The sequence below is a fragment of the Lontra canadensis genome, unplaced genomic scaffold (genome assembly GCF_010015895.1).
Source record: "Lontra canadensis isolate GAN:19392208 unplaced genomic scaffold, GSC_riverotter_1.0 scaffold19, whole genome shotgun sequence".
NCBI lineage: Eukaryota > Metazoa > Chordata > Mammalia > Carnivora > Mustelidae > Lontra > Lontra canadensis.
The window spans coordinates 15361028-15505206 of record NW_022631013.1 but is presented as its reverse complement, the minus strand read 5'-3'; the positions used below and the strand labels follow the sequence as shown (position 1 = coordinate 15505206).

The 144179-nt window shown below is 43.0% G+C and overlaps 3 protein-coding genes and 1 long non-coding RNA gene across 5 annotated transcripts; 1 reads left to right on the top strand and 3 right to left on the bottom strand.

The window, feature by feature from the left end:
• Window positions 1-21545: 21545 nt before the first annotated feature.
• Window positions 21546-23857, bottom strand: LOC116869530. Its single transcript, XR_004383055.1, has 2 exons — window positions 23741-23857; window positions 21546-21875 (listed from the first exon to the last, which is right to left on the bottom strand). It is a non-coding gene; the product is annotated as an uncharacterized LOC116869530 (long non-coding RNA).
• A 5938-nt stretch (window positions 23858-29795) lies between these two features.
• On the bottom strand, window positions 29796-35427 carry SEC61B (SEC61 translocon subunit beta). Its single transcript, XM_032860701.1, has 4 exons — window positions 35293-35427; window positions 34964-35061; window positions 32241-32342; window positions 29796-30081 (listed from the first exon to the last, which is right to left on the bottom strand). The coding sequence occupies exons 1-4, from the start codon at window positions 35293-35295 to the stop codon at window positions 29994-29996; spliced, it is 291 nt and encodes a 96-aa protein (XP_032716592.1). The 5' UTR covers window positions 35296-35427; the 3' UTR covers window positions 29796-29993.
• A 151-nt stretch (window positions 35428-35578) lies between these two features.
• Window positions 35579-40847, top strand: ALG2 (ALG2 alpha-1,3/1,6-mannosyltransferase). Its single transcript, XM_032860700.1, has 2 exons — window positions 35579-36111; window positions 38463-40847. Exons 1-2 carry the CDS (start codon window positions 35764-35766, stop codon window positions 39363-39365), a joined length of 1251 nt encoding a protein of 416 aa, XP_032716591.1. The 5' UTR covers window positions 35579-35763; the 3' UTR covers window positions 39366-40847.
• A 47243-nt stretch (window positions 40848-88090) lies between these two features.
• On the bottom strand, window positions 88091-141024 carry TGFBR1 (transforming growth factor beta receptor 1). 2 transcript variants are annotated; one of them, XM_032860698.1, is made up of 9 exons: window positions 140846-141024; window positions 111673-111918; window positions 109150-109392; window positions 103925-104155; window positions 99612-99779; window positions 97776-97932; window positions 95712-95836; window positions 94557-94687; window positions 88091-89199 (listed from the first exon to the last, which is right to left on the bottom strand). In XM_032860698.1, the coding sequence occupies exons 1-9, from the start codon at window positions 140928-140930 to the stop codon at window positions 89074-89076; spliced, it is 1512 nt and encodes a 503-aa protein (XP_032716589.1). In that variant the 5' UTR covers window positions 140931-141024; the 3' UTR covers window positions 88091-89073. The 2 variants fall into 2 exon arrangements, with proteins under 2 accessions (XP_032716589.1, XP_032716590.1); XM_032860699.1 differs by having other exon boundaries at window positions 109150-109380.
• Between the last annotated feature and the right edge of the window lie 3155 nt (window positions 141025-144179).

Here is a 144179-nt window from a genome sequence, read left to right as displayed (position 1 = left end):
CATCAGATGGGAAGTTGAGGGCTACCAACTTCGAAAGCGTGGGGAGATGAAGAATTATTCGCCAGTCTGAGAGGTGAGGGAAGAACCAGGAGAGTGTCACTTCAGAAATCATGGGAGGAGACGTTCAGGAAAGGTGAGGTTGTCAGTATGTCAAGTGCTCTGAGGAGTCAGGTAAGGACTGAAAATGTCTACTGGATGCAATGCAGTGGAGATGCTTGGTGACTTTATTAAGGATGGTTTTGGTAAATCAATGGGGCCAGAAGTTAGAGTGGAGGGGTTGAGGGCCAGGTGGGAAGTGAGGAAATGGGGCAACGAGTGTAGACAACTCCACGAAGGCATTTAGCTGTAAAAGGAGAGGAAAGAGATGGGCAGGACAGGTGTGGAATGTGACACATTAGATGCTTTCTTAAGTAGGAAAAGGTTTATCCTGGCTACGCATCAAGGTGATGATCCAGTTGAGACAGAATCATTGAATAAACAGGTGAGAAAAGGAGGCTACCGATAGTTCCTTTGAACTCAGGAAGAGATGGGCTCAAAAGAGCAGAAAGAAGGGTTGTTTCATCAGTGTTTCAAAATTCCTAGTACTGGGGCGCCTGGGTGGCTCAGTGGGTTAAAGCCTCTGCCTTCGGCTCAGGTCATGATCTCAGGGTTCTGGGATCGAGGCCGGCATCAGGCTCTCTGCTCAGCAGGGAGCCTGCTTCCTCCTCTCTCTCTCTCTCTCTCTCTCTCTCTGCCTGCCTGTCTGCCTACTTGTGATCTCTGTCTGTCAAATAAATAAATAAAATCTTTAAAAAAAATTCTTAGTACTGTATTTCTACTAAAGCTGTACAAGTAAATAACTGGGGTTTTTTGTTTGAAATACCAGGTCAACTTATAAAATTATAAGTTTACAAAATTCTTTACATATATATTGTATTTTTTTGTTCTCTTCACATCTCAAAATTATCCAATTACTATGAAACATGTTTAAAAATGTAACCAGTATCTACAAACATTATGATATCTGAAGAAAAGTATCATTTATTCAGGAAAAGAGAATTTAAGTAGTTTAGAGAAAGAAAATCCAGGAAAACTGTGTTTTGGCATACTCTTCTAGACTATTCTTTATCTTCTGAGTAACTGAAGGAAATCCAAATGGAAAATAAAACCAACATTTGTATGATGATGTGCCATCTTTTTCCTCAAAGCAGAACCACTGAGCTAACAGGGAAGCAGACTGCTATGGTCCTGGGTCATCACCTGGTTCCTTACAAAGTCCCTGGCCAGTGTTTTTTTATCCCTCATTCACTGGCAGTTTAAATTCATGTAAATTCAGAGCCATTCTCATTCCAACTCAAAAAGGGGAAAGGTCTCTCCATGAGGATCATCACTCAGAGGAGTTATTCCCCTTCCAAGGTCAAGCCCCACAAAGCCACTGAGGAGCTCACTTTTACCTATTACCATGGGCTGCAACTCACTCCTCTACAGACCGTTCACTTACAGATTCCTTCTCTAGTCACACTTGCTGAGACCTTCAGGCAACTCACAGAGAAGGCCACAGGGACAAGTGCATAATGAAAATGAATATAACCCTTCACCACTAAGTCTTAGATTCATATAATCTAAGAGAATTCTAAGGAACCATGGGTTAGTGGGATCAAGCAGGAAAGCCTCTCACCAATGGGGGTGCCCCTTATCAGCTTCTTTAACAACAGCACTATGGCCTCTATTTGAACCCCTCAAGTGACAGGGGGATTCTATGCCATGAAACTGACACCAGAGAAAACAGGACACTCTCTTTGAGTTTTTAAAATGCTCTCCTTAGGAAGATAGGCTTGACCCCAATGAACAAAAAAAGCAGATTCCCTCTTCACACAAAGGGCCATTTGAATGGATCTCACAGACTCATGTTAGCTGGTCTCTCTCTTTCCTTCTAATCGACAGGGTCTCCTGCCTAAGCCCACTTACAATCCAATATCGTGGTTGGAAAAGTCCTCTTGGTACAGAGCCCCAGGTCTTCTGGGAGATTTTACTGGTTTGTCCTCCTTCCCTCATGGAGACATGGTGGCCGTTCCATTCTTTCACTAGGAAGAAACCTTCAGAATTTGATAGAAGGGTCATGTCCTACTTTAAACCCACTTAACAAGGCAAAGTTAAGTCCACCCAGCAGAATGGTGAGAGGAAGAAGGCTCAAGCAAGAGCCCTCCTCGGACAGTGGCTTGTGAAAAGCAGGGCATGATGGGAACTGGGGCTGCTGCTCAGCTTTGCCGGCAATGCTGGCTCAGCCTCCATCTGCAGCACCCCCACCCACTCAAGTGGAGGCACACAAGATTGCAGAGTTCATAGTCTCCTTTACAGAAAGGAGAGCTAATGTCACTTAAAGTCCTGCAACCTGCTTTTGAAAGTAATGATTATGGATACTATTGGTTTTTTTTATTATCATGCACATCTTTCCATATCTATACGTATAGATCGACCTCATTCATTTTGTAAGCTGAGTAGTATTCCGTTAAGTGGACGTACATTATTTATTTACATTATCTGCTCTTCTTAGACATCTGAGATACTTCCAAGTCCTTCCAAAACTATAGTGACAATTTTCATGCATACACTTGTGGGCACTTCCGTTAGCATTTCTGCCATCTGTGAATCCCTTTCCCTTCACCTTTTTTTCTACAATAAGCAATTAGCACCTTTTTGCACACATCTCTGTGCACACGTATAGTAGTTCTGAGGATATATCTCTGGAAACTAAACTTGCTACACCAGAAAGGAGGAATGTTTTTAAAATTAACCTCCAAATTGCCCTCCTAAAGGCCTTACTTATTTGTATAATCTCAGCAGTGGGAACATAAGAATGAGTGCTTCCCTCGTATCAACTACAACTTTGGCAGTTTCTAAGTTTTAATTTTTGACAATTGGTTAGGTGGGAAAGGGACCTTTTTTTTTTTTTTTTTTAAGAATTGCATTTGCCTGGTTGTTGGTGAGATTGAGCATCGTTTACATCTTTGTTGGTCATTTTTATTTCTACCTTGGTGGTGTGCCTGTTCACAGCCTTTGCTGTTTCTCTTCTGAGTTGTCTTTTTTCATACTGAGAGGAGCGCTCGGTACAATGAATACTTCATTAATATTCAATCTGTTTTATACACTACAGACTTCTTTTCACAGGTCTGTCACTTAACTTTCAACTTTTCTTGTCTTTGCCCATTTTTCTGTTGACATCGTCATATTTTCCGCTGATTTATAAGGACTTTCTCTACCTGAAGGGTATCTATCTTCGTCACCAGTCTCGCAAATATGTTTGTGTTCGCCATTTTGTTTTGGGCTTTGTTGAGTCAGAAAAGATTTTTTGTTTATTTAGACACAGACGTATGCCTGTGGATATCTTAGGACTTTACAAAGTTTTTCCCCAGCCCGTCCTGAGGTATTCCCCAATATCTTCTTTAGCTTTCCCTAGCCATGACTCTTCAACGCATCTGGAATTTATTTGTTGTGGAGGTATGCCGGAGGAATCTCATTTTTTGTTTCCAAAATAGTTGGTTACATTTCTCAGTATCTTTCATCAAATTAGTCATCCTTTCCTCTCTGGTTCGTAATCCCAACTTACTCATATACTCTTTATTTGGACTTAAAAGAGATTGAAATGATTAATATCAACAGTCTTGACTTCATTTACAAGGGAGAGAAGAATCATTATTTGCTTTGGCTAGGAAAGGAGAGTGTGGTGTGGGATAAAATCGGGGCAGGCAGTTAGGAGAGTCATGGAATTTGCTGTGAAAAAGGAAAGTCTGAGGAGGGAATGTCAAGAGAAAAGTACTGAGTCACAGCAGGAACGCTGTTATCGCAGAAAGGATGGCCGCAGGGAAGGAGTCCTGGAGAGAGTCTTACAAAGCAGATGATGCAAGCAGGACTGAGGAAGGGGCCGTGGGCTCCCCGCCGCTGAAGGGGAAAGCGTCCCAGTCGGTCCCCTGGCCATAGAGCCAAAATGGCGGTCACAAAGCCTGGAGTAGAGTGCATGGGGAGTCACGGTTTGCTAATTAATATGAAGAACTGATGTTGAGGCCATATTAAATAGCTTTAAAGTAATACATGTTCATTATTAAAAAGAGAGAAAACATTATTAAAATGAGAGAAAAGAGAGAAAAATAGAATAATGCCAGCTCCCTCTTATGGAGCATCTACTATGTCCCAGCACTTTATCAGCTGCTTTACATATATTTTATTTTACAAAGAAGAAAATGAAAACTCCCGCAATCCCACCACCTGGGATTAACTACTATTAACATTCTGCTGTGTTTCCTTCCCATCTTGCCCTTCTGACAGGTTCCGTGACACCTGCTAACATTTATTGAGCCCTTTCTCCCATGCCCAAACTAATAAAATATTTTGGACTTTAAAAAAAATACTTTTGTAAGCCTTGTAACAATCCTAAAAGACAGGGGCCCTTATTGTTTTAATTTTACAGATAAGGGTCTTGGGACCAAAGAGCTTAAGTAAAGTGCCCATTCTGTGTACTCAGTTTTGTAGATGACTTTGTATCATTTAAGCTAGTATCAGGAGGGTTTTCTCACATCAGTGACTCTCCCGAAGAAGAGATCATTTACAGCTGCCCGATATCCCATCTCACGGGCATGCCGTTTACTTAACTATTTCAGTATTTCTGTTCAATCGCTAACAAGTTTTTAATAGAATAAACACTGCTGTTATGAACTGAACATCCTTGCACTGAAAACTCTGTGCATATCTAAATACGCAAATTCTTTTAAAAAATGACAGTGGAATTACTGAGTCAAGCTTTTTTCAGGCTTCTTCTCCATACTGTCAAATTGCCCTCCAGATAGGTTGTATCATTTTACACCCCACCAGAAACGAACAAAAGCACCCGTTCTATGCCCTTGCCAACACTATTATTGATTTTAAATCTTAACCAATTCATTTTTAAAAAATAAAAATAAATCCTAACTATTTAAATGGGCAAACAATTATGTCACATTTTAGTTCATTTTTACCATGAGGGAGAAACAAAAGAGACCGTGGTTCTTCCAAAATTCTTAATTAACCCTCTCTCTAACACCAAGCACTCTTCTGGAGGCTAAGGATGGGACAGTGAACAAAACCGAGCAAACCCCTGCCTTCCTGGGACTCTTAACCTAACATCAAAGTACTGACCCAGTAAATTCCAGTTGTAAGTTCTCTGTATTTAGTGTTTATCAGCCCCTTTTAAAATAAAGCACTAAGGACTCATTTAATCCTCACAACAACACTTTTGGGTAGTGACTATTATTACCCCCATTTTACAGATGAGGAAACTGAGTCATCAAAGATCAAGTAAGCTGTGCCAGGTCAGACGGGAAGGTACCAAAGGCAAGAATCAGACCCAGACAGGCTGGCTCCTGGACGTCTAACCACCGCACCACACTACCTTGCCTCTGTCCGAGGTGTGCTAAGGGACCACTGAGTCCCTGAAGGGATGGAAAGAAGATATAGGAAAATAGGAAAACCAAAATAAAATGTGTATGAGGGACTCCTGGGTGGTTCAGATGGTTAAACTTCTGCCCTCAGTTCAGGTCATGATTTCAGGGTCCCGGGATCCAGTGCGGTGTCAGGATCCTTGCTCAGCAAGGAAGCCTGCTTCTCCCTCAGCCTGCCGCTGTCCGTGCTTCTGCTCTCTCTCTCTCTCTCTCTGACAAATTAATAAAATCTTTTAAAATTTCAAAAGAAGAAGAAGAAGCAAAGAAAATGTGTTTGAACAAATAGCAAGAGGATCAGACATATGAGTTCCTTTGGTCCAGAAATAGTATCACGGAGTCCTGAACTGTATCTTTCCTCTCCTTGTGTCAGAGGAGGGGGTAAGGACAACTTGCAGCAAAAAGCAGCAGAGCATACATACATATACTGGATAATAAACCTGGAACAGTCCAAAGACAGAGGAAAGGAATGGTTTAAATTCCCCTGCTATGAGGCAGCAGAGGGAAGAAGGGAGGGTCCTTGGACATCCTAGCCCTCAAGGAATGGCAACTACAGAGGGTTCAATCCTAGTAGCTTTCAGAACTCAGCAGACGGGGCGGGGAAGGGGGAGGAGAGGAGGGCGGGGAATGGAAACTTGTACTTTTCCTGGGCGTCTGGCCAAGCAATCTCCCAGTTTGGCCTGAGGTTACTTACTGCCTTCTCCTGCGGGACCTGCACTTCTGCGGGAGCCCGCGGGCACGTTCCCCTGGGCTGCAGCGCCACCTAGCAGATATGCCCGTGAAATGGCACCAGAACCGCCTGGGCCATCCTGGAGTCCATCAAACACCACCTAGCCTCCGTGCTCAGTGCAGAGGTCACTGGGAGAAAACAAGTCATTGTCCTTGAGAAGTTCACCGTCCATCTGGGGAGACCATCCCAGGTTCTAGAGCAGAGACTTATGCAAGCGCCTAGGGAACAGGGAGGACCAGGGAGGAGCGGGGCTGACCTTCAGTGCGGTTCCCATTCCGGAAAGGCCACGCAGAGGAAGCCATATTCAAACCACTTCTTAACAAACAGAAGATGTGTTACTATTAGTCTAGCAGTAGAAGATGAAAGGCAAGGAGACCGGAGGAAGGAGACCGGAGGTTGGAAGGCCTGGGAGTGTGACAGGTTAGTGCATTCAGGGAAGGCTGGAAAGTTCAAATCGCAAGCCAATAGCAACCTTAACAGAGCATCAAGTTTCACTTCCTTATTTGCAGACGCCATTCCTGACATTCAGGCAAGGAGGGGACTTCATGCAGATTCACACCACCCTGGAACCCGTATCTCCTGACACTCTGTCCCAGGCTCTTCCTCTGAACCACGGACGAACGAGGCCAGCAGCCAGCTCTCTAAAAAAGGTCACTATTGCCTGCCAGGACCCAGTAGTTAAGCCTGTGCCCATGGAACTCACACCTTGAACTCGAGAAGACGTGCTTGGGTTCAGAGCCCACGTCCATCAGTAGCTATGGGGCTTGCATCAGGGTGCTTAGTCTTGCTGAGTCTCCCTTTCCGTATCGGTCGGGTGGGAATCATAGCAGTCCTCACCCTATGGAGAGAGTTAATCTCAGGGGCACAATGCCCAGCATATGCTCTATGCTCAGCCATCAGGTAGTAAAGATCACAATTGTAATATTGTCACTCTTTATTGAAATATTACTAGTATTTTTCTTACTTGAAAGTATCCATTAGTATTAATTGATTGTTTATGATGTATTATTTCTACCGTTTTCGTCCTGAATGCTTCCTGGAGGAACTGGAGCTATTCTATCTGGGGAAGAACAAACACAGAAGCCACAGTCCTATTTTAAAACTTGAAGGGCTGAGCTGGAACAGAAGGAGTGGAGGTGGTCTGAGGGGCCCCAGGGGGCTGGGCCAATGATGGTTGAGAGCTGCGGGATGGAAGATTTTACGTCCAAGTAAAGAAAACCTTCCTTACCCTCTGGGTGGCCTTGGGATGAAGGTATGCACTTGCTCGTGGAAATATTCCTTCGAGACCAGATGACCATGTGTCGGGTCCTCACCCCACCTTGCACAGGACAGGAGATCATCTAGTCCATTTCACTTTCTGATCCCTTAAACATCTAATCTAGCTCTGCTTTCTAGGGGAATATGATTTGGTAGGTCATCTGGGAAGACAGATGTCTATGTTTATAAATTTCAAAGTCATGAGCAATGCTCAAAGAAGTCGGAATCCAAAATGCATAACCCTGTTTTTCAGAGTAATTCATTCGATTTTCTCTGGAAATGTGAGGAAGAAGCTGATATGTCCATGTCAGATTGGAGACACGGGGACGGGACAGAGGAGCAGAGGGCAGCTCAGCCTTATTCACCGGGGGCTGCTTGGAAAATGTGTCTTCATTCTGAGAAGATGGGAAGGGCTTTCACCATCCTGATAGTCACACAGGGTGTAGAGGTATCATCTTAAAATCATTAAATATCAGAACACATTGAACGCTCCCTGTTCAAACATTTATGTAGAGTCTGCTGTGTGCAAAGCACTTGGAATATTAAAGTAAATCTAGGGATGCTTGGGTGGCTCAGTCAGTTAAATGTCTGCTTTCAGCTCAGGTCATGATCCTGGGGTCCTGAGATGGAGTCTGTATCAGGCTTCCTACTCAACAATGAGCCTGCTTCTCCCTCTTCCTGCGGCTCCTCCTGCTTATGCTCTCTCTTTCTGTCTCTCTTTCTGTCTCTGACAAAGAAAGAAAGAAAGAGAGAAAATCTTTTAAAGTAAATCTAAAACCAGAGTCTATATGAAGCTAGGAGGTATATACTCTAGGAAAGTAATAAGACCCAGGCACAAAATAACTGTGATCCAAAGCCGAAAATCCTAATGTTACAATCAACATGTGACGTTGCATGACTCTCTGTAAGAGGCATTCAAGGAAGGTTTTGTGGAGGAACTGATAATTGGGCTAGGCCTTTAATAACACATAGGATTTGGATCCCAAATGATAGATGGGAAGAACTTCTCAGGGGAGACAGGCAGTGTGGGCACAATCCCACTCCCAGGTATATACCCAAGAACATTGAAAGTATGCCTCCACATAAAAACCTGTACACCACTGTTCACAGCAGCATTACTCATAATAGCCAAAAAGTGGAAACAACCCAAATGTCCATCAACTAATGAATGGGTAAATAAAATGTAGTATATCTACCTATGCAATATTATTTAGCGTTGGCAATAAAAAGGAATGGTGAGCCAATAAATGTTACAACATGGATGAACCTTAGAAACATGTGCTCAGTGAAAGAAGTCAGACAGACACACACACAAAAGCCACACATGATATGATTCCATGTATATGAAAGGCCCGAAACCAGCAAATCTATAGAGACAGAAAGACTGACGGTTGCCCGAGGCTGGAGGGGATAAATGATGGCATGTTTTGAAAGTTACACTTCAGATTTTCTGGCTCTTCCCACTGTTAGAGAATTCCTCCTCTCGCAGCTCCCTCCAGGACTTTCCAGCCAAACTTGCCCTCCAGGTGAGCCTGGGAGGCAATTCTGAGTGTCCCCAGACATCCCAACTGAATGTTCCCCATCGTCGCAGATGTCCAAGACCGACTCATCGTGCCTTCACCGAGAGCAGCACCTCCCCAGACTTCCCTGCCTCTTATTTGTACCAAATATGGCAGGAAAATACTCTGGTAAGTTAACAAGTACATCTTCACTCTCATTTTTCTTTTTTTAAAGCCCTCTCTTCACCCATTAAAGCAAAATCAGGAGGCTAAGACATTCAGGACTTAACTGCCTCCAAGCAAAGCTGGCATAGCTGACATGTAAAGAGAAAGCAAAGAATCAGATTCTTGGCTTTTGGAGTGGGCTTTGGAAAGTCATAGCAAAAACAGTCTTGAAAGCCAAGAATGTGGTTTGGAAGAGCCAAGCATTTTAAGATTGAATAAGGCTCTGAGTTCTAGAGGCATGGTTTGCCACATGGGAAGCAGAGTCAAAGGAATGGGGACCTTAATTCCGGCTATCCATGGCTTTTCCTTCCCTCTTTAAACATATCCTCATCGCATGGGTTCAGCCATTCCCACATCTTCATGCCTTCCCTCCTGTCCGGCTCCAGGCTGAACCCCTCCCTGCCTCCAGGCCTGGGCTCCACCTCATTCTCCCCTTCGCCCATCCTACACAGCCGACCACAGCGATCTTTCTGAAATCCTACCTCAGCCCCGCGCGGTGTTTCCTCGTCACTCACTGGAAACTCGCTAGATGCTAGACATCGTGCTAGACTGGGGTCAGCCAACTCTGGCCCCTGAGCTGAATCAGGTCTGCCACCTGTTTTTGTGAATAAAGTTTTATTGGAACACAGCCCCGCTCTCATTTATGTATCGTTTATAGAAGTTGTCCTGCTATGAGGGCAGAGCCAAGTAGTTGTGACAGAGGCAATACGGCCCAAAAAGTCTCAAAAATTGGATACCAGGCCCGTTACAGAAAACAACTTTACTGACCCATGTGCTCCGTGCTGAGCTTACCCCAGGGAGCAAAACAGACAGTCACCTGCTGCCTGTAGACCGAGGTCTTCCAGTTCCCACACTTTCTTCCATTTCCCTATAATCCAAATCCTCTGAGAATACACTGGTTCCTAGACTTCTGGAATTCATCCATCAGTGAAAATAATTTTCTTAATGACAGAGGACTGACGTAGGTGGTCAGGTGGGTATGTTTTTAAAAACCAACTACCGGAGGGCGCCTGGGTGACTCAGTGGGTTAAGCCTCTGCCTTCAGCTCGGGTCATGATCTCAGGGTCCTGGGATTGAGCCCCACATCAGGCCCTCTGCTCAGCAGGGAGCCTGTTTCCCTCTCTCTCTCTGCCTGCCTCTCTGCCTACCTGTGATCTCTCTCTCTGTCAAATAAATAAATAAATAAAATCTTTTAAAAACATAAAATAAAATAAAAAATAAAAACCAACTACCATCTAATATTGTTAACATTTCCTGAGGAGAAAAACATTTTAACATTAAAGGGTAACAAGGATATCATTTAAAATGAAGAAAAATTCCTCAAGCCACATGAGTTTTAAAAATTCATTCTGTTGGCTCTATTTTCCCCATTTTGCCATGGCTGGTGAACATTCTTCACAAATCCTCACAGGTCTGTGATCGGGTGCTGAGGAACCTTCGATCGAGTCTAGGCGGACTGGTCTCGTTTGTATCGCTCCAAAGTGTTATGAATCTCCCCACGCAATTTTGCTTCCTCTCGGTCTCCTGCTCACTGTGTGGAGCTGAGCTCATAAGCGGCCCGCGTGTAGGGTTCCCTCCGGCCACAGGCTACAGGCCCAGCTGCTCAACCATATCCAGGCCTTTGGCAGCACGGATGAGAGATACGGCTGTGGGTGTCTGTCAGCCACAGAGCAGGGTGGCAGGACGGCCAGGAGGGCCACCTGGAGCGTGGCCCTGCCCCTAGGAACCCATTTGACACAGGCATGCTGGCAGCTCCATGGCAAAGGTCCCCGCCCGAATGCTTGAGAAATGAACACTGGCCTCCTGATAAGTCTCTCACATGACCTGGGATGCCATGAGGGCCCCAGGCGGCTGCCACAAGCGCCCAGTCAGCAGGTGGTGGCAGGCAACACGGGGACCTCGCCTTACTGACCAGCAGCCCCAGGATACCAGGTCCTCACTGCTCATAGGAAGCTTCTGGAATCCCCTTAAACAATCTTGAAGTTCAGGGAAAAATAAATTATCACTCCTCCAGGAAGATAATCCCAGCAGGGCCTGATGCCAAAGGGCACTTTTCTGCCTGACTTTCATTCCGGGACAAACATTGTCGTCCCCCAGCATCTCCCCACTGGTGTGTGTGTGTTTGTGTGTGTGTGTGTGCGCGCGTGCGCGCGCACACGAGGAAGACCCCTCGTGAAAATCCTCCACCATGGGGGCAGTATGAACACGAAACATCCTATCTTTTTTGCAAACAGGGTGGGGACAGCAGTTTTCAATATGCCCTCCACATTAGAGGTTAGAGCTTTACTGTCCTGAGCAGGTCTCCAGCCAAAATGCACCATTTCTCAGACATTCCCGTTTAATCCATTGGTGAGACAAAGGGGGGGGGGGAACAAAGTTAAATTTCCAAAAGGAAATTAGAAACCTTGAGACAAAATTGGAAAGAAACACCTCACACACTACAAAGAAAGAAACTGAGGCCAGAAGGGGCGGAGAATTGCTCAAGATGCCACCGGTAGAGCCGGAACTAGAAATAAGACTTTCTTGGTCAGTCCAAGTCTCTTCAACTGTGCAGTGAAATGTCCAGGTTATCATTCCCCATAATCCAGAATGAAGGAGTTTTCCTTCTAGAAAATGAGAGAAGTACCAGCTTGGATATAGGACATGGTGAGGAAAGGCGAGCCAGCGGGGGAGAGGGAGAATGCCCACAGCAGCAGACAGTGACACAGCATTCTCTTACCCTTCATAGTCACGTTTCCATTAAAGGCTGAAGGAGGAGCGTCCCCAAATTTTAAGTGAAGACACCACAAAATTTGCTCTCTTAACACCTTCGTATCCACCCCGCAGGGGAAGCCGGGTCCTGAAGAAGCACAGGAACCAAGTGAAGGTCACACACAGTCAGGTGGAGGGTGGGATCAGGGGCTCGGCCTCGGAGGGGCTGTCCGGCTCTCTCCTTGGCAGGGTTTCGGATCAGCAGCAATCCCTGTCCTGAGGCTACCAGCCAGTCTTGAACTTGGGACTTCATCTCAGCTTTCCCTACAGAGAGTCAGCTGTTCTTTTAGGCCAGTCTGTGCCAGGCTGATATTGCATTCCTCTCCTTGGCCCTAGGGCCGGGAACACGCTTTCCTGCAGCCTGATGCCATCCCCCATGGTGTGATTTCTGTATGGTGGCCCAGGGAACAGCTGGCTCGGGGGCTGGCAGGCTGAGCTCTGAGTCAGACCTGGCTAACTTCATGAGGGTCACCTGCCCGCCAGGAGAGCTTGAGTTTTACTGCCCTCCGGCCATGTGTCATAGCAGGACATACGGAACTCTCCCCGTGACTTGAGGACATGAGTTGGTCTGTCCAGGGCGAGGGGAGGGCAAGAGCCCTGAAGGGAATCCAGGCAGCACCCCTTCCCTGGGGGGTGTCTCCGGTGCATTTGGCGGGGAGGCACCAATCTCAGGGCCCACCCTCATGCAAGGGGAACTGACAGTCTTGGCCTCAGAACCCCCAGTTCCAGACCCATCTCCAGCACGCCTTCTTATGGGGCCTGTCTAGGGAACCAGCAGATTTCTTGGCAAAGGATGGAGTGGACGGGGTGCCCTTCCCTGGAGAAAGAGTCAAGAGCATCAGGAAGTGACACCCTGCCCATGGCCCGGATCCCCAGCTTCTATAGGCCCAAGGACCTCAAAGATCTCCTAGTTCAAGGCCTTCATGGTCCAGGAGAGAAAGCGGAGGCTCAGAGAAGGGAAGAAGCTTCCCTTGGTCACACAGGCATTGAGAGCCAGGACTGAAATCCTGTCCTCTGTCCTGTCCAGTTCTCAGCCCACAAATGCTTTCAGAGCATGGAAGTAACAGACATCACCCAGCTCCCCAAAGAGTAATGGAGAAACATCTCTAGGAGCTGCCAGCTGCCTTCACAGGACACGTACCAGGTGCAACTGCAGACCTTGTGCTGTCTGGCATCAGGCATTGCACAGAGCACTCATAGACATTGCCTTTTTAAGCATATTCAGCAGTTCTATAAGGTAAGAGCAAATATTATCATCGTGTACAAGAAAATAAACCTGAAAGTCCTCATCAGACCCTCTCTAGTTATCCCTTGTCCCTGTTTTCCCCTCACGGTCAAGGCAAGTCAATGGGCCAGTAAAGCTAGCCATCTCTAGAAGACACTTGAAACAGGGAAGGGAGCCAAAAACAGAATTCCCAGTCACCAAAATCCCAAGGATCACACTATGACTCTGTCAAACACCATCCAAAACCCCTCTCCAACCACCAAAGAGGGGCAGTCTAGAAATGTCCAGCACTGCCAAGGCAGTTCATCCTGCAACCAGCACGGGGCCAGGAGGGCTCTTCTGAGCCAGAGCCCACGCTGGGAAGCAGCTTGGCCCACAGTAACCCTGACCCCTCTACTTCGGTTTCAGCACACATACCAGGGCTCTGATTTCTTCTCCCCCTTCTCTTCCTCCTACTCCCCACCCAACAGCTAGACGCCCATCCACTCGAGAAAACCACAACTAGAGCCCTCCAAAGTCTTTCTCCCTGCCAGCCCAGTGATGCCCCTGTGAGGGGTGTGCCTTTCCAGCCACTAAATCCCAGCAGATGGATTACCCAGAGCATACCTGAGGGAAGTGGCCTGGAGAAAAAGGAACTGAACTTCAGGTTCCTCAAGAAGCCGTGGAGGAGCTTGAAGGCATGGGTGCCATTCAGCCTCAGGAAGGAGAATCTCGGGGGGACACAGTCCCTGTCACCACATCTCTGGAAGCGTGTCAGGAGCAATCAGAACAGGTTCATCCTGCAGGACTCCAGAGGACAGAGGGAGAGGGTAGGTGTAAGGAGCAGATTTTCTTTCAAGGTAAGAAAAAGCTCCTGACTATCCCAAGATGGCCTGGGATACTATAGATCAAATGACAAGCACATTATACTTTGAGTCAAAGAAGCCCAGATTGGAGCCCCAGCTCCTACCTGTGCCACAGTGAGCAAGGTACTCAGTATTCATCACTTCTAAAGTGGATCTAGTGAGGTGTATCTCATAGACTTGCTTGGAACTTCTCGTAACACATCTGAAGGCAAGCCAGAATTTTCCCAAGAAATGAAAGGCTCAGCCCCCATGTGAGCCAAGCTTACCCTCATCCGTGCACAGAGGCTGTGATCCCAGCCAAGGCAGCCAGGAGGAGTGGAGCCTACCAGGGCAGTGGGTACAGGGAGAGGAGCCCTGGTCAGGAGCCAGACTAACCTGAGTTCAAGTCCCAGATCTGCCCCATGCCATCTCGACTACTAGCAAGACATTCAATCTGTCCAAGCCTCTGATTCCCAGTTTTCTGACATAAAATGGTGTTTAAACTCTTCCCTACCTCCCCTGTAGGGTGATGGTACAGATCAACTGAGAGAGAAGAGCAAGTACCTTGGAGGCTTAAAGTTAACTTATACAAGAAGCAATGATGTTGTTGAGAACCTCTAACATGAAGTATTTTTATCCCAGGAAGAACACAGGTGACACAACAGTTATATTTAATAACAAATGTCCACTCAGCAAACATTTACTGGGCACCAGCAGTGCCAGACGCTGGAGATGCAAACATAAATACAACAAAACTCTTTGTCCTCCAAGACAGACATAGAAATGATTCATTAAAGCAGAATGTGATACACAGAGTTGTGTATTAGTTACAGGGAACACACAGGTAATAGTTACTCTGGACTGCGGTGGCGGGGGGAGGCAGAGGCAAGAGTGCTGGGGGAGGTTAAATGCTGGAGCATTTAAATAGAATCTTTAAGAATGAGGAGGAACATTTATGTACCTAATAGTAGATCACCAAAATATATAAAGCAAAAATGGACAGACTTGAAGGAAGAAGTAGATAATTCTACAAAAAGGCAGTAGTTGGAGACTTCAAGTCTCCACTCTCAATAATGGGTAGGACAACCAGACAGAAGATGAGTAAGGAACTAGAGGGCTTGAACAAAAGGCGTAACACAGAGCTCTACTCAACAACAACACACCCATTCTCCTCAAGCACACATAGGACCTTCCTCTGGGCAGGCCACAAATTAAGTCACAATAGCCAAAAGGTAGAATCAACCCAAGTGTCCATCAATGGATGAACGGATAAACAAAATCTCATATATATGTATACACACACACACACACACACACACACACACCCCATTGGATACTCTTCAGCCTTAAAAAGGAGGGAACTTCTGACACATACTACAGCATGGATGAAACTTGAAGACATTATGCTAAGTGAAATGTCAGTCTCAAAAGGATAATTACTGTATGTTTCCACCCTTATAAGGAGCCTACGGTGTGCAAATTCATGGAGATAGAAATAGAATGGTGGCTGCCAGGGACTGTGGCAGGAGAGGGGCTGGGAGCCATTGTCTGATGAGGACAGAGTTTCGGTTTTGTAAGATGACGCGTTCTGGAGATAGATGACAGTGATGGCTGCACAGCAATGTGAATGTGCTTAATGCCACTGACTAGTACACTCAAAAAACGGCTAAAATGGTAAATTTTAGGTTATGTACATTTTATCAAAATTTATAAAAATAAGTCATTTTTAAAAATAAAAGAATGAGGAGGGAATGTTCCAAGCAGTCCAGACTGGGGAGAGAAGTCTAGACATTAGAAACAGTTTGCACAAAAGCACAGAGGTCTGAAAGTCATCTCTATGTGTAAGGCTCACAGAGACAAGGGCAGCCACGTGGGCGGGAGAAGGTCTCAGAATGCCGCTCTCTGGGCTCTAGGGAGGACATGCTCACCAGCCGCAGCTCAGAACAATCAGACAGAGAGGTGCGCGAGGAGGGCAGATGGGACCTGGAACATGTGTGAAGAGTAACCTCTAGCCAGACAGTCAAAGGGAAACTGCTTTCTAAACAGCCCCAGCTGCCCAGCCCTGTGGTCACCGTCTGTGGTCTCCATCCCAGGGCTGTGGTGACAGTGACTCAAGCCATTTGCCTCAGGAGGCCCCTGGCTGAAGGCAGGAGGGATTCCCCTAAAAATGAAACCAGGAGTAGACGTGTTGGTGGGGGAGGATGGGTGCTCCCGAAGCTCTTCTCTGCCGTGTCACTCTCCCTGCACCGTGCAGTCTGGGTGACGCCTGAACCGTGATGTCAGGCCGGTCTCCCTGCAGGCCCACTCTGTGGTGTCTGTCAGCTCACAAGGAGACGAGTTCAGCAGCTCCCATGTGAATATGGGCGTGAGGAGTGGGAGGGGGCCTCTGTGAAGTTTTTGAATCAAGTAAATGTGGGAAAACCCAACTCTGCAACTTTTACCTGGTGAAATCACGCAGCCCCATGTCTCTGTATGGGTCTCAGTTTGCCCGTCCATGAAATGAAGGAGTCAGACCCGTAACTCCATCGTTAGGCCCCCAGCATGAGGAAGGACGGGGCGTTACCGGACATATTTCAGTAGGCACACACATGGGTCAAAGCATGGGGGAAAAAATAGATTAGCCCTTGTGGGAGATACACATCGCCACCACTCAACTTTATGGCCTGGCCCGAAGTCACATGTCGACCAAGTCCCTGAGCAGGCAACCTCTCCCCGGTGACAACTCTGAGAGCCGTCAAAGTAAGCTCTTATCTTCAGTGGAGAGTCAGCCATCTTGACCACGTAGGCGTTTCAGACACAAAGCTCCTCTCAAACGCTCAACATCCTACACAAACACGTGCGGGTCTTTTCTTGTCCATGGCTGTTCCTCTGTTTGCCAAACTTATATTCTGTACCCACCTCTGCCCCAGATGTGGAACACGTGAACAAGTGGAATTTCCTTGAACATGGTTCTCGTGTGGTGGTGCATCCGGCCCCAGCTGTGGCTTCTTCATCTGGGTGACCTCAGCCTCTGCCTCCGCCTCACCTCTGGGACTGCCCTGGCATCTCCCTCAGCCCTCCGTTTCACAAATGAACTCGCTCTTCAATACAGACTACTGTTTTCACTACTTCTAAAAACTTGTGCCACCCACCTCGGAAAGTAGAGCTCTAAGAAGCACAGATAAGAAGCAGAGAGCTTAGCTCTGGAGAATAAGTGTCTGCACAGAGAGGCTGTTTTTTGAGTTCTTTGAGGTAACAAAAAAAGAGGGAGCCCTTGCACTTTGAAACTGTCCTGGCCCCTCAGAAATCTCCCTAAAAAGACAACAACAACAAAAAAAGTCAGTGGCAAGGAGAAGTATAACCTTCCCCCAGAGAGGGACAGCTAATACTTGGGAATAATAATCAAGCTAGGAATTGACAAACTTTTCTGATACAGAGTCAGAGAGTAACTGTTTTAAGCTTTGCAGACCCCACAGTTTCAGTCCCAAGCATTCACCTCCACTCCTATAGCAAGAAAGCAGCCATAGACAATATGTCAATGAATGAGCATGGCTCGGTTCCAATAAAACTTTATTTACAAAAACGGCCAGTGGCTACATTAGGCTCAACCAAAGTTGGTCAACCCCTGACCTAAACAACCACATTTGCTGGTCCTAACTTGAGAGGAAATGGAAAACTCTATTCGTTTTGTAGCAAAGTAAGAACTTGACTGGATGGTTTTTAAATTTTCCCACAAAGAAACTACAGTTTGCAGACGATTTCCCAGGGGATCCCCTAAACTTTCATGGCAACAGTTCAACATACAAAGGATGAAATGACAAAATCCATGAGTTCAGATTATGGCGGGGCACAGAAGCCTTGGAAGCACAGACATCAAAGAGCGAGCAGGACCCAGTGTGCCCACCAGCTGAAAAGCAGAATGTACACCTGCTACCAGAAGATGAAGATTACTTCCCAGGCTCTGCCCGGTCTTCCTGCCTCCTGATCAACTCATTTTCCTCTTGGTCACTCTGGGCCGTCATGTTAGTTTCACTTCCTCCCCACTCCAAAGACTATCACCGCTGCACCCCCACTTTAAACAGAAAACTGCTGATGGACCTCATCTTCAGAGAAGAAGGCAATTGTGGCATTCATATTGACCCAGACGAAGAGATGCAACCTGGCTTTGTGACTTTCCTGCTCATGACCTTGAGAATCTCACACTCTTCATTCTCCAGTTATTTCCTTGGTACAACAGGGATTCAAATTATTTCCCTAATTCATTGGGAGGCGATTAGGATCTAGTCATTCACCATGAGAGAACATGCTCGTAAAGGACCATACCAGTAGACACACCGGTCATCACAGAATAAACAGAACACCTTTAGAGATGGCCGGGGAGGGGTAATCTGGTCTGTCTGCTAGGGCAGGCTGAGGTCTAAATCATTTTTTTAACTTGAATAATGCAGTGAACCTGCTTTTTTATTTATTTATTCAAGAGTGAGAGCTCGCATGAGAGAGAGCATGACTGGGGAGGCCACGGGTAGAGGGAGAAGTAGAAGCAGGCTCCCCACTGAGCAGGGAGCCCAATGTGAGGCTCGATCACAGGACCCCAAGATCATGACCTGAGCTGAAGGCAGAGGCTTAACCCACTGAGCCACCCAGGTGGTTAGACCACAAGCACTGACTTCAGTGACTCTTACTATAATGTGTTTGATACATGAAGAAACATAAAACTAGGTTTTGATTTCTAATCCTTTTTTATTTTTTTTTTAATTTGTCAGAGAGAGAGAGAGAGAGAGAAAGCACAGGCAGGCAGAGTGGCAGGCAGAGGCAAATGGAGAAGCAGGCTCCCCGCCGAGCAAGGAGCCCAATGTGGGACTCGATCCCAGGATGCCGGGATCATGACCTGAGCCAAAAGCAGCCGCCCAACCAACTGAGCCACACAGGCATCCCTCTTATCGTTCTTATGTAATGTATAGTGAGAGCATCTTTTAAAGAAGCCCATGTCTAATGGCATCGAGGTGCGGTGAGCCGCGTGGAGTGAAGGCCTAAGGAAGAGAGTGGAAGGGGGGGGACCCACCTTTTGAAAAAGATCCTCCAACTTTGTCCTGCCTTTTCTTTCTCGCATGGAGAGTATAACTAGCTGTATTCAGATCAACACGACAATGGTGGGCTACTTGGTGCCCTTCCCCCCAAATCCATATCTCAAAGTCCTAACCCCCAGGACCATGAGAGAGAATGGGGCTGTATTTGGAAACGGGGCCTTTAAAGAGGGGATTAAGATAAAATGAGGCCATTAGTGTGGGCTCTAACCCAGTGTCACTGGGGACTTTATAGAAGAGCAGCACAGAGAGGGGGAGAGTGAGGAGTTGGAGGGATGACCTCGTGAGGACAGAAGGCAGCCAATCTGCAAGCCAATGAGAGAAGCTGCCAGAGAAACCAAACCTGCCAACACCTTGATCTTGGACTTCCAGCCTCCAGAGCTGTGGAAAGACACTCCTGCTATTTAAGCCCTCAGTCCGGGGTATTCCATTATAGTAGCCTGAGCCGACATATACGATGACATAAAGTTCATGATTTCTCTCAAAAGCCTTGCTTCTTGAGAAGAATACTGTGAGGCAGAAGCTGTTGTTGTAAATAGGCACAATTTGCATATGTGACTATGACTAACCTCCCATGGACACAGGGTGGGGGTTGGGGGTTGCTGGCAGCAGGGGTGGGGGACATTTTGCTTATTTCTATCCAGTGATGACTGTCTAATGGCTACCAGGCCTTGGTGCCCGTGCAGGGCCAAACAGATGGCATTTAAGAAGTTTCTGGCTGGTGTGGGCCAGGCCCACAGCCTGTAATCATATGACCCAATACTCCACAGCTATTCAAACGGGCCAAGCATGGCCACCAGGCACAACAGGGCTGATCTCACAAACAGAATGAGAGAAAACGCAAGTCACAGAAGAGGACGTGTGGAATTCATACAGAATTCACAAACGGGTGACTCAACTCTGCCATCCTGGGACAGATACTTACTTAGGTCATAAAACCAAAAAGAAAAGCAAGAAAATGACTTTCACAAAAGTGAGATGAGTGATGATCTGGACTAGGGAAGGGAGGTGGAGTTGTCAGGGGGCAGGGGACACAGAGCACGTGCAAGGCCCCATTTCTTGGCCTGCGTGGGGCTCTCACGCAGCACTCTCAAAACCGCTCTCAAAAAGTGGTTTGCTTTATAACTGGTCATTAAAATGTACAGATTTTTAAAACTTTTTGTTTTTATGTAAATGACATTACCAAAAAAAACAAAAAATAAAAACCAGAAGGAAAGCTGAAGCAAATAGGACTAAACATTAATTGTTCTCAATCCAGCCCTGGCAGGTCTATGTTACATCATTAATTATACTTCTCTATAATTTGGGTTTGGGTGGGGTTTTTTCCCTCATATTATCATGCTGAGTGAAAGAAGCCAGGCAAAAAAGAGCACATACATTATATACATTTGCATGATGTTTAAGAAAATGCAAAGTCATCGTTAGTGACAGAAAGCAGCCCAGGGACTGCTGGTGGGGAGGAGGTGGCAGGGCGGGGGCATGAGGGGAGGAAATGAGGAAAGTTTTGGGGGGTGATGGATATGTGATGCTGATTGTGGCAATGATTTCATGGGTAGATACTTGTGTCAAAATGTATCAAATTATACCCTTTAAATATGGACAGTTTAGTCTACGTCAATTACACACCAAGAAAGCAGTTTTCAAAATATTCTTTCTTGTGCCTTTTCATATGTTTCACATAGTCTTCAATATACATATATTGTTTTGGAATGAGGGAGACTGGAATAAAGAACTGGGGTGCCAGTTCCCAGACCACTGTATGTACCTTTGGGTCACTCACCGGCGTGGATACTGTCAATGTATTTTTGTCCTGCCTTGGACGTTAAAAAGCCCTCTCTGCTCTTCCCTCTTCCCTCTTCCATCCCCTCTTTCTCTGTCCCCACTGCCTCTCTCCTTTCCCCTTGGCTCCTTTTCTCTTTGGCTCTCACTCTTGCTATCTCAGAAAACCCCTTTCTTGGGGCACCTGGGTGGCTCAGTGGGTTGAGCCCTGGCTCTTGGTTTTGGCTCAGGTTCTGATCTCAGGATCCTAGAATCAAGCCCCACGTCAGGCTCTGACCTGAGCATGGAGTCTGCTTGGGATTTTCTCTTTCTTCCTCTCCCTCTGCCCCTCCCCCTCTCACTCTCATAAATAAATAAATAAACAAACAAACAAACAAAATCTTAAAAAAAAAAACAAAAAAACCCTTTCTTCAGCTGAGCCCGCAGCTTTAGGAGACATATCGACACTCAGACAATCCTTGGGCAGCACAACAGGAAACCAAAAGCAACCATAACCTCTTCTGTTCTAAGCACGATGGTCAGTTTCAAATCCTGGTTGGGAGGCTGGGGATAAAGAAATAAATAAATCTCTCCCCTGGCCCTTCCACTTTGAGAGACTTTAACGGAGACAGTAGATGAAAGTGCCAACCATTGCTAGTACTCCATTCCCTCCCTTCAGCAGTGTGATGGCCTCTTAGTTTTAAGGCAATGAGTCATTGGCTATGCAAAGGGAGGCCCAGAACAGAGTCAGGGGTTGTGGCAGCCATTGCTGGTTTGCCTACCCAAAGTTTATTCCTCTCTTCTTACTTACACAGGGCCCTGATTTTGTTGAAGGTAGCAATGTGCCAGGCTGAAAAGTTAGATTTCCCAGCCTCCCTTCCAGATAAGAGTGGTCATATGACTACCTTCTGGTCAATGGTATAAAGGAAGAAACTAGATAAGATTTCTGGAAATTCTTCCTAAAAATGGGGTTATATGGGCAGGTTCTTTGTTGGTCTTCCATCTTTTTCTGCCTGAAACATGGTTGTAATGACTGGTGTGGCAGCAGCCATTTTGTAGTCCTGAGGTGATCTTGATTGAAGAGCGTTGGCTAGTGCTAAGGATAGCAAAACAGAAAGACAAGAGGTAAGGACATTGATGAGATTATGGCACCAGCTCTAGGATGCCTATCTCCGAAGTCCTTTCACAAAGGAGAAAAACTTAAATCATATTTAAGACATTGTTTTACAGGTCATTGTTGAAGCAAAACATAATTCCTCAATGATAGAGAATAGATGAGCTAAGTAATTTTGTGTTTTGAAGTGAGAGACAGGTAACTTCTGGGGTGAACCTTAAAGAAGGGTGTTCTAACAAGGGAAAACAAGCAACACAATGATGCAAAACTCTCGTTTTCTTGAGTCTTCTAGAAAGTCTGCAACGCATGTGTAGATGCTTTTTGTGCCCATGAGGGGAAATCCAGAAAAGGGGGTTGTGGTTCCTCATCAATGGGCCCAAAGCAGGGGCAACACCTGGGTGATAGCAAGTTGATCCACCAGCTGGGTTAATTCAACATAAAGAAAATCTCCAGCTAGAGGATGAAGAACCTTTATCATCACTAAAGAAGCTCATCTCACTATACCTGGGGTGAGTTCTAAACCAGTACCATTTGGTTTAGATACAACAGATACCGCAGTTAGGAGGAGGGTTGGGGAGGTGGGGGAAATAACTCCATTTTATATATGAGGGAACTGAGGACCAGAGAGGTAGAGTGACAGATGGCTTGAAGGCCCGCTGTTCTAATTCAGGACTTGTCTGTTTTTTATTCCCCCACAGCTAAAGCTGGGATTCAAGAAAGGGAGGCAAGGCAACAGCCATGGAAGCACCAGTTGGACCCCAAAAATCCTGGTGGTCAATGCTGACAAACATTGCAGTCAGATGCCCTTATTGTAAACATAGTTATATGTGCGTGTATCCTCCCCCTGGTGCGGGTGTGCACATGAAAGCCAGACACATACAAGTGTAGTAAGGGATTCCTGCTATGGTAGAAAGAGCACTACGTTTGAATGTGTAAAATCTAGGCTAGAATCCCAGCCCTGTGCTCACTACCAGGATGATGGTGGGCAAATCCTTTAACGTCTCTGGGCCTCAATGTTTTCATCTGTAACAGGAAGGATTGGCCAAATTAAGTTCTAAGAGCCAATCCAAACCTTCTAGAAGCCTATATAAAATACGTCATTAAAATATGATTACATCAATTGAGCATGAAATGAGAATAAATTTAGCTTTATGTAAACACAGAAATGTGACTCCGCTGCTGTACAAATCATAAGTCTTGGGAGAACAGTATGGATCTACAATGAGTAGATTAATGGAGCCATGAATGAGTTGTTCCTTCCTATACTGTGCTATCCTTGAGTCACTCCCTTGCTGTGTTGGTGCGTGCAACAGCACATTTCTAATTCCTCACTCCTAGGTATATAGGTACATTTACATTAGAAAATCTGCCTTAAACGGTGAAAATCATTTCCTTTAAATAAAAATTAAATAGACACAATGGGGATTTAAAATACATTCTGGTACTGTCGCAATAGCACAAGAGCGTGTGACACGAAGCTGGTAATGTTGGATGTGGAAGGATTTTATTAGACAAATCGGGTAGCTTATATTAAACACCCCAGTGACTTCTCTTCATAAATGCAGCCAAGCGGCCCCAGAGTAATAGGGACGGGGCCCCTCGTGAGCTCTACACTCTTTACTCTGACATTTAATGAGCATGAATAACCAGGAATAGATGGTATCATTTATGAGTGCTCGTGAACCCAGTAAAAGGGTGATTTCAAAGATTCTTTGGGGATCTTTAAGGCCTTGTCTATAAAATGTGCCTGGATTAGCTGGGCTCCTCCTCAGCCCCAGCCTCATCTTCAGCTGACCTAGAGTCCCACGAACCAGGGAAGGGGGGAGTCAGGAGTCTGGAGCCCTCACCTAAGACTACATTATGGAATTATCTGCCTGATTATCCTCCAATCATTCAGTCCTCCAGCAGCAGTTGAATAGGGAAAGGCATCCTGTTCCTGCAGTTGGAAAGTTTAAGCTCATCAGACCTGTAAATGGAGCTCCTACTTGGCATCTACAGAATGGCCCAAAGAAGGCATGGATTCCCAAAGAACAGTGAGCTCCCCATCACAGGAGGCATCCAAGCAGAGACCGAACAGATGACTTCAGATTCAAACTGGAGATTGGAATTGGAATTTTCTTTTCAGTACTAAAAGATGGGGATTCTACAACCTCCAGGACCAAAGGTTACTCATTGTGAATACTCATTGTGACTACTTATCGTTGAAGGCTTCTTAGGAGCCAGGCACTGTGCTGAATGCCTGAGTTGAATTCTTTCATTTGCCCTCACACAATGGAAACACAGGTCTTTATCCCTTTCACACGATAGGATTTCTGAATATCTGCAGACGAGGGAACCGAGGCTCTGGGTAGCGGAGCACAGAGATCGCACAGCTCCTAGGGGCCAGGCTGGGTCGGGTCTCAGACCCTGGCCGGGCAGAAGGGGCAGCAACTGAATCATACAGGAAGCTCGCGGCAGCCCCACCTGGAATCATCCCTCCTCCCCCTAGCAACTGTTTTTCGAGGTTTGCCCCACAAAGACAGAAGACATTGAGGGCTGGCAAAAACAGAGTTTGAGGGCTGGGTATGTCTCTTCAAGGTCAAGGTCGTGTACTGAGACCATGAGGGAACAGTGGGAGCGTGGGGCACGGGGGCTTTGTGTCCTGAGAGCGACACTCCAGGGAAGGGAAATTCTAGCCCACAGTGTTTCTGTTCCCTTGAGCTACAGCCTTAGTTCCTCTGAGAGACCCCGACTGGGCAGGATGTTCGAGGCCAGAGCTAGCCCCTGCTGCTGTTCCTCACAGTCCCCACAGCCTGCCTGACAGAGAGCCCTCATTTCTCAAGGCTGGACTGCCTCTTCTGGAGCCTTCGCTCCATGCGCTCACAGCCTGAGCCTTTGAGGAGCCTGGGGCTCTCTGGCTCCTCTGAGATCCTGAGATTAGAGTCAGTAGAAAGTGGAAGAAAAATCTATGAGACTTCGCCTTCTCTGTCTCTCTCTCTCTCAAAAGGCAGCCCCCAGCAGTGTTTGTTCTCAGAGAGGCCCCTAGAAGAAGGACGGTCACTTCCCTTTCTCTGGGAGATAATTGAAGAGAAGTAGGAAAGTACCTGTGTTTGAAGGCGAAATGATGACAATTAATCTCTAAGCAGAGGGCCTCACCGTTAAATTCTTTGGAGAAACAATTCTGGGAGTTTAATGACAATCAAGAGAGTGAAATTGAATTAAGAGAAGTAGTAATTAAATCAGGAAAGAAGTTTTTGCAAAGGGGATGGTAAAGGAAATTAAAACCAGTAATGCTGAAAAATGTGGTGGGCAGAGCAGGGGGGCGGGGAGCTTGGTGGAGAAGAGGAAGGAGCAGACATAGCCCAGCGGGTTGGGAGGGCTAGTGCCTGGCACCAGGAAAAGGAATTTGGAACCTGTTCTCCTTGAGAGGCCAGGTATGTGACTCTTCCAATTCGGGGCTAACTATGCCCACCTCCTAAAAGGGACAAGATCTCCTGTAGGACAATAGAAGTCTCCAGTCAGATAGAGTAGAAAATAGCGGTAGATTTGAAGTAAGGTGACCTACAGTCCAGGTTTGCCCCAGACCCAGAATTATTTTTTAATAACTTTCCTGGGATTATTGTTTCTTTGCACACGAGAGCCCAGGAGTCTGAGCTGTGTGGACCAGAAGAGAGCAAGGGGAGGACAGAAGGGAAGAAGGGTGGAGAGGAAGAAGAGAAAGAAGTAAAGGAGAAGGGGGAGAAAGGGAAGGAAGGAGGAAAAGAGAAGGAGCAGTGAAATGGGTCGGGCTCTCAAGCCTGTAGCAGGGTCAGAGCTTGGTGAGAATACCTCACCGCTCACCTAAATTTAATTTGATTGATGACAAAGGTCACCAACAGGCAGAGCAAAGGATGCCCGGGGCATTAACGCCAATGTTTCCCAGCTCCCTGGTGTGTGTCACAGAGGTGTAACCCCCCCACACCAGATCCCACAGCTCTCCCTCAGGGAGGCTCCCTGCCAGTGACACCTCAGGGATGGACCAGGGGGTTGCCACACCAGTATCTGATGGCCCACCCAGCCAGGATCATCACACGAGTGCCCCTTTCATTCTGTCCTGCCTCCTGGAGCCGACGGCAGGTTCCAGCTCAAGGAGCCTGTTGCAGTAGGTCCCAGACCTAGAGTTACAAGCTGGGCAGTTGGACCTTCTGTTTCCTATTGTGTAAAATAGGGCAAATAGTCAATTCATTCACTTGTTGATTCAATAAGAAACCTCCATCTCCGAAATTATTGAAAACAAGTACTTGTTGGGTACCTAGGTGGCTCAGTCAGTTAAGCATCTGCCTTCAGCTTGGGTCATGATCCCAGGGTCCTGGGATTGAACACTGGGCTCCCTGGTCTGCGGGGAGTCTGCTTCTCTGTCTTCCTCTGCCCTGATCTCTCTCTCTCTCACGTGCTCTCTCTCTCAAATAAATAAAATCTTAAAAAAAAAAAAGAAAAGAAAAGAAGAAAAGAAGCACTTGTTAACCATTAGCTAATTAACAAGGCACTCGTGCATCTTTTCTCTCACTTATCCTTTTTGGTGGGAATCCTCATACCACGGGCAGTGACACAAAAGACAAACGAGAGGAGAACAGAGGAAGAAAGGGGATCAACCACGATCTCCCAACTAGTAAACTGCAGGCCCGGCGCGTGAACCCAGGTCAGTACAGCTCCACGTCTGGAAGATGGGGCAGTAAGCACACTAACTTTGGATGTCCAAGTAGCGGCCCCAGAGTCCAACAGACTTGGTCCTGGCCTGAGCCCTCCTCCTGCAGCATTTGAAGTGAGGGGTGACATAGCGCTTTGCAGGACTCAAGAGCAGGACACTGCACAGAAAAACTCCATATAGCGTACGCAATTTTCTGTTGAATAAAGCCAGCTTTGTAGACATTTTCCTCCATTTTAACTTGATGCCAACACTTGTAACATTTCAGAATGTCTTTTTCAATTCTTTCTATGACATCAGCCCCTGGAAAAAATACTGGAGTCTAGACCAAGCCAGGTGTGGAAACAAAAGCTCTGGCAGGATCCCCCTCTCCCAGGAACAGAGCTCACACCCAGTTTTACTGGAATGTGTTCAGGCTACTAGTGGACTCAGGGGCCCTCGTCTTTCCATCCCTCACTAGCCTCAGGGACTCTTGGGCCCTTTCCCCAATGATTTAAAAGGCTCCACCCACACTGCAGTTATAATTCATCTTCGCAGTTCTAATCTCTCAGCACTTCTGCTTAGCAGGTGCTGGCTCGTAGCTACTCGGAAGGGGCTAGAATGAGAGCCCACGGTGAAAGGGGTTTGAGAATTCTCTGGGCCAAGGTAGACAATGCAAGTAAAGATTTAATTTGTTAGGGGGCGCCTGGGTGGCTCAGTGGGTTAAAGCCTCTGCCTTTGGCTCAGGTCATGATCCCAGGGTCCTGGGATCGAGCCCTGCATTGGGCTCTCTGCTCAGCAGGGAGCCTGCTTCCTCCTCTCTGTCTGCCTGCCTCTCTGCCTACTTGTGATCTCTGTCTGTCAAATGAATAAATAAACAAAATCTTTTTTAAAAAAAAAGATTTGATTTGTTAGGCTTTCAGAATTGTTATGAGTGGCTTATGGTCGCCTAGGACTCAAGAAGTAACCCTCTAGAAATCTCTAAAAGAAAGGAAGACAGGGCGCCTGGGTGGCTCAGTGGTTAAAGCCTCTGCCTTTGGATCAGGTCATGATCCCAGCGTCCTGGGATCGAGTCCCGCATCGGGCTCTCTGCTCAGCAGGGAGCCTGCCTCCTCCTCTCTCTCTCTGCCTGCCTCTCTGCCTACTTGTGACCTGTGAAATAAACAAATAAAAATCTTTAAAAAAAAAAAAAAGGAAGGAAGACAAAAGGTGGTATGTACATATAATGGAACATCATTGAGCCTTCAAAAGACTGACCTCACGGGCTGAGGAAGGGACTCCGACACACACTACAACTTGGATGAATCCTGAGGACATGATGCTAAATGGGATAAGCCAGTGACGAAAGGGCAAAATCATTCTACTCATACGAGGCACTGAGAGTCAAAGTCAGAGACGGAAATTCGAAGGGTGGTTTGTTTGCCAGAGGCTAAGGGGAGAGGTGCGGGAGAGGGGAGTTGTTATTTGGCGGATTTCAAGTTTAGGTTTTGCAAGATGAGAGAGTTCTGGAGATGGCGAGTGGTGACGGCTTCACAACACGCCACGTGCTCAGTACCCTTGACCTGCGCGCTTAAGGATGGCGAATATGGCGCATTTTGTGCTATGTGTATTTTAGCCCAGTTTTTCAAACTGAGAAAGAAAAGAGAAAGGAACAGCTTGAACACTGAGATTCTCAGCTACGGGATTAGCATTGTACCATCAGAGCCAAAAGCAGCTACGTAACATAATAGATGTTGTACAATTTTATATCCAACCACCAATTTTCTTTCTGCTGAATGAAGCATCTCCCTGCTCACCACTGAAAACTAGCATTTCCCTATAAATTGCCAGCTCCCAAAGCCCCATGACTTTTGCTTGTCAGTCCACTGGAGACCACTATGAGGCACACGGGGCTAACAGGCAGCATCTTGCAGGGAAGAGAACATACCCCCAAGAGCAAACAGCTCCTCCAAGGGGCTTCGGCATCTCCCCCAGAGAAAAAGACACCCCTCTAGACAGAGGAAGAGATTTCGTTTGCAAATTAAATACCTAACTTTTAGCTGTTACTGGAACCATCAACCTGAGTATCAGGAAAAAAAAAAAAAAAATCCCATTAAATCTTTAATTTCTTCCAAGGGAAACTGACTCTTTCCCCTGAATTTCAAAACGAAGACAGCTGCTGCCTTTTCGTGCGATGAGCAGTGCCCAGGATCCAAGGGAGCCAGTTTTTCATTTTCCCCCAATAATCTCCCATTTATTTGGATTTACAAGTGCATGCTCGCCCATATACTGCCTTAGGAAATCTGTTTAAAAGACACATACTTATCATTTAAACCTGGCCGCACACCTAAAATTACTCCACAGCCAGGACTCAAGAAATACACTAACGAAGCTGCTTAACTGTTCTATGAAGTTTTCCTTAAATGGACCTGAGAAAGAGATTTTTTAAATTCTCTATTTTTCAACTAATACACCTCTTCATTTTGTGATCTGCACAACAATCAGGGCATTTCATATGGATCTCTCTTTAGAAATCCTGGCTCAGAGTCCTGGGCTCCCGGAGCATGCGCACTGAGCTACACTGGGTGTTTCCTAGGGTCGATGAGAAAATGAATGCTTATACCCAGAAAGGCTACATAAGCTAAGCGAAACCTTAAAATTTTATTTTGAGTTAGAATTATATCAACTCGGTTCAGAAGTGCTGGTATCTCACTCTGATTATGAAGGTCCCTTAATTATTGTCCCTGATTATTACAAATGAAAATTTTCCAAATGAAAACAAAATTTTATTTGATAAATCCAATTTACCAAATAAATTCTTTCAGAACAGTTTTAGCGACTAGTGAGGAATCAATGGAAATCTCTAGTCTATGCTCACAGAATTAAGAACTAAGAGACAAGAGGCAAAAATATTATCTACAGTTTCAGAGACAAAGAACAGAATGAACAAACATTTTATCCAAGATATCTGGTTTATGATCCCTATGTCTTCTTCCCTGGGTACCAGCTGCCTCTGAACACAGATCTTCCTGACGGAGTCACAGGCACATGCTTTAATAATCACAAACACACAAAATTACAATCACCAGGACATACCTGGAAGAAAGCAAACCATGGCCAATTACAGTATCTTGGATTTGAGTGACTACATGGTCATATAAGGAATTGTTAATCCAACAAAGAAAACAATCTCCCCCTAGTGTTTTCTCCATACTTACTCACAAATCTAAAGGCAGAGAGACTACCGGCTCCAGCAATCAGATATCAGCCATGAGATTTGGTATAAATCAATTAAAAAGTTTATTAGTCATAGAAAAAAATTGATTCCTTAAAGTCAATTCTTGTTAAGTTCCCTGTAAAACAATAAGCTTACAGAATATTTCTCTCTCACAAACAGAAAATCACTATGCTTTTGGTCCAAGATACGTTGGGGTTTTTTCCTTCTTCTTCAGATGACAGACAGATGGATGCAGCCGAATCTATGAACGAGTGTACTTGCCCCAAATGTGCAACATAAATACAGAAGCGATGAACAGAAGACTCATAACCAATACTGGGACAGGGCCACTGGAAGGAAGAAGAGAAGACATGCTTACTCTGAGTAATAACACATATTATAGCTGTAACACTAAAGACTGCCGAGGGAATAAAGCAGCCCTTCACTAAATCAAATGCTTCTCAAATTGAGAATTAGTACATGGGTTTCTTAAAGGGAGAACCCCTTGAACTCACACAACCTGTGAATGCTGACTCTGATGAAACGTTATGGGGCCCTCCTTTGTGACTCTTCCTGCCAATTCTGGTTTTGGAGAATTCAAGACGTCATTTCCCCTCCCAGATACAATTGGGGAGTGGACAACAGAAAAGACCCCAAAAATCTTTACAGCGAAGGCAGTGGAGTAACAGAGTCCACTAGTGGCCAAAAGACAATGCACAGAGATCAAAGTCCTTGCTACACTATTCTGTTCTTCCAAAATCTGTACAATTCTGGGAATAAACAAATTTAAAAGTACATGGGAAGTAATCTTCATGGAGTTAGCCTAATCACTCCCTTCCTTTGGTGCAACGTTAGAGCAACAGGAGACACAGAGCATGAAGCCGAGAGCGCAGCTCCCAGAGAGCTGGAATTCGGGAACCAGCTCTGTCAACCATGAGTGGTGACTGTGGCCCTGTTACTTACCTTCTCTGGCCTCATTTTCCTCATCCGTAAAATGGGAATAATCCCAGTGCTTCTCCTATAGGGTTCTGAGGTACTAAATAAGTTCCTATGAACACAATGCAGGGTTATAGTAAGGTCCCAGGAGGTGCTATTATTGGCCTGAAAAAAATTTTTTCTCAACTCCTGGGAAGAACCAGCAACAAGCTCCAAGATGTGGATCTGTGGATACAAATTCCCAACTGTGTCTTTTCACTGAAAACATCTGTCTCTTACTGATGATCAACTGTGGCTGATGACACTTCAAGGAACAGCTTCTATCCTGGGGGGACTCACACAGGCCAGCCCGGCTCTTGGAGAGCACAGAGCCGAGAGCTAGCGCAGGCCAGACGCCCCAGAACAGGTCTGACCGCCTGACTGAGAAGAGTATACAGCGAGTCCCCTGGAGACCCTGAGGGTCAAGGGGCTTCACGATTTCTCTCTAAAATACTCACAAAGATTACCTCAAAACAAAGATTAAAAGGTTTTTCATGCCACCAACTCACAAACCCCAACCCCAGGAATGCTTTCCGAAACTCATTCCCATCTTACCACAACAGAATAGTAAAAAATCACTCAATAAAACCAAATCTCAGGGAAGCCTTCGTCAACTACCCTGGCGATTCGAGCCACCTTATGAGTTAATGAAACTAATCCAATAAATCTGATTTTGTCTCCTTCTGCCAGACAGCAGCAGCAGTACGGAAAGAGCATGGGACTGAACAGGCCAAAGACGCAGCTCCGGCCCCTGCAGGCTGTCTTCCACGTACAGGCAACTGCCTCTGTGATCCAAGCGGCTCTGCGAACAGGAGTGCGTCATTATGCCAATGCCTCAGGCACCGGGTTCAAGCAGGAAACAGCTGTAAGCAGGGGTGTTCAGGAGCCTCGCGCAAACAGACCTGTGGGACCAGCTCGGCCACGTGGTACCAGAAACCACGGACGGAAAGTGAGGCGAACGAGGCCTGGAGACTCTGGATGCCCATTTCCCATCACCTCATGAGCACTCCCGGACCAAAGAACTTAAGCCAGTGGTTATGTTCACCCTCTAGGGTCACCCACCACCCACCCAAGGCAAAGGGGGGCTGAAGAACTTTTGGTAACACAGCCTAATACAGACACTCCCATTAGGCTGTAATAACATCAGCTTGTGCCTCCAGGAGAGCTCTGAAAAATCAGCCAGCTCCAATTCAAGTGGTTACTCCTATTTCTCAGTGTGGGACAAAAACAGCAAATGAGGAGCAATTTCATCTAATTAAGCAGTTTCCCCTCCAGTTCTCTCTGTCCTCGTCATTAATTCTGACACAGCTGCATGCAGGTTTTTCCCTCGCTTTCATCCAATCCATGGAGATGTTGTTCCAGGCTCTGAACTAAATGACTGATACACAGACAAACCAAACCGAGCCCACCTGGCACGAATGAAGCTGTTGGGTACAGTACATCTCACCAGAGCAAACGCCACCTGTGGAAGACACTGCACTCCCCCACACATGTGTGACACTCAGAAACACAAGGTCTGTTCCCCAACACTTACACCTTGAGGCCAGGTGAGTCTTCTGTGTAGAATCGCCACATGCCCCCAGTGCCTGCTGAGGTCGTGCGCCCTGCGCTCCTTGTTCCACAGCTAGCATTTTTTCTGGAAGAAAAGAAATATTACAAAAAGGTTTTTCTCAGAAGCCCTTACCATAGTATTGAAACATACAATCCCACTACGTTGTTAAAGAAAAAAAAACAAAAAAACACTTTCTTTGCTAGACCCCCCCCCAATTCTTGCTTTTACTTCATTGATCGTGATAACCACCAAGGACCTGCCATATGTTAATGAAGGCAAGCACCCCAGAAAGTAGTCACCATTTCCATGTATAAATGAAGGAAACAGGCTCATAAAAGGTTAGGTAAAGTGCCTGGGACCACACAACCAGCAGGCAGCCAACCTCAGCAGTGAACCCAGTTCTGACCCCAGAGCCCACCCACTTGCCCACACACATGGGCACCTCATTTGAACAATGAATTTCAGTTTCTCTTCTCAAGTATTTTTGTGAAGTCAAGTAATAAACCCCTGCTTAAAAAGCCCTGAATCCATATAATCTGATTTTAAAATGACTACAATAAAATGTTTTTAAGTTACTGTATATACTACCAAAGAGAAAAAAACAATTAAGCTTTCGTTGTCATCCAGGTCCTAAAATGGAGTGTACATTTTATAAAAAATTATTTTATACCTGTTCTATTTTTATATACTTGGTATTTTTAATATATTTCACTATTTTGAATATATTCACTATTTTGATATGCCATAGATCTTGGGTAGAAGTAGGGTATAAAAAAGTGCAGAAAACACCCCAGCCAGAACGTGTCCTCCTCACAGGAGATCCAGGTCTGTGAGATGAGCTGCGTGACATAGGCAGCCCAGGCTCACAGGAATAGCCCAACAGCACTCGTGCCGTCCACCAGAGAACACAGGGAGAAACTAGAAGTGAAAACCCTATTACACCATCTCTTCTCACTACCTTTCCAACTCTGGTCATAATCCCCACCTCCCCCTGCCATGGCCTTTACCCCAAAAGCTAGTGCAGACATATTGATTACCAGCTACATAGTGGACCAGGAACTCCTTAGTCCATGTGTATCACTGGTTCTATGAGATAACTGATGGAAAACAGTAAACATAATTGTACAAGGACTTACACAGCAATTCATACACTTAGAAGAGCCTTCACACACAAGGCTATACATCATTTAAGCTGTGAGGTAGGCACCTGAAATTTTTCTCCTTGGTCGTTAAAAGGAACTTGAGCTAGAAGGTTAACCCAATGTGGACATGAGAAGTCATCAGCTGAGCCAGGACAAGGACTCATGCACTTTCCCCTATTCCCATAGCCTTCCAACTGCAGTGCCTGTTCTCAAAGTCTCTGGAATTACACGAGCCCCAAAGAAATCAGTCTAGGCTCTTTAAGATCTCTTACACCTACTGGCACGTGGGACATGCAGAGGATTTGATAACGAGGGTAACTGGAAATACCAAATGTACTCAAAATATCTCCCATTCCTCCACTGGAAAGCCAGGGAGAAGTTAACAGAGCCCATTTAATCGTTTACGTTTCTGTTAGGGGTCTATTTTACCCTTTCTTTTTGGCCACAGTGTAACTGCCTCCCTCTTCCTATACCCTATGGTTCTTTCAAATATCCCAAGATTACAGGGTGGCTTGATTCCTTCATTTATTCATTTCTGTCAAGTCTTACAGCTGGATACGGATGATGGGCCACTTCTGTCAAAATCTAATGGAGATAAATATGGAAACATGAATGCTTTTATAACCCCATGAACAAAATGCTTTGGCAGCAAAAGAGAAAACTCACAGCTGCTGCTGCTTTCCAAGTCAGGGAAGGCCTCAAGAACCCCTGAGCTTAGTCTAGCAGAATAAACAGAAGTGGGGGGAGGGGTCATCTAGTGAGTTCAGCAGTAATAAGCTCACTGTTGCTGGATCAGCAGAGAGGAGGAGAGGCAGGTGGGCTCAAGTAACACCAAGACCATTGGTACCCACCCTTTGTTCAAGTTCAGCAACAAGAAACTGAGATAGGAACTAAAAAGATGTGTGACAGAGTCAGAGGGGAGGGCAGACTGGAGTAGAAATGACCTGGAGAAAAGACTTAGGTAGGAAATGCAAACATCCAGATGAGAGAAGTTGGGCTAAACTGGAAGAGTGGACATGAAAACAGAAAACAATTGATGAGAAGCTGTTCCTGTGCCATTGGGTCCTGCAAATGACTAAACAGGGCATAGGAGAAGCGCACAAGGACCCTGAAGTTTTGGCCTTGGGGAAATGAATGTATAGTAGTAGTGCCAGATGGAAGTAAAAGAGATAAAACTGGGGCAGAAGCTAGGATGAAAAGAGACTGAGTTTTGCATGGGACAAGTGACAGAGTGTGATGGGACCTGCACATCAAAACGTGACTGCAAAGCTTAGATCTAGACACACGAGTTTAATGACATCAGTTTTCTCAAAGTTGTCTCTGAGACAACAAACTCCAGTTTGTTGGCTTTCCTCTTACAAGGATGCCCCAAGGTGCCCCAAACTGAGTAATTACAAGAAAACATTGACGCCTTCTCAAGACACACAACACCTTTGGCCACGTCGCCTGAGGTTCGGTGTGCACTTGTGACTCTTTTCATCCCGGGGTCTCCTCCCCCGGACCAGCGAGTTCTTGGGTCCCATCTCTCCGAGCCCACAGCCAGAGGGTCGCGGGGGTCCTTACCTTTGCCGGACCGTGGATCCGGCCGCCCGGGCGGCCACTGCTTTGCTGGGAGAGCGCCCCGACGAGCCCACATTAGTGCCACTGGGGGTCGGACCAGGCTACAGAGAGAGACAAGTGGACAAGCTGGTGAGCGCCCCGCCACGCGCCCCCGACTCTCCCCCCGCCCCGCGCCCGGTCCTGACGACCAAGACCAGCACCTGCAGGGGAGGCTGGGGAAAGCAAGAGTGCTACAAGAGGAGGGCAAGGCGGAAGGCCAGTGTCAGGGCGAAGAGGAGAAGAGGGATCAAGGAGGGAAGGCTGTAGGGAAGTAAGTAGGAAAGCCGCCGTACCATGCTGGAGACTGAAAGGCGCTGGACGCTGAAACTGACGTCCAAGAAGCGGTCGGCGGACTCCTCAAAGGACCGGCGGCTGGAGGGGCTGGCTCAGGCCCCGCCCCCAGGCCCCTCGCAGGGTCCTCGCCGGCTCCAGGGACGCCTGAGTTGTCCCACCATATGCCTGTAAAAATGTTGTTACAGGCGACTTGGTCAACCGCTGTGTGGGAAGCACAGACTTTCCGCCTCCTTCCGTTGAACCGCAGCGTCCTTCATAGAGTCTTATCCCTACCAAAGGGCGGATATACCCACGGTCAGACGTGAAATTTCTTCTGGCAGACACAGGGCGCCCGCAGCTTTGCGCTGATGTGGCCCAACTGACGCAAGCGCCGCGAGGCGTGGTCGGCCCGGCAGAAGCCCGCTGGGAGCCGGGAAGGAGCATGCGCGGAAGCTCGGTAGGGCGCGGGGCGGTGGCGGGGCTTCTCGACCATGGCGGAGAGGCTGGGCGAAGACGAGGATCTTGGTCCCAACCCGTCGGTGCTGTTCCTGCACCCGGACCTGGGCGTGGGCGGCGCCGAGCGGCTGGTGCTAGACGCGGCGCTGGCCCTGCAGGCGTGCGGATGTAACGTCAAGGTCTGGACGGCGCACTACGATCCCAGCCACAGCTTCGCGGACAGTCGCGAGCTGCAGGTGCACTGCGCCGGGGACTGGCTCCCGCGCAGCCTGGGCTGGGGAGGCCGCGGGGCCGCGGTCTGTGCTTACGTGCGCATGATCTTCCTGGCGCTCTACGTGCTGTTCCTCGGCGATGAAGAGTTCGACGTGGTCGTGTGCGACCAGGTGAGGCGGCCACGAGTGCGGCTACGCCCGACCCTCGCCTCGCCTCCTTTTCCCGCTAGGGAGGGCGCACTGCATGGCCTCTCGTGAGCTTTCCCGGCCTGCGGCTCAGAGAGCTCGGAACTGATCTGGAGAGGAGAGAACTGGGCGTGACACTGGTTCTCGGACTGTAGTGTGGACACATTAAAGTTGCACGTTGGTACAGGACTCCACCCTCAGAAGCTTTCATCCTGGAGTCCTGAGGTTGGGGCCCAGAAATCTGCAATTTCGCCGGGGATCTTCGGGCGATTCTGAAGTAGATGGGTCTTGGGGCTGCTCTAAGAAACGCAAGCATTAGCAGTCAACCCTAAGTCACCTTTTACTAATGAGTAACTCGTAGGTCTTCCCCTCTTTGCATTAATTATGTTGACTCTACTTCCAGGCCACATGCATCCATCCCACTGTGTGTAGCTTTTGCAGACAACCCACCTCGTCCGCAATGTTGTGTTAAAAACGCCAAGTGAAACATGTCATCCCCCGTTAAAGTTTTAACATGGCTCCCTCTTAGTCTTGGGAGAAGTCAGTTTTTTACCTCCATAAATAATGTCCACCTGCCTCTGGGCTCTAGCCATTTCGGACTCCGCTTTTTCTTCCCCAAAAGTACTTTATTTTGAAAAGTAACATTTACTCGGAACAAAAATTCCAATAGTATAAAAGGGTGTGATATAAAAGTCCCATCCCAGTTCCACTCCCTAAAGATAGCCACTGTTAGCAGTTTCTCCTGCATCCTTCCAGAAATTGCCTGTAGCTGCACTAGCAGATATATCTGTTCTCACTTGGATCTTATTTGTAATAATGAGGACTATGACACACATGTGTTTGATGACTTGCCCTTTTTTTCACCAGAATTCCTGTTTGGGACATCCTTATATATCAATATTAGAGCTTCACTTCATGGTTCTCAATGGCTGCTGGAAAATCTGCTTTTGTTTAAAAGTATCATAATTTATACATTCTCCTGTTAAAGGACATCACTGTGGCCAGTTTTGTGCAAATAGATCAGTATTGAAATGGACATCCTTGTACCTTTTTTTCCACTTCTGTCAGCATGTCCTTGGAATAAATTCCTAGAAATAGTGTCCGAGAGTTTAAATGTCAATAGCTCTTGCCAAATTTGCCTTTCAAAGAAGTTGTGTCATTTTGCTCTTGTGCACAGTGGATGTATAAACTGTTTTAATCTTTGCCAAACTGATAGGTGGAAATGGTTTCACATTTGTATTTGTGTGTTTAACATTCTTGAGTTAGTTTGATCCTCCTTGCTTGTCCAGAAGCTGTTTGTTGTTTTTTTTTAAGAAATGTGGACATTTCTAGACATCCTGCATTTGTAGCCAGTCATTAAGCATGAGGCAGCTGAGACTAGTGAATAGAAAAAAAAAAAAACCTGAACTTGGAAGTGGCAGACCTGGGTTTTGTACCAGATCTGCTACCTTCTAAGAAGCTTCAGATAAATCTGGCAGGATTCTTCAAGCGGTCAGGGAGGTAACCTAGAGATTAAGTAACCTGTAAAGATTACCCAACAAGAACGTCTCTAATTATGCCAGCATATCGTTCATGGTTAGTAACAGTTATGGTTAACATTTACTGAGCGCATGCTGTATGCTAAATTCTGAAGCATTTTACACATGCCGGTACATTTAGCAATCACAAGACAATCCAGGGGTTTTTTGAACTACAGTTGTCACCATGTTACAGAAGAGAAAACAGGCAGAGAGGGAGGTAAGATTACTTGCTCATGGTCACACAGCCAGCAGTCTTCATTCCAGAGCCTGCACTCCACAGTTTTTTAGGAGGAGACACATGCTAGAGCTGCCCTGTCCAGTAGCGTAGCCTCTAGGCTCCTGTGGCTATTAAGCACTTGAAATGTGGCTAGTCTGAGCTGAGATGAGGTATAAGTGTAAATTACACATCTGGTTTTAAAGATTTAGGTGGAAAAATCGAACATAAAGTGTCCTGTTAACTTTTTTGATAATGATACATTTTGAAATGATAATATTTTAGATAATTTTTTTTTAATTTCATCCTTAAAAAATGTTGTCATACAGTTGCTAGATTTTTATTTCCATTGGGCCATGCAGTCCTAGAGGAAACCAGTGGACTTACAGCTTTAAATACTTAGCATACAGCCAGCAGATGGGTCCAAGCCTTCCATACACCAGGCGTTGTATTGGGTGAGAGTCCAGGAGGCCACAAAGCAGAATCAGGCATTGCCAGGGATGCGCCCACAGGCCAAGAGGCAGGGTGGGTGGGCGTGCTCTTGACTTGGTTGAAGCTGAGCTGACCAGTCCATATCTGCTGTTGATTCTTGCTTCGGCTAGGTGTCCGCCTGCATCCCGGTGCTCAAGCTGGCCAGACGGCGCAAGAAAATCCTGTTTTATTGTCACTTCCCAGATCTGCTTCTCACCAGGAGAGATTCTTTTCTGAAACGCTTGTACAGGGCGCCGATTGACTGGGTAGAGGAATACACCACGGGCATGGCGGACTGCATCTTGGTCAACAGCCGGTTTACAGCTGCCGTTTTTAAGGAAACATTCAAGTCCCTGTCTCACATAGACCCCCATGTCCTCTACCCATCTCTGAATGTCACCAGCTTTGACTCCGCTGTTCCTGAAAAGCTCGATGACCTTGTCCCCAAGGGGAAGAAATTCCTGTTCCTCTCCATCAACAGATATGAAAGGAAGAAAAATCTGACTTTGGCACTAGAAGCCCTAGGAGAACTGCGTGGAAGGTTGACATCCCAGGATTGGGACAAGGTTCATCTAATCATGGCTGGCGGTTATGATGAAAGAGTCCTGGAGAATGTGGAACACTATCAGGAATTGAAGGAAATGGTCCGACAGTCCGACCTTGGACAGTGTGTGACCTTCCTGCGGTCTTTCTCAGACACACAGAAAATCGCACTTCTCCACGGCTGTACCTGTGTGCTTTACACACCGAGCAATGAACACTTTGGCATCGTCCCTTTGGAGGCCATGTACATGCAGTGCCCAGTCATTGCTGTGAATTCGGGTGGGCCCCTGGAGTCCGTCGTCCACGGCGTCACAGGGTTTCTATGTGAACCTGACCCAGTGCGCTTCTCAGAAGCGATGGAAAAGTTCATCCATGAACCTTCCTTAAAAGCCACAATGGGGCTGGCTGGAAGAGCCAGGGTGAAGGAAAAGTTCTCCTCTGCAGCTTTTACAGAACAGCTCTACCAGTATGTCACCAAACTGCTGGTATAATCCAACTTTTTTTAAAGGCCTTTATGCTATATTCATTAGTGTCATTTTTTATAGATTGTAGACTCACTTCTGAAACCAAAAAAGAAACCTAAAATCTATTGCAGAAGAGATTAAAAGAAAAATGCACTTGAATCTTGAATCTGAACCACTTCCCCATGCACCACTCCTTTTCATCTACTTTTTAAGAAAAATGGAATATCTTTTATGCTGTAGTTATTCCACGTGTTACTAGTGTTAAGATATAAAAATGGTACAATTCCACATTCATCAAAAAATTTCAATTATAATTCTCTAGATTATTGTTGCTTTGCCTGTAAATTTTGAGTTATAGTGTGCCTTGGTACACTATAGTTTAATTGTATCATCATTAAAGTTGATTAATTTGGGTTCATAGCATAATGAGAACAGGATCACTGTAGTCCCCAAAATCAGTGCATTCACTATCCCGTGTTAGTAAATTTTTGCTAGTCATACCTTCTCCTGGACCCATAGCAAGAATGTTCTGTACTTTTTTATAAAGATGATTTATTATATTTTTGCACACTGAGATGTGACAGTAAAATATGTTTATCATAGGAAAAGAAAGCATACTAGATTTTGGCCTCTGTGATCTGGGATCGTTAAGAGTGTGGACAGCCAAGCCTGAAGTCTGAAACTAGAATAAACAAGATGTTAAAAGTAAGAGGACGTCCTCACTCATGGGTGTGCGTCTGATGTAAGTTTGGTTTCTTCATGTCATCTGAGTCATCGGCTTTGTTAGTGTTGGTGTTTGGTTAGGGAAGCTCCTACTAAGCGTAAGACATAATTGCTTTGTGTCCTTCAAGTCCTGCGCCATATGTCATGGCTGTGGAGCTTTCCTTGACCCCCACCCCCTTCCTCCTCCCTCCTGCCAGCCTAAACGTGGTTTTCCTCTGCCATGGACCCTAGCCCTTTTGTGGCCTGGACCAGTCTTACAGTTTCTTACTTACCTGTTGGCCTAAGTACAAATAAACGTAAAGCACTTTTCAACATATCTTCACAGCTAAATTCTTTTTTTTTTTTTACTTTTTTTTTTAATTCCAGCCCAACATGGGGCTTGAACTCATGACCGCAAGATCAAGAGTCTCATGTTCTACCAGCTGACCCAGTCAAGTACCCTAAAAGCTAAATTCATCTTTAGAAGAGCAATGATCACTAGCCAAAGGCTTCACATTGATCAATTCTAAGAGTATAAATGTGAGAACCTAACAGCCTGTTTGACCTTGGATGAATTACTTCATTTCTCTGCCTCAGCTTCTTCATCTGCTGTAGTATTCTACATTCTTCATAGAGCAGTTACGACAAATTACCATAATATATGTGAAATACTTAAAACAGTACTTGGCACATAGTATGGGCTATATAAATGTTAGCTATTTTGTTACTTGGGTATATTGAAAAGCTGTAGAAATTCCACGGGGGTTCATGCTGCACTACTATATTGTTCTTTGGGTTGTTTTTGGTTATTTTTTTCACGGAATAAAATTTTAGGTTGTAATTTATCACATTTGTCTGTATCATAGAAGTGTTTAATGAAATGAAATGACTGTACCAAAAAGATTTCTAAAACGAGTCAAATAAAGTGTTTTATGGAATGAAAATTTGAGTTTTCTTTTCTTTGTCATCATGAAAGCTTCCAGTCCAATCGAGTAGCTCATCCCCATGTGGAGGGTTTTGTATTTTGTGGCTTGGGTGCATGTGTTCCCCCAGGGAGCTGTAGCCTTTGCAGAAAGGCCTGGTGGTTCTGACCCCCGGGTTTAGGACAGACTCCAATCCATAAGTGGGGCCTGCCCATTCAGAGCACTAAAACTTTTGCCTATTTGACCATTTTTAGGCAGATCCTTCCAAAATGGGCACCAGGGGCTCATGGGCCTTCAGTCTAACTTCCCTTCATTGTCTCAGCTCCCAGAAGGTGACACAAGACCACAGATCTGGGGGGCATGGTGGGGTGGGGAGTGGATGCAGAACTCTGGGTGCCAGGAGCTTCCAGCCTCTGATGGATTAGCTCCTGGTTCCCAGACCTAGGATGGAGCTTTGTCCACAGGAGGTAACTTTGGTAACTTCCAAAACTAAGCTGAAGCTGGGGAGGGCAGAAGTCTGGCACGCTGAAGTAAATTGTCCAGGACCCTATCAGCAGTAATTCTAGCAATTACTGTGTGCTGGGCCTGGTACTACACAGCAGACAACTCACTCATCCTGAGTTCTAGGAGGTGTATGTATTATCACCTTTACAGAGGAGTGTGGGTAAGCAGCTTGTCTGTGTCCCTCAGCCTGGGGGTGTGGGCCGTCTCGAGGCTCTCCAGGTCCAAGTCCAACCACTCAGCCACTCAGTTTGCCATCGCTCTAACCACACTTCTGTGGCATTCTTCCGTGAAACCCTCCACAGCACCGCAGGTGGGCTATGGAGGTCCTCAGGATGAGAAAGGTGTCGCTAGTCATCTCCCCACCTCGGCTTCAAAGCAATCTTGTAAGACTGGGTGTCATCTCCCTTCTTACCGACGAGGAAGCTCAGGGAGATGCAAGACTTGCTGCAGGGCGCACAGCTGAAAGGCGAACCAGCCAGGATTCAACAGCAGTTACCCGATCCATCCAGGATGGCTCCCACCAGGACCTTTCAGCCCGCTGCCCTTCGGCAACTCTAAGTACGGCAGCCCCCGAGCTTACAGAGCTCTTTCCAGATTGCTCTCCACAGGATCACAGGCCCGTTGCAGGTAGCTCTTGCAGCTGAGTTTGTGGGGGAAAGCTGAGGCTTAGAGCTGGGAAGACCCGGAGCTCTGACTCAAGCCCAGCACACTGACGCCAGGTTGGCACTTGCCGGCTGTTGTACAACCTCTAACCTGCCCGGTTCCCACCTGCACCTGCACTGCCTTGCCTGACCTCTTCCAACATCAGAAAGATGGGGCGCCTGAATGAGCACCTCGCTTCCCTGCTCTCTGCCCACCACCCCACTGCCAGCCAACCGCTCTCCTCCCCCAGCCTCACCCACTCTCCCAGGACCTCCTTTCTTTGCATTCCCGACCACCAGCATCCAGTCCACTCCGAGCTGAGCAGAGCCCCAGAGGTCACCCAGCCTACTTTGCTCGTACACAGGTGGGAAAACAGAGGTCACAAAAGCAAAAGGGACCCACATAAGGTCATACAGGGTCATCGTAGCTCTCCTCAACTTCTTAAGGAAGCCCCTCACATCCCCTGTACTTTTATCAGAGCCCCTCATCGCCTGCCACTTGCTTTGAGCCCCTTATTTCTTCATCACTCATCGCAGCTCCCGCAGCTCCATCCCCAGCAGCCCGTGAGGGTGCCACTGTCCAGACACCAGGGCCATCCCTGCGAGCCAGGGCTGGCAACTCACTTCCCACCTGCCCTCTGACCAAAGAGCAACCCCTGGGGAGGGAGGAGAGGAAGGGGCTTTACCGTCCTGAGTCCTGAGCCCGGGAGCTGTTTGCACCAGCCCTCTGTCCTGTCCCGAGGATTGGAGGATGGGTTGGGGCTCACAATGAGGGCGAACTGTCCTCAGACCCAGCGACGCGAACGCAAGCAAATGCTGCAATGCCTCGTAGGAAGCACTATCACTAGGCCAGCCCCTGATGTCATTCAGACAAATAGAGAAGAGGGTCTTGGCAGACGCGCGTGTTGGGGTTTGGGGGGGAGGGGCATAAGTGTAGCATAGATGTGACTTGCCTTTGTGACCTGCCACTCACCCAAGAAGTTGGCAGACACAATTAGAACATACTGCTAAGGGGCGCCCGGGTGGCTCAGTCAGTTAAGTATCTGCCTTCGGCTCAGGTCATGATCCCAGGGTCCTGGAATTGAGCCCCACATCCGGCTCCCTGCTTAACAGGGAGTCTGCTTCTCCCTCTGCCACTCCCACTGCTCAGGCTCTCACACACACTCTCTCTAATAAATAAATAAAGTATATTTTTTAAATCCCCAAAAGAGAACAGACTGCTCAAATGTCGACGTCTGATTGGCTTTTGCTTTCCTGGGTTACATAGAGAATTCCAGGGTTCCACAGTTATTGAGAAGTTGTCCTCATGATGATAATCCTAAGATCTACATTTCCTTCTTCGTAAAGTGGTATGATTGGCTCTAAGAAGCGCACCCAACAGGGTGGTTGTGGAGAAGGACAGATAAAAGAGTGAGTTTGGGGGGGAGGGGAGGAACGGGGGGGGCGGGTGCCTGGGTAGCTCAGTCGGTTAAGGGTCCCACCTGATTTCAGCTCAGGTCATGATCTCAGAGTCATTTTGCCAAATATTCTGAGGTAATTCAATGGGGAAAAGATAGTCTTCAAGAAATGGTGCTGGGACAATTGGATTTCTGTATAGGGGGAAAAAGTGAGCCTCAACCTTTATTTCACATTATATACAATACACTGGAAGGGGATTATAGGCCTACACATAAAAAGTAGACCGCAGAACTTGCAGAAGAAAACAAAAGAAAATCTCATAACCTTGGGATAGGGAAAGATTTCTTAATAGGATACAAAAAGCAGAAAGCCTAAAGGGAAAAATTGATAAGTTGAATTTCATCAAAATTAAAAACTGCTGTTCTTCAAAAGACACTTTTTAAAAAAAAATGAAAAGACAAGCCACAGACTGGGAGAAAATATTCATAGTTAATATATCTGATAAAGACCTGCAGCCAGGATATGTAAAGAATTCTTACAACTCGAGAGGAAGAGGACAAAAACCCACATGTTTTAATGAGCAGCAGATCTGAAAGGCTGCTTCACAGAGAATATACATAAATATGGTATGCACAGGATAAGACGTCAGCGTCATTGATCGCCAAGGAAATGGGAATTAAAACCATGGAGAGATCCCAGTACACGCCCATGAAATGAAAGACCCTGAGGAAGACTGTTGACAGGAAGATGGAACACAGAACACCTAGAGCTCTCAGCCATTGTTGGTGGGGGCTTGAAAAAGTACAAACACTTTTGAAAGCTGTTTGCAAGTTTCTTACAAAGTTAAGCATCACCCCTAGCATCCCAACCAGCAATCCCATTTCAGGTATTTTGCTTAAACTAAGTGAACATATACCTGAACAAAGACTTCTATTCAAATAGTCACAGCAACTTTATTCATTAATAGTCAAAAGCTGAGGGGCGCCTGGGTGGCTCAGTCAGTTAGGCGTCTGCCTTCAGTTCAGGTCATGATCCCAGCCGGCATCAGGCTCCCTGCTGCGCAGGGGATCTGCTTCTCCCTCTCCCTCTGCCTCTGCCCTCTGCTCTCTCTCTTTCTCAAAATGAATGAATAAAATCCTTTTAAAAAAAAAATAGTCAAAAGCCGAAAACAATCCAAGCGCCCATCAACAGGTGAGTAAGAAATAAAATGTGGTTTTATACCATGTAATATTTCTCAGCAATAAAAAAGAATGAACTACTGATGAACACAGTAACATAGATAGATCTCAGAGCCACGTGACAGAAGTCAGACACAAAAGAATTCATACTTTAGGATTCCTAAAGTAAAAATCCTATCTACAGTGACAGAAAGCAGGTTACTGTGTGCCTGTGGCCCAGTGCGAGGCAGAGACCTACTAGGTAAGGGCCCAGAGGAACTTTAGGATAATGGACGTGTTCTATGTATTTATTACAGTTATAAGGATGTATGAATTTTTCAGAACTAATAAAATACTCACTTAAATTGTTATTTATGTTATTGTATGTTATTGTATGGAAATCATAGCCCATAAAGTTTTTTTTAAAGCACGTATGCTATAGTTTAATTTTTATAGGAAATAAAAGATATTATAAGTGGGCACCTGAGTGGCTCAGTGGGTTAAAGCCTTTGCCTTGGGCTCAGGTCATGATCTCAGGGTCTTGGGATCGAGCCCCGCATCGGGCTCTCTGCTCAGCAGGGAGCCTGCTTCCTCCTCTCTCTGCCTGCCTCTCTGCCTACTTGTGATCTCTGTCAAATAAATAAATAAAATCTTTTAAAAAAAGATATATAAGTGAAGAAATGTGGGAATATATGTGCATTTGTAATTATAAAAGTTTCTAATCAAATATACACTAAGGTGGTAACTCTGGTTGTCCCCAGGTAAGTGTGACTATCCAAATGCATTAAGTTTTTCTTCTGTTTGCTTTTATTTTCTGATATTCCATAAGCTGACTTTCCCATAAAAAAAAAAAAGAAAATTGAACATAAAAGTATAAAAGAATCTTAATGGTCAGTTATGTTTTCACAACATATTTTTAGACATTTGTATTTCCAACTGTGGCCCTCTTGGGGATGTATAGTTTGTTCTAATTCATCCCTTATTATTATGTATTAAGATTGCTTCAACTTTTTGCTACTATTAGCAGCCTAGAGGAAAACTGACTTGAATTTCTAAAAGCAAATAGGTAAACTTTTCAAAAAAGGAAATTTAGAAAGCAAAAGCATCCAAAAAACAAACATATGAAAAGGTTGCCATACTGCCTAGCAACATACTAAAAGAAAAAAAAAAAACAGTAATTCTCAAAAACAAAACAAAATAAAATCACTCACTGGTGATTTTATTTTATTTTCAAACCAGATCACCATGTTGACCAGCTTGCTTGCAGCCAAATTTTATGCCTCTGTTGAGTTGTGGAACCTGGAAACCTAACTTAACCCTTCGGTTCAATAGAGCGATTCAGTACCTTGTATCAGGATGGACGTGCCACTATTTAACATTCTTACCAATTAGCTAGAACTCTTTTCATGGCAAGTGACAGAAACCCAGTGCTAGCTTGGGCAGAAAAGGGAATTTTTAGGGAGTACAGGGAGGGGTCATGTCATTCCAGAAAAATCTGGCACCTGAAGGAGGAGAAGGGCAGGGAGGTAGCTAGGCTTGGGTTCAACAGACAGAAATTCAGATGCCACCACAACACTGTTTCTTCATAGGAGACTTCATTGTCGTTCGCTGTAGACTAGTTTCTTCCTCATGGCAGGAAACGTGGTCACCAGTGGAAGCCAAGACCTCCATTTTACTGTCTGTGTCACCGAAGAGGATCAGGTCCTCTTTTTCAGACTGTGGAGAGACACCAGTGAAGGAATGAGATAGACCCTTCTCTTAAATTAGTACAGCAAATTGGGGGCAAGGCTCTACAGTTTGCCAGACCCAGGTCGTCTCCCATAGTCTGTGCCCAGGATCCAGGATCCCACAGCACCAGGACTCAAGGAGCCGAAAGAAGGGAGCCCAGGGGGAACCAAGGAACGAGGAGGAGGTCTGTGATAAAATAAAATCTTTAAAAAAAAAAAAGAAAAGAAAAGAAAAGAAAAGAAAAGAAAAGAAAAGAAATAAGCAGAGAAACCCTGGATTTAGAGTTTTTTCCCCTTACATCTAGGAGTAACGGCCTTTAATGCTTTATGAAAGATTACTGGAGTTGCTCTCATTATACCTTTATATAGATAGATAGAGATAGATAGTTATCTTTGTTTACCTACCTTCTTTCAAAAAAAAAAATCATTCTTTCTCTTTTGCCTTCTTCATTCTTGCATTGTTCTACGCATCTGCATAGAACATCTGCATTGTTGTATGCTGTTCTCCCATTACTTTAATAGAAATAATTTCTTTCAAATATTTTAATCTTTTTTTAAAGATTTTATTTATTCATTTGGCAGACAGAGATCACAAGTAGGCAGAGAGGCAGGCAGAGAGAGAGGAAGGGAAGCAGACTCCCTGCTGAGCAGAGAGTTCGATGTGGGGCTCGAACCCAGGACCCCGGGATCACGAACTGAGCCGAAGGCAGAGGCTTTAACCCACTGAGCCACCCAGGCACCCCTTAATCTTTTGATGTCAGTTTGACAAGATAGTGGCTACGATTGCTCAGACTCATTTCAATGCAATCAGCTGATCTCACTGTTACTTACAAGTTCTTATCTGCCATCCTTACATTTCCTCCACGTGGAACACATCTTTGAATGACTTATTTCTCAGAGAAATATATGCATTTGAGCAATTAATTCCCATGACCTGCACATATAAATAGCTTGATTATATATAAAATTCTCAAATTCCATGTTTTTCTTTCAAAGCTTTGCAAATGTTGTATTATATTCTAGGCACCTTTTCCTTATTGTATGTTCTGGGGATAATAAGCTATCAAGGATGCTTCTGGGGGAAAGATTCCATGATCATGTAAGCATGGGACATGTTCCATACGTGTGGAATTATGCCAGACAAAGCAGCATAGTAAAGGCCAGGAGACATCCTGAGGTAATGAAGATGAGTTCAACTTTATTTTCAGTGTATCCAAGCTATCAGACCACAGTAACACTGAGAAAAAGCAAATGACCAATAATACAGGAATAGTTAACATTTGTTAACTAAGAGGCACTGTTCTAGGACTTAGTCTATGTCTATCACTTCACTGGATTCTCACAGCATCTCTGTGTGGTTGTTAGAATTTTTCAACCCATTGTAACAGATGAGAAAAACTGAGGTGAAATGAGCTTAAACAAATAAGCTAGAACATGGTGACATCAAACCCAACCCGTCAGCTCTACATCACAGCCTTAAGAGTCGTCGAGTAAGGGCACAATGCAGGCAACTTCTCTTCTCTACCCATCTCATTGCACCGAAAAGCAAAGGGAACTTTCGACCAACCGGTCTCTAACAGAATTTGCTGCCGCCTTACCGCGAAGGCGCTTTTGGAGGGTAACGAGATTGTCCACAGAGCAAGGGCTCCCACTCTGCTGTTGGCCACCATCCAGGACCCATCACTGAAGACTCATCGCCTCATCAATTCAGCCTCCTCGACTGACGGGCAAAACAACATCCAAATGTTCATCGCACATCTGTGCCGGGCAGATTACACATTAGCAATTCAAATCCAGCCAGCGCACGGGCCATTCCTGAAAATGCGTCTGTTTGCGTGAGATGCCTTGTTGTCCGGGACGGATAATAAGGCAACTCGGTCTAATCTTGAAGAACAATCAGCCCATCTTGCGAAGGTGACTGGCTGCGCGTGTTCTTGCCCTGGAAGCGTAGGAACAATGGCCCCTAATGCACTCGACTCAGCTGGCAATGAAGTCCCATCCTGATTAGTAGCTGTGGCTTGTGTCAATCACCACGGGAAGCACCATTGTCCTCTGGTCCCCAACACGGTTTATTTACAGGGACACAAAGGCTTTGGGGGGCTATGGCTGCTTCCCAGAGATTGCAAAATAGATTGAGCTGTCAAGCACACAAAGTAGATGAAGATTAATGAGTTGTGTGGACAATAAATTTGAAGACATGACCATGAATATGCTAATAGGCATTATCCTGATACACTGTAATTGCTACCAAAATTAAAAGGTGGCGTGACGAAGATGGGTCACAAGGTGACAGGGAGATAATCTTGGACGCTTGAGACGCTCACCCCAGATAAGACCCCCTACAGGTTTCCTTTCCCCGGTTGAACCGTCCCAGAGCATCATTGTTCGCAAGCGGTCTGAATAGGCTCCATTTAAATGGGGACCTAAGGGCTGGGGTAAGGGGTTAAGCTGTAAAAGTCACTTTAGAGAGAGGTGCAATTAGAATTAGGAAGGTACTGATCAAAGGCGAGAAGCAGTCAGCTGTCGGGCTCCCTCCTCATCTCCCAGGGACAGAATGAGGGACACCACTTCAAACTTGGGACCACCCTCCACCCCAGGCCAGAGCCATAGGATTATTACAACTCCAAGAATGCTATTTGGATCACTTTTCAGGGAGGAGTGGGTGAGGTTTCAGAGTATTCCAATACTCTGATGATTTGGGGGAAAATAAATATGATAGAGAAATCTGAAGAACGTACGTAACGTTTCAAAGCAAGTGAAATCTTGTTTCAGTGCATGGTTTTGGAAAATCCTTACCCTGTAGACCTGTGGCATGACAGATTCCCATCCAACCCTATAACATAGGCCGCAGACTTCCATGCAGTGGGATGCTGTTCTCTGTCCATATTCATCACTTTCTTCCTTTCCAGCCTCACCTCTGAGGATGGCGCTTATGTTTGAATAAAAAACATGGTGAAGCAATGTTCTGAGAGGCCATGAACACAAGGAAGAGAGAAATCCTCTTGTTTCATAGTTTCTATCCTCTGGGGGGCCTGGGACCCTGAACCTCACCCCCGGGAGGTCTATGGAGCATCACCCACTGATTGTTAAGAACTCCCCTTTGCTCCTTCAGGATAGAGACTGAGCACATATCCCCTGGTCTACCCCATGGAAAGGGCCAGCAGGAGGAAAGCGGGTTTGGGGAAGAGGCAGAGGGTAGAAAAGAGGAAGCAAGGTCAGGAGAAAGAAGGGGTCCCAGAGACTGTCTCAGGCTGACTCCGTATGGGCTGAAATCTCCCTCAAGGGAAAAAAAAAATGGATTTTGCCCAAATGTATGAAACAACCTCACGGAAAGGGGTGGAGAGGAAAGTTCTGCCTGAAGTCACTTTGGAAATTCGTGGTGTTTGTAAAACAAAAGGCACAAGGAACGACACAGAAGCCTTTCAGTCTAGTTGACAAAATGGTTTCCCATGGGGGTGAAGGTTAATTCTGAAACTCCTCCATGTGAGCACTGGGATCGGACCATTAACTAAAGGGATGGGAGGTGATGGGAGCAGGTTTCTCATTGTTGGCGTGGGGGTTCGCAGGTGAGTCTGATGAGGGTGGCAGGGATCGGAGTTGGAGATAACAGTATGAATTCCTGTTGAACTTAAGATAGACCCAGATGGTCACACAGAGAAATATGTATAGGGGCACCTGGGTGGCTCAGTCGATTGAGCATTGGATTCTTGATTTCTGCTGGGGTCATGACCTCAGGGCCATGGGATTAAGCCCAACCTTGGGCTCCTCACTCAGCGTGGAGTCTGCTTGAGATTCTCTCCCTCTCCCTCTGTCCCTCCCCTGGCTCTTTCTCTCTCTCGAATAAATAAATAAAATCTTTTTAAAAATTTTTTTAAATAAATACATATAGACATGCGAATACACACAGGGTAGTGTACATGCAGGCATTTCCTGGTTTTCTCAGCGGAGAGGCCTCAGAAATAGTTATACTATTAGAATATACTATTAGAATAGAAATACTTCGGTAGCAACAAGCACACCCATCCCCTGAACTGTGATGTCTAATACCCATCCTCCAGTCAAAGGAACCAAGGCTCCTTAGAGAAATGGCCAATCCCAGGATGGCACAGAAAATACACAAGCTGAGCCTAGAGCATCTTGTAATGCCAAAAAGGAAGACAGTGCTAAAAGGAAAAAAAAAATTGATGGGGGGCTATGTCATTGAGATATGGAAAAGACAAAATAAAATAGTACTGGATTATAATCCAAAATATAAAGTAAATATCAATGAGTCCATAGTGATCTGAATAAATGACAAGCAAACAAAGAAATAAATGGGGGTAGGAAACCAATTTTTCAGGCAGAAGATATCCCACTCTCAAGGAGGTGAGTCATAACCCTCTACACTATGGAAAGAGGGAAAAGAGTAACCTGATAGGAGAGAAATCTAACAAACACAACTTGGGCCAGCCGACCAAGGTCAACAGCAACAGTGACCAGTCCTGTTGACGGGATGTATCCTTGACATGCTCTGATGAGAAGGGAAATTTACCTCTGGGATCCTCCTCCCCTAAACCCAGAACCCCAGTCTAATCCTGAGAAAAACACTGGGAAGCCCCAACAGGAAGACATTCTACAAAAGCCCTGATGCATACTCCTCAAAACAAATCATCAAAAGCAAGGCAAGCTGGGGAGCTGTCACAGCCAAGAGGAGCCTAAGGAAACATGCCCACTATACGTAATGCATCATGGATGGGGTCCTGGGACAGAAAAGGGACATGGAGGAAAATGGGTGAAAAGAAAGAAATCTGAATCATGTTTGGACTTTAGTTAATTATAACGTATCAGCAACGGTTTATTCACTGTGACAACGATAACACATGAATACAAGACGTTAATGACAGAGATAACTGGTTGTGAAATGTGCAAGAACACTCTGTATCATCTTTGCAATTTTTCTGTGTGTCTAAAATTATTCTAAGATAAAAAGTATATTTGGGGAATAAAGGAAGTTTGCAGCATCGTTTGTGCCTAGTCGTAAGCTAATACAAAAGACTATTCATTTTATTAATGGACTGTGTCTACACGGCCTTCCAGGGGTTGTGCAGGAAGCAGCCCGAGTTCTTAGCTGCAAGTGACAGAAATCTCCTCTGAGAAATTGACGCAGACAAGGACTTTGCTGCAGGACACCGAGTAGCACACAGACCCTACAAAAGGGCCTCTGAGGCCATGCAGCTGGGGCAGGGTTGGAAACCACGTTCAGAACTGGCCCAGTGGAAACACCACCGCTGCTGCCATGGGCCCCCTCACCCCCACCCCGGAAGTTTATGCTGCACAGTTTACACTGTCAGTCCACTGATGCTATGACATTCAGACGTAGCCCCCAGATCTACCTCCTCAGCGAAACCATGTAGCTGCTCTTGCTGTCAGTACCTTGCCGGAAGGACTTCTGCAGGACCCTCTCCTCTGCTTCAGTAGTTCGAGAGTCAAATCAAGGGCACAAGTCTGATTTGGCCAAGGCACGGTCACAGTCCTGCTTGGTGCAAAGGAGATGCGACAGTGACCATTTGGCGTCCTCAGCCCCTACAGTGGGAGGCTGTGAGAAGACCGAAGGAGGAAACTGAGGGCTGGGCTGGGTTTTCCTCCAAGGTGTGATTAATTGGCATTTCCTGTCACTGGGTCTGTGGGCAAAGCCAAGGGAACCCAGCTGAGATGGGGAAACGGTCATTAATGAAGAGAAGTAAGTATCTAGGTTCTGGGTGACCCAGATGGCCAACTACACTGTGCTAACAGTGACTTAGATGGGAGCGAAATATTTTCTTTTAGTCAAATCACTGAACGGGTGTCATGGACTGCATTGTATTCCCCCCAAATCTACATGTTGAAGCCCTAAACTATATCTCTATTTGGAGACAGGGCCTTTAAGGAGGTAACTGAGGTTAACTGAGGGCATAACAGTCAGGCCCTAATCCAACAAGGACTGGGTCGTTATCAGAAGAGGAAGGGACACAACCGCACTCTCTCACCAGAAACCAACCCTGATGGTACCTTGACCATGGGCTTCCAGCCACCAGAGCTTTGAGGGAGTAGATGGTACTGGTATTTTGTTATGGCAGCCTGAGCTACGACAATGGGTCTTCAGGGGGAGTTATTTTCTTTGTTTTCTTGAAGCTCTTGTCATGGTTTCTGTGGGGGACTGTGAGGAGAATCCCCATTGGACAGAAATGGTCTCCACGGAGCAGGGTCCACTTCCTGCTCAGACGTCAGAGGTGGTCCTTCCAGAGGTCCCTGCGCAAAGCAGAAGGGGCAGGGGCGGGGGTCAGAGCTCTAGGTTTGTGCTCAGAAAACCCCAATCCAGAGTTTCCAGGTGGTGACTCTGGGCAAAGTAGGTCTGAGTCTTCACTCTAGGACAATGGCCTAAGCTCTTCCTGGTGCCGTTGGAAAGGGGAGTCTGAAGCGGCCGCTTTTCTCCCAAGACCTGGTATTGGTTGTCACATAAAGGCAAGTCCTGTGGAGCCTGTGACTTCCTTTCATACAGGACCCTGCAAGGACAGCAAATGCTGTGGGAAGAACACAGTACCACTGGCTACACTGAGCAAAAGTCATTTTCACTTAAATTAAAAAACAATGAAAAACACAGCATTAGTGCAGATTACATCAAAACAGCTTAAAAAGAGAGAGATTTGAATATAGACTGAATACTAGATGTTATAGAATTTTTATTGATTTTCTTAGTAATACCAGTATATGGTGATCTAGGACTATGTTCTTATCCTTATGACATTTATGCTGAAGGATATAAGGATAAGGAGTCACGATGTCTGCAAATTACTTTCAAATGGTTTTGCAAAATAATTTTATGATTTTTTAAAATATTTTATTTATTTATTTGACAGAAAGAGACAGTGAGAGCAGGAACACAAGCAGAGGGAGTGGGAGAGGGAGAAGCAGACTTTCTGCCGAGCAGAGAGCCTGATGTGGGGTTTGATCCCAGGATCCTGGGATCATGACCTGAGCCGAAGGCAGACGCCTAACAATCATGACACCCAGGCGCCCTGCAAAACAATTTTAAAAGAAATAGAAAGTGAGATAAAGCAAATATGGGGAAATGTTACAGGAGATAATGAGCTCATAGAAACCAGTGACTTGGATTGATCCATTTTTCTTCATCCATTCACCATCCACTCACCACTCCCTGCCCAAATCTGTCCTCCAGTCTCCCCGGCACATGGTGGGCACTCGATATGTTTGGTGAATTCATATTAAAAATAAAATTCTCTTTACCTGCTAACATTTGCATAGCTAAGCAAAGACGCGGTTTGAAGCCATTTGCAAAGAAATACCCACACCTAATGACTTCCATAAGTAAACATAATCTCCTTAAAATCACAGTCGAACATTGATTTTTCCTCCCAGACTCTAGTGTCAAGCAAGAGCCCACTTGTCCTCTGTCCCCAGATACTCCCGCTGGACCCCACATTCTCGGGAGACCTGGCTCACAGCACCCCACGCACTCCGCCCAGTGCTGCATGCCGCCACTAAGGTCCCTTCCCTGAAAGGTCTTGGGAGCAAACTATGTGGGCAAAAGCAGTTCCGTGGAAAATAGTGCACATGTGGTACATTTGGAAAACATTTATTTGAAACCAGCTGGTGAAAATTAAAATAATGGAGGGATGCCTGGGTGGTTCAATCAGTTAAACATCTGCCTTCGGCTCAGGTTGTGACCCCAGGGTCCTGGGATCGAGTCCCGCATCGGGCTCCTTGCTCAGCAGGGAGCCTGCTTCTTCCTCTGCCTGCCACTCCCCCTGTGCTCTCTCGCGCTCTCTCTGACATTTAATAAATAAATGAAATCTTAAAAAAAACTAAAGTAATGGAAACATTACCCAAGAAGCAATGAACTCTATCTAGTTTCTTGTTTGAGAATGAATCAGACATTTAAAAAACCCTGTAAACATTTTCAGATTCTTCATTGTTTCAATTCACCTTCTATTTACTTTTTTCTTATTCCAAAGGAAATTTTGTCCATGATAGAAAAATCAGAAATCAAGGGCAAGAAAAATAAAGTCATCCTTACCCTGAGATGACCATCACATTGCTGTAGGTCCTTTTGTGTAGTAGTAATAATAATAATAATAATAATAATAGATATTACCATTCAGTGGATGCTTACTACGTAGTGGGCACATTTCAGTCTGCACAACAAGAATATGAGATTTACAGATGAAGAAATTGAGGCTGAGAGACGGTAGATCCCTTGCTCAGAATTACACAGCTGGGGAGCGTAGGAACAGGGCTAAACCTACAGATCTGTTCACCTCCAGAGGACAAACTCATGACCATAACTAAACACTCTGTCCCATAAATATCTGTTTTGTTTGTTTTTTTTAATAAAAACAAGATTCTGCCAGACAATCTTCTACTGTTGGATCATTACATGTTTTTTCTTTTTTTTTTCCTTTCATTTTCCTTCTTTTCTTTTTTAAGTAAAGATTTTATTTACTTACTTACTTTAGAGAGAGAGCGAGAGCGAGGGGAGGAGCAGAGGGAGAGGGACAAGCAGACTCCTCACTGAGTGTGGAGCCCGATGCGGGACTTGATCTCAGGACCCTGAGATCGTGACCTGAGCTAAAATCAAGAGTCAGCTGCTCAACCAACTGAGAACCCAGACGCCCCTTGTGTTCATTTCCTCTTGCTGCTGTAACCAATTATTCCACATGTAGTGGCTTAAAACAACATAATTTATTCTGCACTGTTATGTCCTTATACCATAGGGCAGTCTGTGCTAGGGTCTTCCCCGGGGTGGCTGGTCCCATCTGATCTGGTCATGCATGACAGGAGGAAAACTGAAGACCTTCTGGAGCCGGAGATCCCAAGGGCCTGCCTTTGATGTAAGCACCTCTGTGCTAATCTCTAATCTAAACAAACCAAGTAGCTCTCCCAGACATTCCTCACCCCCCACCAGATGTCTGGGAATTCCTGCATCTCTAGCCAAGATGGGTTTGAAGCCAGGTGCACTACCCCTGCCCGCCTGTTGGCGGCGCTGCTTCTACCCTCCCTGTGCCCCATCAGACATGGCACCGCAGGGACCAGGAAGGCTCTGAGAAGCTTAGAGCACCAGCCTCCATGCATCCTAATTCCCCCAAACTTAGCAGGTGGTTTCCTCCACATGCATGGCCTCTCTGAGGCTCAGCCCCACGATGAACAGTGTATTAGTCAGCTGTTGCCACCCTCGTGCTGTGTAACGAACCACGTGAAAACTCAGTGGCATCCAACCATAAGCATCGATTTTTTTCACTCACCTGTCTGTGCTTTGGCTGGGGCAGCTCTGCTCCCAGCTGAGGGCGGCTGGGACTGGCTCCAGGTTCGAGATGAGCTCACATTTGCTCCACAGGACTCCATATTCTCCTTGGAACAGCAGCTGTCAGAGACACGTTCTTCCCATGGAAAATCAAAGAAGCTCTAGAGAACATGAAAACACATCGCCTCTTAAGGCCTTGGCTCTGCCGTTCACAACCCACTGGTTTAATCAAGCCCCTTGGCCAACTCCGACACCAGCAAGGCAGGGAAATCCGTTCTGCCATTCTGTGTATGGCAAGGTCACAAGACGGGGAGAGAGCGATGTTCAGGGTTTAGGAGAAATGGGAAGGAGGGAGAAACTACCTCTTCCCAGGAACCTTTATGAAGGCTTCAGAGACAAGATGACCTTCATGCTGTTTTTTAAAAAGTAGCAGTTTTTTAACCAATGGCTCACCGAGGAGGGATATTCTGGTAGAAGTCACAGGTTAAGGGACCAAGATGTGGAAAGTACGCATTGAGTCCGGAAAGCGTGGTGTGATGGGAAGGGAGCCTGGAGAGAGGGGCAGAGTCCAATCACAGAGGATTTTATGAGCCAGGCTAGGGATTCTGAGGGTTGGACTTTGTTCTAGAAGCCATGAGGAGTCTGTGATGGGTTTTAAGCAAAGAAGAGGTCTGACCAACCTTGCACAAGGGCAGACAAGGAAGGGAGCTCCATGTGGGTCTTCTCTTTCCCAAAGCAACACTCTTCCCAGGAGGGAACAGGCGACTACTTCCAGTTACTCAAAGCCCCAAATGCTGGTGTGGCTTCCTTTCCGCCCCACCCCCACCCCCCACCCCAACATTAAGCAGCACCACCAGGGTCTCATCCTAATGGTGAAAGAGGGCTGAGGAGGCTCTTTTGACGATCCTACTAATAGGAACTGTCCTGTTTCACATGACCTACTTACAAAACTTGAATGGCTGCAGACCACTGATATAAATCCCTAGTCTCTACAACATTTATTTTACTTGGTGACTAGGAATGTTTGAACAGCATACAAATTTACAGTCAGAAAATATTAGCTCCTAAACACTGAAACCCTGCACCCCAAATCACCTCTTTAAATTCAGATTGTTTTCCCATTCCATCATTTGTGATCGGAGTTTTCATCTTGGACAGATTTTTACAGGTCAGCCCTACACCAGGGATTTATTTGTGCCCATAAACAAAACCCCAATATTAATCGCAAACTATTTCTGATTCTCGGTTAACATTCTTAAACATCTTGTGTCCCAGGGGACTCTTTGCCCTGTCATATGAAGATGATGTTTCAAGATTTATATTTCCCCAAAGAAGAGAGTAGATCATAAAACCTAATGTATTCCGTGGTTCGGAATGATAATTTCGCAAAGAGGTGAGGGAATATTTCACTGCAGATCATTACAACATCCATGTAAGTTGTTAATATACTACTTACTACTTCCCTTTAAATATTCATCCAGCTCCTGTTTATGGACTAGTTCCTATGCCCCCCGTGTGGGCTGTGGGTGAGTCAGGCACCGGGGATGGAGACGAGTGAGGACAAAGCTGTGGACCGTTTCCTGACCTGGGGGAGGAGGTTCGGGGATGGACATAGAAGGGAAGAAGCTGCCAGAGACACAACGACCCGTTGTGAACAGTGTGCTGGAGACCAAGACAGGAGAGAGCTTTGGCAAGGAGAAGGGGCGGGGGTGGGGGGAATATCAGGGTCCAGGACTGACACTCTCTGGGGCCACAGGACGTCTTTCCCTAGACTCTTGGCCAGGTTGGGCAGAGGTACATGTCTGTTTGTTTAATGCAATCAGAATCAGGAAATTTTAACACAGAATGGACTCTGTGTGTATTTATTGAGACAGGGTGAGGAGGAAGAGACAATGGTTAGAGATCACCTAGTCCAACCCGCCCACTCCACAGATGAGAAAATCAAGGCCTGAAGAAAGAGAGGAGTGTCCCCAGGTTCCAGGTGCATCAGAAGCTCTTCTTCACCCCCTCCCTCCGACTTCCACAGCTGTGATCTTTCCCTCTTAGAACTGCTCAGAGGGCCGAAGGCTGAGAGACGCCCCAAGAGATCCCATCTCCTGATCACTGGACAGACAGTGAGGCGCACTGAGGTCACAATGTGAGGCGGTGTCAAAACCGGGGCCAGAGTTCTCGCCCTGCAATCTACCACCTGCCCTCGCCTCCCTCCTGGCCTTGAGCCCTCAGATGTAGGGACATGGCTCTGTACCTTGACCACGAATCAACCACCTGCTGGGACACCCCAAACATGCAGTGGTCTACTCAGTCTCCCCCTCCTTCTTCACCACAGGCAGGATCCTGGCACAGACACCAGCAGGAGCAGCTGTGATTGAAACCTCTTGTCCTCACGCATCCTATCCTTTAGAGCCCCTTCCCTTCCCTCCTTTCATGTAAGCCATCCCATTTTACAGACCAGACCACTGAGGCTGGGGAGTGTCAGAGTCCCCTGTGAACCAGTCCTCTGGACTCCCTAGATCAAGGGCCCGGCTTCCTAAGGTGCTGTCTCTAAACTAGACTGCTCCCTGGGATTGGAGTAGCCTCTTTGAAGGCATTTAAAAGCTCGGGGAGTTGGGCAGGGTGGGGGCATCCCCACCAACTTTCCTTAGCAGTCATCTTCCACAGCCTCCCAGAGGGACCAGGTAGACGCCCAGTGTCCCTGCAGGAAAATCCCATGTGTGAGTGACTGTTGCCCTCTGGTGGCCAAAGGACAAAGTGCTTCATGGCCCACTGGGAGAACAAAGACGGGGTCTCCAGGTCTCCTCCACCGTCCTCGGGAGAATTGGAGGGGAGACAGGTTTTTATCCTGGGGTCCCAGCCTTTGCTGCCATGGCACCACTGGCAGAGGAGATGGACATCAGCTCAGGAGAGAGCTGCCGAGGCCTGGCTGAGGGGCTGAGTCTGAGGACTGAGGTGAAGACGTGACTTGCCTGTTGCTTTGCAGGGCGCTCATCTGAGGGTGCTTCAGGGCTCGCCAGGTGTGGGTCCCCCCTCAAAACCCACCCCGCCTGCCCCTCAGCTGCCACTGAAACCTGCTGTTGAGGCCCAGCTCTCGCCCCCTGCAGGAAGACTGGCTTTTCACCCCCCCAACTCATGTCCCCCTGGGACCCCCACACCCCGACTCTCCCAGAGCAGGAGACAGCTGGTGACACCTCCGCTTCCACGTCTGCCACAGGTCAGGGTGAGTGGGGACTGTGGCTGGTGAAATTTCGTGAAAGCAGGGGCTGGTCTTGTTCGGCTCCCACGATGAGGCCAGGCCCGGACTGCGATGAGTGAGCATGTTTGCTGAATGAGAGAAAATCTCAGCCCAGCCCCGCCCGGCTATGGGTTTGAGGCTGAGGCCACAGAAGGAATTTCTGGGGAGGGTGGGGAGGACTGAACAAGCCACCTGCCGGGCTTATCTCCCCACATCTCCGGGAGCCCTCAGGCCCAGGCCTGTTTGGCAGGTGTCCTCCGGGCTAACCTTGGGGGCGCAAGTTGGCAGGACCTGGGATGGATTCTGGGTGGTTCGCTCTGTACCTCTGTACCTCTGTCTCCTCTAGGATAGAAGCAACTCATACCCATTGACAGTTACCAAACCTTAAGTGAGACGGGGGATGAAAACCCATTAACACCACGGTCAGTCTTACTGCCGACCGACCGCCGGCTGCAGGGCCCTGCTAGGCCTTTTCCACCTGCTTGCTCACTCGGTCCCGGCAGCCGTGCAGGAGGGTGGGCCCGATAATATCCGGGGCGCAGGAATCGGGCTGCCCGGAGTCTGAGTTCTCGCTCTGACGCTTGCCAGCTCTGGCACCTTACACGTGTTATCCAACTTCTTGCGACTCCAACGGTCCATCCAGAAAAGGGGGGTGACGTCAGCCTCCCCTCCTCCGGGCTCTTTGGAGCATCCAATGAGTGGACCTATAAAGGGGCGAGAGCAGTGGCTGGCACTTAGGAACGGTTCAGAAAAGCGAGCTCTTCTGCATCGCTATGGACAAGTACTTGCAGGGAGCCTGGCCCAGCGGGGAACAGTGTATCTCCAAGATGGAGCTAAGTAAGCTGCCTTCTCTGTAAAAATTGATCTTCCTAACACCTGCACTTGGGATAAGCTTCTTCATCCTGTGGCCAGCATGCCATTGATGGGAGGGAAAAAACATTATATGCCTTAAAGACATTTGTGGCATGACGTGTATTGAATTAATGAATGAATGAAGAGCTTCTGTTTTCCTCTACATAGACCCACACCGCCTGCGTGGATCTGTGAAGGCAATAACTTCCTACCGAGACGCTGGCGGTGATGGCCGAGGTCTGCCAGCGCGGAGCAGAGACCAGCGGCAGAGAGAGGAGCCATCCATCTCCTGAGAACCCTGAAGACCGACGTGTTAACCCAGGACCATTTAATATTTTCATTAATGACTTGAAGAATGGAACCAAGACCCAGCTAATCAGATGTCCGCATGATACAAAGCTGGAAGGGATCTTAGCTACTTTGGAGGACAAGATTAAAATACGATCCAAGCTTGACGAATGGCAGAGATGGGCCTAAATCAATAAGAGAATGGCAATAAAGACGAACGCCAGTGCCGTGCACAGAGCCGAGGATATTATCCGGGTACCAAAGGGTGAGGAGAGAAATGAGTTTTGAGGGGGCCGGGAGGAGCCACCTGGAGGTAAATTCATCAAGTCAGAGTATTTGTAAAGTGGAGGCTCAGCTCTGTCATCCAGGGGACCTCAGACATCAGTGAGTTTTAAGAATTACCAGGAGAGCTTGGAAAAATGCAGACGTCCAGGCCTTGAGCCCCCCGCCACCTCGAGACTATGGCTCAGAAAGCTGGAGGGGGGCGGACATGATTTTGGTTGCTGGCCGTCCACAGGTGGCCAGAGCCTGGCAGGGGAGCAGGCAGCCTCTGATCCCACCACTAGTTCTCAAATGTTTGCTCTAGAACACTCGTCCTGTGGGAGCTCTGCAAGAAGTGACTTCCGTGATCAAATCAGCTTAGAAATGCTCCCTTTTAGAAAGAAAAACCAAAAAGATCACAAAGTAAGTGAGCGTATTTATGACTCCAAATTTATCTGCAATTAACTAAACAGCTTGACTTGGTTTAATCCAGAGTGTCCCAGGTTTGTGACCAGAGAGCCATTTATTTCTTCACGTTCCATGGAGGGACAGCTTGTGGAACACACTTCAGAAAATGGGATTCCCATTCAAGACCCTCCCACGTCAAATTCTCTGGGATGTCTCAGTCCTTTTCACTGCCTTGTGCTGAAACGTGTCCAGGGGGCTGGAAATTGAAATCGTTTTGAATGCTGCTCTCTCAGACTTCCCTGGGTCCTCTACCATTTAAGGAGAGGGCAAAAGAAAACTTGCTAGAGGCTTCTGTTGCCTGTTAACAGTACACCGTGTATCCCAGATGAAGGAAGAGAGGGAGGGAGCTTTTCCTTCTTTGTTCATTGTCTTCCTTGAGCTTGTGTCAAAAACTGCTAGTTGCCTCCCCATAGCCTGTTCTCTTTGCGGTCTCAGTAACAGAATCCCCATAGTGTTGAAAGAAGCCCTGTGTCTAACTATAAAACCACAGTCTTCAGCCTCCTTTGCAAATGAGGTGGTCAAGCAGATGCAGGCAGAAGTCACTGGGGAGATTTCGGGGGAATTACTTTATAAGGAACTCACGCATTTGGAAGGCACCCTTTTTGCTCTTCCTCACTTCCTTCTTCTTCCTGTCTGGAATACAGATATAGTAGGAGCACTGGCAGCCATCTTGGGACATGAGGTGAACTCACAGTCGGAAGCCACTCACTAAGCAAGGATGGTATTGCAGAAAGCAGATTTTGATGGCATTGTGAGGTGACCTGGGCAACCCTGTGCTGCCTAAGAGAAAAAGATGCTCCCCACTTTGGTTTAAGCCATTGTTTTTCAGGTCTCTGGTTTACTAGCAGTTAAATGCAATTTTGAATTCACAGAGAGCAGAACCATCAAAACCTTTCTGTCCGGGACGCCTGGGTGGCTCAGTTGGTTGGACGACTGCCTTCGGCTCAGATCATGATCCCAGAGTCCTGGGATCGAGTCCCGCATCGGGCTCCCAGCTCCATGGGGAGTCTGCTTCTCCCTCTGACCTTCTCCTTGCTCATGCTCTCTCTCACTGTCTCTCTCTCAAATAAATAAATAAAATCTTAAAAAAAAAAAAAAATCTTTCTGTCCTAGTGGGGCTGTCACCTTTCCCAGAGACTCACACGGGAGACTCCTATAAGAAGGGACTCGTGTCCGGTGAATGCCTGGCGACCGGCAGGTGCTCCCATCACCGGTCACCTGCACTCCTGGCTTGTTCTCCTCCTCTTCCTGATCTCCTGGACCGGCCTCACCAACTTTGCCACAGGGCCTCCTCTTCACTGTTCCCATTGTGACTCCGGTGTACATTCCAAACCGCACAGAAAGTCTATTTTCTCCCAATAATACAGGCTACCTGCTCGCCCCTGAAGACAGGCAGGAGCCTGGTATCTCGCGTTCCATATTCCCAGTGCCTCCTGGTGACTGAGGAGATGCAGGGACCCGTGGATGGGGGCTGAAGAAACACTGAACACATCAGATCCGTAGACACCTGTACCTACTGTGGCTCTGACATCAGGAAGCACTCGAAGGCAAATCTCACAAGGTTTTACTCAAGGATAATCAGACTCTTATCCCGGACACTCGACACCACAGCAGACCCCACTCTTTCTGCACAGTTCCCAGATTGTAGCCTCTCCTTATAAATGAAACTGTTCCCCCCTAAAAGCTTTGTGAAATTCAAGAGGTCGGTATCTCCTATGTCATGTTTTTCCATCCACTCCCCGGATTGTCTATCAGGTGCCCTGTGCTTCGTCTTTAGCCTCCTTTGGCCAAATAAACCAGTCAGGGCTCCATCCTCCAACTGACTGGATGGCTCAGGGAACAAACCCTCAAATCTGATTACAGGAAAATTCATTACTTGAAGTCTTCCGGCAGGGTTCCAAGCTCATAAAAGAAGCCTCCAGAGGCCTTGGCTTAGAGGAAAAGAGGCCCCCCGTGCTGCTCATCTACACATTGGCAATAATTAACCTGAACTAATTACGGTCAAGCCCCCGGTCAGTCTTTCCAGAGCAGGGCTGCCTCTGGACATGGCGGGTTGCAGAGCGAGATCTTTTCACTCACACACAAAAGGAGCATTCAGTTGATCTTGGCATGAAAGAGCATGAGACCCAGAGAGGATCCTCCAGCAGCCAAAACCAGGGCAGACTGGCAGGGACGTGGTTGGAGCCCCCGTGAGGGGAATGCACCAGAATGTTCTCCACGGAGTCTGCTGCAGGATCCATCAGGAGTCCAGAGCAAAGATGACCGAAAATACCAGCACGTAAAGACAGGCAGCAAGCTAGGATTGGATATGCACATTTCATTTATCCTGTTAACAGATGACATGAGACACCAGGGACAAAAAGAGCACTCCAAAAGAAAAAACAGTCAGTGGTAAGGAAAGGCCACTGACCACGGGCACAGCAACCAGACCACATCATCGCTGTGGCCTTTCCAACGCTCAGCCTCACGCTAGAAATAAAAACATGGGGGCAAAGAAATTACACACGGGGAGATTGTCTTTTCTTTTAAGATGGATAAAATGGCTTCAAACGTTCATATACATATTAACAAGGGGGGGCAAAAGGTGAGAACAAAGGGTGCAACTTTTTAGAAGGCAATTTGTCAACAGATAACAAGTCTTAAAATATGCATGTCCTTTAAGATTGTTGCTTAACAACTTTAGCCTGGGGGCAGTGGCTCTCAAGCAGGGGCTGTTTTGTTACCCAGGGGACACGAGGCAGTCTGTGGATCTTGCTTGTCAAGATACAGTGGGGGGACAGCATCTAGGGGGTTGAGGCCAAGATGCCGCCAGCACTCGGCAGTGCACAGCTCGGCCCCCGCAATAAGAATTATCCGTCCGAACGGTCGATAGCATCACCATTCAGAAACCTTGCCTTAGGGGAGAAACGCAGGTAGGTACACAGGAACACGTAGCCAAGGCTTTTCCATGTAGCACTGCATACAAAGTTAAAAGATTAAAAGCAGTGCATGTCAATAGGGGACTCGCTTAATAAATCACACTTGGTGCATAGACTAGGAGACCAGAAAGCCACTAAAAATTAAATAAATCTCTTCACATGGAAATACATGCATCGTCTACTGCTAAATGAGAACATCTGGTTTCAAAATCATATGCCTGGTAGGATCCTCCTTTTTGTGCACGTATGGGTACAGAAAGCTGTCTGAATGCTTGAAGCCACCGTGTCACGCTTGACAAGGGTTTCCTCTAGGTGGATACACGGTAGGTTATTACAGTTGTTTCTTTTAGCCTGTCGGTGTTTTCTGTTTTTTCTTCCAACAGCACGGCCTAAGGGGACCTTGCAACGCAGCATTTGAGACCGAGGACTTGAGTGTGGGACGCTGGCGGTCCCAGCCGTGGGAAGACCACACACATCTGGCACCAGTGAGCCCGCATTCCCCCAGAGATGGGTTCACACTTCACCCCAATACGGTCACCTCAGGGCATGGCAATATTTCCCTTTTCTCTTCCTGGAAACTACCCAAAGCAACAATTTGTACTAAACCTGGAGACATTTAAAGTTCCGGAACCAAAATTATTTGCAAGGGCTGTCCCAACCTGGGACAGGAACAGGAAGAACATAGGAGGAAGTGGAGAGAAAGCCACCAGACAGAGCTCTGCAAACAAGAGATACCCCCACATGCAGAACTGGAGTGCCTTCTTTATAGCAGTGGGAAAGTAGGGGCTACTGGTTAGCCAAAGGTCATTTTCTGGACATGGTTGGGTTTGAAGAAATGGAGCAGGTAAGCCAAATGAGAAGTCACCCAAACGAGCACAGTGCCTTTGCAGGAAGCAGTTTTCCCTGAAAGCAGTTGAGGAGATGGAATTTGCATGGCAAAACCAAACCTCACTCCCCTCAATAAAAGAAAAACAAATAAAAACCAGCTTCTTACCTCCAATGGCTAGGGAGCCATGAAATCTAACAAACTCATGTACAGTAGACCTTTGCGTTATTTTTAAAAAAATATTTTATTTATTTATTTGACAGACAGAGATCACAAGTAGGCAGAGAGGCAGGCGGGGGTGTGGAGAGCAGACTCCCAGCTGAGCAGAGCCCAATGCAGTGCTCGATCCCAGGACCCTGAGATCATGACCTGAGCTGAAGACCAGAGGCTTAACCCACCGAGCCACCCAGGCGCCCCCCTTTGCATTATTTTTAAGACATCATTGTGCTGGGGACATAGTGCTGAAACAGTGAGACCTGGTTCCTGCCTCTTAGAGCTCCCAGGCTGGTGGGGGAGCCAAAGCCATATGGGGGGTAGGAGCCTGGGCTCTGGAGGCAGACGAACCCAGCATCTAGACGCCACTTCTCCATGAAACCTCTTGGAGACGGTCTGCTTGCCTGCCCGGCAGGGGGAAGGACAACAGCACCTACCTCGTGGGATTGTTGCAGGGTCTACCAACGGTAATGGGCATGAACGTCAGTGCGGTGGCCTGCAGGTAGCAGGGGCCAACTAGATGCTTGCTACCGTCGCCTTCATACAGCCACAGTTACCAGGAGCGGCGACGAGCTGCAGCAGCAGCAGCAGGGAGAGTATGATGAAGGGCGAACAGAAATTGTCCTAAGAGCTTCATCCCAGCGCAGGGTGGGAGGAGGTCTCTTTTAGATGGCGAGCCATAAAAGCCCCAGGAGACAGACCAGGAGTCTCTGGGCATTTATAAAAATCTGGGGGATGATTTGGATTCCACCAGTGTGGGGCACTGGTGTTCCAGCTGAGCTTAGCTGGATCTCAGGAGCCAGGAGACCCCTGCTGACATCTGCCCTATTATAAAGCAGAGGGCCCTCCGACCCCCCACCCCCAGCCCTCCTCTCCTGTCAGCAGGTGCAAGCAGCCTGAAGAAGCGAATGAAATATTTACTGGAAAGATTAGCTTGTCAGTGGAGCCTGGACAGATGGCTATTGATCCTCTGCCCGTCTGTCATCCCTAGCCCATCTGAGACTAGGTGTGCAAGTGGGTTCTCTCTGACCCAGAGCTTGGGAGCGGGGCTGAGGCCCCAGATATGGGGGCACACGGGAAAAGAGGTTTACCATGTGAGAAGGTCTCTGAGATCTAGGCGTGGTCCGAGCGGTCTCTGAGTGTCTGGAAGTCCCCTGCGCTGGGGGCATGGAAAGAGCACAGGAAATTGCAGACTGGTGTTCAAATCCCGTCTTGATTTTGTGACCTCGGGCTCTGTGAGACTCAATTATTCTCATCTGTAAAATGGGAAAAATAACACCTACCTCCTGGAGGTGTTTCAAGACCCAAATCAGGAAGTAGATACCAAAGTTCTGAGAACTACCATTGTTGAAGGGCTGTTTGATCTTAAAAACGTGAGAAGTGGACCAGCAATGAGAACTCTCGTCCTAGTCCCTGAATTCTTCTAACGTGAAACACCATTCAGGGGTCTTGAGGAGTCTGGCTTGTAGGACGTGCTGAAGAATCTGAGCTTTGACCTGAGCACAGTGCTGAGCCACTAAGGAAGAGGTGAGACTTGATAAACTATAGGTTTAGTAAGATCATTATGGCAGTAGGGGGACAAGGCCGGAATTTGTCACAGCTAAAATAACAGCAGTAGGAATACAGAGGCCCCTTGGAGATCGAAGGTATAGGCCTCGATGATTAATTGGCTGGCTGATTGGACATGAGAGATGGGGGGATGGGTGACTCCCACATGCCTGGTGACCCTTTCAGGGAGACAGGAAGCCCCAGGAAGAAGCAGACAAGGGAGGACAATTAGCTTATTTTTAACACCGTAAGACTCCCAAGGAAGGTTCTCTCCCAGGTGGTTGGACGAGCCCAATGCTCAGGGGTCAGATCTGGACACCATAGGATTCAGGAGTCCTCGTCCTCATCACCATCACTTAGTTGGTAATGGAAGCCACCAGAGTGGACAGGGCTCCCAGGAGGATGTCTGATGAGGAGAGAAGGGACCAGAAGGGACAGGCAGAAGGAGATGCTTGTAAAGGGAAGAGAGGTTTCGTGAAAGCCAAAGGAGAGTGAGTTTCAGGAAGGAGGGAGGCAGTGATCCACAGTAGAAGATTATATAGAAAGATCCTATTCTTTTAAAAAACCCTAAAACGTGTCTTCTGAATTTAGGAACAAGGAGGTTATTTCGAACTTGGGAAGGCGTTTCTGTGGGGGCAAGTGAGAGTGCGCGGAAGCTGAGACTGTGCACTGTAGGCAGATCGCTCCTCAGCGGAGGAGGGGAGAGAGGGGGGCGGGCTCCGCAGGGCACTGCGGGAGAAGGGGCTGTTCTAGATCTAGGACCTGGTCATAGGGAGTATTGCAGTGTGGGGGAAGAATCCAGCACACAGAGAGAGGGTTGAGACAGAGAAGGAAGGAAGGATGTCCCCGAGGGCAGGCAGACAGGGTTGGGGGGGCGGTGCTCAGGACACCTCTACAACTACAGGGCAGCCCTTTAGTGAAGGGGGGAGGGCAGCTGAGCCCCAGCAGGGAGGAAGGGTCGCTAAACAGATACCCTACCTGTGTCTATCCTCTTGGGTTGGGAGGTGAGGCCCTCTGATAAGGACATGGAGGGATGGGGTAGGGAATTAAGGCCAAGCAGGAACTTGTAAACAGTCGCTGTGGGACCTAAAGAGGCAGGACGACAGGAAAGGCCTGCCAGGCCGGGGGGAGGCCCCCTGGGATGGAATCCTCCGAGTGAGCTGGGACGGAGGGAGCGGAGTGAGGCTGAAGATTCAGACAGGCGGGCCCTGGGAGTTGATGGTGGAGGACGGGGCGGAGGAGGGTCAGCCAGGACCCCCACCACCAGATTGCCGGGCCGGGGGAGGCATGTCCCATCCCACCCAAATGCGCACGTGGGGAGAAGCAGCGCGAACCGGCTGCGTGGGGACGCTGCCGCTGCCGTCCACAGAAGCTTCTCCCTCTGCATGGGTCTGAACAGTGACCCAGCCTGGCCCCCAGGTGCCGAGAGGACACGGCTGGGCACCTCAGACCTCGGATGCACCTGGCGGGTGCAGCGAAAACCGCAGGGTTGGGGGGTGGTGGTGGAAGGGAGCGCCCGCTGCCTTCTCAGCCTCAGTTTCCCCACCCAGACAATAAGCAGAGCATTTGCAGGAATCCCTTAGGCCGCAGGCCACCGCAGACCCTCTGCAGCGGCAAGCTTCGTGGGAGCGTGGGAGCGCGCGGGTCACAGCCGGCGAAGGGAGGGGGGGCGCGCGGGGCGAGCCCAGTACCTCCGCGCCCGCACCGCCCCCACCGGAGCTGAAGGTGTGGCGAGTCCCGTTAATGAATGGCTTCTTTCGAGGTTATTAAGTTAGGCTGGGGGGGTGGGTGGTCTTTCTACTGCCCTTCCAATTAACCACGCTTTGCTTGCTAAATGTTAATTTGGAGGACGGAGGAAGCCAGGCCTTCAGCAATGCTGCCTCTTAGGCAGGTTAATTGCTGGTAAGTGTTGCACCTGGAGCACTGGGCCCAGTGATGAAGGGCTTGGGAGTCCCTTGGAGGGTCCTCCTAGACTTAACCCCTTGGTGACCGACACGAGGGCCGAGAAGAACCCCAGTGGGTCCTCCTGGGTTTTTGAGCAAGTGTGTTTGTTCACGGTGCACTCCTCGCGGGTGAGAAGAGCTCGGTGGACCCGTTCCACGGGTTTGTCCTGAGAGTCAGGTATCCATCGAGAGAATGTTGGCAAAAATGCTTCTTGCCACCGTAGCAACGGCTGGTACCCGCCTCTGGCCCCCTCACATAATTACCATTTCTTTTCTGCTATGAGAAAGTTTAAGACTTACTCTCATAACAACTTTCAAGTAGGCAATGCAGCAGCTGTAATCGCCACGCTGTAGTCAGAGCCTCCAAACTTGTTAATCTTATAACCGGAAGTTGTAAGACCAATATCTTCCTTTGACCAATATCTTCCCATCCTCCCTCCCCGCCCACAACTACCATTCTTGGCTTCTGTGAATTTGGCTTTTTTAAAAATTCCACATATACATGATTAACATACGAGATACATATCATGTAGCATTTGTCTTTCTCTATCTAGCTTATTATCACTTAACATAATGCCCTTAAATTTTATTCAAGTTGTTGAGAAGGGCAGGATTTCCTCATTTCTCACGGCTGAATAATACACCGTATACACGCATCACAGGTACATCTCACATCTTTATCCATTCATCTGTTGAAGAACATTCGGGTTGTAGCCCATCTTGCTTATTATGAATAATGCTGCAATGAATATGGGAGCTCAGATATCTCTTCGAGATGCTGTTTTCATTTCCTTCTTTTGATTTTTTAAAGGTTTTATTTATTTATTCTCTATTTATTTGAGAGAAAGAGAGAGAGCGCAGACGCAAGAGAGAGATCACAAGCAAGAGTAGGGAGAAGCAAGCTCCTGGCTGAGCAATGAGCCTGACAATGGGGCTCCATCCCAGGACCCTGGGATCGTGACCCCAGCCAAAGGCAGACGCTTAACCGAATGAGCCCCCCAGAGCCCCCCATTTCCTCCTGATATATACCCAGAAGTGGGATTGGTGGATCAGATGGCTGTTCTGGTTCTAATTTTTTGAGGAAATTCCATGCTGTTTTCCATAGTGGCTGTCCTGTCTGCAGATTCTTTCAGGGCATTATCTATTCGAAAAATAAAAATTTAAAAAGAATATCCATTCCACAAGAAGCCCCTATGCTCCTAAGCACCACTGTGAGCAGAGGGTGTAGTTGTCAGCTGGGTTCAGACAGGCAGAAGGAGTGAGGAAAATCAGGAAGACACAAATGTGACAGTTCTGTGGTGGCCGAGGCTGCACAGGAAGCCGGCCTCACAGATGCTCTCTCTGTTCTGAGACTGATCCCATCCAGCTCACCCGCCAACCCATAAACCTGTCCTCTTCCCCACCAACCTAGGTGGATTCTTGGCCTCTTCCTTCTTTTCAGAAAGGGTAGAAATAGAAAGTTCAGAGTAGAAGCTGTCCCATTTCCAGTGCTTTCTCTCACAAGATCAGTTCAGAGCACGGGAGCCCAGCCCAGGAGTGGCAGGGGGGGAGGGAAAGATGGACAGAGGGAGAAGACCCTTCCAGGAGGCCTTTAAGAGTCAGCTCATTCTTCAGCTGAATCATCTGTACTCGGAGCTGCCACAGGCGGCCCCCGGGCTGGGATCAGGGGCGCGTCCACTGGGCAGTTGCTGGAGCAGCAGCTCCTACTGTGCAGACTCCAGCAAGAGGCAAGATGGGGGGAAATGAATTTACAGGAACTTCTCACAAACATTATTCTGTGTGGTTACAACATTTCAATATATCTCTTTTTTTAGAGGGGAAGGAGTAATGAGTCATCTGAAGGACATGTTTGGGTAAGAAACTCTCTCAGCGTAGAGTGGGCTGGCTTTGGGTTTCACAGGCTGCTGGCGCGGGCGGTGCACATCTCATTTGCAGGTGGAGCTCACTTTGTCAGTGCCGGAGAGAAGTCAGGCTGGCGGCTGTCACCAGCAATTCTCCTTCTTCTTCAGCAGGGCACAGCCTCTTCCAAAAGTAGCAGTTTGAGGGACACCTGGGTGGCTCAGTCCGTTAAGTGTCAGACTCTTGGTTTTGGCTCAGGTCATGATCTCAGGGGCCTGGGATCGAGCCCGGCAGTGGGCTCCATGCCCAGCAGGGAGTCTGCTTGAGATTCTCTCTCTCCCCTCCTGCATGCTTTCTCTCAAATAAATAAATAATATTTTTTAAAGATTTGGTTTTGTTTGGTACAATATCATTTATGTAAATGTGGGCAGGAAGCTATGTATATGTATGTCTGTGTGTTTATACACATATATCCCCAGAAGGATCCAGAGACGTGTTCACACTGGGTGCATCCAGGGGAGCTCAGTAGCCCAGAGATTGTCTCAGTTAGGAGACAGGATAGGTGCTGTAAGACGTGACCCAGGATACAAGGCTTAAACAAGATAGCATTTCATTTCTCTGCCACATACCAGGGCTGGTAGAATGGCAATGAAGGGTCAGAGACTCCCAGGCTCCTCCCATTTAGTTGTCCTGCCATTGCTATGGTGTTGCCGAGCTCCGCATGGACAAGGACGGCTCCCCACCACATCTGCATTCTGGTCAACAGGAAAGGGGGAGTCAAGGGATTGGTAGGCACATCCCTGTCCTTTAGAGGAGCCCAGCAATGTTGATCACGCTGCTTCCTTTGGCCAGAACTCAGTCACTTGGCCACACCGAGGAAGTGTCTTCAGTGGAGCATTCAGGATCCTGGCTAAAATTTGGGGCTTTATTTCCAACAGAAGAAGGAAAGACAGAAGGGGACAAATAGTGGTCTTCATTTGCACTAGGATGAAGAAGCCATTTTCACTTTATATATCCATCTTAGACCCTTCGAACCATGTGCATTAAGAAAAATTTTAGGTTGGAACAATGTATTACATTGGAAGTCACAAATTGAGCACATGCACCCACCTCTCCGCTATGCCGTGGACTCATTAGAATAAAATATAAGGTGTTTTAAAGAGAATCAAATCATATCAGTGCCAGAAAACAAGAGAGGGTGGCAGCAGATCAGAAAGTCTGAGAAAATGCAGGAAGCCAGAAGTCGATGGAAATGGGTTAACTGAGAAAGATTGAAGGTGAACCATAGCCCCAGACTTCAGGACCAAGAACTTCCTTCTCAAGAGAGTCCCAGAGAAACTCCCAACTCAGACCCAAAAGCTCCAAAACAGAAATACAGGGCATCCTCAGAATAACTGAGCAAGGGCCTGTACTCAGTAGGGGTCCCCACCTTTCTCCCTTGCCCCAACCCCCAACCCATAAGGAGAAACTATGATTTCCAAAACTATGGGTGATCTATACAAGAAGGGATCCCAATATGGGTGTCAAAACTCACCAGAGAAGTAGGATAGAGCTTAGCATCTCTCTAGACATTCACAAGGGACATTCGTGTCAGGGGAAGAGGGTATTTCTCAGTCCAAAAGGAGAACACAGTGAAGTGCTCCAGCCCATTACTGAAAATTCTTCTTACAGCGGCAAGTATGGGGATCCCCAGCTTGCAAGCCAGAGGTAAGCCCGCTGACCTGTAGCCAGCCTGCCCCTTCAAAAAAAGAGACCACCTGGGAAATGTGCCTTGCCGGCTACATAGACAGATTAATCTAGTCTTTCATTTATTAAAGGGAATGGACAGCCACGGGTCACCAAATGTTTGAGGAAAACCTCATCAAAAATCTTCCAACAAACAAGAGCCCAGGGCCAGATGGCTTCCCAGGGGAATTCTACCAAACGTTTAAAGAAGAATTAATACCTATTCTCCTGAAACTGTTCAAGAAAATAGAAATGGAAGGAAAACTTCCAAACTAATTTTATGAGGCCAGCATTACCTCAATCCCAAAACCAGACAAAGATTCCACCAAAAAGGAGAATTACAGACCAATTTACTTGATGAACATGGATGCAAAAATTCTCACCAAAATACTAGCCAATAGGATCCGACAGTACATTACAAGATTATTCACCACGACCAAGTGGGATTTATTCCTGGGCTGCGAGGTAGGCTCAACATCCACAAATCAGTCAATGTGATATAATACATCAGTAAAAGAAAGAACAAGAACTATATGATACTCTCAGTAGATGCTGGAAAAGCATAGTACAGCATCTTTTCTTGATCAAAACTCTTCACAGTGTAGGGATAGAGGGTACATACCTCAATATCATCAATGAAAAACCCACCACGAATATCATTCTCAATGGGGAAAAACTGAGAGCTTTTCCACTAAGGTCCGGAACATGGCAGGGATGTCCATTATCACCACTGCTATTCAACATAGTACTAGAAGTCCTAGCCTCAGCAATCAGACAACAAAAAGAAATAAAAGGCATCTGAATCAGCAAAGAAGTCAAACTCTCACTCTTTGCAGATGATATGATACTTTATGTGGAAAACCCAAAAGATTCCACCCCAAAACTGCTAGAACTCGTACAGGAATTCAGTAAAGTGTTAGGATATAAAATCAATACATAGAAATCAGTTGCATTTTTATACACCAACAGCAAGACAGAAGAAAGAGAAATTAAAGAGTCAATCCCATTTAAAATTGCTCCCAAAGCCATAAGATACCTAGAAATAAACCTAACCAAAGAGTCAAAGAATCTCTACTCAGAAAACTACAAAGTACTCATGAAAGAAATTGAGGAAGACACAAAGAAATGGAAAACATTCTATGCTCATGGATTGGAAGAACAAATATTGTGACAATGTCTATGCTACCTAAAGCAATCTACACATTTAATACAATCCCTATTAAAATACCATCAATTTTTTTCAAAGAAATGGAACAAATAATCCTAATATTTATATGAAACCAGAAAAGACCCCGAATAGTCAGAGGAATGTTGAAAAAGAAAGCCAAAGTAGGTGGCATCACAATTCCAGACTTCAAGCTCTATTACAAAGCTGTCATTATCAAGACAGTATGGTACTGGCACAAAAACAGACACATAGATCAATGGAACAGAAGAGAGAGCCAAGAAACGGACCCTCAACTCTATGGTCAACTAATCTTTGACAAAGCAGGAAAGAATGTCCAATGGAAAAAAGACAGTCTCTTCGACAAATGGTGTTGGGAAAATTGGACAGCCACATGCAGAAGAATGAAACTGGGCCATTTCCTTACACCACATACAAAAATAGACTCAAAATGGGTGAAAGACCCCCATATGAGACAAGAATCCATCAAAATCCTTGAGGAGAACACAGGCAGCAACCTCTTCAACCTCAGCCGCAACAACTTCTTCCTACAAACATCACCAAAGACAAGGGAAGCAAGGGCAAAAATGAACTATTGGAACTTCATCAAGATCAAAAGCTTTTGCAGAGCAAAGGAAATAGTCAACAAAACCAAAAGACAACTGACAGAATGGGAGAAGATATTCACAAAAGACATATCAGATAAAGGGCTAGTATCCAAAATCTATAAAGAACTTATCAAACTCAACATCCAAAGAACAAATAATCCAATCAAGAAATGGGAAGAAGACATGAACAGACATTTCTGCAAAGAAGACATCCAGATGGCCAACAGACACATGAAAAAGTGCTCAACATCACTCAGGATCAGGGAAATACAAATCAAAACCACAGTGAGATACCACCTCATACCAGTCAGAATGGCTAAAATTAACAAGTCAGGAAACAACAGGTGTTGGCAGGGATGCGGAGAAAGGGGTACCCTCCTACACTGTTGGTAGGAATGCAAGTTGGTGTAGCCACTCTGGAAAACAGTATGGAGGTTCCTCAAAAGGTTGAAAATACAGCTAACCTATGATCCAGCAATCACACTACTGGGTATTTACCCTAAAGATACAAATGTAGTGATCTGAAGGGGCACATACACCCAAATGTTTATAGCAGCAATGTCCACAACAGCCAAACTATGGAAAGAACCTAGATGTCCATCAACAGATGAATGGATAAAGAAGATGTGGTACACACACACACACACACACACACACACACACACAGGAATATTATGCAGCCATCAAAAGAAATGAAATCTTGCCATTTGCAACAACATAGATGGAACTAGAGGCCATTATGCTTAGTGAAATAACTCAATCAGTGAAAGACAATTATCATATGATCTCTCATATGAGGAATTTGAGATGGCAGGGTGGGGGTTTTGGGGGGTAGGGAAGGAAAAAAGTGAAACAAGATGGGATCGGGAGGGAGACAAACCATAAGAGACTCTTAATCTCACAAAACAAACAGAGGTTGCTGGGGGGAGGGAGGTAGGGAGGGTGGTTGGGTTATGGACATTGGGGAGGGTATGTGGTATGGTGAGTGCTGTGAAATGTGTAAGCCTGATGATTCACAGACCTGTACCCCGGGGCTAATAATACATTATATGTTAATAAAAATAATTTTAAAAAATGTTTGAGGAAAACCAATAGCAGGAAAGCTAAACAAAGAAAAATAAAACAAGCCACCTTGGAAAATATAAGACACAGTAGGGAATATTCAAGAAGAAAACTCTAAGTATCTTTGGACAGATTTGAGAGAATGTTAAATCTCTAAAACAAGATCAGGCTGCCATTAAAAAGGGAGCCATGAGGAGAACAGGAAATCATTTCTGTATATACAAAAGGGTTGTCAAAGTTTAAAAATCCAGCAAACAGAAGGAATAATATAGCTAAGACTGGAAACCAGACCAGTTATCTTGAAGTCAATGAAATCTACAACACAAGAAAAAAACACAAAGTAGTGAAAAATGAAAGAAAAGTCCATAGACAGATAAAGATTCAGGAAGATCACATCCATTCATTCAGTAGGAGTTTGAGGAAGAAAGAACTGCCCCCCCTCAAAAAAAAAAAAAAGATAAAGAAAAAGAAAAGAGAAGAAAAAGAAAAAAGAAAAAGGCGGGGGGTGGGGATCAAAGACATAACAGAAAATTTTTCTTAGCTAGGGGAAAACACAAATCTTCAAATTGAAAGAGCCCACCATGTATCAAGCGGGATAAATGAAAGCGAGATTCAGACTTAGATACTTAACAAAATTTCAGAACAACGATAAAATCTCAAAGTCCTCCAGAAAGAAAAAAAATAGGTCAGCTTACCAAGGAGTGCAAATCTGACTAACATCAGATTTCACATCACAAATACTTTTAAACCATGACTTTAAAATTCCAATGAACTATGAACTTGAGCCTAAATTACAGTGTTGGCCAAGCCAGCAGTCAGCTGTGCTGGGAAATCTTATGATGGCGGCTCTTAAATTCACAAATCACTCAAGGGGTTACTGCAGGAAAGCCAAAGGAATGCAGGAATGAGATTTCAAGGAACATGAGATTAAAACAAACTACTAAAGAACAATGATAGCTGAGTAAAAATGAGGAAAGTAAAAATGAAATTAGAAGGCAGATTTGACACAGGGACTATAATCAGTAATCCAGTAACAACTCTGTATAGCGACTGTTGGTAACTAGACCTACCACGGTGATCACTTCATGTATAAGGATATCAAATCACTATGCTGTACACCCTGCAACTCACAGGATATTGTATGTCAATTATAATTCAATTTAATTAACTTTAAAAATAAAGTGGGAAATTCCATTAGAAAAAAAAAAAGACTGCTTTGAACCTTGACAATTTCGTGGTCATCGTTAAGTACGTGGGATTTTCTTTATTTCACTGTAGATCTGATTTCATTTTGTTCTGCTGTGATTAATATTTACATAACCACAGTACAGTGAATGCTATTTTTATTGGGTTTAACTATGTAGAACTTCAAGCCTGGAAGACTTGACTATGGTTTCTGGAACAGAATGTAAATGTTATAAACCATGAACATGGGGAAAATGATGGTGTTATGTGTTGCTGTGGAAGAGTGCACAGTCCAGGAGGAAGTAAATGTAAGTTGCAGAGTAATAGCAATAGTATGGACCCCACTGGTATATATACATATTGTTATAGATGTAAATTACATGCCCAGTAAAACACCTGGAAAACCTTCATTCAATTTCACTTTCTAAACTTCTGTATATTTTTGAATTTTTACAAGCAAGCTTAGCTTTTGTAATTAAAACATTTTAAATAGAAATATTGGTTTGAAGATTTGCTTAATTATTAGCCTGCCTGAGGGACTTAAGGTTTTTGGTGAGGCCCAAACAAAAAACCCTGAGTAAAAAGAACTATGTGTTGTGGAACCTGCATCTAAAGCAAGGTAGAAATGTTGGCTGGTCTAAATTTGTCAAAATAAAACAAAACAAAACAAATTCTCTGTGGACCAAAAACCAATGAAAGATCAACACTGCCATCTGCTGAGGACTTCTTGGAGAAAAGGCTGAGTTGGGATGGCTTTCTGTTTTGTTCTTTTGGGTTTTTTTTGTTTTTTGTTTTTTTTTTCTTTTCAGCGTAACAGTATTCATTGTTTTTGCACCACACCCAGTGCTCCATGCAATACGTGCCCTCCCTAATACCCACCACCTGGTTCCCCCAACCTCCCACCCCCCCCCCTTCAAAACCCTCAGGTTGTTTTTCAGAATCCATAGTCACTCATGTTTCACCTCCCCTTCCAGTTTCCCTCAACTCCCTTCTCCTCTCCATCTCCCCATGTCCTCCATGTTATTTGTTATGCTCCACAAATAAGTGAAACCATATGATAATTGACTCTCTCTGCTTGACTTATTTCGCTCAGCATAATCTGTTTTGTTTTTTAAGTTCACAGTACCTCCTGAGACCGGCACAGACCTGAAATCTGGTTTATCTTCTCCTGGGAGCATGGACTCCAAGCAGTATGAGTAGGAAATCGGGATCGTACAGAGAGATGCTCAGGAGGGCTTGGGCAAGGGTTTCAGAAATGGCAAAGAGCTGGCCCAAGGGACAAGACGATCTCCAGTTTCTGAGATCGTCAGAAACTAAGGCAAAGCCTTGGTGTGTGGGACCAATGACGAGGGGGAATAGGATACCAGAAAGGACTTTTTCTTTTCATAAGTATTTCTCTCCAGAAATATACTGTGAAACAGTGAATACATCCCTGGTCACTAAAAATGGATGGAGAGGCAGGATAACCCTCCATCCTGAGGTCACAGCAAGAATGTCTGCATTTCTGAGAAGTCAGATTACATGGCCCTGGCAAGCAGGAATTCAACAAGTCCCTCTTGGGTGCCTACTGTGTGGAGTACTGGGCAAGTCCCCTTACAGCAGGGACACCCATCCACAGACTGGCCTTTGGAACAACTCCCACAGAGCCAAGATACCAAAGAGCCCAGGAGTCAAACTAGATCTGGTGAGCCTCTGCCAAGCCCAACTTGGGTTTATCGAGCCTCGGATTTCCATATCATACTCATCCAGGCTTAGGACACATTCCTTAAAAACATAGGCCCTGGGGCATCTGGGTGGCTCAGTTGGTTAAGCGTCTGCCTTTCGCTCAAGTCATGATCCCAGGGTCCTGGAACTGAGGCCCCACCTCAGATTCCCTTATCAGTGGGGAGTCTGCTTCTCCTCCCTCTGCCTTTCTCCCCTTGCTTGTGCTCTCTCACTTGGGTGCTCTCTTTCTCTCAAATAAATAAATAAAATCTTAAAAAAAAAAACCTTAAAAAAAACCCATCTAACAAACCAAACTCTTACTCCTTTATATTTTAATTTTTTTATGTCCTGTTAGTCACCATATAGTCCTCATTAGTTTTTGATATAGTGTTCCATGATTCATTGCTTGCGTAAAACACTCAGTGCTCATTACAACACATACCCTCTTTAATAATCATCACCCAGATACTCCATCCTCCGCCCCCCCCGCCCCACTTTAAAACCCTGTTTGTTTCCTGCAGTCCATAGTCTGTCATGGTTCTTCTCTGCCTCTGATTCCCCTCCTTTATTTTTCTCTTCCTTCTCCTAATGTCCTCCATGCTTTTCCTTCTGTTCCACAAATAAGTGAAACCATATGATTATTGTCTTTCTCTGCTTGACTTACTTCCCTTAGGATCATTTCCTCCAGTCCCATCCATGTCAATGCAAATGGTGGGTATTCATCCTTTCTGATGGCTGAGTCATATTCCATTGTATATATGGACCACATCTTCTTTATCCATTCGTCTGTTGAAAGTATCAGCGTCCCAGTAACAGCAAAGCAGACTTCATTCTCTGATGAGTTTAAAAAAGAAACATAAGGAAAAAACTATTAGGATCACAAAATACTAGAACTGGAAAGACTTCCAAAATCATCCAGTTCACAATGTTTATATGCTGGGCTGAGTTCTAGAATGCTGTAAGTAAGTATTCTGAGTGTTTGTCAGTCTGGAAGGACAGTACAAGAATAATTTAAAGATGTGAATGATTTTTATAGAAATTGCTATATTGTCAATACTCAGTAAGTATTTAAGTATAAAAAGTATTCTTTCACTTTAAATAATTTAAATAAAAAATCCCCAAACTTCATCTTACTAAAAGGTGCTGGGTTCTAAGGACAGCCCACTGTCTTAGAAAAAATAAAATCAAGTGCAAGAAAAATTTAAAGAAAAGGACATGGGTGGAGCTGATGGAAGAAATGAACAGAATAGCAAGAGTGAAGCCAGGGATTAGTGGAGCCACGAGGAAGACGAAGGAAGGGAGGCTGGGGATTGAGTTGAACCTATGGAATAATTTGGGGAGGACTGCCATTGTAAGAGTACCGAGTCCTCTAATCCACAAACATAGAGTGTTTCTCCCTTTATTTAGATCCCTAAGTTCTCAGGAATTACATAAATTTCAATGAAATCAGTCTATTTCTGTGTTCTCTTTGTGCTATTGAGTGGTTGTTTGTTTGTTGTTGTTGGTTTTTTTTTAATTTAGGGGATTGTTCTTTGTTAATATAGAGAATTCAATAGATCTTTTGTGTATGTATTGTACTTGTATTCTATAACCTTGATAAATTTACTAGTTCTAGCAGTTTTTTTGTGGATTCCTTAAGATCCTATAGGATCATGTCACTTGTGAATAAAGACAGTCACCCCCCCCCCACTACTTTAAATGACTCCTTCTTTTTAGGGATACCAAGTGGGGGAGCTAGATAGAAGCTTCACTACAAGGCTGAATAGAGATAATGAGAGTAGACATTCTTCACTTGTTCCTGATTTCAGGAGAAATGTGCTCTCCCTCCATTAAGTATGTTAGACATGGTTTTTCATAGATTGAAGAGTCCTTCCTTAGGTTGAAGAAGTTGCCTTCTATTCCTACTTTGTTGAGTGTTTATCATTAATGGGTGTTGAATTCTTTTTTTGGGGGGGGTGTTGAATTCTATCCGATGCTTTTCCTGTTGTCTATTTAATTGATCATATGGGTTTTATCCTTTTATCAATATGGTGTAAAGGATTGATTTGGGGATGGTAAATCAAGCTTGCAGCACTTGGATAAATCTCATTTAGTCCTGATGTATAAACCTTTTTATTTTTTGCTGGATTCAGTTTGCTAATATTGTGTTAAGGATTTGTATCTATCTTTGTGGGATTTAAATAACTTTTTAAATATAGGTATTTAAAAGCACAAGTTTCCCTGTCAGCACTGTTTTAGCTGCATGCCATGAATTTGGATGTTTTTGTTTTCATTTAGTTAAAATTATTTTCTAATTTCCCTTGTGGTTTCCTCAATGAGTTATTTAGAAAATGTGTTAATTTCCAATACATTTGGGGATTTCTTTCTGTGGTGACTTCTAATTTAATTTCAACATGGTTGGAGAAGATACTACCTATGATTTCAATTTGTTGCTGTTGTTGTTGAGACCTGTTTTATGGCACAGTATATGGTCTTCTCTGGAGAATGTTCCATGTGGACTTGAGAAGAGTGTATCTTCTGCTGCTGGTGGCTGGTGTTCTACAAATGTAGGACAAGTTGACTAACAGTGTTCTTTTATTTGCTTTTTTGTTTGTTCTATCAATTGTTGATAGATTGTTCTATCAGTTATTGAGAATAGGATATTGAAATCTCCACATATTATTGTTGAATTAATTATTTCTTCTTTCACATCTGTCCCTTTTTCTTCATGTATTTGGGGTTCTGTTGGTAGGTGCATATACACTAATGGTTGTTATATCTCCCTGATATATTGACCCTTTTAAAAATCATTCGAAATGTCCTCTATTTCTGGTAACATTTCTTGTCTCGAAGCCCGTTTTGCCCGATACTAATATAGCTATTCCTGCTTTCTTATGGTTACCATTTGCACAGTATATGTTTTTCCATACTTTTACTTTCAAACTATTTGTCTTTGAATCTTAAGTGTGTCTCTTGTAAACACCATATAGTTGAGTCTTATTTTTTTTTATCCATTCTGACAATTTCTACCTTTTGAGTATTTAGTCCAATCACATTTAATGAAATTATTGGTATGCTTAGAGTTATGGCTAACATTTTGCTATTTGTTTTCCAAATGTCTGTATCTTTTTGCTTCTCTGTCCCTCTCTTGCTACCTACTTTTGTGTGCCATTTTAATTTCTGTTGATTTTTTAACACTGTTTTTTTTAAGTATTGTGTTAGTGCTTGCTCTAGGGACCATGACAATATGCATTTCAATTTGTCACAGTCTTCTTCATTTTAACACTAACATAATTTCAATAAAACATAAATGTTTGTTTCAATATAGCTCCATTTCCTACTCCCTCCTTTGTGCTGTTATTATAATACACATTGCATCTATGCTAGAGTGTTGCGATTATTGCTCTATACAGTAACATGCCATTTAAAAAAGAAAAGATACATTTATTGTGTAGGCAAATGTCTCCCCAAGATTCTCATCCTCTGGTTATTCAATCAAGGTACTGCCAAGAAAGGACTTTGCAAATGAAATTAAGGTTACTAAATGGGGAAATTATCCTAGATTATCCAGATGGGCCCATTGTAATCACACTGTAATCACACATAATCTATAAACAATAGAAGAGGGAGGTAGAAGAGTCCATCAGAGAGAAATGCAATGGGAGAGAGAAACGAGATGAGGCAGGAGAGAACAGGGAGATGAAGTATGAAAAGGACCCATATTACTGTTGTCGGCTTTATTACTGTTGAAGATGGAGGAAAGGAACCAATAGCCAAGAATTGCAAGTGGCTTCCAGAGGCTGAGAATAACTTCTGGGACAGTCAGCAAGGAAATGGGGACCTCAGTCTTGCAACCGCATGGAGCCGATTTTACCAACAACCTGACTGAGCTTGGAAGTGAATTTATCCTAAGCCTCCAGAAGGAATGCAGTACAGTCAAGACCTTGATTTTGACCTTCTAAAACATGGAGCAGAGAACCAACTCAGCCACATTATACTTGGACTTCTGAACTACAGAAGCATGTGATCATAAGAGGGTATTGTTCTAAGACAGGACATTGGTGGTAATTTGTTACATCGGTAATGCATGTACCATTTCCAGTAGTCCTCTTTGCATCCTGTGGGTTCGAGCGACCATCTGGTGTTATTCATTTTCATTCTGAAGGGTTTCTTTAAAAGCAGATCCACAGGCAACAAACGGAGTCTTTTTATCTCTTTACTTTGCCACCTTTTTTTTTTTTTTACCTTCATTTTTGAAAGCCAGTTGTATCCAAATCCTCCCAACCAAAAATCTCTGAGCTTCCTGAAAGTGCAAGCATCACCCATGAGCCCAACATCCCTCCGCTGGCCTTGAGTCAGAGATTCCCAAGGGGACTGTTATCCTAAGCAGGCTTAAGATTAGATATAGAAATACCGGACACTCTGGGGCCTACTGGAGAGTGGTAACTTAATCACAATCTGCAGGCCCTAAATCTGAGTCACACCCACAGTGTGGATGTTGAGCCCTTCTGAGCTGCTGGAGGGGCCTCAGGGTAGCAGGAGTCACCTTCCCTACACTCCTGTGTATCCAAGAGTTGGAAAAGGAAGGAAAGGTCTGGGCTTGGTGTATAAAATTATTGTACCCAGTGCCCTCCCTGAGCCTCCCCTACTCAGGAACCAGAGACAAATGTGCCCATGGCATATTCTGCCTGCACTGTTTGTAACTGCTGTAGCCTGTTCAGATCTAGGTAGGTCTGCTACATATTGAGAACATCTAGAATGTTCGGCTAAGTTTTTTTTTGGGGGGGGGGGTGGTTCCTGTTGTTGTTGTTTCAAAGATTTTATTTATTTATTTGACATAAAGAGATCACAAGTAGGCAGAGAGGCAGGCAGAAAGAGGGGAGGAAGCAGGCTCCCCCCTGAGCAGAGAACCCAATCCCAGGACCCTGAGATCATGAGCTGAGCTGAGCTGAAGGCAGAGGCTTTAACCCACTGAGCCACCCAGGTGCCCCCCTGTTGTTGTGTTGAGAGATTTTTGAGGCCTCACTCTCTCTCCTTGAGACTGAGGTGAGCACCAAGGCTGGCTCGGGGCCTTACCCAGCTACCACTGGGCCTCCCAAGCTGCAAGGCTTTGAACTCCCACATCCGACTCTCAGGGAACAAGCCAGAAGTGAAAGCAGCTCACAAAGGGGAAGCCCAGTGAAGGAAACACAGTGACTCCTGAGCCTCTTATCTGCTCTCTCTGGCTTCACCCCCAAAAATGCACACCCAGTTCACCTTTACCCACTCCCTAAACGCTCTTCTCAGTCCTCTGTCCCCTCCTTAGGGCACTTCGTTGGCCACCATCTCTCCTAGTTGCAAAAATCAGGTGAGATCATATATATGAAAACACGTGGAAAAACTCAAACACTAGGTAATGACAAGTGCAATCGTCTCTCCGCATCTGGAATTAAGTCTCAAAAGTGTATTTAATCCACCCCACACTGAATGCCCACATCTAGTTCAGCTTATGAATCCAATGACCACCTGACTCCTCTTTTGAGTATCAGGGGTGCCAAGCAACAGTTCTAATGTTATTTTAAGGTTGATGTCCATAACCTTTCCCACATAGTTTTTGGCATGTAGGTGGCTCAGCCGGTTGAGCGTCTGACTCTTGGTTTTGTTAGGTAGTGATCTCATGGGTCAGTGGATGAAGTCCCCAGGACAGGAACACCACTCAGGCTCAGCACGGGGGCTGCTTAAAGATTCTGTCCCTCTGCTCCTCCCCGCACCTACACACACACTAAAATAAATCTTTAAAATAGATAAAAATGCCTAGCATTACCAAAGTTTCTCAATCACACCTCCCTTTAAGCAAAGAACCAGACATCCTCTACACCATCTACTCCAACATTGAGATCCCAAGTGTTTTAGTGCTGCCTACCACAGTATGTGCACATTCTTTTAGTGGTCTATGCCAATATTCCCCTTTCCTTCCGATTTTTCTTATCCTCTCAACGGATTCTTTCCCCTTTGAAATACTTAAATTGCCAATCCTCCTTTATAATTCTACTCCTTCTAATAGAAAATAGTTATCTTAAACTTCTTACCTTTCCCGTTTCTCTTTAGCTCTCACAAAGAATCCTTCATTTCCATAATGATTTAGTATTATTTATTTCCCAATTCTTAAAAATTATGCATGGCTGAACCATATATGACTGAGCGTCAGCTTTTGTAACATCAACTTTTTCTACTCATCTTTCAGAATAGCCCCATTGTTTTGTAAATCCTCAACTGTAAAACAAACAGTGCAGAGTTGCAAGGTATGTCTGTGAGACCACATACGTAGAAACATTTTTTCTAAATTAGAAGAGGCCAGTATGAAACTGGTTCTGCTGTTTCTCTACATCTGTGTTTTAAAAATAATTTCACTTTTTTCCATGTTTCGACAAAAGCTCTACATGCTGGTGATGTGTCTTCTTTACTATGGAGAAGGAAAAAGAAAATCCCTAAATCCAGTCTTTGAACTGAAGTGACAGTCTGTAATGCAAGAGCAACAAGCCAGTCCGCAAAACCCCTCCCAGCGGTTAGTCAAGAGTTTGGGGGCCACATCTCTTCATCCACTCTCTGCTCTGTTTTCTCATGAGCCAAGTACCCACTGCCCGCATACTAACTGTTTAAATCTACTTTTAAAAAGGGGGTATAGCGCCCAAGTGGCTCAGTAGGTTAAAGCCTCTGCCTTCGGCTCAGGTCATGATCCCAGGGTCCTGGGATCGAGCCCCGCATCGGGCTCTCTGCTCAGCAGGGAGCCTGCTTCCTTCTCTCTGCCTACTTGTGAGCTCCATCTGTCAAATAAATAAATAAAATCTTAAAAAAAAAAAAAAAAGGAAAGGCTATTTTTACAAATTATGCCAATTCTCACAGATCCTTAAATTAGGAAAAGATGAGAACCCTCTAAGTTTCCTTTGAAAACAACTGCAAAACTTTTGAGAATCAAAATACTTTCACTTTAACACAACCTTAGCAAATTTGCTGAGCAAGAGACAACGTAGTTCACAGGGAGGCAGGTCCCATCCTGCACACTGACAGGTCAGCACCCCTGCGTATGTGGGAAGCAGCTACCGTGCCCATGGAGGCACCTTGGGGCTGGGGCACTTCTCAACCATGTAACCTGTACTGGGGAATAATCCAGAAGTTCTAATGTCTATCTACAGCAACTACATTTCATAACAGCATGGCTCAGTCCAATATACACACTTTATTTTAAATTATGCCACTAGTACTTGGGAAAAAAAAAGTCATTTATTTGCACTGCTTCCATTTTTCTACTGTAGTGTTAGGAATTGACATAAGCATCGCTCTTCTACTTCCTATTTACAACTTATTCAGAATATTACTACAAATACAATATACAACTTTAAAAACTTCTGGGGAACTGCAGTTTTTGTTTTTCTTTCCTCTTTACAGGTTTCTCAAAATCATTCAATTTAAATGAAAATTTATATGGATATTTTCTGTACACATCTGAAAGGGCAGAAATCCCACTGATAAAGCCAAAAGAATTTTGCACAAATACAATAAAATACAGAGAACAAAAACTATAGAAGATGTTATCTGGGGTACAAATATAAACAATACAGTACCATTTGAGTAATTTAGCAACATAACACTCATACTTTATAGAAATAAAACTGCAAACCTGGAGAATGCTCTGACAAATATTAAACATTATATATACAATGAGGTAAATGTACCTTGGTCTCTTGAGAGGTAATTTAAGTTTAAAGCAATTGACACTTTGAAGCATCTCCTTGACACATAAAGAAATACCGAACACCCCATTCCATTGGCACAATGTGAAAAAGGGATATCAAAACACGGTTCATGATATTCAATTCACAAATCTTGTCAAAATATAAAAACAAATTCAATTAAGTTCTTTTCTTTGAGCTTTAAGAAACAGGCTGAATGTTATTAACACATTCTTGAAAGTCTACAGTTACAAATAAGATTGCATAATGGTGCCGACAAGTTTAAGAGTACGGACAATCCTCAGAAAGTCTTAGAATTTCAGCACTCCTAGAGAGAGGGCCTGTGGGTAGTCCAGCATTCCAAAGAAGACACAAGGAGCTACAGATGACACGTCCAGACCCATTCTTTAGGATCTCAAAAATATCTGAACTGGCATTTCCTGCCATGCTGTAACAGAACCGTTATTTGGAATCTCCATCATTTGGAGCCAGAACACTGCCACAGTCAAGAAACAAAAAGAAACAGCTGACTTACAATCACTCTTTCAGTGCAAGGATAAAAATAAATGTTGACAGGACATGTCCAACAGGATACTGATTTTGTTCTGCATTTTAGTTGGCACTATGCCATCTTGTTTTAGAAAATATTCTATACGGGACAGCTCTCAGATGTAGAGGGGGAACTGAAGGGAGCTCACGTGTGAGCTGCAGAATGGCCAAGTGGCCACTTTGTAATAAGAACTGCAGTGTGCAATTGCTGACGTCACTAACCATGTCACTGTGCGCGGACTCAAGGCCCTTCTTGAGCTCTCTCACTACAGCAGAACTACAGGCTCCTCTCTTCTGACAGCGCCCTGTGCCCCTGCTTCGGGCACAATGAACTCCTGCCACCATAACTGCTACCTTGCTGCCTTCCACTGCTCGGCCATAGCTGAAGTCACAAAACAGCCAGCAGGGCCATCATCCACCCCATCTCCAAACTTAGAGAACCCTCCCAGCAACATCCAGTGACTCAAGGAAATGGAAGCATGTCCCACAGCTATTCAAAAGGCTGCTGAGGGGAGATGGCTGGGGTGGTGGCAAGGCAATCTGTCTCTGAGTCAGGGGCCAGCAGGAAGGCAGGCTGAGAGAAATGTAAGCTGAAGTTAGGAAGGAAGGACCGGGGATACCCGCACCCCATGGGGTCTTACCTCCCTCATCCCCATTCCTCAGGGGCACTGACAAAATGGATGTGGACAGGTAATTGGTCTTAAGGTATATTTTAAACCAAGTTTAATTTTGAAAGGTGAGCATGTGAAGATGGGCAGTATAAACAAAGGCTTGTGTGTCTAAATGACAAAATTAATACTCTAGTCAAACGTATCTGCAGTTACAGCCATAGTAATCATGATCTATTTCATTTTTAAGTAACTTTCATTTTCAATAATAATTAATCAGGGTTTATCAAGCTGTCATTACCCATAAAAGGAATTTGCTGCAGTAATTTGTAAACTGAATTTAGAACTAAACTCTTTTAAACTTTTAAACTTTAAAAAAAATTCCCTGACTCACCAAAAGTACATTTTATCCATGTAGGCAAGAAGAGTAAAATTACAACTGAATCTTTGATTTAATAAAGAATATCTTCAGTAAAAGTTGATTACCTTATATGAGAGTGAGAAATCATGTATCTCAATTTTAGATCAGACAAGAACGTTTGGTATGTTCTCAAAATTATATAAAAATAGTTTTAGCATTGGTCCCCTGGATTTCATAAAGCAGATCTGGCAGGCTTAGAAATGGGGAAAAAAAAAAGTACCTAATCACAGAGCTAGAGATTAAATAGGAAATAAAACATAATTATAAAACAAACCCCTCAAACTCATTCATTTGCTTTGACAAAATCATGGTAACTACAGAAAAAAACTCAAATTTGGAGTCAAAATATTAACCTCTAAGCACATTTTCCCCATGATGTTTTTAAACACATGAAACTGACACTAAATTCCTATGCATATGTCATTCATTCTAAAATTACTTTGGCTTTAAGACCAAATAGTCTTTCAAATTTATTCTATGTTTAAGAGATAAGACATAATCAGAATGCAGCTCAGTCAGTGTAAATGGCCACTATCTCTTATTGACCAAATACTATAAAGGTAATTCTGACCCTTTCATTCGGAAATTGATAGCACTATGAAGTCAATGTCTTGCCTCATTGCTATGATAGTTTTTCTCCCATCAGAATAAGATCACAGTGATAAAGAGAACTCTGAAAACTGTAAAAGCCCTAAGACTTTAAGCACTGGAAGTAAAAACCAGTTATTATAAGCTAGTTTCAACTTACTGTGAAGACCGTGACGAGTTGGCTTTAAACATTGAATTCGACTGAAAACACCTGTTAAATGGAGAACCTATACCCAGAACGTTCTTTAGCTACCACTCTCCCAAATGTTAAGGGTGCACTAAACTTATTACCTAACCATGTAAATAAGCAGTTGCAGTATCTGCACACAGAAGGAAAGACTGAATTAGAAGCTGCCTTCCTCAAAGTGTAGTGAGACCTCAGAACCACGCTAACTCTAACCTTAGTTACAAAGACAGAAAGTCCACTGAACACTGACTCCTACATAACAAATGTGACTCTCTTGCACACCTGTTATCTACTCAAATGATTAACTACCTTTACCTTCCTAGAAAAAAGGCCTGTTATTTAACATTAACCATACCCTAATTTTAAATGTAACTCATTTCTTAAAAAAATAACACTGTCTTTGATCAGATAAAGGAAAAAAATGGCTTACAGAATGCCACACAACTTTTCACAAGCAGCTAGACAAATTTTCCCTGTTAGAAAAATCAGTCTGTATGCTACAAGTTTTAAATTAGTAGAGTACTATAAGCATCTACAGTGCCACTTGGTTTTTTTAAGGTATACTTACAGACAACATAATTTAGATGCAAAAACTTGATGTGAGAATATTCAAAAATGACCATGATAACATTTACCAATTAATGCCACTTCATTTCTTTAGTGGTTTAAGCACATTTTGGTAGAAGAAAGGCATTTTCAAAATGGAATACCAAATGACATACTACAAAAAAAACCCTTCCAAAAAACAAAACAGAAAATGTCTGGGTTACCCAGATAAATAAACTTTTTGAATTAAAATACTACAGCTTTTAAGACACACAGACTGTAAGCAATTCTACTTATTTCCATTAGAAAGACACAGAAGCGGCACTTACTGGTATAGTACAATCCCATTTTGAAGGCATGTAATGTTCTGAATATGTGAAAGAACAGTAATAGTATACAAAATACAATTGCATAAATTATGTTCCTCACTACTATATGAGGTCATTTTTAGACTCAAGATAAGAGTTTTATAAGTGTTAGTTTTAAGATCCTGAAAATTATAGAACAGTACATTCAAAGTCTGAATCAAGGAAACTCTTTAGTGGTTCAGAATCCTCTGAGAATGTACTAACCAGGAATAAATCACTTTCTTTAAAAATAAGAAATGTTTCGTATAACTCAACAATCCAGCTCCTTTACCCTTAAAGATGATCTTCAGCACAGCAGAGTTAATCTAAAGTTAAGACCAGCAATCATCTTTAAAAAACAAAAAACAAAAAACAAAAACCCAAGTTTTGTGTTAATAAAAAATAAAGGTAGACTACACAACATTTTGTAACTGTCCTGGGAAAGAAGTGTTCATAGTGCACAGAAAGGACCCTGGGTCCAAAGAAATCCTGGGGAGTTTCCGTTGACCTTATTACACTGTTGCAAAAGGAAGCAATATCCTTCTATTCCCTCTCAGTGAGATAGAACAATTGACCTCCCAAATTAAAACCCAGGAGCAGATCCGAAGGAAAAGTAGAGTTCAGGCAAAGCTGCAGAACTACATTTTGATGCCTTCCTGTTGACTGAGTTGTGACAGTGTTTTCTTAATACGCAAAGCCGTAAGCCTTGCTGCTCCATTGGCATACCAACATTCTCTCATAATTTTAGCCATTACTCTCAAGGCCTGCAAAAAAATAGAAGAAAAATAATTAATGAGTGCCAATGAGTGCTTTCCATTCATCTGAATAAGATCCTTACTCTGTACATCTTATTTCCAAGTATTATATGTTCAATTTTTTTGTTTTGTTATATTTCCGCATTATTTGTAATAGCAAATGAATAGAAATGACTTCCAATTTCCATCAGAGGGGTACTGGTGTCAGTAGCTGGAAAGCAGATGGATGAGGGCCAACCTACTTAGCAGACCTGAAAAAGCTGAATCCTAATCCAGAACTGTCAAGGCAAAAAAGGAACCTGACTCACAGAAACTTCCCTAGAATCAAGGAATTAACTGCATTGAGTTCCTCTGATGTGAAATTCAAGCTAAAAACAGGAGGATCAATCAGCTAAAAGAGCTGGAATCCCAGGTACTTGCCCCTCCCCAAGCTTCACACAGTTGGATGACTGCCCCACTCCAACCCCAGCAAAAGATTAGAGGTTGTATCGGAGAGGTAAAACAGATTTCTGACTTGGGGAACATGGGGGCAAAGTTCCATACTGACAAATCGCTAAATGACAAGACCATAGGTTTTCTCCCCAAAACACGGGCAGCAACTTGTAGATACTTCTCCAGGCAAGAGACGGAAAGAGTCTTATTTGGGAAATGTGAGCCCAAGAGGAAAGACCTGAGGAAACCAACACATCAGTGACTCCCAATCACTGACAGAAGTAACCCAATTAGGTCACCCTAAAGGTCACAGTGCATAAGGTCCGTTCCCATGCACAAAGTTTCCATCAGCTTCCAGCATCCTGTCCTTACACATGAGGAGAACAGGAGTTTGATCGGACATCGGAGAAAGCAGTATGAATACAGAAGCTGATACAAAGAGATCAAAGTAACTTGGACAAAACAGTTGTACAGAGAAGAAAATATCAACAAATTATTATTAATATCCTCAAAGAGATAAAGAAAATACTCAGAGTCATCACTGACAGTTTTTTGCTTCTTGTTTGACTTTGGACAAATGTGACAGAAGAATTGGAAAATAAACCTGATTAAAAAAAAAAAAAGATAAAAGTTGATAAACCTCTCAGAAATTTTAGGAAAAAACCTGATGGATAAGAGGGAAAAGATAAGAAAATTAGAAGGCCTCTTCAAGGGGCTAACATTCAAAACTAGAGTGCAAGAAAGAGAATGGAGGAAAACAGAAAGGAACAAATCAAAGAAATACTTCTTTGTACTTCTAGGGACACTTCCTATTGGTTTCCATATAAAAACAACAAAAAGCCCATCACATACATATACTTATTCCACATAATTATACATTTATGGGGAGCCTACCATTTATCAGATACCATCTTGGGTACTGTGGATACAAAAAAGAACAGACAAAATATCCCTACCCTTGTAAAGCTCACATTCTAGGGAGCCGAAGCATCTCATTAATAAGTGAGAAACACGGACAGTCAGTGGTAAGTGTTAAGGAGAAACATCATTTAGGGAAGGAGATAAAATATGCCAGGGAAAGAAGGTGATATTTCAAATGGGTATTATGTCTACTAACAAGGTAACATCTGAGCAGGGACTTAAAAGATGGGGGAAGCTGAATACACCAAGAGACAGGAAGTCACTGGGGTCCAGGAAGGAAGATTCACTGTAACAGAAACAAAGGGAATCCCAGGACAAAAGGTGAGGGATATTCCAAGATGAAAAGTGCACAGCTGGCCTAGGGAGCTATAGTTCCTGACTGGAAAGGATCAGAAGGTTCTGGGAGATACTTCCTCAGTTATTCTACCGGTTTCATGTTCTTAATGTATTTCAACTATTGAGAGGTGATTTATAAACCACAGAAAAGTGAAAGACTGACTTACTGTAAAGTGAAATAGAAAACTAACCAAATAGAGAAAAAACAAAAATGACAGCAATAGCATTAATTCAGCACGCTGTGACAGTAACTGCAAATTGCATTTGTGCTCTTCATGTTTTCTGTTAACTTTTCCTCATGCTTAAAAAGAAATCTGTTTAATAATGTGCTCTACTTATTTAATGAATGCATGAATACTTTGGGTTTGAACTCCATAATATCAAGATCAAATTTGTAAAAGACAAAATCTAGCCCAATTTCATTTGTTAAACATGCAAATTCTCTGACCACACTAAGAAGTATTTTTATCTGGGCCTGGATACTTGATTTCATTGAAACTCTCTCAATGTCTTGACTATTGAGTCCTACATTAATTTAAGATGTAAAATCAACTACTTAAGTCACCAGCTTTTTATTCCTCTTAAGCTATAAAACTTCACATCTGGAGGAAAACGCTCTGCCTTGCTAGTATTATAATAGTGATGGCTAGCAACTGCATAAAGATTAAATAAAATTTATCTAATGAATTCTTTAAATTTACAAGTACAAAAGCATTCCTAAAATTTTTGTTAAGAGCTGGGGTTGAGAATCTCAGGCACTGCTGGAAAGCATTTTCCCCACATTCCAGGTGAATGGTCACACAGGAAATCAGGTGAGTAAGATGTCAAATCATCGGAACCATCCTCTCAATCACCTTACCCAACTTCCTCCTTTTAAAAGGCACATTAGGATCTGGAAAACTGAAATGATTTGCCCAAAGTCAGACTCTGAAACGGTGGCCAAGCTAGTCTAGAATACAGTTTTCCTAATTTCCATCCAGCATCCATCCTACTGTTCTGGGCTGCCCTGATAAAAGGACGTATCCATTTAAAATGCAGGTGACTTCTATTTGCAGAAGACATAATACTATACATAGGAAACCCTAAAGACGCCACCAAAAAAACTACTGGAACTGATAAATAAATTCAGTAAAGTCACAAGATACAAATCAATGTATGGAAATCTTGTTGCATTCCTATACACTAATAACGAAACAGCAAGAGTGAAATTAGGAAAACAATCCCATTCACAATTGTACCCAAAACAACAAAATATCTAGGAATAAACTTAACCACAGAGGTAAAAGACCTATACCATAAAACACTGCTGAAAGAAGTTCAAGATGATGCAAAGAAATGCAAAGACATTCTATGCTCATGGGTTAGAAGAACAAATATTGTTAAAAATGTCTGTACTGCTCAAAGCAATCTACACATACAAAGCAATCCCTACCAAAACACTAGCAGAATTTTTCATAGAACTAAAACAATCCTAAAATTTGTATGGAAATACAAAAAGAGCCGAACCAATCTTGGAAAAACAAAACAACAGAACTGGAGGTATCACAAATCCAGACTGTTCTATTACAAAGCTGTAGTAATTAAAACAGGTGATACCAGCATAAAAATAGACACAGAGATAAATGGTATAGAACAGAAAACCCAGAAATGAACCCAAGATTATACGGTCGTATCTTTAACAAAGGAAAAATGAATATACAATGGGAAAAAGTCTCTTCAACAAACGGTGTTGAGAAAACTGGTCAGTCACATGGAAAAGAGCAAAACCGGACCACTTTGTTAAACCACACACAAAAATAAACTCAAAATGGATTAAAGACCTAAATGTGAGACCTGAAAGCATAAAAATCCCAGAAGAGAACACAGGCAGTAATTTCTCTAACATCGGCTGCAGCAATATTTTTCTAGGTATGTCTCCGGAGGCAAGGAAAATAAAAGCAAAAGTAAACTACTGGGACTACATTTAAATAACAAGCTTCTGCACAGCAAAGGAAAAAATCCACAAAACTAAAAGCAACCTACTGAATAGGAGAAGATTTTTTAAAATTAATTTATTTATTTTAGAGAGAGAGAGAAGAGTTGGGGAAGGGGCAGAGGGAGAAGGAGAGAGAGTCTTAGGCAGACTCTGCACTGAGGGTAAAGCTTGATGGGGGGCTCGATCTCACCACCCTGAGATCATGACCTGAGCCAAAACCAAGAGTCGGATGCTTAACTGAACTGCACCATCCAGGCACTCAGAGATGATACTTTTAAATGACGTATCGATAGAGGGTTAGTATCCAAAATATGTAAGGAACTGATACAACTCAATACCCAAAAAAACAAAAAATCCAATTAAAAAATGGGCAGAAGACACGAACAGACCATTCTTCAAAGAAAACATCTAGATGGCCAACAGACACGTAAAAAGATGCTCAAAATCATGCGTCAGGGAAATGCAAATCCAAGCCACAATGAGGTATCACCTCACGCCTGTCAGAATGGCTAAAATCGAAAACACAGAAACAACAAGTGTTGTCAAGGATGTGAAGAAAAAGGAACACTCTTGTATTGTTGGTGGTAATGCAAACTGGTGCAGCCATTGTGGAAGACAGTATGGAGGCTCCTCAAAAAATTAAGAAGAGAAATACCCTATGATCCAGGAATCACACTACTGGGTATTTACCCCCGCCTCCACCAAATACAAAAAACATCGAGTTTTTTGTACCTATGTTTGTTGCAGCATTATTTTACAATCGCCAAACTATGGAAGCAGCTGTGTCTATAGATAGAAGAATGGATAAAGAAGATGTGGTATATATACAATGGAATATTAAAAAAGAATGAAACCTTACCATTGGCAACAACCTGCATGAAGCTAGAGGGTAAAATGCTAAGTGAAGTAAGTCAGAGAAAGACAAATATCATATGATCTCACTCATATGTGGAATTTAAGAAACAAAACAAATGAGCAAAGAAAAAAGTGAGAGTGAGAAAGAAAGACACAAACCAAGAAACAAACTCTTTTTTTTTTTTTTTGTAAAGATTTTATTTATTCATTCGTCAGAGAGAGAGAGAGTACAAGCAAGCAGAGCGGCAGGCAGAGGCAGAGAGAGAAGCAGGCTCCCCACTGAGCAAGGAGCCCGACGCGGGACTCGATCCCAGGACCCTGGGATCAAGACCCGAGCCGAAGGCAGTGGCCTAACCAACTGAGCCACCCAGGCGTCCCAAGAAACAAACTCTTAACTACTGAGAACAAACTGATGATAACCAAAGGGGAGATACATTGGGGAATGGGTTAAATAGGTGATGGGAACTAGAGAGTGCACTTATTTAAAAAAAAAAAGGCAAACTTAAATCCATCCATACTGGTAAATGCATTTAATGTAACTGGATTGCACATTCCATGTAAAAGATAGATAAAATGAAAATGCAAGTGCTTTGCTTCAAGATTTAAATACTATTCTGATACACTGATGGCCACTACAAATGCTACACAGCCCTTTTGATGTCCTTGAGACTGAACCTGAAAACCAAATTATTCCGTTTTTCACCCACTGGTTTAACTGCCATGGGGACAAAAAAAGAAAAGAAAAGAAAATTCTTGTGTCTATTTTCCTTAAAGAAAAGTACCAAATTTCCACACACCAAGCAGAAGCAGTTTGGAAAATTGTGTAGTATCCAAAATAAATACTCACTTCACAACTCTGCCATCTGTTTGGAATATTTGGCCTTAACTTCTGTTCACAAACAACTTTTCTCATTTCTTCAACTGATGGATCAGAAGGTACGAGATCATAATAAGGCAGCTGGTAATCTTCATGAATTCCTATATTGGTTAAAAAAATTTTTTGAAAAATTTACTCAGATAATGCTAGACTATTCTTTGTCTAGGAACACCCAAGAGTTCTATTTCAGGGTTTCATTAATTAATTAGTGAAGTGGAACAGGGCTTATAGCTTGCTCTGTCTCATTGACACCTGCCATCAACAGCCCATCTCTCTGAGTTGGTACTGGGTCCATACCCTGAAACTAAGTCTCACTGTGGGATCAGCAAAGACTTTTAATGATGGTTAACCACGAGCTGTAATGACCTGATTATCTTTTCCCAAAGAACCCTCATGTGCAAGAAATGAGAGTTTTTATTCTGTGAGTGCTCAGCCTTGGTATAAGGATAGACACTTTACCATGGAGATGTAAATCCTACAAGCAAATCTAAGGTGTAAGTCCTTTACCTCTACTTGGATCTGTCCTCTTTGCTACAAAACAGAGACACACTCTCCCTCTTACTGCCACATAAACCTGAGTCCCTAATCTCAACCAAGCCTGGAACCCGCAAGGATGAGAAACTATTGCTCAAGCAAATATCCAAAGTTCTCAATCTAAAATTTACTTAAAATAAACTTAGTTTAAAAAGTAGTGAAATGGCAATGTAACTATATTCTGTATATGTAACTTTCAGCTAAGAAGTTAGACAAAATAACCACATTCTTGGCGGGGGAGGGGAGGGGAGAGGGAATGAATTTGACCCAGGTACATGCTAGAAACAGCCTCCTGGGTGGCCTCTCCATTCTAAATAACTATATTCCAAGATAACAAGGGCTTGGTTTCTGATGCTTCCCAAGATTCAAATGGAAAGAATAAAAGAATATACTAGAATTGTGTCATTGCATTTCCTCTTACTGCAGGTTTATCTCCTTTATTTTCTTTGGCACTCTCAGTGATCACCTGGTGAACATAATTTTAGACTGTTGATGTGTATGATTTCATTTAGTAAACTAAAAAAAAAAAAAAGGCTCTCCTGGAACAGCCTCTGTTCATGACAAACTGCTGGGGGAAGGGGAGAAATTTACCACCAATGGAACATCGTCGAGCTATTTCCCAGAATACTAAGCCCATTGCATAGATGTCGGCACGTTTGAAGGATTCAAAGTGTTTCATATTTATGGAATCATCTAGAACTTCAGGGGCCATGTACCTAAAAAAGAAGTCAGCAATTTACTCTATGGAATGGTGGTCACATTACTCTTGAACTGTTTCATATATTTTCTTTTTCTCCTGAGAAATTTTTTTAAAAATCAGTATTAACTTTAAGACTTTTCTCCCCTTTCAGCATGGTTCTGCTACTTTTTAAAATGACTCATAACTCTTATGGAAATTTTCCCAAAGTTCATAAAGTACAAAGTGAAAAATCATTCCATTATAACCACCCAGTGTTAACACTTTGATCAACATTCACAAATATTATATAGCCAAAATCATATTAAACTCAAGAAAAATATTTAATATCCAAACTGATTTGAAAATTAATGATGTAAACTAAATGTCATGAAAAGCTGAAATAGCAATTTGATGCTATCTAGCTATCTTATGATCTTAGTTTCCAATGGAAGACACATATGTGGGGCGCCTGCGCTGCTCAGTGGGTTAAGCGTCTGCCTTTGGCTCAGGTCATGATCTCAGGGTCCTGCGATCGAGCCCCGCATCGGGGTCCCTGCTCAGTGCGAAGCCTGCTTCTCCCTCTCCCCCCCCGCTTGTGTTCCCTCTTCCCTTGCTTGTGTTCCCTCTCTCGCTATCTCTCTTTCTCCGTCAAATAAGTAAATAAAATCTTCAACAAAACAAAACAAAAAAAATAAAAAAAAGAAAGACACATATGTAACAATCATGACTATTATCAATGTCTTAACATACACCACCTACTTTGTCAAGTACTATGCAGGGACCACATAATTTAATCTAGAAGTCTTCTCACTAAAACAGGATGGAAGGCAGAATGAGGACATAATCCAGGGAACAAAATAATAGATAAAAAATGAATGCCAGTCCTCCTACTGATGCCACAGTGTAGGGTTCTGAAGTTTTAAAAATGCTACTAAGGTTACAGATCAGGATTCCTGAAGACCTGCAGCAACCACTGTCCTGGACCCCTAAGTCAAGAGTTCTAAAAGTCCTTGTTGAATCCAGAAATCATAAATACAACTGAGATAGAATGAAGCTTGGCTCTACCTAAGGCCAAGGCAGTAACGTGAAGATACACTGTGGCAACATGCTGTGACAATACACAGAGTAAGGCCTTTTGGGTCAGAAAAACCTAGGTTCAAATCTCAGCTCCTTAGGTTACCATCTGTATGAGGCTGACCCCATTACTTAATTTCCACGGGGCTGTTTTCTCATCTGTGAAATGAGGGCAATGACATCTATCTAGTCATGTTCCTTAGAAAACTCATGGATTCAACAAATGTTTACCGAGGATCTACTATGTATTAGGCACTATAATGGACTCTGGTAATACAAGTCTACTCTCAAGCAGCTTGCAATCCAGCAGAATACACAGACAGTAAATGGAGAGTTAGAATACGCTAAGTGCCTTAATGGTCCAGGTTCAGCCTGCTATGAGAGCCCTTGGCAAGGGCACCTCAGTCTAGAAAGGGTTTCCTCTGAGAAAGGGTGAGTCAAATCAGGGAAACAGCAGGGCAAAGTCTACTCTAAGATACAGTACATGCAGAAATTCTAAGAAGAAAGAAAGGTGTATCTCCAGGAACTAAAAATCAAAAAATGGTTGGGTTAGCTATCATATAGCATTTGAAGAAATCATTAACTGAGATTATATATATAAATTATATATGACATATTAAAATGATTGGCACATATTGGGAACCCTATAAGCATCAGCTACCATTACTATTATAACTAATATAATGAATGATAATATTTTCTGGAAGGGCCACCTTCATCAGCAGGCATCTTTAAAAGTCAGGTAACCTTGGCTTCAGAGCAGGCAAGACCATGAGATCTTCTACCTGTGGGCAATCTAATAAAGTAGAGGTTTGAGTTTCAGAAGATATGTACATACAAACGAGAAGGAAATGAAAAAGAAGTTGATTTCAGAAGATATTAAACACTCTTCACAAGCATACCTTTTTGTTCCCACTCTGTGATTTGGAGCAATATCTATTGTATCTGTGGCTGAATCGTGTCTCACTGCCAGTCCTAAGTCTGCAATACAGCAAGTTCCATTCTTCTTTACCAAGATATTCTTGGATTTCAAATCTCTATGAGCAATGGCTGGTTTCCCTAAAGAAACAAAAAGTAAATGTGATTGCTTAAAAGGTGATACCAATCACAGTTCTACCCTTTAGGCTCAAAGCCTCTACTCCAGCATTTCAGCCCACATTGCCCACAATGCCTGACATGACTAAACAACCTCAAGTAAATCGTTATACCAAAAGTTGCTGAAATTACATTTCTTCAAAGAAAAGAGAAAAAATAACATGCTCCAAAAGATGGTGCTCAAAAAACATAAGTCTAACAACTCAGACTGGGAGTTAAAGATGTTTGTTGATATCTTATGAATTATTTATGGAACTCTTGTCACAGACTGGTATTTCAGTCCAAGGACCAAGCATCTACACCACTTCCTTTACCCACCAACTGTAATATACACAGTATAAAATTTACAATCTTTAATACTAACAATGGAAATCCTGGAGTCCTCCTATACTGCTGGCAGGAATGTAAAATGCTGCAGCCACTTTGGACAAAAGAGTCATAGTCTAGTAGTGCCTCAAAACCATTAGTGACTGTATAATCCAGCAATTCCACTGTATAAGAGAACTAAAAACATATACCCACCAAAAAAGTATACACCAATGTTCATAGCAGCATTATTCACAAAAGCCAAAAGTGGAAACAACCCAAGTGTCCTTCAACCAATGGACAAATGCGGTATACCCAAACAATGAGATACTACTCAGCCATAAAAAGGAATGAACTACTGATACATGCTATAACATGGATGAATCCCGAAAACATGCCAAGAGAAAGAAGCCAGTCACAGAAGACTACATATGATATGATTCCATTTACAGGAACTATTCAGAATAAGCAAATCTAAAGAGACAGAAAATAGATTAGTGGTTGCTCAAGATTAAGGAGTTTGGGAGGAAATGGGGAGTGACTGCTATGGGCATAGTGTTTCTTCTTGGAGAGATGAAACATTCTAAAACGGACTATGGTGATGCACAACTCTGTGAATATACTAAAAGCCACTGAATTATGCACTTAAAATGGGTGACTTATATGACATGTGAATCATTAAAGCAACAGAACTGTTATTATCAACAGTAATGATTACAAAGATGAGGGAGGCCAAGATGTGAAACAGCATGTGTGTAGTAATGTGGGGAGTGAGGGAGCCACCAGGTGGCAAGGGGATAATCAGTAAAGAGAGATATATTGGCATTTGATACCCTACATGGCACAAAAATCATACCATAACAATTTCATAACTAAAATTTAGTATATAATTTTTCAACTATAAAATGATCTCATGCAGTCTCCTTATCTCAGGGTCAAATATAATTATTAGATGGCCAGATAACATTAGGTGGTGGCATGCTGATTTTTAAAAAGCATGTTTCATATTACATTTGATACTACACATAAAAACACACATTCTGTCAGACTTGAATTCTCAAATCGAGATCTTCAAAAATCACAAGACCAGATGCTACTTTTAAGAACTCACGTATCAGTGTTGCTACGAGAGACTCTCTAAACAAATTCCCCTATTCCTAACTTCACCTGAAATTTTCAACAGAAAGATAAAATAATTTCATCAAAATTTTAAATCATTTTAAATTTAAAATTCATTTTAAACATCTTCATTTAGGCTGACTTCTTACAAACATTTTCTAATGGACATTAGATTCATGGGAATTTCAAGTTTAAATAACATAAGTACTTTGAGTTACCTTGGGTACCAACAATCTCCATGTGGAGATGGGCAAGTCCGCTTGCTGTGGACAAAGCAAGTTTTATCATTCCTTCCACAGTAACTGTATATCTGTTCAAATAATCAAAAAGGGATCCATGCTCATGATAATCTGACACCAACCAGAGCTGAGTCCATGTACCATTGTCTGTAGAGGAGAATAACAATGTTTCAAATGGGTTGCAGAACATCCATTTATCCATTCAAAATTTACCACTCAGTCCTGAATTCTATGACTGCAACATGATGACCGTACTTAAGTCTGTATGTTATTTCCTTCATATTTTCACTTTGTCTCACATTATTACATACATAGCTTTTAGATCCTCTGAGTAAGCCCCCTATTCTTGAGATAAGGCAAGGAGAACTAATCCCACTTAAGAGATAAGGAATCATAGTTCAAAGATGGTGATTTTGAATCTACACAGAAGACAGCAGAGCTGGGACTCCTGAGTGGCTAGAAAGATGTTTGGTTCAGGTTGGGTACTCAGTGGTTCTTTCTAGAAGGAGGAAAGGAAAGGGGAGCATGAGGAAGATGAGAAGTATCTGGAGCCCACTGTGGCCACAGTAAGTAGGAATGGAATAATATAGGACAAAACTGAAAGTGAGCTTAAATGAAGAAATGCAAGCTTTAATCACAGACTGTACATTCAGTTCACAAAGAAGTCAGATAAGAGGATTATGATTCCAAGGTTGCAGCTCAGAAAAAATATAAAAATAGTGGTATCATTGACAAATGGGAAAGCTGGGACAGGTCAGGAGGAAAAAAAGCTGGGGATGAATCCAGTTTTACATAAGGTGATTTTGAACCTCAACAACCAGGAATATGTATTCCAAATATTTGTCTGTAAACTAATACATGGATTTGAAATGTGTTTTCCCATGGAAATCGTGGTAAAGATTCTGGCTAGGCTTCTAGGTTAGGCTGGTCCACAAAAGCTTATCTAGCATAGGAATAGCAAGAAAACCACATACCAGGAAGCAGCACAATTCAGTAAAAGATACACACTTGGGGGTCATCCTGCCCTGGGGTGAAATCCAGGGCCTAGTTATTATTGACTATGTGACCTCAGATAAGTGAGGCTCTGCTCCTTCTTTTACACAGCAAGAACACCTTACTTTTGCAAAACTGTTAAGAAGATTTAAAAAACAGGACAACCTTAATTAAGCATTTAGTAGAATGCATGACTCATAAGAACTTAAAATGGGTTGTCCCCTTTCCCTAATGGTTGCAAAAAACAGCAACAACAAAAACCCACCCCAACTGACATAAAATAGATTCTATATTTTAAGGCTGTTACTTCAAGGAAAGTAACTGATTAGATGAGATGAAGAAGGGTATTTTCAGAAGATTCGGGAGGCGATTTCTGGGTACTTTCGAAAGAATTTAGATACTCAGGACACTAGTTCTTTACAAACTTTATATATAAACAAAGTTTATTCTTCCTAAACTTTATAAACTGATTCTATTCAAATGTATAGCTTTTCTTTTCCCTGATATAAATGCATCACCATTTGTATCTGCATGCTTATTAATCATGACTGAATTCTGAAAGGCTGACAAAGAGGAACACAGGCAGATGAAAGAAAGAGAGATTTTCTGAGGTAATTAACAAGAGAGGCAGAAGAAGGATATGTAAGAGGCTGTGTAATATAAAGGGTTGCCTGAGGGGGAATTAACTAAATCAGGAGGATAAAGATAAAGGAGAAGGGAACTGGGGTGGATGTAGCCCATCCTACAATGTTTGTAGGACGGACAAAGTCCATTAACCCCTGACAAAGAAGAAAGAAGAGGGTAGTGAAGACCTAAGAGGGTGAGCCAGTTCCCATGGTGACCACCAGATGACAGCACCAGCTTAGCTGCTGCCTGAGCAAATGGGGAAAAAAAATTTCAGGGCACAGCAGCAAGGGCATTTTCTGCCAGGCTGTTTGCAACTTGGAACGTGCCTAAAACATGTTGGGCTTGGGTGAGGTTTAAGCCCCAAAAGGCAGATTTAAAAGCAACCACCACAGTCGAGTTTGAAACTATGCATGTGGCTAAGTCCTTAAAGGGAGCAATTACTGTTTGCAGACCTAGAGCCTTCACACAAATCAATGAAAAGAGTTTTTAGAAAACAAACATAACTATTAAGTAAGAAATGAACACAGAAAATCTACAGTCACAGATCATTGTCTGTAAGGCTATTTTAAGAGTGAGAAGGGAAACTAAATGGTGCCAAAGGCAGAAGAAAATGAAAACAAAGGACTTAATCGAACTATGACCACTGCTTTTGTTTTTACATTAAGTAATACTGAATTGGAAGTAGCCACTGATACATCACTGCCTACATCCATCACATTCATCACTGTCCCAAGTCACAAAAAAGAGATAATCAAGAGGCCCCTGGGAGGCTCAGTCAGTTAAGCATCCAACCCCTTCTTTTCTGCTCAGCTCAGGATCTCAGGATTGTGAGATCAAGCCCCAGGTGGCACTCAGCGTTCAGCGAGGAGTCTGCTTAAGATTCCTTCCCCTTTCTCCCTCCCTGCCCTCCCCATCTGCTCTTCCACCCTGCTCATGCTCTCTCTCTCTCTAAAATAAATAAATAAAATATTTTTTTAAAAAGAGAGAGAGAATCAAATATTGTATGGCTCCTAATGTGATACATATATCGATATATAATATATAATATACAATACATTTTATACAAGTATATCATATAAAGTGCATAATATATAGGCAGGTATATAATATTTTCAGGAAATCAATAAAATTACTCAGATTGTCTCTAATCCTAACTACCAGTTTTTAAATACAAGGAGCAAGTTCAGAGATACTATGGAAATTCAATCAACACAATCCAGAATATGATAAGCCCTACAGGACAAACAATCCAGTTCTTTAAGAAACTACAAGGAAAAAAAAAATGAAGAGGAACAAAGCAATTTTAAGGGATTTAAATTAAATATCAACCAAATGCCATCTGTGGATTTTGCATCCTAAAAGTGAATAACCAGTTTTTTTAAAAAAAGAATACACAACTGCAGAAATGTGAAACTGACTGTATACTGATGACATTTTAAAAATTAACAGTAGTGTGGTCAGGTTGCATTAAGATTCCTTAATCTAAAGATACAAATGAAACGTTGTTTATGGATAAAAAGATGTATTATCATATCTTTGGCTTCAAATAATTCAGAGGCAGAGTAGGTGGAATCAGATCAAATACGACTGGCAATGAGTTAATCACTTTTGAATCTGGGTGACAGGCTCTATTCGCTCCATTTTTCTATATATTGGAAATTTTCTAGAAATAAACTCTAAAAAAGAAACAAGTAATAACTGCTTACTGATAATAAATTCAAAAATATAGGAAAGCAAAAGAGAAAATCATTAAACAGTATTCTGAAGAAATAAATACTTGAAGAAAATGGGAAGGGAGAGGAGGAAAAAGAGGACCATAGGTCTGGCCAATCTCAAAGAGAAAGTGGTAGCACGCATCTGATTGCAGGCAGGGATGATGAGAGTGCTAACACAAGTCTCTGATGAAGCTACAAAAGCAGGAACTATGGGCACAACAGTAGAAGCCGGAGCCAAGACAGTAGATGAAGTACAGGGTGAAACCACTGGTCCCCCGTCAGCACTCATTCTGACTCTCCACTGACATAGCTTCTGTGCTTCTTGCAGCATCGAACTCATCCAGGGCCCCAGGCACCTGTACCACAGGCAAGAAAGTGGCTAGACGGTTGGTTACCTATGGGCATGGTGGCCCTGGAGAAACTATTTCTCTACTTAATGGAATTGATTTAAAAGTTTATTTAAAAGACTACTTAGCCCCTGCCAACTTAAAACACAGAATACACTGAGAAGTTATTTTTAATAGATAAGGTCATTAGTATCTATTAGAATGCCCTAATGGTCATGAAGAAATGTAAAGGAAACAGATCTCTGGGCTCTAACTTACCTCAATATTTTGAGCACCCAGAGTTTATAAAACTCTATCTTTTCTATGCTATGACTATACTCAAATAGCTAACTGCCTAAAATCAAATAACAAAAGCACATCACTTTTAAATTTAAAAATGGCTCTTTTATCTTATAGAACAATTGGAGATTTAGAAGCATGTCATGAGTCAAGAAAGTCTTTAAGAAGTTCCTGTTTGTAAAGGTTTCTTATATATTCTATTTGACTTAATGGGTTTAATCTGTATGACAAACATTTATTTCTCATCAAATCTGACAGTGTTTAGGAGCTGCATTTGTAGAAAGGCTCAAGCAGATTTCATTATACTCAAAGAGAAGCAGATGTTACTGACCTTTATTGTCTGCTGCTATAAATCCCAGGATGTTTTCATGACGTAACATTACGGTCTGATAAATCTCTGCCTCACGGAACCATGAGCGCTCTTCTCTAGAGGAGAATATTTTAACAGCAACTTCTTCTCCTCTCCACTTTCCCCGCCAAACTTCTCCAAATCGACCTTTGCCAATACTTTCTTGTAACACAATAGTTCTTGCAATTGTTCTCTGAACAAGCAATGGTAAACCTGAAAATGAAAATAGGCATTAAGGAGTGACAGAATAACTCCAAAAGCTCTATCTTTAAGGAACTTACAATCTCACTGAGGAGTGACAAACTACATTTGCAAAAAATAGTAATTCATAATAAAATGAAAATAAGATAATAAATATAATAGAAGAATCTAGAATCTGCCTAGAGAGTCCAGGTAGGCTTTATAAAGTAAGTTGAATTTGACTGTCCTTTACAGAAGGGATAGGACCCCAGGAGAAGAGGAGAGAAGGTTTTCAGGTAGAAGGAATATTAAAGCAAAGGTAGAAGAGGGAAATGAATGGATGAAATGAATGGATGTTTATGGAACCAGCTCAGTTAAACAGAAGGTGATGTGTATGGGAAAGCAGTGGAAGAGAGGAAAGCTGTCAGAGTATGAAGGGTACGGAATGCTGAGCTCAAGATGACCACTGAGAGGGGTGCCTGGGTGGATCAGTGGTTAAGCATCTGCCTTTGGCTCAGGTCATGATTCCAGGATCCTGGGATCGAGCCCCACATTGGGTTCTCTGTTCAGAAGGGAGCCTGCTTCCCCTCTCCCTCTGCCTGCTGCTCCCCCTGCTTGTGTACGCACTCTCTCTCTGTGAAATAAATAAAATCTTTAAAAAAAAAATGACCAATGAGAGCTATGGATAAAACAGGAACTACTAAAAACTTCTGAAAAGGGTTCATGAATGAGGAGAAGCAATTTAAAAATCTTATTTTAGAAGAATGAATCTGGTTAACGGTTTTATTGATGGGAGGAGAAAAGTATGTGAACACAAACATAAAATCAGTATGTACAATCCATACTGATTTTAAAAAATCAGTAAAAATTACCACACAAACCATTTCAAGACAAGTAATTTATGTGCTAGGAACTGGCTGCATAGGCAACATTAGTATCTTAAAGAATGATGCCAAGTAACTGAACGTGGTGATGGGACGCTGGCATTATTTCACCATCTGAACATGCCCTATTCTAAAATATGTATTTTTAAAATATTGCCACACTTACTTGTTTACAGAAAAGGATTTTCACTACCTACAACATTTCAGTATCACTATATATGGGACTATTTCAATTTACTCAATACCATACCCCTCATAGACTAAGTTAAGTGTTCTATTATACTGACCCTGACAATAAAAATACCAGTATAAACCATGTTCTACAAACTACTATTTCTTTCAGACAATCTATACACATAAATTTGTGTAATTTATAATCTATATTCAGAGTTCCTTGCTAGACCAAATTAGCCCAATGGTAGTACATGAAATTATGTGCTGTCTTTGGTTTCCTGATGTGAAATATTTCTTAATTGAAATGTTAAGTCTTTAAAGTGATCAGAAGTTTTTTCTCTTTTCATCTCTAAGTTTCTCAAATGGGTCCTTTTCCTCTCCTTGCTCTCTATCCTCCCCACCTCTGGCAAAGCAGTTAGCAGTCTGATCATAAATAATTGTTTTTATGTTTATAAGGAGGCTGCTAGCTAAAAATAGATCTGTGAAAAATCCTTATTTAAATCAAGGAGCTCTTTTATATTATGAAGATTCTTAATTATGTGGTTTAGTATAGATACTAATCTATAAAATTTTCTTACAGCCTTTGAACGGGGAAGACTTAAAGTATACTTAAGAGTTAACTTCAGGAGGCTACTCTGGAAGTTAGAAAGGCAAGGAGTACAGAAGAAAGGGGAATTACACATGGGAAGTCTGAAAATGTCTAACACATTCATGTCCCATGTAAATGATATGGCCAAGAAAGGCTACCAGGACAACGAAAGTTTTTGTCTCCCCATTATCACTGGATTCTAGATCCCAAACTAAAATTCAAAGCCAAATCAAGATTCATCATATTATCTATATTTAGTTACCATAACTGACATGAATACATGAGCATTTTTAAAAAGTAGTAATTTTCTTCTAAAGAGAAAAATAAATAGGCCTAATTCAAATCTCTATGTTCTCTGCTTTCCTCTTCTCTATCCTTACAACTGCTTGAGAGAAAAACTTCCATAGGGAAACAGGGTCTGTGCAGCTTTGCATGCAGTGAACAGCAGAGGTAAGACCCGAACAACCTGCATGCACTGCTGTGAGAGCCCACAGGCATGAACAAGCATAATGAGCAGTGACCCTAAGAGACTCACTCTCTTTCAGACACTGGCACATGTGCACACACACTTGTAACAGCCGCTTAAATAAGGGTACACATACAACCTGTGATTCAAACTTACACAACAGGGATTAGGTTAGCTTCAGACGTAGAGCAGCCCACAGTTCCCAAGTTAAAGATACAGTCTTTGAGAAATAGAGATAGACCTTTCCTCCATTAAAGTCACGGCACTGAATAATAAACATATGAATATAACATGAAATGTTTAGTTTTACCTCTTCTCAATGAGCAAAAGAACTAAAGAAGGTATACATAAAGCCATTGTACTGATTCACAGTCATGAGTCCCCATGCATGAGACAGCGTTAAGGCTTTATAATGAATAGAAGGGAAACAGGTGGCATTTTCTGCTATCACTCAACACAAGATAGCTTCTGTCTCAATAAATCTGGAGGCCATTCAGCACATAATGAACTATGACGGGGAAAGGAGGCCTTCAACTAAGTTTTTTTGGTACAATGCAGCAAATTAATACCATATGTCAGATTTTTCTTCCAAGTATCTTTCCAAGAAGTGTAACACCTGTCATTTGGACAGAACTACAATTTATCAAAACATCTTATCTCATTTGAACCTCACAACAATCCAATGACGTGTACAGGGCAGGGTTCTTTACTTTCATTTTAAAGATAAAATAACTTGGGCATGAGACATCAGCTAACTGCCCGAAGCCATAGAGCTAGCAAACAATGTAGACAAGTTTTTGCAGAGTAAGGCATAAAAGGAAAGAGAGAAACTCTCAGACAACAGAGCTGTGGTTCCTGATGTATCTAAAAATACAGGTAAAATGGAAAAAGAGTGATTTCATTCTTGACTTCATGTCTGCATCCTGAAAAGTAAATAAATGTATTCTTATTCAGAAATCAGCTGCCATCCAGAAAGCAATTTCTTCTAATCCTTTAGGTAGGCTGATTGCCCCGGAGGCCTGATACAGCACTACCGTGCCAAGTGGCATAAGCACCTGTGATTTCTCTGGGTATAAGTCTGGCAACGAGGGATTAATTCCAAATGAGCTTTAGACAGCCTGATTTTCTGGGACTTTGGTCTTTGTTTATCATAGTTTTTTGATCTAGGATGACTTCTAGAATGAGCCAGATCTCCTTTGGTAATGCTTTACATTAACTCAGAATCAACTGGAAACTCCAGGGAAACCCTAAAACAAGCTCTCTCCTCTCCTCTACCACTCTGGCCCAAAGACTGTCACATCTTCAGTGCCAAGGCTGTTCCATCTCAATCCAAATTCTTGCTGCCTCCCTGCTCATTATGGTCTCAGGGATCCTTAAAGGCTGTCTTGAGGGACCTAGGTTCCAGTGGCAAGCCTGTGTTTGTCCAGTGCCATGGACAGAAGTCACTTACTGAACATACATGGCCAACAGACGACTTCAGACCAAGAAGTCAGTTTCTTCATACTTTTATGACTCAAAAGATATGCATATAAATCAATATATATTCATTTCCTTAAAATAAACAGACATTTGTCATTGCATGAACTTTTGTAGTACTGTATGTGATTTCATGCTTTACTCATATTCTCCCCCCCAGTCACAACTTCTGCTTTAATGTTCGTTTAGTCACTTAATTATAAAATTATAATATATAATTATAAAATTAGTGAGATTTTCTTTCTTTTTTAAATTTTACTTATTTATTTGACAGTCAGAGATCACAAGTAGGCAGAGAGGCAGGCAGAGAGAGAGGGGGAAGCAGGCTCCCCACTGAGCAGAGAGCCCGATGCGGGGCTCAATCCCAGGACCCTTGGCATCATGACCTGAGCCGAAGGCAGAGGCTTTAACCCACTGAGCCACCCAGGTGCCCCTAGTGAGATTTTCATTATGTATATTTTCAAATATACATATTTTCAAATCTTCATTTTATCTATGAAACAGGGCTTTCTTTGAAGTTGATTTATATTTTTCAAAAGACAGTATATCTCAGTATCTGTTCCATATTTGTGATGAGGAAACAGAAGCCCAAAAGAAGAAACACAGTTTAACAAAGGTCAGAGCCAACCAAAGACAAACTTGCACTGGAATCTAGATCTCTTGATTCCTAGCCCAGTGTCAAATTACAATATTGTGGAGGACAGGGGTCTGCCTCTCTTAGCATCCTTTCAAAGCACATGCAAGTGAAAAAAATAAATCCCTTTCAGTTTAAACATGAAGCACCACTGTACCAAAATCTACTTCAAGGGATGATTCTGGCAATTAGCCAGTCTATTTCTGAAACCACAAGAATCAGCAAATGGAACTGAGAAAAGCAAACATCACAGAGGCCATGGATCCATAAAACTATATGAGATAACAAGGTGGTTAGACGTTTTTTAAAGTGAGAAAATCATTAGTTTAATAAAAAATTAGGTCTGAGCTAAAGACAGCAATTTCATATGTTAAAAAAGCAAATAACCTTCACAATTCCAAACACATTTTCTGTCATGCTTGCTTTCAAGTATAAAAATAAAGCTGCTAAACAATCCTGAATAGAATGGGTAGCTGCAGATCATTTGAGTATTTGTCAACTTCAGCCTCATCCATAAGAAAATAATTATCCTTATTCTTTCTATCTCATGGAGCCATAAGGTGAGAAAGCTTTGCAATTTATACAAACAGGAAGCTGACTTACTTATTTCAACAGTAAAAGTACATTCTAATTTTCTATGCTAAAATAGTCATAGTCAGACTTCTATTGGGCTTAAGGTTGAACTTAGTAGTCACACTAAGTTTTAAACACACTAAGCCAAATTGGCTTAACCAACTAATAAAATAAATAATAAAGCTAACTTTTAGAAGATTCCTTAGGAAAAAGGAAAAATAATTCCCTTACCTGATCCAGAACCTGATGTCGTCATATCATAAATTAAATCTTTTAATGTAGTGCCCTCCGAAATAAAAGGGCGATCTAAGGAAGGATCCTCTTCATTTGGCACTCGATGGTGAATCACAGTACGGTTATGGCAGATATAAACCATCAACATGAGTGAGATGCAGACGAAGCAGACTGGTCCAGCAATGACAGCTGCCAGTTCAACGGGACCAAGGCCAGATGATGGCTTTCCTGAAAAAGGGCCTCAAATGAAATAAACATCAACAATAGCAAAAACACTGAAGGTGGCAACCGCAATTTCTTAATCCTCCATATTTCCTATACTTGGCCACTACTGCCGTTAGTCAGAGATCCATTCCAGAAGCTCACAGGGCTCAGATCCAGAACAAGTGAATCATCCAGTCTTCACCCATTGGGCCCCCCTTCATGATCACCAGCTCAGTCAACATCCACTTACTCTTCCTCTGCTCTTCAGCTTCAACTAAGGAAGTAACTTTCCCATTCTTGGGATGTTTATTTGATTTCTTATGATCCAATCCTAATTCTAGTGATTTCTTTTAAGAAGAAGGGTCCTTATACACTGAATACTTAATTCTCTAAAGATGGCTATTGCTTTTATATATGGAAAATCTTGGCTGATCTAAAGAATTCTGGTTAACAATTAATATATATGATGTTTCACTGCCTTTCGGTATTTAAAAAAAGAAGAAAATCTGAACTTTTTCTGTCTCTAAGAGATAAGCAGTGTTACCTTATGCTGAATGCATAAACAATATTTTTCTTTGTTCTTAAAATTGACATTTTTTTATTATATGTATTTGGTTAAGTATTTTTTTTTTCACTAATTTCATTAATTTTGCTAGCATATTCTTTTCTGTCTGCTTCTATGTCATTTTCTGGAATTTTTGCAGTAAGTATATTGGGTCACCTAGATTTATCCTCTATCTTAATTTGTTCACTATCTTTTCTCCCTGAATTGTAACACAATTTTTCAAGCTTGTCTTGCCTTAAGCTTTTCTCACACTAGGCTATAAAATATTGGTCTCCAGTCTGCTACTCACTTTCAGTATTACATTTTTTAAAATAATCAATTGAGCTTTTCATCTAAAAAAGTGATCTTTAACCAAAAACGAACGTTGGACTATCTGAAAGTTCTTCCCTATCATGACATCTACCCAGTTCAGTTCACTTCTTTTGAACCACTGAATCTTTTTATTTGGTAATTTTTTTGCTGTTTGCTTAACAGAGACCTGGGAATGAGGGATTTATGTATGTTTAGCATTAGAAATGAAGTTAGTTCTTCACAGGCTTTATGAGCCCTCATTTAGATATTTCGAGCCCAAACAATAGAAATGGGAAATTCTAGAATTACAATTTTCTTTTTCATATTAGAATTGCAGATACCCTGAACAGAACTCAGAAAAATTATAGTCCGATAGAAACTTGCCATGGGGAAGCTTCCCTGTAATGCTGAACATCTGGTTTTACTCTGCTGTTAGCACTCGAATGAAGTGCAGGACTGCCTCCCCCTGTAACCTGTGGAACTGGCCCTTTTCTGCTGGGCCACAGCAGTGCTTCCTACTTCAGTCAGCATGATGCCTGAACCAGCTGAGTGGAGAGTGAGCACTGTGGTCTGCCTCCCAGAGCAATGAAACCAGGTGATTCTTCCTAAAGGAGAATGGAGCCTTTGCTCCTATAACCTCCTCACCTCAAACCTCTCAGAGTTTAAGGTTTGGTGGGATTTGTAAGAGGTCCTTCCACTTACTTCTTTTCATATAGGTAGTCAATCTTCACTAGTCTGAAGTTATCTGCAGTATAAATTAAAGAAGTTTCTCACAAGCATAGGAATGAGGGTGGTATTCTTCCATCAATTTAGCTAGCATGAATACAAGTTTCCTGCATTTTTATATTCCTCTGATTATGACAGTAGAAATTTGGGATTTGAGGAAGGATAGGCTCAGACTAAGATCTTAAGCCAGAACCCGAAAATTAAACTAATCCTAAGAGTGTATAAAGCCTTCAAATTCCTGGCTCTGCTTGGACACTGTAAAATGTAAAACTACAGTGAAGGACAAAAAACTTAGAAATCATATGATTTATATACAAAGATCATAAAGCAAGGTTAAAATTACAAAATGAAGGTATCTGGGCTGTTTAGTGCTGCCCATTATCAATTACTTTAAAAGGCTGGATGATTATACAAGGAAAAGAAACCCACTCTAAGGATAAAGTAGGGAGTGCCTGAGGACATACTGCTATGGCAGTTTTGTCAGAATTTCGCGTTTAAGAGGCTAGCCTTTTAGGCCTAAGCGACCTCAGAGAAAGTCTATTACTGGAACCACATTGTCAAACAACACAACACCCACAAGTCGGGATCTTGGCTATTCCTGTAACTCTACAACCACTGACAAGTTCCTTCTTGCCTCTGAACTGGATTCTAAGATCCCTTCCAGTTCTAAAACCATGGTCGGAATCAGCTTTTCTTGCAGTGTTAAGAAAAAAAAATCTTATACAACAACTTACCAACTGTTGGGAGTTCTATTTTATTGCAATGGTCCTGGTTGCAGCAATAGGTTGTAGAAACAGACCCAGTTTTTGAAGACGGTGCACATACAAATGGTCTGTCTCGAGGAATTAGGTCAATTTCAGCTATACACATGCTATTGTGTATAACTTTGTCGGTGGTCTCTGTGACAGAGACAAAGCAGAGCCCATCTGTCACACAAGTGAAATTGTCTTTTGTACAAAGGTGGCAAAAACACTGTAATGCTGGAAAAAGAGAATAAGATTCTCTTAGAAAAAATTCTCCAGGTTAACAATTTGAAATTATCCCATATTCCCTAAAATAATACATTCCTGATCCTATTATAATCATACAATTTCTCTGCACTGTTCAAAAAACAAAACTCTTATTATTCTCAGAAGCTCCAAATTCTGTGAAAACCACACATACGTATGAGCCAAATATGGTAAAATCTGGACCCAGGTTTTCTTCTAAAACCTTTTTGCTTCCAAGTACAAATTCTTACAAGTAATTTCATTAAGTTAAGGCAAGCATTTGCCCTCCTATTTGAAACACAGTACATTTAAATTTTTAACGGTCATACTTACTCTTATCAGTTGAAAGCTATGTATTCACATACTCCCCCCACTGGGAAGCAATGTGTGAAAGTACTTCTACCTACTCACAGTAGGTTAGAAATGTCATTTGGGTGGACTGATGGCAATGGAGCAAAATGGAAATAGATTTGTACTAAGCCAGACACTCTTTCCTTTTGTGCAAACGCTAGGAAGCACCTACATCTTCTAGCTAGGATTAGTGTACTTGCTCAGTAAGCCAAGAAGACTGCACCAGTAATACATAAATGCTCCAATCACACACCCACCCATACACTGGAGAAACACAATGCTCCATGACCACTTGTATCTTTTGATCTTCGTGGCTCAAGAGGTGACTCCTTTCGGGAAGTCTTCCCCTACTTACCAACACCTTCCAATATACACAGACACACGGACACCCTCTCCACCATGTTCTCCAATGAGGCAAAATGCTGTCCAAAGCACACACTGCTTACCAGAATTGCTAGTTTTTTCTCTCCACTATGAAAGTGCAAGATCCATAGTAATCATTTCTGTAAATCGATATTTAACATGAGGCCTGGTAAAAACCAGCATTCAAAAAAATTTTTTTGTTAAATCAATGATAGAATGGGTACTTACAATCTCATGAAACTGCAAAACACAGGTAGTCCTTAAGTGCAAAGAAACTTGCCAATTACTTTTTGGAGAGGAAAAAGTTACAGTTCAGGTAATGTAGTATACAGAATGGCTACTTAGGATGAGACCAAGGAGGTCCACAAAGACTGTGTATTTAGAAAAAGAACAGCTCGGCAGGCAGGCCAGAAGAAAGCTAGCTCTCTGCACAGCTAACTTGCTGTGCAGGAAGGGTTAACTCAGCAGGGTTGAGTTGCTCAAATCCTGCACATTCTCAAGAAAGACCTGTTTTCAGGCCTAGCCCTTGGCCAGTCCCTAGGAAATGAGCTCTGAGCCCTTGAAATACTCTCCATGATAAGAATGGAGTCACAAGCCTGTGTGACTGAGCTCCAATAAAACCACTGGGCACGAAGGCTCTGCTGAGCTTCCCAGGCTGGCAACACCGTGCATGTGCGGTCACACTGTTGCTGAGCTATGGCATGTACCTGTGCTACTGCACAGGCTGAGGACACTTGGAAGCCGGCATCTGGTTTCTCCTGGGATTTGCCTTTTCCTTTTGATAATTTAATATGTATCTTTCCCACTGTAATAAACCATAACCAGGAGTACAGCTTTTCTGAGTCCCATGAGTCCTTCTGGAGTCCTTCATGGAGTCCTTCTGGCAAATCACTCAGCCTGAGGGTGGTGTTGGGGACCTTACCTCACTTGCTAAACCCAAATTCAGGAATGTCAGGATCCCTTGAGGAAGGGATTCTTGGTTGCTGGATTAATTAATATACTTGTTTATTACCTTTACAGACCAGCAAAGTTTTACCTTAATCATTATTAAAAAAAAAATTTGTTCTTTCTTCTTAGACGTTCAACTGTTTGAATTAACTCCTCCCAAACACAGTAAGAACTCAAAATGAGTATTTAAAAAGACACAATCATAGTTTAACATTTACAAATTATTTAATTTTTTCAATTTTGTTATTTAAATTCTATTTAGTTAACATACAGTAAATTGGTAGCTTCAGAGGTGATTTAGTGATTCATCAGTTGCATATAACATCCAGTGCTCATTACATCAAGAGTCCTCCTTCATGCCAATCACTCAGTTACCCCAACCCCCCCCCCCCCCCCCCCTCCAGCAACCCTCAGTTTTTTTCCTAGAGTTAAGAGTCTCTTATGGTTTGCCAGCCTCTGTTTTCATCTTATTTTATTTTTCCTTCCCTTCCCCTATGTTCATCTGTTTTGTTTCTTAAATTCCACAAGTGAAATCATATTAACATATAAAGATTATTAAAAGAGATGGTGGTTATTCATGGTGAGGTTTAGGGGTGATTATTATAGGTTCAATTCCCTAAAGAGGAATTCTGAATCAGAAACCCATGGACTGGTTTTAGGGATACATGAATGCCATGAAACTGTCAAATGTTGTATGTATTTGCATTTTGAAGGTTCATAGCTTTCAAGAGAATCACAAAGGGGTCTATCACCCACCAAAGATTAAAACCACCACCATAGGAGATTATCATCATTCTCTCCTGAATCCCCTTTACTTGTGGTTAGTCAACCAATATTTTCTTTTTTTTTTTTAAGATTTTATTTATTTATTTATTTGGCAGAGAGAGATCACAAGTAGATGGAAAGGCAGGCAGAGAGAGAGAGAGGGAAGCAGGCTCCCCGCTGAGCAGAGAGCCCGATCCGGGACTCGATCCCAGGACCCTGAGATCATGACCTGAGCCGAAGGCAGCGGCTTAACCCACTGAGCCACCCAGGTGCCCCAATATTTTCTAATCATTATTCTTATCAGTTACTGTGCCAAAAGCTTAGTGTACAAAGATTGGTATACATGGTCACAACCCTTGAAGAGCTCCAAGGCCTACAGAAGGAGGCTTTGTTAATTGATACATCACTTAATTAACACACAATTATTAATACAGAATTAATAATATTATTATATTAATTATTAATATATAAGTGATTAGTAATACATGATACAATGTGGTAATTGCTATATATATATATATAAATACTGTCATGAATATCCTCTCAGTTCTAAGATCTTCATCTTCTCCCTTAGCATATATGAAATGAGACCTAAACACCTGGCCTAACAATTAAGACTTTTACTTTTGGGGTCCAACTTACCACTCACATTACAAATGCAATCTAGGGCCTCATGCTTCTTACCATTATAACAATCATGTCTTTCAGGGCCATGGTCTTTACACATACTATCTCTATGCCTAGTTCAAACAAGATCTTTTGCATGATAGGCTCTAAACTCTCCCCTACTCTTAATGTAAGTGGCAGGTCCTTAAAATATGTTCCCATAGTGCTCTTTGTATACCTTTCAGATAGAACAAATCAATCTATTTATAGTTTGCTGTTAAAGTGTCTCTCATTACACTAAGAAGGGCCAAGTTTTTTTTAATTTATTTTCCCACCATTGAATCCTGAACTTGGTGATCAGAAAAATGTATGCTAAAACAAGTGTTTCCCAAACAGGAGGTCACAAGTATGTTAGGAGAAGGGGAGTCTAAGAATTGTGTACAAAATTTTGCTAATGTTTTCATTTAAAAGATAATCTAAATAAATAAGATAATCTAAAATGAATGATAAAAATGCTAAGTAACCACAATCTAAACAAATACTGTCAGAAGGCTTTCACTGATGCTTCTTCAGTTCTGTTAAAATCTTCTTTAGGCCAAATGTCCTAATGGCACTCTGTATAAGCAAAGCTCTCACAGTAACTGTAACCAACAGTGAAAAATAAAGGAATCTAGAATCATCACAGCATATGATAAGACAGGCATGGTATATTCAAAGCTAATACCATATATATGCTACCATAATTACATGGATCCTATCTTTGTAGTACAATTGCAAAAGTTGATCAGAAGTAAATGCGGTTGAAGTATCCGGTGACATTTTTCCATTCCCACTTCCAGCATGAGCTAGTGTAGAGAACCATTTAATAAAGATTTCAGTAATGACATAATGTTAACCTCATCTTCAAATGAACACCACAGCTGACATCTCATTAAAATTGGTATTTGAGGAATGCTTGCTGGCAAGTGTTTTGGTTAGATATGAGGTCTGACAATCCTGAACTTACAAACAAAGCCTGAAGTCATTAATAGCACCTTGCACAACATTACTTAGAATGGGTACTTGCAGCTTTTAGTATCACTGAAGTTAAAATACAGAAACAGATTTAAAATGGAATGAGACCTAAGGCTCTTTTTTTTTCTACTGTGAAACCTAAACATCACCTGTCACACTGAATAACAATATTAACTTGAAATCTGTTAGTTGTGTAGTTGTCTTTGTATTTAATTTGCAGGCTTGGTTTATAGTTTTAAATGAGCCAAAAATAAAAATTTTATATCTAGTTTCATAGCTATATAATTTAAGTAACATGACAAATACATTCCATATGTTTTCTTTTAAAGAGGTCATTACTTATGGCAAGTTTGAGAAAGTCGGTGCTAAAGGGCTTCTCTTAACAAGAGTCTTTCAGTAAGAACAGGTCACTGGACAAACAGAAACATTACTTAACATAAAGCTTAACCAGGTAAGGGTTTACCTCTTGAGGGAATTTTAAACTTCTATTTTACCACTTTAAATCAGAGTTGAGACTGAATACAAGACTGCTGTGAAATGTATGAGATGCAGTAATATAGTTTAGGGAAAAAATAAGATAATTTAAAAATTCCCATGAACTCATGAACTTTAATTCCCATTTTTAAAAAACTCAAACTTATTTTATTAATAGATAGATCTGACCCCTCATTATCTCCCTTTCTTATTTAGGTTGTTATTTTTGTTGATTTTCAAATGCATGTACGGGGCAAAATATCTACCTAACAAAGGTATACAACGATGTCTTCTTCCTACCCCACAGCCCATAATTTCACACCCCATGCCACCCTATCCCTTAACATCAGCCTCACCTCGTCAACTTGACTTTCATTTAATTCTGCCATTTTTCATTGAGCATACCCATATGCCAGATGCTGAGCAGACTGTGGGGTGGAGGGATAAATAAGACAAGCTGGACTGAAGGAGCTCACCAGGGTGGAAGAGTAAGTAAGGCATTAAACAGATCATTAAAATCCAGATGCTCGAAGAAAATGATCAAAGTGCTTTAACTCTGCCAACGTAGAAGGGAAGGCAAAAAAAGCTGCCCAGGACATCCAAATCAGAACTTGGAGAAAATGTAAAACTGATCAATAGTTGAAGGTGAGAAAGCAGTCCTGACAACGTTTTCTTTTCTCAGTGGTAGGATTTCATGCTTGCTGGCTATAATGTGTTAATGAGACTATCAAATTTAAACAACTATTCAAGATACTAATCACAATGGTTTCATTTTATCAACAAAATGAACATAATACATTCCTGACCTATTTCATCATCTCAATGAAATCATCAAATGAGATACTATACATCAGCACATTTTGAAACTATTAATATAAATCATATGTGGCCGTATAGAATTATCAAATATAATAAATGGCATTGTTCCAAACACAATTTATTTGTAGGCCACTAGAAAAACACATCTTCCCCAAAGTAACGCGTAAAATTCCACTCTACAATCTAGACAAACAGGGTCCTAGGAAACCTCGAAGATCATCTCATTTTAATTCAGTTCTATCATTTTATCAATGAAAAAACAAACCTTAAGAGAATCAAAATAATTTAACAACACTCCATCCATATTAGAGGACAATGTAAATTCCTACTACATCACATCACAAATGTGATGGTGTTGATATCTGTACGTTTCTGTGTTGGTATCCTTATGTTAAATAACTCAAAACTTTCAAGACTCCTCTGTGGTTCAGCGGTACAGCTTCCTGTTTGGACCTCTAGTTTGACTCTTCCGCCCGACAGCAAAGATAAGAATGAAATTCGCTGTTGAGGACATTTCTCCTACCTTGGTCACCTTTTGCTTCTGTGCCCTAATATCTACCAGCAGCCAATGCTTCCTCCATTCTAAAATGCACATTTGCCCACACTTAGACTTCTGAAATTTGCATCTGCACGACAATCAAGGTAAAAAGAAAACTCCAGTTTCTAGACAGAAAAGTTAAGATAGGATTACAGTTGTTGCGATTTCTGCATGTGCAAACCTGGCCATGTATGGAAGGGATTATTCATTTAATCACTATCTTACTCATCTGCATTGGTAGCTCTCCTGAAACTAAAATTTAACTTAACCTTAATCCCCATTAAAGTCTTCATAAAGATTTCATTATGGCTCAGCACATAGTTGTTGTATTCACAGAAAATTGTCAATCCTGTGCCAGGAAATAAAATTACTAGCAGTAGAAATTTCCAAAGATTGCAGAATAAATCAAAGAATTTCCAAAATTTGAAGATGTTGGTGTGATGTGAAAGACTATCAGAAACTGAACATCTAGATGTCATCAAAGAAAGTGGCAACAGTAATGAGAGATGGCAGAATCCTTGAGGTTATCATCTTCAGTGATGGTGATAAATCTCAAGTTGAGGTTCTGGCTCTTCATCCCAACTATAAAGGAAATTTCCATCATTGCCTCATTTCAGTGTCTGGAGGTCACACATCAAAACACTATACTTCTACCAAATGCTACGGCCACCAAGGGTTGATTCACAGCTTATGTATCTGGCTAGACAAATGGGAAAGTAGACAGCCTGTGAAGAGTATACAGAACAAACACCTATGACCTTCGCCGATTAAATAAAAACTAGTATCAGAAACCTTGTCTTCCAGGCCAAGAATGATAGTGTCTATAAAGCTTATCCCCTTTTGATGTATATACTTAAATACTCTTTCCTTTTGCAATCTTTCTTTCCCTCTATCAAGAACTTGACCAAAACATCTGGAGAAATTCACTCGTGAATTCACAATGTTCTTCTCTAAAATTCTTTACAATATGAGATACACTGACACATCTTTATTAGTTTACATGACATCACACTTCCCTAACTTAGTCGATAATCTTTTGGGATATCTCAGATCTATGTCTCTATACTTCTTGACCTTATACTTGTGCTCCAGACTCATAATATAACTTCCAAGAAATACTCTGGTTGGCTTGCTTTTTAGTGCAAAATCAAAACATTTAAAACCAAATACAACATTATTCCTCCAATAGTGGTATATGTGATAAAAAGACCCCTTTCTTGCTGAGACAGCTCAGCAGTTAAAAAGGTACAGAGGGATGAAGATTTCTCTCACCAGAGACTGAATTCTGATTTTGCTGGTCATGACCCTTCTTTTCCTTTCCTTTCCCATTACAGCACAATTATACTTTACTATATAGTGAGAGTATTTCCAAATATTACAAATATGCACCAACAGGCAGGTGAAGGACATGCACAATGCCTTTTATTCAGTCTATTTAGCTACTGTTAACAACAAGCTCATTTTTTGACATGATTATCTGTTTTTTGGGTGTGGAGTTTGAGGAGTTCTTTACAGATCTTGGATATCAGCCCTTTGTCTGTGGTGTCATTTGCGAATATCTTCTCCCATTCTGTGGGTTCCCTCTTTGTTTTGTTGACTGTTTCCTTTGCTGTGCAGAAGCTTTTTATCTTGATGAAGTCCCAAAAGTTCATTTTCGCTTCTGTTTCCTTTCCCTTTGGAGACATTCTTGAAAGAAGTTGCTGTGGCCAATGTCGAAGAAGTTATTGCCTATGTTCTCCTCTAGGATTTTGACAGATTCCTGCCTCACACTGAGGTCTTTCATCCATTTCGAGTTTATCTTTGTGTATGGTGTACACACCATATTCGAATGGTCAATTTTCATTCTTCTATACATAGCTGTCCAGTTTTCCCATTTATTGAAGAGATTGTCTTTCTTCCACTGGATATTTTTTCCTGCTTTATCAAAGATTATTTGACCACAGAGTTGAGGATCCACAGCTGGCTTCTCTATTCTGTTCCATTAATCTATGTGCTGTTTTTGTGCCAGTAACATGCTGTCTTAGTGATCACGGCTCTATAATATAGCTTGAAATCAGGCAACATCATGCCCCCAGCTTTTTCTTTTTCAACATTTCCTTGGCAATTCGGGGTCTTTTCTGGTTCCATACAAATTTTAGGATTGTTTGTTCCACCACTTTGAAAAATGCTGGTGGAATTTTGATTGGGATGGCACTGAAGGTATAGATTGCTCTGGGCAGTATAGACATTTTTACAATGTTGATTCTTCTGATCCATGAGCATGGAATGCTTTTCCATCTTTTTTTGTCTTCTTCAATTTCTTTCATGAGTGTTCTGTAGTTCCTCAAGTACAGATCCTTTACCTCTATGGTTAGGTTTATTCCAAGGTATCTTATGGTTCATGGTGCTATAGTAAATGGAATCAAATCTCTAATTTCCCTTTCTATATTTTCATTGTTAGTGTATAAGAAAACAACTGATTTCTGTAAGATTTTGTATCCTGCCACATTACTGAATTGCTGTATGAGTTCTAGTAGTTTGGGGGTGGAGTCTTTTGGGTTTTCCACATAAAGTATCACGTCATCTGCAAAGAAAGAGAGTTTGATTTCTTCTTTGCCAATTTGAATACCTTTTATTTCTTTTTGTTGTCTGATTGCTGTTGCTAGGACTTCTAGTACTATGTTGAACAACAGTGATGAGAGTGGGCATCCTCGTCGTGTTCCTGATCTCAAAGGGAAGGCTGTCAGCTTTTCCCCATTGAGAATGATATTTGCTGCTGGTTTTTCATAGATAGATTTTATGAAGTTGAGGAATGTTCCCTCTATTCCGATACTTTGAAGAGTTTTAATTAGGAATGGATGTTTATTTTGTCAAATGCTTTTTCTGCATCAATTGAGAGGACCATGTGTTTCTTCTCTCTTCTCTTATTGATTTGTTCTATCGCATTGATTGATTTGTGAATGCTGAACCACCCCTGCATCCCAGGGATAAATCCCATCTGATCAGACACACGAAAAACTGTTCATCATCTTTAGCCATCAGGGAAATCCAAATCAAAACCACATTGAGATACCACCTCACACCAGTTAGAATGGCCAAAATTAACAGGACAGTAAACAACAAGAGTTGGAGAGGATGTGGAGAAAGGGGAACCCTCTTACACTGTTGGTGGGAATGCAAGTTGGTACAGCCACTTTGGAAAACAGTGTGGAGATTCCTCAAAAAATTAAAAATAGAGCTACCCTATGACCTTGCAATTACACTACTGGGTATTTACCCCAAAGATACAGATGCAGTGAAAAGAAGGGCCATCTGTAACCCAATGTTCATAGCAGCAATGGCCACAATCACCAAACTGTGAAAAGAGCCGAGATGCCCTTCAACAGACGAATGGATAAAGAAGATATGGTCCATATATACCATGGAATATTACACAACCATCAGAAAGGATGAATACCCAACTTTTGTATCAACATAGATGGGACTGGAGGAGATTATGCTGAGTGAAATAAGTCAAACAGAGAAAGTCAGTTATATGGTTTCACTTACTTGTGGAGCATAAGGAATAACATGGAGGACATTAGGAGAGGGAAAGTAAAAGTGAAGTGGAGTAAATCAGTGGGGGAGATGAAGCATGAGAGACTGTGGACTGTGAGAAAGAAACAGGGTTTTAGAAGGGAGGGCATGGGAGGATGGGTGAACCTGGTGGTGGGTATTAAGGAGGGCACTTATTGCATGGAGCACTGGGTGTGGTACATTAAAAAATGAATCTTGGAACACTGAGAAAAAAAAGAAACACAGAAGCTCACACCACTGCTAGCAAAGATGAAAGCAAAAAGCAAAGTCAGAAGTTGTAACAAATCCTTTCAGGTACTAATAGCTACCCCATTACAGGCTAGTCTATGTCTCTACTCCAGTTCTTCTGCCTTCCCCTCCCCACTACTCCCAAAGCCATTCCCTCTCTTGAGGGATTTGTCCTCTTCCTCTCCTTGTTCCAGCTCTGGGGAAAGCATATATATGCTCTCTTCCTCTTTTAAATATGCTGCAAATCTCTGTGAACAAGGCTAAAACCCTGACCATCAACTGAGTTTTGGTCTTCAAAGCACTCAGTTGTTCTTCTCAACTCCACCCTTTTAGATTACCTAGCAGCAGTAATGTCAAAGTCAGCTTGTCAAAATACCAAGTACCATACAAAATGAAAGTGAATTCTCTAGTCTAGTTCAGATAACACTGCAGTCTTAAATTTAGGGCTTCAAAACAAAAAATATGATTTATCCAGACATTTCTCCAGAAGTCCAAGCACTTAAGAAACATCATTTTTGATTCACATACAACTCCAACTTGCAAGACTAGGGACCCACTTAAATTCTCAATCACTTGCTTCTCCACAATACCTCCATTTGCTAATCTCCTGAGCTCCATGGAATTAGCTGATATTACGTTAGCTGATATCAGAGAAACCCACACTAAGAACAGGTTGCCTAAATGACAAGATGAGATTTAATAGGGGCAATTAATATAAAGGTTTCCATTTAGTCTCAAAATAAAATAAACTGCACAAGTACAGAATAAAGATTTGCTTAGCAGATTTGGGGAATCCGTTTAACAACAGATTTGAAAAGAGTCAACAGCATTTACTATTAACTGTAGCCATGGTGATGGGGGAGACAGAGGGAGAATTGGACACAAAATTCCACAAATGTCCAAATAATAAGTAATCAGTAAATGTTACTTGAACATCAATCTGCCATGTAAATATGAGTCAGAAAATCAAAGAATGAATTCAACAAAGTTCGATCTGAAACTTTGGATCTGTGGAGACAACCACCTCATTTTATAGATGTAGTGTTAATTTACCTTACTCCAATAATAAATCAAATCATGAGGTCAGGATGTGGTAAATTTTGTTTCATAAAAATCATTTCCAAACTACAGCTCCTCCCTATAAGGAACTGACTGCCTCACAGAAGACAATGACTTCTCTGTCATTAGAGATACTTAAGTAGAGGCTTAATAACCAGTAGTCAGAATTTGTGAAGTAGGGATCTCCTGCACTAAGTAAAAGGTTAATCTAAAATGTTACAATTTTTTTTTTTTTTTTTTTTTTTTTAAGTAGACTCCAGGTCCACTGTGAGGCCCAGCATGGAGTCCAATGTGGGGCTTGAACTCAGGACCCTGCATCAACACCTGAGCTGAGATCAAAAGTCTAACACTTAACTGACTGAGACACCCAAAGTCACGTCTACATTTCTTTAAAAGTAAGATTATATTATTTTACAAGTTATATCAAATATTAAACATTCATGTTTTCATTTTTTGACCAATTGAACTCAAGTTCACATCTTCAAGGTACAGCGATTATGGCAGCACATCTCATTTTATATTGTTTGTTCATCTCGTCATTAAACTGTGAACTTCTTTGGGTCAGGGCCTGGGTTAGTATTTTACGAGTACTTTATGCATCTCTGCATTACTAGACCCTGGCACACAGGAAGGGATCCAGTTAGTTTCTTGAATAAACATTCCAGGAGTGTCTCTTTAGTATGTGGGTGGTCGCTACCACCAAGGTCCTCAATAAAATGGCAAGCAAATTTTCTCTTTTATCCTTTACTACCTTCATTTTTTTTTAAGATTTTATTTATTATTTATTTGACAGACAGAGATCACAAGTAGGCAGAGAGGCAGGCAGAGAGGGAAGCAGGCTCCCTGCTGAGCAGAGAGCCTTATGTGGGGCTTGATCCCAGGACCCCAGGATCATGACCTGAGCCAAAGGCAGGGGCTTTAACCCACTGAGCCACCCAGGTGCCCCTACTACTTTCATTTTTTAAGTCCTTTTCCCGTCTCTCAATGCTCTTTCAACTATCCGAAACTCCCACTTAGGTACCTCCCTCGTGCCCATGTGATATAAAATATCCCATTGTCCAGAATAACCTATTCCTCCATATAAATGGAAGGCAACCTGACACTTTCAAAATGACAAATGAACAAAGCCTGTGACCCAGAAGGAATGTAGCTTATAGATATACTTTACATGTGTTAATATGCCTTACGTACACGGTTATTAATTTCCTAAGAGTTTATACTAGATTGTTTCTAATCTTGCCTATGCACTTATCAATAGAACCGGTAAAATAACATAATGGTCCCACTATAAAATGGAAGACTGTAATATCAAAAAAATGTTTTCTATGTATTAATGTATTATGTATGTGTTATATATGTATATATGTATTATATATGTAATAATGTATTAATGTAGACTGACCCCTAAGATGTATTAAGTAAAAATCTGCATAGTGCAGAACTATGTATTTGATACAGTAACATCTGTGCTAAAAAGCAAAGGAAGGAGGGAAAATGCACACACACAGATATTACAAAGTATTTCTCTGGAAAAAAAGAAAAACACTGGCTTCCAAGGAAGGGAACTGGATACCCAGAAGATAGGGGTGGGAGGAGACTTTTCACTACACACTCTTTTGTACCTTTTGAATTTAGAAAAAATGTGAGTGTATTAGATCTATTCAAAGTTACAAAAAAATTAAAAATGCCTTTCCACGCTCCCATCCCTTTCCCTTATACTATCTTCAAAACTCCAACTCAGGATAGTTACTCTATGGAGCATAGATACTTCATGCTCATTTCAAAACTTTAAAGTTCTTTCTGGAAAACAATTTGCCAAGTAAGAGACTGTAAAGCCTAGTTCTTTTTAATCCAGGAATTCTACTTCTTAGAATTTAGTCTAAAGGAATAATAGGAGATAAGAGCAAAGACATAAGCACACAGATGGTTGTTACAGTATTTTATGGTTGAAAACAACCTATATGAATGACAATATGGTAGTGACAAAATAAATTATGATACAATTATAAATGGGATACTATATAGACATTAAAGCTGGTATTTTAGAAGCATTTCTAAGGACAAGAAAATGGTCATACTACTAAAACTATATATAATGGGATTACAATTTCATCACTATTGAGAGGTCATCTTTTTTTTCCCCACGTCAACAAGTTGTGGGGGTATGTTGGTATACGTAACAGATGTATGCACTGTGCCTTACCCTAGCCCCTAAAAAGAAATGGAGAAACTTTTATTTCTGATGATTAGCGCTAAAACAATAATTGAATATCTTATTTTTCCCAATCTAAACACACTTTTATAGTTTCTCATTATATTTTATGTTGACTAGTGGGTATTACAAAAGTATGGTAGTTAACATAATGGAATTCAGAGACAAAAAGACTTAAGTTCAAATCCTATTTCTGCCAGACAGCCTCTAAGTAATCTTGGGGAAACTGCTTAACTTTTTTAAGCCTGTTTTCTAAATTTGTAACAATAGCAATTTCAGAAGATGAGAACTGAGATAATATATACAGATATAAGAATACTTAGCATAGTACCTGGCAGATAAAATGCTCGACAATTCATTTATGCACTCATCCAACAGGCATTTAATAGCACCTACCACGTGCCAGTTCCTGTTATATATGCTGGACAGAAAATCAGAGAAAACCTTTACACAGCTGTAGGAGACAACACTGACACACAGTATCTAATGTAAACAGTGCGCACATAAAGCAGTGAACAGTCCCGGCAGCTACCTCTGTATCTCTGCACTCACAGATACCCACAGAGCTTTTCCAGCAATACGATTGTCTGAACAGGGTTAGGTCCAAGAACTTCACTGTAGTAGCATGAGATGTACCTATAAGAAAGTTTATTTTTAGTTCCAACCCAAACTAAAAAGTGTTGGAACACAGCCAGTGTGCACATATCCCTAACTAATCATCATAACTAGGGGCACCTGGGTGGTTGAGTCGGTTAGGTGTCTGACTCTTGCTCTCAGCCCAGGTCTTGATCTTGGGGTGGGGAGTTCAAGCTCCCTGTTGGGCTCCATCGTGGGGGTGGAGCTCACTTTGGGGGGAAAAAAAAAACTCATAAAATGTTCATGCTAAGAGGAACCTGATAATTACCTAATCTTAACCTCCTGTTTTACAGATGAGGAAACAGAAGTGCCCAAATAGTTACATCTACATAATCTAGATATATTCTAAAGGCACAGGAAAAAAAAGGATTGTTAGAAAAATTTATGGTGATTTCCCCCAAGTAGGACAAGATGAAGGACTCAAGCCTTCCTCTGGAGAGCAAGAGTGGCTATAGGTGATGTAACTTGGTTGCATAGGTACTGAGGTACAATGACGAACCTAAATCAAAGTGGCAAATCATTCTGGGCTAAAATGAAGTTGAAACAACTGTGGTAAGAGAAGGAAGTGGTAACCACCCACCAGCTGCCTTTGAATTAAAGGAAGAGCAGAGTCAAGAGTCACACCTGGGCCTGCAAACAGCAAAAGGCCTCCTAGAGCCACAGCTGAAGAAAGAGCTGGTGGCACTACGCAGTTCACTATTTTAGAAGCACAGAGTAAGGCCTAAACGTCTTTTACCAGGAAAGAACAGTGTATGCAACCTGTGTAGGAACAAAAAAAAGACCTTTAGGAGGAGAGAGATACCTACCATGAGATTCCTGCTCTCGAGGAGCTCACAACATAAGGTGAAGAAGAGCCGACATGCTACAGATGGAGGGTAGCGCACACAAGGGGCTGAGAGAGCAGAGAGAAGGGAGACTTGTCTCAAAGATGGTGCCTCCCCTGAGCCTTACAGAAGGCTAAAGAAGAAAGGAAAGTGTTCCCAGGAACATGCTGTACAAAGATTTGCATACAGATTTGGGAATAAGAGAGTTACGTAGTTTAGAAAAATGTAAATGGATCATATAATCGGGACATAAAACTAAAAAAAAAATAACAAAACAAAAAAAATTAACAAAATTCAGCACCTATTTATGATAAAACACAAAAGTCACTACATAAAGAAAGCCAATTTCTTAAACGAAGTGCTTTTCTTAAACAAGCAATAAATAGAAAACAAAAATTTGGGATGCCACAGTGGCTCAATCAGTTAAGCACCTGCCTTCGGCTCAGGCTGTGACCCCAGGGTCCTGGGATCAAATCCCACAGGGGGGCTCCACATGAGAAGCAGGGAGCCTGCTCCTCCCTCTGCCTGCCCCTATCCCCTGCTTGTGCTTGCTCTCTCTCGCTCTCTTTCTCTCTGACAAATAAATAAACAAAAATCTTAGGAAAAAAAGAAAACAAAAATTCAAAAATATATCATTTACAAAAGCATCCAAAATCAAATATCTAGGAATAAATCTAACAATACATAAGACCTGACCTCTAAAGGGAACGCTTCAAAGCATTACTTATTTGACATAAATTATGAAGGATATAAAATAAAATTTATTTATTTGTAAATGGAGGAACATGCCAGTCTCCTCACTGGAAGATTCAATACTGTAAGATATCAATATTCTGCAAAGTGATCTGTAAATTTTAATAAGTGAATGTATTATTTAACTTTCTTTTAGTTGTTATGAATTTCTACTTTGGGTATTCTTTGTAGACCTTCTTATCATCAATTTCTGGAAAAACTCAAGAAGTATTTTAAAAGAATACTGTTCATGATCAAAAAACTGGAATGTATTATATCTTTATTACTGTTATTCAAATATTCTTTTCTTCATCTATAGTGAATTTATCAATTTCTTACTGTATTTTTAACACTTCTGGCCTTATATATTTTGACATTATTAGCTGCATAAAGATTCATGACATGTCTTGAGAGACAGTACTTCATCAATATAAAATATACCTCTTTCTTCCCTTTAATGCTTTTATTGCTTGAATTTTGTCATGTATTAATCCTACTGTATTTAATCTTTTGGGGTCAGATTTGCTTTTTTCTATTCTACTATTTTCAACATTTTCATGTCATTTTAGGTGTCTTTTGAAAAAAAAAAATAGCTAAGTTTGAAGCCCTCTGTGTACATTATTAATCCAACCTGAGAATCTGACTTTTCAACAGAGAAATTCAACTCTTCATTTTTATTAAGCATTCATAGACTTACAACTGTCACACATTTACCAATTATTTTTTTAACTTGGGTTTAATTTTTGTTAAAGTTATGTATGTATAGAGTTTAAGGTGTCAAATAGTTCTACAAGACTGTTACCACACAACAAAAGATTTCAGCACCCCCAACACCCAGCCCTTCCTATTTCCTGCTCCACAGAAGGAATCCCACTTTCTATACTTGAGTCTCTTAGTATTTAGCTTTATGTCATTCCCATACATTTTCAGAACAAAAACTCACTGAATTTAGCTAAAAAAGGGATGGTAGAGACACTGCTGGAAATTTCAGGAACTTGATGAACCACACATACAGTTACTCAAGTTTTAATTTCTTGACTTCCCTAGTCTGAAATTTTCATCTTCCTTGTCAAACAAAATATCAAAGCAAGCTGTTCAATTCTGGTTGCAGTCTCCTAGAGGAATATGGCTAAATTAAACCAAGCAAGGACAAAAAGGCCAGCTAAAATGGTGGGACTTTTATACTTTTACAATACTCATGTTTCTATAGTATTTTATAATATTTCTCACCATTAAATCCATGACTTCTTTGGGGGCATGAAGATGTCAGCATCTAGTGCTCTCTGAGCTCCTTTCAGAAGAACCAACCAAGGAAAGTTTTCAGACAACACGAAACAAATATCCAGGGGCTTAGCACTGTGAATATAGGTTTCAAATTGCTGTTAGCATTGATGCTACCTAGCATTTTGGTTACTGAAGAATACCTCTATTAGGGGGTTGGTTATTAAAAGATAAGGGTCTGCCAGGGCTTGATGTTATTAGCCTTTGGAGAACTGAAGATAACAACATCGAATTATGCTGTACAGAATTATATAGCATATGTATAGAATTGATGACATCTATACAGAAGTCAGATATTACTAGGCCCTAGCTATGGTTTAGAATGTTTCACAGGTGATTGTATCCATTTGCTCCATGAGATTTTTTCTCCAGTTCCAGGATCTCTAAGCTAAATTAGATGCAAGCACCCAATCGCTTAGAACAGCTATTTCCTTAGGATATACCATCTGTTTGCAATGCCCAGCTAATTCTGAGTCTGTTGCTCTCTGAAGACCATCCCCCACAGTTTCTGCCTGACTCCTAAATTCATATTTATTGAAACTCCTCCCTCCTTCTCCTTTTCCCATCATAAGGCAAGGGAAGGCTAGATCTAACAAAACTTAAAGGATGGGAAATGGTGGAAAGTCCCTAGCTAAAAGAATACGTGGCCATGTTTTTTATTTTTTGGTTTTTAAAGAAAAAAGTGGAAGAAACGACTGTGATCTTCGAAAAAAGACTACATGAAGGGAGAGAGACCCAAGCTTATAAATGCATTATAAATAAGGAAGAGAACAAAAGTTAAAATTTACCATGGGAATGGTGAAAGCAAAACAATAGAAAAAAAAAAAACTAGAGCATTTGTTCATAGGAAAGTGATCTACAGTGATGACTATGTTAATTGGCTTGTTTGTTTGGTGATTAGGGAATTTCAAATTCGCAATGCACAACTACCCTTTGTAATTAAAAAAAAAAAAAACAGGAGAGAGAAAAGAAAGAAAAGGAAAAGAAAACGTCATGACAGATCTGTGGTTCTCAATCAACCCTTGAAAAATGTCAAAGAAACGGCCTAGAATGTGTATCCCAGAGGCACTGGATCCTGATTGTTTTATTTCCTTTGGCTAAAGCAAGTACTGCTGGTTTGTCTATATTTAGAAAGATCAATGACAGAAACACATCTGGGATGATGAGGAGATACTACAGATTTATTTAAATTATGCTCCAGCAACTTTTTATTATGAAGATTTTCAAATATTCAGAAAAACTGACAACTGCAAACACCTATATACGCATAACCTAAATTCTGTAGTTGTTACTATCTTGTTATATTGATTTCATCATTATTTATCCATCTATGTATCCATCTGTTGAGGGTCTGATTTGATAGCATTTAAAAAGATCTTCCACAAACTTAGGTAATTAAAAAAATCATTCTCCCTAATGGAGACTTGGGTCATGATGAAAAGGGATGCTAAGTGAGGTTCTGAGTGAGGAAGATGCTGGATTCCTATTTAGTCATTAGCTTAATTATTATCCTGAAATTACCCTGATTATCCTGAAATACCACATACCTTCTGAGCCGCAGTTTCCTCATCTGTAAAATAAAGTGAGACAAAATGTAATCATGATCCCCTTAGTTATGATCCTTTCTAGCCTAAAAATTCTGTTTCTATGAAAAATAGTTTCCTTAATAACTGCCATTTACTTTATTTTCTATGTAGCAGGAAGTATGCTATAATTTCATTTACTCTTCACAGGTCCTTTAAAATTTTTGAGATACCACATGAAAACTACCAACTGTTTTTAGTAGCACGTAGCCAGTCTGACCTATTTCCAGTTGTACTTCCCCTTCACATTTTCAGTACTTTTTACTAGCATCAGTTTTGTACTGCTTTGGTGAACTAGTTGGAACCAGCAAACAGAAATTATCTATGCTCACTTAGAAAAACAAGCAACCTCTAGTCCCTGGTTTGTAATTTTTTTCCAAATGTGAAATGAGATAAAACAGCTAAAACTACTTTAACTTGTTTATTTTGGTAAAATAATTACATATAATTATTGTTGAAGAAAATCTACAATACACAATCTTGGTGTTTTTATTTAAATCTGTTGCACACTGAATAACAAAATTAAAATGTCAGTTTTTCAATTGCAGAAAGTACTCAAATCAACAGCCATGTGCTAAACAAAGAGACTCAATTAGAGCACATTATGGTTTGATTTGGGAATGAATACATCAAGGAAAAAAACCAACAAAGACCATACATATATTGTCGTGTTTGTACAAATGAAAAGCCATAGTTAGTGACTTTCTCTCTCTACATTCCTCTTCAGGCTTAACTATCTCCATGTTCATTACTGTCAAATATATTTATCAGTTCTCACTTCTAAAAGAAAAAGCCATTTGTTTTTGCTTTTTTCCATGAGAGCTATTTGTATTTCGATGCATATTTAAAGATCTTATATTGTAGAAATGTAACAGGATGCCCGCACAAGGTGTCCTAGAACTATAAATACACACTATTATGTAATCAGTGAGGTTCACACCTAGGAAATCTGGATGGAATGGTTATCCTAAAGCAAATGAACAAAAATAAGGAGGCTCAGCCCTGTTGATGAGAACGAAACCCTGGAACTGCCAGATAAGAAAGGAAACTGAATCTACTCAAGTCATGGAGAGTGATAAACCCAAACTTTTCACTTAATTTCCCATGCCCCTATACAAAGACTTCTATAATAGATGATGTTCAAGAATAGGAAGAAACTTATTTTTCCCATTGAACTCGGCATGTCTCCAATCAAAGAAGAGCCTTCATGGTAACATTCGTGGGTATCTTTGACATGGATATTGGGGTTACTATGCAACCTACATGTGTAGGGCCGCACTCTCCGAGTGAGTGTGGTCTCTCCAAAAGGAAGTCATCGTTCCCAACATCCATCACCCAGAAAGGAAGCAGCTCTTCAAAAAGGAAACCCAAGCAAAGACACTCTGGACCTTGCTGTTTTGGCCCTGTTTGAAGAAAGATAAATGCCTAGCTCTATTCACTTCTGGTGGCAGCACTCAGATGATGGAGACAGGCCAAAAGATAAGGACATGAGGAAAATGTCTTTGTAAGCCAGCCTGAACAGTTTCATGTTGCTTTCTCTATTCATTAACCTCCAGCTTTTAGCAAAGCTTGATTTAAACGCTACAATCTTACCTCAGCTGTTCCACTGGCATTAGGGTAAGACTAGTGTGTCCATACTTGGATCACAGACTTAGTATGAAGAAGAAAAATGGTAGCATGCTCCTCATTACATGTTGAAGAGATTCTCTGAGAAAGAGAATCAGGGCTGAGGTCCAGCAACTCCTTACCACTTAGAGATTCTCCCTGTGTTGCATCTTTGTGTCTGGGGTTCCTCTTTATTAAGGAAAGTGGCAGCCTCCCATAAATGCTCAATAATAGGCAACAAAATGCAAATTATCAGGTTCCCTTATTGCTCTCACTGCTAGAAAACTCAGAGCTAACTATTGTGTTCAACTACAAAAGCTTTCCTCAGCTAAAAGTTATGGATAATTGTTCTTTCTTTTCCCCTTTTATTTATTGGCTCTTATCTTTTTGATCATTAGTTCTGGTCTTACTGCATATGTTTTTATTTCAAGTTTCTTAAAATCCTTTTCTGGAAAACAGCCAGAGTACACAAGCTGATCAGTGAATAAATTTTTCCCACATAAGAAAGTTACAAAATAACGCTCATCTCAAAGCTATGAAGGCTAAGGAGGTTGAGAGCCTGTATGTTGGCCTCTTTTCTACCTCATCCAGGAACCAGAGCAGATTCCCAAGAAGTCAAAGAGAGCATGAAGGCTAATGTCAGTGCAATCAAAAGATCACAAATAATTCTGAGTACATACTTCTTTGGCATTGGAAGGGGGTAAAGGGAACAAAGCACAGATCTGCAATCCAGGAGAGAAGAGTATCTCAGTGAACAGAGCAAAGTTCCAGATATAAGCTAAGGAGTTCAGGGTCAAAATAAATACTTCACTTAAGGTGGCTTTTTAGGGCACCAGAATTGAAAGACAGCAAGAGAGAGAATGAGGTGGAAGGCAAATGTTGGTAATTGCTTCTTTGCCTAAGATTCCCTCCCATTACCAGCCATGTTCTAGTCTTACATCTTGCTGCCTACTCCACTTGATGATGCTACCTTTACCTCAAACTCAACATGTTCAAATCAGATTTCATTTCCCCTCAATCTTTCTTTCAGCTATTTCATGACTAGGCATAGTTAGGCATTATGTGGGTGTAAAAATCCTGGTCATTCTTTTTTGATTTCATGTAGCCCTTAATTTTCGTAATTCAGCTTTCTACAACTAAGATCTACTACCATTTAACAAATACTTACGGAGAGCCTCTAACACACCACATACTGTCTGTGTCCTTTACACTGGTGAACAAGACAAAAATATCCATTATCACAGAGCTTATATTCTAGTAGGAAGAAGGAGATAACAGACATAGTAAATAAGTAAATATGGGTAAGTAAATAAAGGATTTCAGGAGGTAGTAAATGTTAGGGGAAAAAAGGCAGAATAGGATAATAGCAATTTTTTAAAGGGTGGTCAGGGTAAGCCTCATTGAGAAAAAGGTTAACATTTGAGCAAAGATGTGCAAGAAGTGAGGGAGGAGGCTGTGCAGGTACATAGGGAAGAGCATGGAGGCAAAGTGACAGCCATATAAACAAAGGCCCACTACCAGCTCCTATGATTTCTTTGAAATGTCATAGAACCACCCTTCTACTCCATTCCCAATGCCTCATCCACTCTAAACTCTACCCATCCCACAAGGCAGGAGATCAATTCCTACCATTTCTATAAAGCAGTGCCTGTGGCTGCTATTATTGAATCTGTAATTATCATATTTCCCAAACATCTTACTTCTTGAAAGCAAGTTCGCCTCTTTCTCTATTTCCCATTGTGTTGGCCTCTACTAAATATTCGTTAAGATTGAATGAGCTATTTCTTCTACAAAGCTGAAGCTTTTTGCCAACTTAAAACCACATTTTTTCAAAGATTTTTTTTATTTACTTATTCAAGAAAGAGAGAGGGAGAGAGGGAGAGCATGTGCCACGAGAAGCAGGTTCTCCACCAAGCAGGGAATCCAATATCAGACTCTATTTGGGACTCCAGGGTCATAACCTGAGCTGAAGTAGATGCTTAATCAACTGAGCCACCCAGACGCCCCTAAAAACACTTTTATTAGCAGGGTGCGCCTGGGTGGTTCAGTTGGTTTAGTATCTGCCTTCAGCTCTGGTCACGATCCTGAGGTCCTGGGATGGAGATCCAGCATGGGGCTCCCTGCTCAGTGGGGAGTCTGCTTGTCTCTCTCTCTCTCTCTCTCTCTCTCTCTCTCTCGATTCCTCTGCCCGTCCCTGCCACTTGTGCACTATCTCGCTTGCTCTCTCTCAAGTAAATAAATAAAATCTGCTTAAAAAAAAAAAAACCAACAAACTTATTAGCTTTGATAAACTACTGAAAAAGACAGAATGATTAAAAATTGGTTTTATCATATTAAAAAAAAGCATTAGGGGGGTAGAACAAGCCAAAGTGTTCATGGTGGACAGTGACAGCTTTCTTTTCTCAATTCAGATTTTCAGATACTTTCAGGTCTGTGCTCATGTTACTCTGAAAAGCAAAGAGTTTGCTATGAAAATACATAAATCAATGGGGCGCCTGGGTGGCTCAGTGGGTTAAAGCCTCTGCCTTCGGCTCAGGTCATGATCCCAGGGTTCTGGGATCGAGCCCCACATCGGGCTCTCTGCTCAGCAGGAAGCCTGCTTCTCCCTCTCTCTCTCTCTGCCTGCCTCTCTGCCTACTTGTGATCTCTGTCTGTCAAATAAAGAAATAAAATCTTTAAAAAAAAATAAAAAAGAAAATACATAAATCAATACAACTAATGAGTGATCAACTATCATTAGACTCATCAGAGAGATTCAAATTACCTAAAACTATAATTCAAAGACTACAAGCCTCTGAGTAACTTGGGAGTTGTGGAGAGGCAAACTATAGTCAAGACAAGCTGAAGCAAAGGCCCATGGTTAAAAAAAAAAGAGGAAACCTTCCTGATGAAGTGCCAAAACAAAGACTTTACTGTCTATGGAAGCAACACGATATACAGGTAAGAGTACACCATCCAAAATGCTCAAGCGCAGATTCCACCATTTATTAACATCATGACCTCAGTTTCCTGGTCTGCAAAATGGAAACACAGAAGCTCTTATTTTGACAAACTTTCATAGATACAAACTAAGTTCCAATCTGAGCAAAAATCCTGTTCATTCTGCCTACCCAAGCAGATGGAGTTAATGGTCATGCACAATCATCTGAACCTCGGTGGTTAGACTATTGTTAGTCTACCTCTATCCTATCTGAAGCAGTGTCTTTTTAAAAATACATATATTTATGATTAAAAGATGAAAGAATATCAATATCTTTGGATAACATCTAAGAGAGCTGAAAAGAATCTTTGGTTGGAACCAATGTCATCAAACCTACAGTTACCTCTTGAGCACTGGTCACCTGGACTTAGTAACAAACAGACGTTAAAAAAATCTTTTGGAATGGGGCACCTAGGTGATGCAGTCAGCTGAGAACTGACCCTGGGTTTTGGTTCAGGTTGTGATCTCCACCCAGGTCATGAGATGGAGCCCCATGATGGGCCCCACACTGAGGAGTGTGGAGTCTGGAGTGTGGAGTATGAGGAGTCTGCTTAGGATTTTCTCTCTCTCCCCCTCCTGCTTGTGCTCTCTCACATGTGCTCCCTCTCTCTCTCTCTCTCTCTAAAATAAATACATCTTTTAAAAATCCTTTTGGAAGGGGCGCCTGGGTGGCTCAGTGGGTTAAGCCTCTGCCTTTGGCTCAGGTCATGGTCTCAGGGTCCTGGGATCAAGCCCCGCGTCCGGCTCCACGCCTGCTTCCCCCCGCCCCCGGCCTGCTTCTCTGCCTTCTTGTGATCTCTCTCGCTCTCTCTGTGTCAAATAAATAAACAAAACAAACAAACAAATAAATAAATAAATGAAAAATAAATATTCTCTTGGAAATTACCTGATACATAAGTAAGAAGATTTTTTGCTATTATACAATTATCACCCAGGGTTGGCTATGAGAATTAAATGACATAGGCAGATAGAATCCTGCCACATTTTTTTTTAAGATTTTATTTATTTATTTGAGAGGAAGAGAGAGCATAAAGCAGGGCGAGTGCAGAGGGGGAGGGAGAGAGAAACCCAAGCAGACCCTGCACTGAGCATGGAGCCCTACATGGTGCTCCTGCTCCATCTCACAACCAGGACATCATGACCTGAGTGAGCCCAAACCAAGAGTCGAGGTTTAACCCACTGAGCCACCCAAGCTCCCCTAGCACATTCCTATATGTTCTTTCCAGACTGATAAAATGGTACATGGACCACTGAATCTTTAAAAGAAATGTCAAAGCAACCTGTATCCCCTGCAAGTCATATATATATATTTTTTTAAGTTAGGAATCATTCTTTATAATGTGTGTTCTCCTGGACTGCCAAAACAAGAGAGCAGTTTTACAAAAGGCCAGATCTGATCTATAAAACTGGACCCATACAAACTGAATCCAGACTTACTCTATTCTTTCTCTTCATAATGTTTGAGAAAGTGATTGTCTTAAGGCAAAAGCCCTACAAATCAACCAGTCATAAGTCCATATCAAAAAAGGAAACCATAAGAAACCTATCTGCATTATCTGGGCCAAAACTGTACAGCTAAAACTGGATCTATTTCAAAGTAGCAACAAACTTGTTTATGAATAATGTTTGGATTTGATATTGCAAAAACTCAATTAAGAAAGGCATTAATTACGCTAAGTATTGGAGCTAGGCTCAGTCAAGATAAACCATAATTTTTAAGAAAGTTTTCCCAAGCCAGTTCTATGGGACAAAGCATGAAAATCACTGAGAAACATGCCAGTATCTGCTCAATTCCAGAAGCAGGAAGCAAAGATGTGACCCAATCACATGATAATAAACCACAGTCCATCTGTTCAGAGGACTTGCATTATGTAAGCCACAACCAAGAAAGAACAGCAAAAGGCAGGCAGTTTGTTGACATGTGCAGAGGGCTCTGTGGTTTGAAGAAACATGTTCTCACATCAAAAGAGCCATCCTTAAAATAATGGCATTTTCAAAACCCACGTCATTAGAAATGAACATATCTGATACACTACAAAGATACTACCTGAATGGTGCGGAGTTCAGATAAACTGTTTCAACAGGCCTAAAAGAACCTTTCAGCAAAGGTCTACACATAAGCAGCCCTTCCCAGAGGAACAGATTTATCTCCCTCTCCATTACTTTGTTTATGTCAGTTTCCTATTTAATTTCAAAAACAGAGATCATCTAAAATTCTAAATCTAGACCATGTAACTGCAAGGCCTTTCAATTACATCCATTTTAATTAAACCCCAGTTTCATCATCTTTTAAACTATTAAAGCCTACTCTTCTCAGTCAATAAGCTCTACACCAGGTCTTTTTATCATCAGTATAAAAAAGATATTTACCTCCTCTTGAGGACTTTTTAACCACCACCACCACCACCATCACTACCACCACCCCTCCCCACCCACAGTCCATTAGAAGTCACTTTTCATAAGTTCTGTGAAATTCAAGATAACTTCACTTAGGTAAGTCACTCCATTAACCCTGCCCTCCCCACTCCAAGTCCTTCATACCTTAAAGAGCACAGATTTGGAATGAGATAATCTAAATTCTTGTCTTAGTTCTGCCTGACCCTGAGAAATTCACCTAACCTCTGATGTTATTTTCTTCCCTTATAAACTGAAGTGACTTAGAATCTTCACCAATTGAATGCCTACCCCTGGTGGGCGACCCATAGTATTATTTTCCCTTATTCATCCCACTTAGATTACCTTTTTATTTTGTTTCCAGTCACAGATTACAGAGTTTTCAGAACTGGGGGAAAGAAATAGTGGTTAATACATCCAAACCCTCCAGTATAGAATAAGGAACTCAACTCTAAAGAGGAACTTGCCAGCCAGTCAATAAAACTTTTGGTTCTGTCCTGGAGTAGGCCTCAGGACAGCTTACCACTCATCAAATCTCCCTCTCTGCCCACTTGAATTCTAGCTACCCTTCAATTTAAGTCCTGAAGTGTCCAGAAAGCCTCCCCCAATCACATCAGCCTACATTAATCATTTCTCTCCTTGACTGTTGATGCCTTTCTGTAGGGGTGATATTAAAAATATTTAACAACTGGTTCCAAAATGGTACCAACCAATCAGAAAGGATGTCTGATCAATCAAAACACATGTGACCCAGTGGCAATTGCTGCTTGAACATCAGCCCTACCTATTACTGTCAATACAAAATAGCAATCTCAAACTCCCAAACAACTCTCATTTGGTCTTCAAGAGCTCATTAATTAGAAAATGTGGGTACCATTTAGATTTTCTGCATAACTGGAGGTGAAGTTGGGTCTAATAATCAAATCTAATAACCAACTGCTCTTTTGTCACATTACACAATTTTCCTATTATTATATACACAGAATGGTCAATTAATATTGCATAAACTGTACTCATGTAAAACAGTATAAATACCAAAGAATGTTCAGTCAAATGAAATTCATTTAATCAACAAGCATGTAAATGGAACAGAATATAAAACACAGTGTTAGGTTTTGAGAGCATAAAGGAAAGAAAAGACATACCTTTGCCCTCTGGGGACCTATAACACATTCACAAGTATAGATAAATAACAGCACAAGACAGTAGAAATAAACAACCAAACTGTAACCCTAAGTGCTCTACAGTTCAGGGAAATAAAGAATTCAGGAACTAAACCAGTACATGAAGCCAGAACTGAGAACTTCTCTCCTCATACTCCCAAAAGGGACAAAATTAAGTATGTAGTTAAAAGGGAAAAAGAAAAAAAAAAAAAATCAGGAGTCAGTGGAAAAACAGAAATGGTTGGAACTGAGGGCTTAGAGTAGTAGCAAGAAGTGAGATCTTTGGTTGAATACTCAGAGATGGCTTAATCATAAGCCACAAGTGCTTCTCTAAGTGCTGAATACAAATGGAAAATCTTGTAAACCCTTTGTGAGGATGCCTGAGGAAGATTAGCTTGGCAGTAGCCTATAGAAAAGCCTACATGAGAGAAACTGGAAAACAACTAAATTTAAGAGTAACAGGCAGGACTAACCTGATGGCTGCATACAAAGAAAGGAAGAGACATTCAAGAGGCACTGATAAAAAGAAGAGTTGGGTTCTAGGCATGTTTTCAAAGAAAAAACTCACATGATGGCAGAAAGGAAACCAGATTCTCACAAGGGATATACATGTGTCTATATATACATATATATCTCACAAGGAATATATATGTAGACATAGTACAGTACTCATCTGTGTACTAGGGACAGGGAACTAATTTCCCTACAGAAATCAATGTTAGAAAGAGGAGAAGCTAGGCAGAGAAATACAAAACTGATAGCCAGACAATAAGGAACAACTGCAAGGTCTTAAAAAGGAAGCCAAATTATAAATTTAAAAGTGCATTTGAACTTCTTCAGAATGTATGAAAGATCAACATCAACATAACCAACAAGTGTGGGCAGACCAGTTGAGGTAGTCTAGACTCAAGAATTATTACTCACCTGAACCAGCTTTGTATCATATACATGCCAGTGTAGTCTATAAGCTTCTCCCAAACATGGACTGAGCAATGTTGCTTATATCAATTAAGTCTAAAACTGTTACTTGAATACATGAACGCTTAGTGTGCCAGGCTAAGTGGAAAAGAGTGAACTTAATGCCAATAGGTAACTATTGATTCTCCCACCTGTCCACATATTTACCTTGCCCCCACTCCTTAGACCAGCGTCAAATATCCAGTTTCCTCTAACGTAGGCCCAATATGAAGAGACTCCAGGAATGTGCTAGGAGTCAGAAGGAAGCCTGATTTATATATTGTATATATTGTAAGGGTAAAATTAAAAATTGGATAATAAAGACCAATTATTCATTAGTGGACGGAATAGAAATATGGATTGTGCCAGTCACGTGTGTGCGTGTATACACACACACACACACACACACACACACACAGTTTTTGGGTTTTCTTTGGTTTTTTGTTTGTTTGTTTGTTTGTTTTAATTAAAGCACGTAAGTTTTGGAAACACTGAACTCTGGGTGCAAATCCTAACTCCAGTCCCTAGCAATTGAGTATTTAACCTGTTCCAAATTCAGTTTTCTCATCTATAAATGGGCCAAATGCCACTAACCCTGAGGGTTTTATCATAAGCGTTAGATAATATACTCTGGTGTACTTTACGCGTCTACATCATAGTAAGCTCTTAACAGACAGCTACGGGCACTCTCATTCTTGAGCTTTTGTTTTTTAAAACATTTGGCATTCAGTTTTAGAGACAGAAATGTACTTTCACTGTAATTTAGTTTCTAACACTAAGGATCTATATTTCAGTTTCTAGTATTTTAATCTGGATGTTAACAAAGTTTTTCACTGTTCTTTCCAGGGAGATTGGTTATGACCACGTACCCCATCCTGATCTAGTATTTTGGAAAACGGAGCAAACATTCTCCCTTGAAAGCCCACTACACAGAGACTACTGATTCAAACCACTGTCACTCAAGAAAAGGAACACTAGCGATATTCCTTCGAGGAAATAAAAGCATTTGATCAATTCACAGAGTCATTTCCATTCAAACATTCCAAACCCCGCAGAGTGAGCAAACGTTCAAGTTTCTACTACGAAAACAATCTGTAGCCTTCTGGTTACTGGATTCACTTCAACACTTCCCAGACGCACGAAAGAAGAAACATTCCGCACATCTTCGTGCCTCCTCCTCCTCACACAAAGCTTCGCGACTCCCCTTCCAAAGCCACCCCAGACTGGAGAAGCAGCCCCTCTCAGCGGGGTCGGGCCGGCGACCACAGCCAGGGCGGCCCTGTGACCCGGGGGTCTCCATCACACGTCGCCCCCTCCCACCGCCCGACAGGCTCAGAGTTCCTACCCCGCCCGGGAAGCTTCGGTCGACCCCAACCCCGCCCCAGGCTCCGGGAGCCCCGGGCACCCTCCCGCTTGGGGGTGGGGGGGTGCCCAGACAACGCCACACAGCGCCCCGGCTCCGCCAGGCCCGGCCAGCCGCACACCCTCTGGCCCTCGGTCCGCGCCCCCTCGCTCCCCAGAAGGCAGCCCAGTCCTCGGACCGCTCTACCCGACGACACCTCCCCCAGGGGAGCCGGGAGCAGGGGCCGCCACCGGCTGCCGGGCACATCCACCCGCGCTCAGACACACGCCCCCGCCCCGCCCCGCCCGCGCTCCCTGCCCGCGGTTTGCGTGGCGGCCGCCAGGCCAGGCCAGCCCGGCCCCGGGCGGGCGCCGCCACCTGCGCCCCCGGCCCCGCGCCATGTTTGAGAAAGAGAGGGAGCGAGCCAGAGGCCGGGCCCGGCCCGCGCGCCCCGCAGCCGCCCGCCAGCCCCGCCGCGTTGCCGCTCACCCGTCGTCCCCGGGACCAGCGTCGCCGCCGCCGCCAGCACGAAGAGGAGCAGCCGGGGACGCGGAGCAGCGGCCGCCGCCTCCATGGTCCCGCCACCACCGCCTGTGGCCCGGTCCGGCCCGGCCGCCGCCTCGCCTCAGCAAGCCTTGCCTCGCCCCACCTCCCGCCGCCGCCGCGGCCTCGCTCCGGCCCTTTGTAACTGCTCGGGGGCTGAGCGTCCATTGGCTGCCGGGCTCCCGCCGGCCCCGCCTCCCGGCCGTCTGCGAGCGGCCGAGCGGGACCCAGCCCGGAGCCCCGCCTACAGGCCCACTGGACAGCCAATCCACAGCCGCGGGCGCCGGCCTCTGGCCACGCCCCCAGACTCCCCCGGGGCAGTGCTGCCAGACCCCTGCCCCAGCCAGAGCCGCTCCCCGCTAGGAGGAGGCCGGGTAGAGGCAGGGTGTAGCGCGCCCTGGCATGGCCTATCCTCGGGCCCCGGAGGTGTAGGGTTATGCGAGGGGTGTGTCTGGGTGTGAGTCGCTTTCGGAAAAAGGCTGTGGCCGCTCTAGGCTCTTTTCTTGTAGCCTTCTCGAAGATCGTAAGATCTAGTACTGACCCCAATCCCACCCGAACCCCATTCACAACCCTGCACCACCAATCCCCAACACGTTCACTCAGATCCGAGGTATCGTCACGCAGCCTTCAACTTCCACTTCTCAGATCCACGCGTCAACTTTCAACATGCCCCCAAAATCTTTCCTCAGTGCCTTCCCTATACGACTCAGTCTTCTGTTTCCTCCCGCTGTTAGTGTCTAATCCCAACCGAATTCCAGGCCCTGAAAGTCCTGAAATCCTGGCTTCAGACTTCATTCAGATCCTGAGCTCCGACACGCCCCCCCAAATAGCCTCTCTCCTTCGGAACAAAGAGCAGACCCAGAATGGAGCTCCAAATCACACTCCTTCCTTCTGACCTCTTCCTAATCCAGGTGGGAAAGGGAAGGACCCCATCCTCACCCCCAAAGGACTAGGACTCCTCTTCTTAGCTCGCAGCACTCCTCCTTTGGCGGAGGGGGAGCAGTCAATAATTTGACTTGCCTCTGACATGCCTGCACAATAATTCTGAGGTGTCACTAGAAACCCAAATAAACTCGGCTACGTTTTCATTCCGAATTCCTAATTTATTGTGAGACGCTCCACCCACCTTCCCTCTGGGACACCAAAATGAGCTCCAGATTTGTAATTCTTCCTGTCAGACTAGTCCTCTTTTCAGACACAAACACAGCCGAGGAGGCTGTTACATAGAACAGAGAACATTTTTCCACAGAACCTTTTAAGGAGAAAATTTTATTTTCTGTGTGATTTGAGCTTGGAATTAAATAAACCTTGGTAGCAGGAATCAGAGTCACCCTCTAGGATCGATTTGCAAATCACTTTAGCGCTGCTCCTCCGTGAGCACTTGACCTGCCTGCCAAGACTTCCGTCCAGAGCTGTAAGAGAGCAGGGTGGGGGTGTCGGAGCTGGGATCTGAGACCTGCCCTATTCCCCTCCTGAGTAGGACTCTTATTTGAACAAGTCCGTTAACCTTTCCGAGTCTCCATGTCCTCATCTGTAAAATGGAAATAATATCTACCTCCCAAGGTCAGTGAGAAGATAAAAGATTTGGGGCTTCTTCTCCCCCTCTTTCAAGTTCTATTTCTAGGCCCTTCCTCAAGACACTTCATCCTCTTCCCTGAACGAGTAAGGGGGGGCGGGTGGTTGTACATGGAACTGCCTACCTAGGGATGCAGCTACTAACAAAAACATGGCATAGCCTGCTATCTTGGGCTCTCTTGGTTGCTGGAGGCCATCAGCAACAAGCTCTCCGCCTGCTCCCTGCCATGGGCCGACCAAGCAGGCAAAGACAGCTTCAAGCTGGTTCCAGTCCCAATCTGAGCTCTCAGTTCCAGTCTTTTCAGAGGAGATGTGGAGGGTTAAGTCCAGGTCTTAGGATACCTGATGTCTGTAGACTGTTTTTCCACTGCTCTAGTCTCAGTGTCTTCCATGAGAGCTCAGGAGATATTTATTGTATGAATGAATGAATGAGTCTCCTCAGACAAGTGAGGTGTCCTCTCATCAGATTCTCTTGTTAGATTCTTCATCTCTAAAATGAAATATTGTAGGGGCCCCTGGATGGCTCAGTCAGTTGGGCCTCTGCCTTCGGCTCCAGTCATGATCCCAGGGTCCCGAGATCGAGCCCCCCATCGGGCTCTCTGCTCAGCGGGAAGCCTGCTTCTCTCTCCCTCTGCTGCTCCCCCTGCTTGTGCACATGCTCGCTCTCTCTGTGTCAAATAAATATTTTTTTAATTAAAAAATAAAATGAAATATTGTACTTACCCCATTTATAAATAAAAGGGATTGGATCACATGTCTTGGGCCCCTTAGATGACGTCAAGTGTCTGGAACAGTGTCTAGAACATAGTAAATACATTTTTTTAAAAGAACATAGTAAATATTTAGTTAACGCCATTTCCTTTGCCCAGCCCCTTCAGGCTCTGTTTGATTCTAATCAACATTCATGTTCGGTTAACCTGTGCCTTTGCCTTACAGAGCCTCTGTTAATCAGTGTTGGGTTATCTTCTATGACACACTTCCAGTTCCTTAACATTTTCCATGGAATCGAGTGTCTTCGTTAGAACACTGAAGAACAGGAAGGAGAAACAGACTATTTTTAAAATTTACTTTCCTGATATTAGGAAGAAATTTCCATGAGCCATGGATCCACAAATAAACTACATTGGAATGGAACAATAAATTATAAGTTTAAAATCATAGTTCTCAAACTTTAAAACGTCTCCAAATTAACTGGAGAACTTTTTAAAAAATGCAGATTCCCGGGTGTGAGCCCGAGGGAGTCTGCCTCAGTTCATCTGAAAGAGGTCCAGGACTTTGCATATGGAACAGAGGCCCCGGGTGATTCTGAGGCGGGTGTCACCAGGCCACACTTGGAAAGACACTGGTTTAGAAAGTGTTATCTTGAAATTCAGTAAATAAAAATGCGTGTACTTATTTTACCTTTTGAGAAAGGGAGGGCAGTGGAAAGAAGCCTCTGGCTTTGGAGGCCTAGCTGAATTCCGGCTCTACCATTTACTAGATGTAGGATCTGTGCATGCCACTTGATTTCTCTGAGATTTCACATCCCCCAGTGTGAGATGGGATAATGACACTGACTCATATATTTGTTGTAAGGTCTAAATGAGCTATGCACATGAAAAAATCTATCACTAATATGAATTCCCTTCACAGTCTCTATGGCTCTGGAAAAGGCTTTTTTACTCTGTCTTGATTTGATGGGGAAGAAACTGAGGACCAGCCCCCA

Excerpts from the sequence above, each read along its gene's own strand:
- SEC61B (XM_032860701.1), bottom strand. Across the intron at positions 32,343-34,963 it reads GGATCCACGGTCCGGCAAAG|AAAAAATGCTAGCTGTGGAA; the intron begins GTAAGGACCCCC and ends CTTTTCTTCCAG. Across the intron at positions 30,082-32,240 it reads GACTCACCTGGCCTCAAGGT|TGGCCCTGTCCCAGTATTGG; the intron begins GTAAGTGTTGGG and ends TCTTCCTTCCAG.
- ALG2 (XM_032860700.1), top strand. The coding sequence starts at position 35,764 with ATGGCGGAGAGGCTGGGCGAAGACGAGGATCTTGGTCCCAACCCGTCG. Across the intron at positions 36,112-38,462 it reads ACGTGGTCGTGTGCGACCAG|GTGTCCGCCTGCATCCCGGT; the intron begins GTGAGGCGGCCA and ends TGCTTCGGCTAG.
- TGFBR1 (XM_032860698.1), bottom strand. The coding sequence starts at position 140,930 with ATGGAGGCGGCGGCCGCTGCTCCGCGTCCCCGGCTGCTCCTCTTCGTG. Across the intron at positions 109,393-111,672 it reads AATAGAACTCCCAACAGTTG|GCCCTTTTTCAGGAAAGCCA; the intron begins GTAAGTTGTTGT and ends ATTTCATTTGAG. Across the intron at positions 104,156-109,149 it reads GACATCAGGTTCTGGATCAG|GTTTACCATTGCTTGTTCAG; the intron begins GTAAGGGAATTA and ends TTTCATTTTCAG.